At 45.0% G+C, this 125,468-nt stretch overlaps 1 protein-coding gene and 1 pseudogene across 2 annotated transcripts; one reads left to right on the top strand and one right to left on the bottom strand.

The window, feature by feature from the left end:
• Positions 1–8,778: 8,778 nt before the first annotated feature.
• CPXM2 (carboxypeptidase X, M14 family member 2) lies at positions 8,779–116,687 on the top strand. 2 transcript variants are annotated; one of them, XM_066601163.1, is made up of 15 exons: positions 8,779–9,221; positions 9,447–9,780; positions 27,312–27,410; positions 35,448–35,557; positions 41,285–41,424; positions 68,409–68,493; positions 78,077–78,227; positions 80,593–80,681; positions 82,582–82,705; positions 87,203–87,399; positions 88,155–88,334; positions 89,369–89,666; positions 100,892–101,031; positions 103,692–103,791; positions 115,353–116,687. In XM_066601163.1, exons 2-15 carry the CDS (start codon positions 9,465–9,467, stop codon positions 115,601–115,603), a joined length of 2,280 nt encoding a protein of 759 aa, XP_066457260.1. In that variant the 5' UTR covers positions 8,779–9,221; positions 9,447–9,464; the 3' UTR covers positions 115,604–116,687. The 2 variants fall into 2 exon arrangements, with proteins under 2 accessions (XP_066457260.1, XP_066457259.1); XM_066601162.1 differs by having other exon boundaries at positions 8,779–9,225.
• On the bottom strand, positions 94,933–97,530 carry LOC136624979 (myosin-9-like; annotated as a pseudogene).
• Positions 116,688–125,468: the final 8,781 nt, after the last annotated feature.

The following is a 125,468-nucleotide window of genomic DNA, read 5'->3' as shown; positions in this document are numbered from 1 at the left end:
GGCTCTGCCCATATCCTAGGATGGGGTTCCACAGGCTGGACTACTAGCAGGCATTTTATAGCATTCCTGGACAATCCCTTGAAGTTGTTCGTGAGTAGTGGTGATGACACAACCTAACCATCATACAATGTTCTCCTTCATGGAAAAAGTCAATTGATAAACATAACAATTGCCACAAGGATGGAATTCTTCTGATCATCGAAGGTCACCATGAATTTCCCCTTATGAGGTTGTATGTGTTACAATGATGCAAGAATTTTACAGCAACTGTTTTAGGGCAAAATAGATCTCGCGGTGTTGGCTCATACCACTACCTTACATTTATCACCTATCCATAGGATAAGCTATAATAGTATGAGTGGTGGGGGTCTTACCGCTGACCCTTACCAATCCTGAGAATAGGGTTCCCGTATCCCACCTTCTCCTCACTGTGGACTTCCTGCTGTGAGGAGGAGCTTAAGTGCAGTGATAGTCGTGCATACGCGGTGTGCTCTATCCAATTTCAATGGACTGCCAAGCACTAGCGCTTGGCTATTTCCGCCAGCCCCATTGAAATAAATGAAGTGGCGCAGTACATGTGTGACCGTTGCTCCATTCAATCTGACATCACTGCAGGTGGGAGAAGCATCTATGGAGAAGTGATAAAAGTCTATCTTGGTGCAACCTCTTTGGCTCCCCCCTGACATCTACCATCAGGGGAGAGTTTGGAGGCCCCAAACACTTAGATGGACTTCCGGTCTCTCCCAAATTATTGAGTTCAGCCTATCTAAATCTAAGGCGTATGACCGACTTTAGGAGGGTGTCTCACAGACCAGGACCTCCAGACTAACTGAAAAACTAGGAAGCAAATAATGATATATCATTATAAATACACATTGTACACAAAAGTATAAACTACGAGGTTGTAATATGTCACTTATTTAACAGGATAAATGAGAAATGTGTCTGATCCAGTCGCACAGCATGTGTCTCTCATTCTTGACCGGTTATTTAATGGCTGACGAAGCAGCTCTCGCCTCCATACGGGGATTTGTTCGTTCTACCTTCTCAGCAGGAAATCTGTCTGGGGGAGTTTTTGTTTTATTTTTTGAGATTCTGGGGAATTTTGTTGTGATTGTATTTTTAATGGCTTTTGGAGCAGCTGGCTTATCAAAGACGGCGACTATAATCCGGTAAACGTTTCTTTTGGCTGCGGGCTGGTTCTGGGGGCTTGGAGCGGACCACTCTGTCTAATGAGCAGCAGCTGGAAACAGTCTGCTGGCCGCTGTGCGCTTGCTGCTGTTTTCTCCACGTGGTATGTGAGCTGCAGATGTTTATGTTCTTTGGATCGGTCTCTCCTGCAGAATTATGTGTGCTGGTAGTGCGCTCATCGACACTTCTACACCCTGAGAGGGCATGAAGCCGCTCACGTGGAACGAGGTTACTGCCACTTGTCAGGACCGTAGGACCTATTTGTGTAGTAGTAAAGCAGCGCTCCAGATGGTAAAGTCACTTTGTCAATATGTTCCATCCTCTAAAGGTAATTCTCTTCTTAAACTATAATGAAAAATATATACTGAATGACCCCTTTTATTAGAGACCCCCATATAGTAACGTGTTGCAACTTCTTTGGCCCATGGAACCAATAATTTATCATGACATCCAAATCATTCTTCGGGAATATCGGCCCATGCGGACAGGAAGCTTCTTGCCGTTGCTGTGAATCAGATGGAGGTGCTAATGTGTTCTGATCAGCTGACAGGAAGGGGTCATCGATTCATGCTGCTTGTGCCAAATTCTGACCTCCCATCAGCAACAGAAATCTGGATTCATTTGACGAGGAGATGTTTTTCTACTGCTCAGTGACCCAATTTTGTGCTCCTTTGCCCACTGGAGTCCTGCTTTTCTGTTTCTCCTAGACATCAATGGCGCTGGGACTGGTCGTTTGCTATTATAGCCCATATGCGCTAAGGAACGGCAAGTTGTGCATTCAGACAGAATAGTTGGAACACCAGTGTTGCATTTAGCTGCACTTTGCCTGAGTGTGCACTGCCTGTTTATCTGAATCATTCTTAACATCCCCCTCTGACCCCTTTTGTCGACGAGCTGTTTCCATTCACAGGATCCTCTTTTGTTGGATGTTTTTCTTTGATCACACCACATTATCGCAACACCATTGCATGAGAGAACCCAACAAGGTTGGCAGTGAAATCCTGTCCCCGGGTACTCTAGCACTGATGACCAGGTCTTATTGGAAGTCAGATCACTGGATTTTCCCATTTCATGTGGATGCACACTGAAACCGATCCACAGTAAACTTGTTATGTGATTTTATGCTGCACTTCGGGGTCAAGCTCCAAATTCCATACAATTGTGAAGGGCAGGGGTCTCTAATAAAGTGGCAATTCAGTGTACAATTGTGCAGTTGGCTTAATAACAAGTACAGTATTATAAATGAACTGCAAATCTTGGCCGATTTATCACATCAAGGCCTTTTTTTAATCATCTGTTTTTTGACTTGTACACATAGAGGGAAGTGTGAGCAGACGCTTCTTATACTCCACGGGTACTCCCACCATATTATATCATCGCACATCTCTAGGATACACCAAAACATTATGATCGGTGGGTGCAGGGCTGGAAAAAAGCAATATAACTGCAGTATAGGAATACACCCTAAGGGTGACTACCCACTACAGTTTTTTTTTCACTGCGAAATTCGCAGAGTTTTTTTTTCTGCAGGGGTCTATGGGACTTGTAATGTTAAAATCGCGATCGCGCAAAATCGCAATTGACCACGAAATCGTGCTTTTAACATTACAAGTCCCATAGACCCCTACAGAAAAAAAACTCTGCGAAATTCGCAGTGAAAAAAAAAAACTGTAGTGGGTAGTCACCCTTAGGACTCACTCACACGAGTGTGAAATGCATGCCGAAGCTAGCCGTGCAAAAAAAGTGCAGCTAACTGTGTGAAAAATAGCGTGAATAGACAATTTCCCATTATCAAGCCACAAGTTTAATTAGCAGTAAAATTGCCCATGCACACTATTTAGGAGCTGCGTGGTACTTTAAAAAAGCACTGCTGCTCCAGGAGGGGAGAGAGAGAGATGAAGGAAACCCCCGGGAACCCCCTTCTCTGCAGGGCTTCCCTTTATCTCAGCGGAGCTGGAGGAATATACCCAGCAGCAGTGAGACCAGGGTTCGCCTACAGGGGAGAATAAGGGATTTCCCGGCTGCTGGGGATTTCCTTATTCTCCCCATCATGTGAACTCCTGTCTCGCTGCTGCAGGGGATATCCCTACAGCCCCACTGAGATGAAGGGAAGCCCCTGTAGCGGGTTGAGAGAGGAGTAATGGCTATAAGGCTTCCCTAGAGCGGGGAGAGACAGGGTGGGGCTAGAGGGAACTGTCCTTTAGCTACACCCTCTCTGTCTCTTTGCTATGGGGGAATCCCTGGGAGAGCCTCTCTAGCCCCACCTTCTCTTTGTAGCCTCACCTGTATGGGGCTCTTTGGTGCGCAAACATGCACAAGGTTGCACAAATGCATGCGCAATACGAAGGAGACGCATGAAACACTGCGCAATTCTGCTGGAAAAAGAACACATCTGGAACTCATTAAGACTAATTATCCATATTAATTGGTGTCTTTGTTTGCCATGCGCAAAAAGTATAGTAAAATATGCTGATGCCGCACAAAAAAAGCATAATTCATTCAGCAAAAACGCAGCCCTTAGGTGTGCGCTGCGCTTAGGGCTCCTTCACACGGGCGTATGTGTTTTTGAGCACGCCTCAGCACAACATATTTGCACTATAAGGGTTAAGGGTGAGCGTATATCGGCCGTGGTTTTCACGGCCGGTCAATATACACTACGATCTGATGCATTAGATTCCAATGCATCAGATCACATGGCCATATTCCCACGGCGTAAAAGCTCTCGGACGACCAATATAGCGCTAGGCACTTTTTCATTAGGCCGAAAAGATAGTCCTGGAACTATCTTCCCGGCCGGAATACATGAGCCGCTGCATGGGCTCCTATGGGAGCCAATGACAGCGGCCAGAGAAGGGAGGTGGGAGGGAGTTTAGCAGCGTGACTGCCAAACTCCCTCCCCCTTCTTTTCTCCCCTCCGGCTGTTTGCAATCTTTCACCCCCCAACCCCGCCTCCTCCCATTACTGACTGCAGACAAGGGGTGGGGAGTGGGTGAGAGCTAAGCTCCTGCCCCTCCATTGCAAACAGCCAGAGGGGAGGAGAGAGGAGTTGAGCCGTCAAGGGGGAGGGAAGGGGCAACAGCATGGCAGGCTCGGCGTATATGCGCAGGGCCCATGCCATCTGAACGGGAGCACAAACTTTAGATTTGTGGGCCTGTTTTTTCGCATCAGTTTGTAGCGTATATCTGCCGGCCGTGAAAACTGCGGCCGATATACGCTCGTGTGAAAGAGCCCTAAAACAGCCGGGCGCGTGCACATGTACACTCTTTGCTGCAGAGCGTACTATTAGCACAAAAAACAGGCAATGGTTTTTTTTCACTGTTCAAATTTCGTCCTATTGCATGTGGGTGAAAAAAAGAAAAGCAGGAAGGTAAGTCCTGCCCTATCTTTTCTTGCGCATAGTATTAACACGTGAGAATACCGCTAGTCATTTTTTTCAGCATGTGCAAAATGTGCCCGCAAAAAAAAAAAGGAAATGAGAGCAATGCCATTGAAATCAATGGGTTCCATTCTCTGCGTATTGCGCATGAAAAAAAGTGCGCAAATACACCCGCGTGAAGGAGTCCTTAGGATTTGTGGTACAATTTAGGGCTCCTGCACATTTGCGTTTTTCTCTCGCTTGTGCATCGCACAAAAATTGCAAAGCACCAACTTGCGATGCGTTTTTAACTATAGAAAGTCCCATTGTCAATCGCGTGAAAAAAGCGCGAGAAAAATGTAAGTGTACAGAAGCCCTTACTCACACATTGCGAGGGATGAAAACCACGAGCCGCAGTAACAATTCACAACAGAAATTGACAGGCTTTGGATTTGGCCGCAATCAGCACAGTACAAAATTGAAAAAGAGGATCAAGTCAGATTACCAGGTAGATGATCCCTAACAGTTGGGTCAGCACAGTATGAGGGGTAAAGTAGGTGAACGGTGAGAAACAATTTGGGTCAGATGTCACAGGTCAAAATGAAAGAATGAGTCTCGGGTACATGAGAAATAGTGTATAGCCAGCATAGAAGGCACTAGATAGATCTCGGAAGGACACCTATGTGTAGTAATCTGCATACACTGCTGGCACCATGGTCTGCCTCATCTAAGAACAGTTTCCCTCTGAATCTAAGGACAGCTTTTTGATTAGTCAGGTAGACAGATAATTTGTTTTCTAACATTCAACTATATTCAAGGTGTTTCAAGTGATTGCATTATATTACAGAACAGCCATTTAAAGGGAATGTGTAATCAAAATATCACCTTCAATCAAGTTTCTCTATTAAACATATTACGTAGGAATTTTTGGTGATTTCTTTTCGAATTTTCAAAGTCACAATCTCTTCTTTAAAAAAAAAAAAAATCTTGAAATCCTGCAGTTCTCACTCTGAACACCGAGCCAAATACTACTCTGACACTTCCTGTTCTGTAGTGAAGACTTTTCAGCAGTCATCCTGTTATTATAAAAGGCAGGATGACTGCTGCAGCATGCTGTCGCGGCTACTGACTCGCCTCTTTTACCAGCCGCAGCGCACATTCTCTCCCTCCTTTTTGCAGATGCCAGTCCAGGTTATGACTGTAGCCCAAAGGGTGCACGCATCTAGATGTGCTCTTACAGGACCAGTGTGCCCTTTACTAAAATGTCCCCAGCCAATAGACTGTCACCTCTGGATGTTTAAGGCATCCCTTCCCCTTTGGTGGATACTTGAGTATTAAGGTCCTTCTGGCCTGTTTGCTCCAGGTGCACTTCCAATTTTGGTCTAACTCCTTGGCTTCTTGACATTGGGCTATTCTTTTACTTCGCTCTTGTCTCCGCTTCTGCTTCTGATTTTGTCTTCTGTCTGCATTGATGTCTGGCTTGAATACTGCATTGAACCTATTCTTGGTGACTCAATCTCTAGTTTTGTTCCTTGTGCTGAAGTTTGCCACCTACCCCCCAGACTGTCTAACTGCACTCCAATGTAAACCCTCAGGTACAGCACCCAAGTCCTAATGCAAGACCCCACAGGGGTGAGCCTGGGCACCTGGCTAACGTGAAGAGCTGGGAAGGTTAAGTGCTGTCTCGTTATGGCGGCACTTACCAGACTCTGGTCCCGGAGGGATGACACGCAGCCAGGGCCAGAGTAGGATCAAAGGCCAGCTTCGACACCCCTAGGATAGGGAATGCCAATAAACGGGAGGGGGGAACTAGTAGTACTGATCACTTGTGACACCAATGTTCCCACACACCGGTATGCTACGCGTCGGAGAAATAAACACAGAGACTTGTGTATTGTACTTTGGGTCCCCAGGAATGTTTAGGGCCTGGTATAACTTTTACTTAAAGGGGTTGTCCCGCGCCAAAACGTTTTTTTTTTTTTTTCAACCCCCCCCCCCCCCCCCGTTCGGCGCGAGACAACCCTGATGCAGGGACCTAAAAAAAAATCCGCACAGCGCTTACCTGAATCCCCGCACTCCGGTGACTTCTTACTTACCGGCTGAAGATGGCCGCCGGCATCTTCTCCCTCGGTGGACCGCAGGGCTTCTGTGCGGTCCATTGCCGATTCCAGCCTCCTGATTGGCTGGAATCGGCACGTGACGGGGCGGAGCTACACGGAGCTACACGGAGCCCCATTGAGAAGATAAGAAGACCCGGACTGCGCAAGCGCGTCTAATTTGGCCATTAGACGGCGAAAATTAGTCGGCACCATGGAGACGAGGACGCCAGCAACGGAACAGGTAAGTGAATAACTTTTGATAACTTCTGTATGGCTCATAATTAATGCACAATGTACATTACAAAGTGCATTAATATGGCCATACAGAAGTGTATAGACCCACTTGCTGCCGCGGGACAACCCCTTTAATGCATAAACTCTTTACAACAGGTAATGCAGGTACAATTCACTTTAAGACATTAGCAGGTTAGAGCTCAGAGGTAGGGAGGATACACAGGATGAAAACAGTCCTATAGTCCACGTTATCTGTATGTCACTGGATCCTGGATTGGGAGCACTCCAGAGGAGGAAGGGGGTAGGGGTCACTCCGCAGACTCTCTGGCAGACTATCATTAGCAGGAAGGCTTAGACAATAAATACCCCGCATGGCCGGCGCGTGGGTGTGACACAGTAAAGTACCTCTGTGCTGTGATCCTAACTATAGACGGCCGCACAGAAAAAGCCTGTAGTGTGAACTGGTACCTGCTTTAGAACTTTTTGCAGGGCTCTATCTCTGATGATGGGACTCACTCCTCTCACATCCATACTCCAAATGCTATGGGATGTCGCTCCTCTTCCTCCATCTTCACCTACATGGAAGCTGAAAGTGCTTCCATGTGGCTATGTGTTAGAACTCTCTCAGGTAGACAAGATGGATCTCTCTTCCCGCTTTCAAGCACTCACATTTATAACCTCACTTGTACCACATGACAAGACAAACTGATACATCTACATGCAGGCAGTGATTTTATTACTGTTAACCTCTCAAGCGCTGCTGTTGTGCAACACTCCCTGGATATGACAGGACAAGCTCTGCACAGTGCATCTACATAAGATAAAACACGTATGACATTTATGGAGGGGACTAGGATGGTGTTCTGGGCCACTACAGTAAGAAGTCGTCACAGTACTGGGACCACTTCTTGAGTGACATCCTGAGCACACCGCAGTGAAGCCCACATCCCAACTGGTGGGGTTGAAGAGTGAAGACCAGGGTAACTTAGGTGTCGCCTCAGGAATTGGCCCTAAGCCTAAACAGTCTGTGGTTCCATGTCTGCTGATCCTGACTCCGAGTCATGTGCAGAAAATAGAAATTAAAAAACCTACAATCAGAAAATAAAGCACGGACTAGGAAAAGGAATATGTGCCAGTATCCAGTTTTAATTAAAGGGGTTGCACCACAAGTACAAGTTATCCCCTCTCCACAGGATAACTTGCTGGTCGGTGGAGGTCTCACCGCTGAGACCCCCACTGATCTGGAGAATGCAAGTCCCATGTCCTCCTCATTGCGGAGCTACTCCACTCCATTCACTATCAATAGGACTGCGAAGATAGCTGAGCGGCACCGTCTCCACTATTTCCATCATTGAAATGAATGAAGCGCCGACCGCACATGCCCTGCCAGTGCTCCATTCATAGTGACATCACTGTGGGGGAGAAGCAACCCACCAGTGACAGGCAGAGTGGGACACAACAGTCCTATTCTCGAGATCGGTGGGACTCTCAGTGCTGAGACCCCCCCACGATCAGCAAATTATCCCTTGTTCTGTGGATAGGGAATAACTTGTAATTGTGGTACAACCCCTTAAATAAAAAAACATATTTATTGTTTAAGCACAACCTAAGCTATTGGACTAATCAACAATTAACTAATAGTGTAAAACAAAGTAACAATAAAAAGGCGGAAACTCCTTGTATCTGTATCTGTTCTTCCAAAAGTTTTTCTGAATGTTATTTCGTCCCCTGCTTACATTCTTCTGAAACGTTTGCACTTTCTTTTAACTTTTCCTCATTTCCTTATCTGTAGTAATAAAATCTAGTCAGTGGTTTCAGCCTCTCCCAGCCCTTGACACAGGAGGAGCAGCCTTCCCTCTCCATAATCAGAACCTGGCAAGTCTGCCTGCTGTGTCCCGTGCACCATTCAGTAACAGGACAGCCCCTGTACACATAGACACTCAGACCTGGCACTTCTGGAAGTAATCAGCCACTTTACAGTCAAGTCTCTGAACTGTTCTCTTGAGTCTTGGGGCTTCACAAAGTCTCTTGCGTCAGAGACAGGGGTAGTCTAAGACTGGAGGTCTACTGGGAGATGCAGAATTGTCTCATAAGGGGCGGAAGGTTTTGAGTACGTTCAGATTTTGACCTCTTAAGAAGGAACCTGCTTATTTTGATGACCAACTCTGAGCAAGTGACCTCTCTGGACATTTGAGGACCATCTCTAATTGACCTCTCTGGACCTCTGAGGATCATCTTTGAACAAGTGATCTCCCTGAACCTTTGAGGACCATTTCTAAGCGAGTGAACTCTCTGGACCTCTGAGGACCATCTCTGAGCCAGTGTCCTCTCTGAACCCAGTAGTAGGTACATCCATAAAGTTATCTTTTATTAAGTGCATGAAGAACGTATTTGCTTTGTTTGTGGGCACTAAACCTACATGCTAGATGATTGGGATTGATCATTGTGTCTAATTGGCACCAGCTTGTCATGAAGTTCTCTTATTATATCTGAAATAATTGTCCCTTCTTGAACTTCTTTTTCATCTTATCATCTACTGATTTTACAATTTTGCTTCTCTCCTACAGAATTATCAAGATCTCGAGATGAGACAAAAATCCGATTTTTTGGTCTGTATTTTGGGGGTCCTGCTGGTCCAAGGTTCTCTGGCAAGACCACCAGATGAGCAGGATTATTATCATCAAGAGATTGTGTCCAGGGATCACTATTACTCATATCCGGACCCTGAGGAGGTGCAGCCCCCCCTGGAGCCAGAAGAAGTAATAGATGTACCCCAGGAACCTATGATGGAAGTGATCTATGAGAGTCAGGACACTCGGGAAGACATTTATCCAGTGCAGAAGAAAGATACCACCAAATTGAAGAAAATGAATGGAAAAGAGGGGAAAAGTCAGAAGCCAAGTATGTATTGTATTGTATAGTCTGCATAATAACACCTAGCAGCCAGAAGCTGCTGATCTGGTCTTGTGGTCCTGACATGTAGATCATAGAAGGACTTTTTTAGTATTTCAAGAGTATTGATGATTATTATAGTGATAATGTTAATAATTCTATATTAGTTTTCTCACTATCCAATTAAGAGATAATTACCTGCATTACAAATCCGAAGACACTGAAAGTGCTGATAAAGTTAACTTGCACAAAAAAGTTTATAAAGTAATGGAAGGGTTACTGTAGTTTATAATGTATTACAGAGAGGGTAAATCTCACTTCTTTTCAGCTACATTTATAATATACATTGGTGGGAGTGATTTCCTTTCAGTTGTTTTTGTTTTTTTTTGGTTGTGTCAATGCCATCCTTATAAGTCAGGGGGTCCTACAATCGTGTGGGGGTTTTGCCGCTCACAACAGAGGGGTTTGGTGTTTGTTTCCCCCCATATACTATTTCCATCACCCTTAAGTCAATTCCCCATCACCTTGTTTGCTCAATGTGCCAATTCCACCTGAAGTTCTGCATAGATTTTTACAACCTAGTAACAAATAGGAAAGGATCAGGGTTGGGCCCCCTCTATCCAAGGGCCCCAGAGCAGTTACACAGTCTACCTAATTGATATGTAAGGCCTTGAGAAAGACATGTATTTAAGTTAAGGCTACATGGAGACATGTCACAGCATGACATCATGTCTAATGATTGTCATTGGCACTGCGTTGCAACCTGTGAGCTAATGCGATCGCGACACAACAGTCGCAGAAAATCCAACTCGCGTGTGTTTTTTCCCCCACTATAGACATCAATATAAGGCCTCTGACACACTTGCCATGTGTCCGAGTTGCGCCGAGAGGCTTGGGTCAAACTCACATCATGCACCAACACCTACATCTGTCCATGTATTGTCCAGTATACAGACAGCCCATACATTGGCATGCATTTGCACATCACTCCGTGATGCAGCCAAGGATCACCAATGTGCATAGCCTCATGGCCTATAATGGGTATGTGTGCTATTCAACATGGACAGCAAATGAAACCAAATACACTACTGTGCAGGAGGTCCAACCTAATACACTACTGTGCCGGAGGTCCAACCTAATACACTACTGTGCAGGAGGTCCAACCTATAACACTACTGTGCAGGAGGTCCAACCTAATACACTACTGTGCAGGAGGTCCAACCTAATACACTACTGTACAGGAGGTCCAACCTAGTACACTACTGTGCAGGAGGTCCAACCTAATACACTACTGTGCAGGAGGTCCAACCTATAACACTACTGTGCAGGAGGTCCAACCTAATACACTACTGTGCAGGAGGTCCAACCTAATACACTACTGTGCAGGAGGTCCAACCTAATACACTACTGTGCAGGAGGTCCAACCTAATACACTACTGTGCAGGAGGTCCAACCTAATACACTACTGTGCAGGAGGTCCAACCTAATACACTACTGTGCAGGAGGTCCAACCTAATACACTACTGTGCAGGAGGTCCAACCTAATACACTACTGTGCAGGAGGTCCAACCTAATACACTACTGTGCAGGAGGTCCAACCTAATACACTACTGTACAGGAGGTCCAACCTAGTACACTACTGTGCAGGAGGTCCAACCTAATACACTACTGTGCAGGAGGTCCAACCTAATACACTACTGTACAGGAGGTCCAACCTAATACACTACTGTGCAGGAGGTCCAACCTAATATACTACTGTACAGGAGGTCCAACCTAATACACTACTGTACAGGAGGTCCAACCTAATACACTACTGTGCAGGAGGTCCAACCTAATACACTACTGTGCAGGAGGTCCAACCTAATACACTACTGTACAGGAGGTCCAACCTAATACACTACTGTGCAGGAGGTCCAACCTAATACACTACTGTGCAGGAGGTCCAACCTAATACACTACTGTGCAGGAGGTCCAACCTAATACACTACTGTGCAGGAGGTCCAACCTAATACACTACTGTGCAGGAGGTCCAACCTAATACACTACTGTGCAGGAAGTCCAACCTAATACACTACTGTGCAGGAGTACGATGTTCCTGCCATGCAACTGTTTTTTAACAGCCAAATTGCAGCTTTGAAACAGTCTCACAACAGCAGGTCACAGATATATTGTGCAGCTTTTATGCAACTTGCTGCCAAGTGACACATGTGGCCATGTAGCCCTAATCTTAATGGGGTTCTCCCACTTCTAGCTGTTTTCAGACAGCTCCATACATTGCACAGTGGCTCAGGTTGGTACTGCAAGCGTAGTCCCTTTCACTTTAATGGGATTCAGCCTGCAGTACCAACCCAGGCCACTGCGCAATTTACGGAGCTGTCTGAAAACAGCTAGAAGCAGCAAAACCCCTTTAAACTGTATTTCCTATATACAGCATTGCTGTCTACATAGTTAGTATGTAAGAGTCATTTACAACCAGTCCGGGTAATACAACAAATTACAGACCTTTGTACGGCCACATCTCTGCATTAGCTGTTTAAAAAGGTGTTACTTACTGCAACTATTCAAGAATACGTAGATTTCTTAAAGTGTCCCTCTGGGTCTCGACAAACAAAGATGGCCATGCCAGCTTCTTTGACTACCTGATACACACTGTGCATGAGTATGTATCGGTAGTCAAAGGAACTACATGATTATCTGACTGGTGAGTATTGATCACATTGATCATGGCAGATGATGGCGGCACATGTTATAGCTATGGACCCTCAAACGTAGAACATGATGCAAGTGATCACTCACTTAATCACAATATAATTCAATCTGTCCATGATGTGGTGGTCAGCAAAAGTCTGAAGACCATCACAACAATTTCATATAATTGGTGCACATTTATATATCCACCTCTGTGGGGAGCTAAAGGAACACCTACATCCTTGGGATCATACTATAGAATGTAATAGCTCTTACACCTTCACCTATAGTCTAAGGTCAGCTCAGGATGGTTGCAAAGGTTTGTAGAGGACAGTGACAAAGAATCTCTCTTTGGTGTTCTTTAAGAACCTGTGCCTCTGCAGAGGTACTGTTTCTCCTTGTAGAGACTGCCAGGATGTAGGGAGACTTATAGGCCATGCAATGCTCCCTGGGAAATAAAGTATGCAAATTGGAGATTACAAAAAATCCTTTGTAGCTACTTTCCAATAGATGGTGCTCTAGAGGCATTTTTCCATCTCCCATTTGCAGATATTGAAAACCTGTGTCATGCACTGCCCCCTCCGGCCCAGCACTAGGCTAATCATAGTCTACCATTGGACGGTTCTGGTAATGACGTATAATGGTTCCTGCTGTGTACTAATACACATGCATCAATGTTTGACTGAATGGTGCAATGCTACCTGGGATAAAAAAATGTAGGCAAAATAGTCTCCCTTTGCTAATGTGCCATAGTCCTCCCTGCCCGGTCCTATATATGTGGCACAATGCATTAAATATTGATCATTCTAACAAGTGAAACTTTGTTTAAATTGGCAAATCTAATACCTACATTATAAATCTGCGAAGTATTAATGCTGTGCTGTCAGAAACTGCCAAGGAAGCATCTGCTGCACACTTCAGAGAGACTGTCTTAATGAGTTGCCAAGTGAGTCTAGAGGTCCAGATGGAGAACATTCTTTAGAGGATGTCTACAAAGAGTGCTGGAAGTATATGTGAGCTCTTGTGGCTAGGGACCTGCTCCAGTTCGTACATCTATTGAGTGTGACTATTGTAAATCGATGATTGCACAAAAAAAATCATTTTTGTGCTGCGTATATAAGTGAAAATGAGAACAATATGATATAAAGTCATTAAATTAAAGTAATTAAAGTATCATTTTTTGCATAGGATAATTCACTGTTTTCCAATATTAGAAAGCACATTGTCCTAGTTCTTAAAGAGACCTTGTCATGTCCTCCAGTCAGCGGGGCTGCCAACATAGCTTTGCAGCTATAGCCTCACTGACTCTATGGCGGTTCTTCTTTTCTCTTCCCTCCTCCTCATTTCCTATAAGATTCGTCTCCCAGTGCTTTGAATATGTCACATGGATGGTTTCCACCACTCACTATCAATGGATGATGTCAGATATGACTGACAGTGAGCGGTGGAAACCACCTACTTGACAGATTGGAAGCACCAGGAGCTGAATCTAACAGGACATAGTATGGGTGGAGTAGAGAGAAATTAAAATCTGTGATAGTCAGCGGGGCCGTGGCTGCAAAGCTATGCAGCCATCCGTGCTGACCCAAGAACATGACAGATCATCTGATAAGAGACCTTGAGCAAAGATGACACAGCAGCATTAATAGGTGCAAAAAGTTGTAAAAAACTTTATTATTTATTTATTCTCCCATCGAGAAAGATCAACAGGTTGAAATGTAGCTGACATTTTTCCTATGGGAGAATAAAGTTTTGTACAACTTTTTGCACCTTTTTATGCTGCTGAGTCATCTGTGCTCTGGATTGACTCTGTGGACATTGTTCATGTTCTGTTGTGGCTGATGCATTTTTGTGGTCCTGCCCTGTTTGGGGACTAAAATGTGCTGCTGGGAACAATTTTTTTTCCTTATAAGAGACCCTGTCACATTGAATGTACTGTCCAGCCTGCTGCAGTGTGTTCTAGAGAAGGAGGCTTCAGTATAACATTTTATATTTCATTAGTTTCATTTTCTGTTGACTCTGGGCTTAAGAGTCCAGTGGGCGGTCCTACTCAGTGATTGACACATTCTCTGTATACAGTATGCCCACCCACTGGACTCCTAAGCTCAACAGAAGACAATAAAAAGAAGTTATGCTGAATCCTCTTTCTTTATAACATGCTGCCAGCACGTTGGATGACACATTTAATGTGACAGGTTGGTTCCCTTTACATTCAGGAATTTTCCTGTTGCTGAAATCTAAAATCAAGCGGAGATCTATGTTAGGAAAACATTCAACTCCACAGAGATTCAAGCTTCAGAGCTGGGAGTTCTGTAGAAACTGTTTGGGTAAGAATACAAGGAGAGAACAACAGAAAGGACACCATTGTAGGCATTTACTATAGGCAGCCTGGACAAGTAGAAGATAGGGATGAACTCTTTCTACATCAGATGGCCAAGCTCTCAAAAAAGTATGACAGTGATCATGGGAGATTTTAACTATCCAGACATTTGTTGGGAATCTCTCTCAGGTAAAAGTAATGGATCCAACAAATTCTTATCCGCTCTTGCTCAAAACTTTATCTTCCAGAAGGTAGAAGAGAAAACAAGGTGATTTGCTATCTTGGACCTGATTCTTACCAACAGGGAGGGAATGGTTGAGGAAGTAAGGGTGGCTGGGACCTTGGGAGGCAGTGATCATGCTAACCTTGAATTTTGGATAAAAAGAGGAGGAAGACCTGAGAAAACTCCGACCTCAAGGTTGGATTTCAGAAAGGCAGATTTGAATGGACTCAGAAAGAGGGTAGGAAGAATCCAATGGCTGGATGTTCTTAAGAACAGAAATGTCCAAGAAGATTGGGAAATATTGCGAAATGAGATTCTCAAAGCACATTCATTAACAATCCTTAAAAGGAGGAAGAATAGGAAGCATTTAAAAAGACCAGGATGGATGAACACAGAACTTGCACACATGCTAAAAACAAAGAAAAATATGTTTATCAAATGGAAAGAGGGGGAAATATCTAAAGAAGAAGATAATGCGGTCTGCAGGAACTGTTGGGCAAGTGTCAGATATGCTCAAGCTTATAATGAATTGAGGCTTGCTACAGAGGCCAAAAGCAATAAAAAAGGATTTTGGGGATATGTCAAAAGCAAAAGAAAAGTCAAAGATGCTATTGGATGCTTACAAGATGAAAATGGTGAATTGGTTTACGAATGATGTTGAGAAGGTCGAACTTTTAAATTCCTATTTTGTATCTGTTTTCTCTCAGAAAGTAGATGGAACATCAATTGATCTTCCCTATGCTATTGGGGGAATAAAAGAATGCAGGCTATCTATTAGAAGAGAGATGGTGAGGGAGCACTTAGCTAACTTAAATGAACTCAAGTCTCAAGGTCCTGATGAATTACATCCTAGGATACTAAAGGAATCAGCTGAGGTAATTGCTCAACCACGCGTCATAATCTTTAAAAATTCCTGGAGAACAGGAGAAGTCCCAGAAGTTTGTTGTCCCTATCTTCAAGAAAGGGAAGAAGGTGGATAAAGGAAACTACAGGCCTGTGAGCCTGACTTCTATACCGGAAAAGAGCTTTGAAGAAATTATTAACAGCATGTATGCAAGTACTTGGATAAAAAGGAAGTAATTAACCAAAGCCAGCATGGGTTTGTGACAAACAAATCATGTCAGACAATCTAATTTCCTTCTATGACAGAATCACTGACTGGGTTGATCAGGGAAATGCAGTGGATATAGTATATATTGACTTTAGTAAAGCATTTGACATCTCATACCATACTTATTAAAAAATTGACCAAATATGGGACTGACAAGGCAACTGTTAGGTGGATTCGCAACTGTCTGAGTGATCGTATTCAAAGAGTGGTCATAAATGGCTGCACATCCAAGTGGAAGATTGTATCAAGTGAGGTACCACAAGGCTCTGTCCTAGGCCCAGTGTTCAACATTTTTTATAAATGTTCTGGAGGAGGGAATTGAGGGGAAACTAATCAAATTTGCCGACAACACAAAGCTAGGAGGGATAGCTAACACTAGGGAAGAGAGAGAGAGAGTATTCAAAAAGATCTAGAAAAGCTTGAGCAGTGGGTGGCAACTAACAGAATGGTATGTAAGAAGGAGAAATGCAAAGTCCTACATCTGGGCAAGAAAAATGAAGAAAACACATACAGAATGGGAGAAATTGGGCTAAGCAGCAGGACATGTGAAAAAGACTTGGGTTTACTAATAGATCACAGACTGAACATGAGTCAACAATGTGATGCAGAAGCCAGAAAGGCAAACACAATTCTGGGATGTATTAAGAGAAGCATAGAGTCTAGATCACGTGAGGTAATTATCCCCCTCTACTCTTCCTTAGTCAGACCTCATCTGCAATACTGTGTCCAGTTCTGGGCACCCCACTTTAAAAAAGACATAGACAAACTGGAGCAAGTTCAGAGAAGAGTTACCAAGATGGTGAGCGGTCTACAAATCATGTCCTATGAGGAACGGTTAAAGGATCTGGGAATGTTTAGCTTGCAAGAAAGAAGGCTGAGAGGAGACTTAATAGAGGTCTACAAATATCTGAAGGGCTGTCACAGTACAGAGGGATCAGCCCTATTCTCTTTTGCACAAGGAAAGACTAGAAGCAATGGGATGACACTGAAAGGGAGGAAGCACAGATTAGATATTAGAAAAAACTTTCTGACAGTGATTGTGATCTATGAGTGGAACAGGTTACCATGGGAGGTGGTGAGTTCTCCTGCAATGGAAGTGTTCAAACAAAGGCTGGACAAATATCTGTCTTGGATGATTTAGTGAATCCTGCACTGAGAAGGGGGTTGGACCCGATGACCCTGGAGGTCCCTTCCAACTCTACCATTCTATGAGTCTATGATTTTAATTTTACAACTGGCCATTAATAAATTCTTCGAGCTTCAAAAGTGAATAATGGGTTGAGTTAAACTGGCATGTTAGCTCCTTGGGCAATGCCATATGACTGAAAGGAGCAAGGGAAATAAACATAACTGCCACATAGGTATGTTAAAGTTGTATCCCTATCTTGAATTTTCATAGCCAAGATGGAAATCCACTGCTATAGTTACTGGCCACCTGGCTGGTAACTATGCAAACAGCGCAGCACTGTTTGCGTATCTCCCATTGAAGTGAATGGAAGATATATAGATAATTACGAGGAGCTACAGACACACACATTCACTTGAGTAAGAGCTACACAAACGACGTTGTGCTGAAGCGCCGGGCTGTTTCCGACAGGTGGTTGGAAACAGGGAGCTGGGTTTTCCCATCTTAGTCACTGAAAGACGAAATGGGAACTCCCCTATAAATTATCATACAGTACCTTACGAAAGTATTCACCCCCTTGCTGTTTTTCTTGTTGCTTTACTAGAATTAAAGTGGATGTTTGGGGAGTTTGTACCATATGATTTACTGATATGCTGAACTTGCAAAATATTTTTTACTGTGAACAATAGATACGACAGAACCACCTTCGGCTGAAATTTAAGAAAGAATACACGTGTAATTCCGTAATCAATGTTTGGTGTGCCACTGCTATTTGCTTGACACATTGACCATTCGTTTGGTGCTTTACGCTATTTGTGTTGACTATTCCAGTCTATTGACTACCGAGCTAAGCAAATAGCATAGGCGTGCCACAATAACGCCATAGTGCATCACACAAATCAAGATAAGAAAGAATAAGTAAATCTGTAAGTCTCTTGAGGTACTCTATGTCTTTATTAGTTTAGCGCATCTAGACACTGGGAGTTTCGCCCATTTTTCCAGGCAAAATTGCTCCAACTCCATCAAGTTAGATGATTGTGTTGATGACCAGCAGTCTTCAAATCTTACCACAGATTCTTAGTTGGATTGAGGTTTGGGCTTTGATTACACACCCCGTCAGTGCAGCTTTAACAGTATGTTTAGGGTCATTGTCCTGTTGGAAGGTGACCCTCCGCTCCAGTCTCACATCTCTGGCAATCTGAAATATGGTTTCCCCGAGAATTTCATTGTACTTACTGCCATCCATCTTTCCTTTATACTGAGCAGTTTTCCAGTCCCTGCAGATGAAAGACATCCCCGCAGCATGATGCTGCCACCACCATGCTTCATTGTGCGAATGGTGTTCTTGGGGAGATGGTAAATGTTGGGTTTGTACCACACATAGGGTTTCCCATAATGGGCAAAATTTTTTCTTTTAGTGTTATCTGGCCAGAGAATCTTCTTCCATGTGTTTGGGATTCTGCCATATGCTGTTTGTTGAACTCCATATGTTTTTTTTAAGCAATGGCTTTCTTTCTGGCCACTCTTCCATAAAGCCCTACTCTGTGGTATATATGGCTCATAGTTGATACTTCTATCTCCACTGTGGATCCTTCAGAGTTATCATTAGGGTCTTTGTTGAATCTCTGATTACTGACCTCTTTGCCCAATCTGTGAGTTTTGGTTGGCATCTGCTCTTGTGAGGTTTGTAGTTGGACCATAATCTTTCTATCGTGTTAGAATGGATTTAATAGCGCTCCATTGGAGGCTCAGAGTTTGGGATATTTATTTATTACCCAACCGTGATGTATATTTCTCCACAACTTTGTCTCAGACCTGTTTGGAGAGTTCCTTGGTCTTCATGTTGCTTGCTTAATGGTGGTGTAGACATCCCGAGCCTTTCAGAGCAAGTATAGTTGTCACGTCCATGCGGCTCACAAGCACAATGCTCAGCAGGGACACAGGGTGACGTTCACAACTATAGAGGCCTCTGGAGAAGGAACACCACTCCAGGGAAAAGGAAGCCTGGCTCTAACCTAGCAGGGGGGTGAAGGTTCCCTGTCTAGAAGCGGAGTAATCGCCTTGATAGAGGCAGCCCCACGGTCTTCATCCTGGGCCCTGACTTTCCCTATAGAGGCCCCCGGAGAGATAAATAGAACAGCTGTTACGTGTGCTGCTGGAATCTGTAGTTCTAAGCTTCCAGCAACACAGCACTCTCAGGGTTAATGGTGGAGCTGGCTGGGTGTGGTACTTCCTCCTAGCCAATCTCCTGGGTCTGGGCTCACATATAAACCCAGCTCTTGGTCAGTCTGAAGCTGGTCTTGTACTGTTTGGATGTATCTGTGACATGTGTCCTGTTACCTGTTCTCTGTTCTGTTGCAGCTTGCTGTGTGATCTGTGCCTTGCTGTTCATGTCCGTTTGTACGTTTATTTTGTGTCAGTTTGGTCTGCTGAGTTTGTTTGCTATGTCTGCACTAGGTTGGCCCCTAGGGCCCTCTAGTAGATGTGTCTTGCTAGTGTAGGGACTGCAAGATACGAGGGGCCTTGCCGGGGCTTGCAGCTTAAGTTCATTGGCCAATGTACGAACTAACATCTCACATTTATATTCAGCTTATCATCTGCTATTAGTGCTTGCATTGTGGCTGCTGTATGCTGTGTATTCTGGCTCTGTGTGTCCTGTGGCTCAGTCCCTGTCATGTGGCATGTGATTGCATCTTGTTCTGGTGCGTGGCTCCTAGGATCAGCTAGGGCCCAGTTTAGGTAGGGCCACGTCAACCTCCCGGTAGCACAGGGACAGTTGCTTGAAACCCGTATGCGTACCCAGTCCTCTCTTTGGGTACAATCGTGTGGGCCCCCGTGCTTACTTTACTCACACGATCGTAACAACAGCAAATAAATACAGAAATGAAAACAGAAATATAACTGAAAAAGAACTTTATGCAAAATGATCACTAATCTTTCAATCTTTTGAAAGATATCTGTGTGTTTAAATAGGCCTTTACACTTTAATTGTATGAAAGCGGACTCTATTCAAGTAAAGGCCTATTTAGACACAGCGATTATTACTAAAAAGCAATCTTTTGAGTGTTAATCGCTGTGTGCATTTACACGGCAAAATGATCGCTCAAAATCACTCAAATGGCAGTTTGAGCATTCACTTTGCGTAAGTGTGTAAATGACGGCACATGCTGTTGCAGAAGACAAGCGGGAACGCTATCTTCTGCATACAGCTGTTGTCTTTTCAGAGCGCTCACCTGGTATCTAGCTGAGCGCTCTGAGCGGAGTATGCAGAAGACAAGCTTGTGTGACAGTTTTGAGCATTCACTTTGCATCAGCTCTTAAGTAGCCAATTAGCTACTTAAGAGCTTATTAGTGTGTGAATGAAGGCTCCTGCTGTATACAGAAGACAGAGGGAGTGCTGTCTTCTGTATACAGCTGCTTTGTTCTCAGGTATACAGCTGAGCGCTCCGAGCGGGGTATGCAGAAGACAGCTGGAGCGCTGTCTTCTGTATACAATTTCTTTCTTCTTTGCGCTTTCAGCTGGTGTCCTGCTAAGAAATGCCAGCGGGATACCAGCTGAGAGAATCTTATCAGCGCTGCTGGCTGAGATATCAGCCAGTGCTGCTGATAAGACTCATCGCTTATTTCTAGAAAACTAAAAGTGAGCGATGAACGAACAGTGCATGATGGCGGCGCATTTAGACGCAACGGTTATTGCTCCAAAGATGGCTTTTCAGCGAACTTTGAGCGATAATCATTGTGTCTAAATGGGCCTTAATCGTGTGACTTCTGATTGGTTGGACCAGACCTTATTAAGGGGCTTCATAACTAAAAGGTTGAATATATATAAAGGGGGTGAATGCATATGCACTCACAACATTTCAGTAATTAATTAATTTTTTTCATTCAACTGTAACAATTTGGACTATTTTGTCAGGTCCACTATCCATAAGATAGGTGATAAAAGTCTGGTCAGTGGGGGTTTCACTATTGAGACACTATGTGTCATTGTACCTTTATTTTATACTCTCTTACATGATCTAAAATATTAAGAGTGCGGTGGTAGGTCTGGGTGTATGTGGCATTCTATAGAACTAATGTTATGAACACCTTTTGAGCCCTGTTAAGAACCTTTGATTTCTATATACAGTATTTAGTAACATAGTATGCTAGACTGAATGAAGGCAATGTCCATCTAGATCAGCCTTCCTTGTTGGTCCAGAGGAAAGCAATTCCTTCCTGACTCCATAATGGCAGCCAGAGTAATCCCTGGATCAACATTTGAGTTCAACAACCCACTGGTTATTTAATCTTTTATCCTGTAATATCATAGCGCTCTAGAAAGACTTCTAGTCCCCTCTTAAACTCCTCCATGGATTTTGCTATCACCATGTTCTCAGGCAGAGAGTTCCACAGTCTCACTGCTCTTACAGTAAAGAACACCTTCTGTGTTGGTGATGAAACCTGCTTTCTTCTAGACGTAGCGGATGCCCTCTTGTTACCGTCTCAGTCCTGGGTATAAACAGATCATGGGAGAGATTCTTGTATTGTCCCCTCATGTATTTGATCACCCTTTAGCTGTCTTTTTTTCCAGGGTAAATAATCCCAATTTGGATAACCTCTCTGGGTATTCCAGTCCTCTCATTCCATTTTTTAACTTAGTCGCCTTTCTTTGAACCCCCTCCAGCGCTGAAACATGTTTCCTGGGCACCGGTGTCCAGAACTGTACGCAGTATTCCATGTGGGGCCTCATAAGTGCGTTATATAGTGGGAGGATAATGTTCTCATCCTTCGCCCCTATACCTCTTTTAATGCAACCCAAGACTTTATTTGCTTTTGCAGCAGCTGACTGGCATTGATTGCTCCAGTTGAGTCTACAGTCCACTAGTACCCCCAGGTCTTTTTCCATCTCACTTTTCCCTAACAGTACCCCATTTAGTGTATATTGGTGACATCCGTTTCTCCTGCCCATGTGCATAACCTTACATTTATCAACAGTGAACTTCATTTGCCATTTTTCTACCCAAGCCCCCAGCTTATCCAGGTCTTTTTGTAGCCGCATATTGTCCTCTGTTCTATTAATTGTCTCGTATAATTTTGTATCATCTGCAAATACTGATATTTTACTGTGCATAGTAAGGTTTTCTTACACCTGGGGCAAAGATTCAGTCTACTGCTGCAGCCCTGTATCTAAATTGCTAGCTTGTTGGTGACAGGACTCCTATAGCCTGGATGAGACAGAATGGCATTTTGGTGCCAGCACCCCTCTGGTTATGTCCCATTCTTCATATATAGTTGTGTGACCACAAGTACTACTGTTCTGCCAATAATTAGATTACCAGTCATTCTTACAAGGCTTGTAAAAAGATCAGACATTGACTTGCAGGAATGCTGCCTTCTAACAGGTGGCGCTGTAGAGGTATCAATTCATCTTTCCATTTGCATAGATTTCCCAGAGGGGCATGCATGGCCTTATAAGTCTCCTCACACCTTCTAGGTGTTCTTCCTAAGAAGGAGCCATGCCCCTCCTGTCCAATTTTTACAAACAATATGCTGGGGCTGAGGAGGAGCCGAGATAAAATACACATATCTGGATATAGCGGGCGCCATGAAAATAATGGGTTCAGACTATTAAATTATACTGATAGTTCTTGTTCTGGGACAGATAATGTTCCATCACCCTCCAGACTCCGATCTCAGCCAAGGACTGAGGTGTAGCCAACCAGATTACACATGCCTTCTCCGATATACTTCACTCTTACATAAAACACCTGAATCCATTTAATAGAATACAGATGAGCAAGTCAAACATTACTTCTATAATCCTATCAGCGTAAATGGAACGTTGACTGAAGAACAGTAAATCGCTGCACGGAAAAATCATAACTCAAACTTATTTCCTGCTTACAGGGATTACAGTCTAGAAATAACGTAGATGCAGATTCACCGGTACGAATAATGGAGATTGTGTTGGCGCTATGCGAAATTTTGAATTAGCCTCCAGTTTACTTATACTGCCAAGAGAGAGGGTCCTTCCTATATGGCAAAGTGAGATTTTGCCCTGTAGTCTTTGAAGTTGAATGGATGTGAAAGGGATGTCCAGAATTAGAAAAACATGGCTTCTTTCTTCCAAAAACAGCATACTATAACTTTAGCAAAGTTCACTTTACAATAACGGTTTGGCACTGTTACAACCAGAGAAGGTGGTGTGACAGGGAGGATTCTCGGGGTATTCCGGACAATCCACAGTCCTAGTTATCTGTCTGATCCCGCTCCCAGCAACTCTCTCTCCAACTCTCTACCGGTCCACACTCACGCTTCTGGTGCCTTTCCCTCTCCAAGCAGCGGTCCTTCATTCTCACTCAGTGCTTAGTGGTAGCACTGGCATATCCTGGGTAGACTGGTCCCAGGCCAAGTAGAAGGGCATCGCTCAGATTCCTCCATTCCATCCACGCACAGACCAATCTGTGTCTGTGGGGTACACTTACTTTGTGCAGATTTAGATTAGCACAAACTAGACTCTTGAAAGACTCTCTCAGACTCTCTAGCATAGACTAACCTAGCTTAGACTACCTAGCCCAGCATGATTGCAAACACATATAAAACATAGTCACATGACATTCAACATGATACATTTTCCAGACATAACCCAAACATTAACTCATTCAGTGCTGCAGAGGTGCAATACACATAACTCTGATGCATTTCACAATTAAGACACTCACAGAACAATGGCACGAGGCAAACATATAACATTATGGAGGGACCCTACTAACTTTGGACATCTATCTATCTATCTATCTATCTTGTTTCAATGTATCTATTTATTTTTCTTCAATCTATCTCCTTATCTAGCTTTCTTCTATCTCATATCTATATAGCCATGCATCCATTAAAATTTCTACCATCTATCTCTCTCCCTCTCATATCTATCTATGTATCTCTCTCTCTCTCTCTCTGTCATATCTATCTCCCTCATATCTATCTATTCATCTAATATCTATCTATCTATCCCATATCTATCCCATATCTATCTATCTATCTATCTATCTATCTATCTATCTATCTATCTATCTATCTATCTATCTATCTATCTATCTATCGTGGAGCACACATTAATGCATTCACTGCTTGGAGCTACATGTCACTTAACCAGACATAATTATGGATGACAAAGCATGTGATTAGGAAGAATGAAGGTCTCCAAGCGTGTATAATATTTAGCACACACATTAGAGGTCTGATTAACAGCGCTGTTATCAGTGTGTCAGCCTAACATGATAGAAAATATAAAAATAATATCTACAAAGGATTAAGCAATAAAGAATTTCCGGTGTAATGACGGCTCTAGAGCTGCCAACATTTCATTACAATTTACTTTAAAATTGTTCAGCTTCTGATCTGGCTCACCCATCACAGTGTCAGATAAGAGGATCCGATTTCATTATCACACCAGAGATGAAGATTTCTCACCTTGACACCAACCAAACACCCTCCGAGCCAGACAAGAGAAGCTGAAGATTGCGCCTTCTTAAGGAACAGGGCTGCAGAAATTTCTACTTTGAGTTATAAGGTAGCTCCCTGGGCTGTGGAGTTGGAATCATGGAGTTGGAGATAGTTTTGGGTAGAGTTAGGAGTGAGACTCAGTAAAACTTTACCAACTCCAGCTCTGGCTTCAGAATAAAAATATACAATATTGTTGTATATGATAATACATAATACATTAAGCCTGATGTTACAGCCTACTAAACTAAAGGTATTACTACATGAACCATTTATGTAAAAGCTGAAGCCGGAGTCAGAGTCAAGATGGACCTTTTGTCTACTGACTTTACTGCCCCGGTTCCATCAAAGCCTACATGCTCAGTTTTAGGTAGTAATTACTATAGGTATGGGGTGTGAGAAATCTGAGGAGCTTTAGATGCTAAAACCTGCCAAAAGTTATGATGGTGATTGGGTTCCTGGTGACAACTCTGCTGCCTGAAGGGGAAGTAGGCAATTTTTGGTTTCTATATTTGAGAACCCAATAAACTATAACATGGATTGGAGACTGGAGCTACTCCTGCCAAGACTTAACTCCACTGATGACTGAGAACTATATAGTTTATTAGGATTTTCTGAGTGGCAGTAATGAGGATCCTTTTCTCTTCTCGAAAGCAGTTATGAAGATCATCTCTTTCTGGAGGACCAGACCTGTACTGCATTACACAGACAACCCATTGATGTATAATTTCTTTTGTGGTGCCACTGTAGGGCAATTAAACACTTAAGTCCCTTTTTCTACAAGACGACTGTCGGGCGCTAAAGCACTGGACAGCCGTCCCAGCAATTATCGCTCCTGTGCTTTCACACAGGAGCGATCATCACTCAGTGAATGGAGTTGGAGCCAAAGATCGTTCCAGCTGGCCTGCCTTCATTCACAGTAAACAGGCAGTTGGTTGTAGATGAACAACTACCTGTTCACATGGGCAATTATAGCTGCACACCAACAATGATTTTTAGGTCTGTATGAAAGTCCGATCAGCAGCTGCACGTGTTTACACCTAACAATTTTCATGCAAACCACTTGATCTAACGAGAGGATTGCATGATAGTTGTGCAATGCAAAAAGGGCTTGTACTGCCAGTTTTACCACATTACAGTTGATTGCTGGGGCTCCTAACAATAAGACACTTTATAATTCTCTTATTGTCCCCTCTAACCAGTAGAGATTGTTCAAAGCAGACAACTCCTTTGGTGGCGTTGTAGTGCATACATCTTGGCAGTGTACATAATAATTCTGTGCATTTTCCCAGTTTCCCAATGTTGGAAAGTGCTAACGACCACTTGTCTGTGAGTGTGTGTGTGAGTGCTTCTCATGCTCCGCCCTTGATCACATGACAGTGATATCATCACAGGTTCTGAAGCATAAAACACGCAGAGCCTGAATGCAGCCGTGTGCTGACAGGACCTGTAATGATATAACCATCATGTGATCAGTCACCTGTGTGGGAGGAGTCACATGACGGTGATGTCATCACAGATCCTAAATCAGCACAGGCTGACGAAGAATGTATGTAGTACAGCTGTGTGTGTGACACGTGGATCTAGTAGAGCTGTGTGTGTCTGTGACATGCGCATGTAATGTAGCAGAGCTGTGTGTGTCTGTGACATGCACATGTAGCAAAACTGTGTGTGTCTGACATGCACATGTAATGTAGCAGAGCTGTGTCTGTGACGCACATGTATCAGAGCTGTGTGTGTCTGTGACATGTATGTAGCAGAGCTGTATCTGATGCACACATGAATTATAGCTGTGTGACGCGCGCATGTAGCAGAGCTGTGTGTGGTGTGTGTGTGTGACGTGCATGTAGCAGAGCTGTGTGGCTCACTGGTGCTATAATTTCCAAATAATTACTAGTGTTCTTATACATATGGAATGTAGGCACTCTGGGGCCTATTTAATATGACAAGGATGCCAGAATACCTGCCAAACTGAATCTTTTTGGTAATTTTCACCACACCAATTTTTCAAAAAGTAGCGCAATGCCCAAAAACTGGCATAGATCATAGCAAAAACCTGCTTCAGCTGGCATAGGTTTTCATCTTGGACATGGAGGTGTCGCAAGATGAAACAATTATATAAAGAGGCTTTTAATATATTTTTAGCTCACGGGCTTTATTTACACTGATATGTAAAAAGTCGGTCTAAGGAAATAAGCCGCTCTATGTTCTGCCATATGATGCCTTTGTTCAGGACTGTATTTCAGAGATCAGTGCTTCTAGATGAAAATAACTCAATGAAACGGTATCCAATGGAACAGGCTACAATATATTTACTCTGAGATTCACGCAGAATCCATCAGAAAATACTCCTAAGCCCCTATATAATATCAGGAGTATATAGAGGTCGAGCATGGCCCTATTGATGTCTATGGGTGCGGTAATACAAATCAGAGGTAGCACGGAGCTGTGGTACTTGTAATGTGCAGGAGCTGCTAGGGAGATTCTTGTGCATGCAGATGTGCAGAGCCTGTGACCGCTCTCAGCCTTGTTTAATACGATTATAATCAGACAAACATTGTAATAACACAACTGTCTCTTTTGTCCTCAGCCAAGAACAGTAGCAAGAAGGCAGAGAAAAACAAGAAAACGTCTGAAAAATTTGCTTTTGGAAGAGGCGACGAGAAGACGACCCAAGATGTCAGAGAAAGTGCGTGAGAAAGTTTTTTCTTTCCAACTCTATCTTCTCTGTAGTACATGTTTTCCTGTAGCAAACTCCTATCTACATCCGTTGTCTGCAGTATACATACTATATACAGTCTGGTTCTAAGAGTAATTCTTATGGACAAATGTTCTTTTTTGCAATGTCACCCTATTATAAACCTCAATATTTTCTACTAAGTACATTAAAGTAAATTTCTAAAGCTCTGTCCATTAAATTTCCCATTGGTGACTTTACCATAAGTACCATAGAATCCGAAAATTGCTGTGTTTTTTTTTTTACCTTCCTCTGGATCAACAAGGGGGGTGGAAACAGGCTGAATTAGATGGACATTGTCTCCCTTCAGCCTAATATACTGTTACTATGTAACTAGTGAAGTTCATGATTGATAAATCCACCATGGTGGTCTCTCCTATAAAACTCGCAATGACACCAGTCAAGACTAGTGATGAGCAAGCATACTCGTTAAGGGCAATTGCTCGAGCGAGCATTGCCCTTAGCGAGTACCTGCCCGCTCGAGACAAAAGGTTTGGGTGCTGGCGGCGGGCAGGGAGCTGCGGGGGAGAGCGGGGAGGAAAGGAGGGGAGATCTCTCTCTCCCCCCTGCTGACTGCCGCTACTCACCGCTCCCCCGCACTGGCACCCGAACCTTTTGTCTCGAGTGGGCAGGTACTCGCTAAGGGCAATGCTCGCTCGAGCAATTGCCCTTAGCGAGTATGCTCGCTCATCTCTACTCAAGTCTGATTTTGCATCTGGCTTCATATATACAGGGCGTTCCACTCAAAGAACAATCCAGTAATTTTGCAATATTTATGGTTGGGACAATGATATCCCACAAGGGTGAACACTGGTGCCTACCTTGGTTTTTGGTGAGTTTGGAGAAATCATACAACATGGTGAAAGTGGCCACAGCTGACCTCCAAGCACTTCGGAACCAGGCACTCCGTGTTGTTGAAAGTGCACATCGAATGTTATTCTTCAGTGCGGCAACGGTGCAGGTTTTAGTGGCAAACACTTTCCGCTTTAAGTAGCTCCACAGGAAAAAGTTTGCCGGTGGGAGGTCTGGTGGTCTTGGTGGCCACAGACCCTTTGAGATGATCCTGTCCCTGAAGAAAAAATGAATTTCCGCTATGCTCTGGTTGGATGTGTGGCAAGTCGTCATGTCTTGCTGGAAGTAACTATTCTACAGCCCCTCATCATCCAGATGGTTTATGAATTCTGTGAATGTTGACAGATAATGTTTGGTGTTGATGGTGGCATTGAAGAAGATAGGGGAGACAATGTGCACCCCACACCGATTTTTACAGGATATAGGGTTTTTTGGGGATTTCATGCAGGTTGTTTGTGACTTAAATCCATGTGTGTTGGCTATTCATCTGGTCACACAGATGGAACCATGCTTTGGGAACCACTTGATGTCCAACAGTTTCTGATGTTGGCCTAGATTTTGGTGGAACCGCTTCTCATACTCCATACATTTGACCATATCTAGTGTATGCAGTTCCTGAACAACTATAACGTGGTTGGGTTTAACTTCGTCTGTTTAGTTGCTCTATGACACTTTGCCAAGGACTTACCAGTTTCTGGTTATAAATAACTAAGACTTTAACAAGCATATGTGCCCTCATGTCCTGGACTGTGGCAACTGACATCTTTGTTTGCCCTCCCTGATGTGCGTCTAACAATATTATACAGGTGCTATCCCCGATGAACAATATACCCGAGGTGGGAAACTGGACATCAGTGATCGATAAACACTAAACTCTTGAAAATGAGTACAGCTAAACAAAATTAGGGTTGGGCTTCGAGTGTAACACCCTGTATAATTTTCAATGTAATTGTGGCTGTAAAAGTCAAATCTGACCTTTGAATTTTCCTACTATGTAAGGGGTTTTAAATAAATAATTTCATGACTGGGGTGGGGAATATATTATGGAGAGATCCTCAGCTCATGTGACCTACACTTCTAAAAGAAGAATGGAATTTTGTAGGTCTGCAGATAAAACTTTTTTCAGGAAGGTTTCACAAACAACTATTTTGGAAAAACGCCACTTCAGTTTTTGATGCAGTTTCTTTGAGATAAAGCCAGAAGCCGATCCGGCAGGAAGGAGAAGTATAAGTGTTTCCTTTATATTTCCTGTTCCTTTGGAATCCACTTCTGGCATTGACTCAAAAATCTGCATCAAAAACATAGGCTTTTTTCCAAAATATACTGCACATGAAACCAGCCTAAAGATCCAGCGTTTGATGCTGAATGACCGTGAACTAGCTCCATGGACTTTTTTCAAGGCTGTGGGTCATGAGTTTGTAAGAAACACAGAAGAGGACAACTATGTTTCCATAGTGAAAATCCACTTTTCTGCATCCTCATCTGGACCTTTTCCCTAAAACTCGGGATCTGTAAGTGCCAAACAGGATGACTATTTCATGAAACATTCTTTCCAGTAAGCATCAATACCAAGGTTGGTGGGATCCCGCAGTGATGGGTGACTACTGTTGGCTTTTGCACTGCGAGACTCAAGGAAATTGTTATAAACGGAAATCTTCTTCGTACTTTCGTTTTATTACATTCTGCTTAATTAAATGGGTTGTGCCAAGCTTTAAATGTATCCCCTATCTACAAGATAAGGAATAAGTATCTGATTGTCAGGGGTCAAACCTCTGGGACATCCACTGACCATGAGAAGGCTGGTCAAGCATGTACCTTGCTGCTGTTGGTACCTCCACTGATCATAAAAATGGTGGCCGAGCATTTACATTGTTACTCCATTCCTCTCTAAGGGACAGCCGGAGATAACCGATTACACCACATATACACAGCTTCTTCTCTATCCTTCTCCTTTTCTACAAACAAGGGTTTAAGGAATTAATTGAGGGTGATGGAAAGGAGAAGGGTCAAATAAACACCATATCTTTCCATCCTCTTTTAATCCTTCCTAAGGAGCCCTCTGGCCTTTATGTACTTCCTATGTCAAAATCATGGCCACACATCAATGCCTACTTGCTTTAAGGATTAACGTAAGTCTCATAAAACTTTCAATATGTCAGGAGTTTTGAACATCGGGAGTTCAGTTGCCAAGACTCCTACCAAAGACTGAAACGAAGAAACTGAAGCGCTGAGATGAGTGCTCACCTGTCATTGTCTTTATTTAGCTCTTCTTAGAGAGCCGAGCAGGCTGTCTATGAATCCATAGAAAAGATATGAGTCCATAGACCACCAAGGAGCCAAGGAAAGCCATCTCAGCCAAAATGACTGGTTTGGGTCTCAGCACCCAGAGGTACACTAATCAAAACTTCTGACATATCACTATGAAATGTCAAAAGTTTTATAAAATCTTTGAAACGCCCTCTTTGAGCCCAAAGTGTAAGGATCTGTAAGAGAAGCACCTTAATATGGTGGACTTGAGTCATCCATGTATCACATAGATAGGCAGTCCTATAAATGGCTGGCATGTAATATTATAGATGGCTTGTCATGGCACACCCTGGTAAAATCAGCTGTTTGCCAGGTTTGCCTAGAGCTAACCCTGCAATGACAAGCTAGTTGCTGTGTTGGTAACTGCTTTAAAGAGGGGCACCAACTCATTCGCAATACAGGTAAATTCAAAACCCACTACAAAGAGTTAAAGGGCTTCTCCAAGACTTTTACGGTTGATGACCTATCATCAGAACAGGTCACCAATAGTTGATCAGCGAGTGTTTGCTGATTGGGATTCCCGCCGATCAGCTGATCTCTGGGTCTGCCATCTGGGACAGTACTGGAAGCAGATAGTGCTGTCAAAATTGCAGCGACCCATTCGGTACTATAGGCATAGTTCCATTGACTTCAGTGGAAGCTGTGCCTGCCATACCAAACTGGGCAATAGAGATAGTGCTATATGCTTCTAGTGCTGTCTGCTCTGACAATGGGACAAGGACTCTGCTGATCGGAGAAGATCCCAACAGCCCACACCGATCAATGTACTATTGATGACCTCAGGATAGTCATCAGTAAAGTCCCGGACAAGCCCTTTAAAGTTGCGCTAATGTTAGTTTCCCCTCTTCGTCTCCCATGCGGTAAACTTGTATTCACCCACCATTCAGGAGACATATGTGATGTCTAATAATTTTGCATTGCACAATCAAAGTATTCCAACCAATTATCCTGTTTAGTGCACTGGGGAATTAATGCCTTGGAGGAGGCTGAGATGAATGACCCGTCATATCGTTAATCTCCTACACTCTCTTTTTGCTTATGAAAGTCACAGATTGTTTTATAAATATATCTTCTGGTTCTGGCGGCAGAATCTCTGAATCTTCCCCTCGGTTTACCTTACATAGAAGCTGACATCAGATGGAGTGCGAATGGAAAATGTTACTGTCTCCTAAAAAATGCCTATTGCCATATACAACATGAATGAGCATGACGGCGGCTTTCTGTACGAGTATTGCCTGGAGGATTTTGTAATATAAGGCTGGTTTAGCTTCATTATAGGTTACTTTGTGATAATGACTTGTAATGTACAGTGCTGCAGGAATCATATGAATCTTTTATATATACCTTCCGCTTGAAAATATATAGTAAGGCCATATATCAAAACTCTTACTGCCAAAAAAGTGTAAAACTACATCAAAGAAGTCTTTTTGCTTGAACTTAAGTGCTGATTCGCACTCAGGCCTCATGCAGAAGACCATAGTATGGCTGTGTATATGCTCCTAGTTACAGTGGGGCTTGAAAGTTTGTGAACCCTTCCGAATTCTCCATATTACTATTCATAGTTGACCTAAAAATACATCAGATTTTTAACACAAGTCCAAAAAGTAGATAAAGAGAAAAAAAACAAATGAGTCTAAATATTAGACTTGGCCATGTATTTATTGGGGGAAAAGGTCTAGTAACACATATCTGGGAGTGGCAAAAGTATGTGAACCTTCAGGTTTAGCAGATAACTTGAAGGTGAAATTAGAGTCAGGAGTTATCCATTAATGGGATGACAATCTGGTGTGAGCAACCTGTTTTATTCTAAGAACAGGGATCTATCAAAGTCTGATCTTCACAACACACGAGGAAATGTATCATGGCACAGAGAAAGGAGATTCCAGAAGGGTTGTTGATGCTCATCAGGTTGAAAAGGGTTACAAAACCATCTGTTAAGCCTGAGGAAGAACCCTGGGTGATTTAAAAGCTTGCTACCCCGTTTCCCTGAAAATAAGACATACCCTTAAAATTAGACATAGCATGATTTTCCAGAATTTTTGAGGATGCAAAATGATTTTTTAGGCTTTTTGAGGATGCTTGAAATATAAGCCCTACTCCAAAATTAAGCCCTGCTAACAGTTAATTAAAAAAGTCAATTTAAATAGTGTCCAGGCAGCTATACATGTAAAAAAGTTAAACCTTTTTGAACAAAAATTAATATGAGACACTGTCTTATTTTTGGGGAAACACGGTATAACATCATGTACAGTCATACTTCTACTTTCATCGCCTCCATCTTTTGACGGTTTCCAGTTTCGACGTTTCTTCACCACGGAATTTCGTCTCTACCTCACTTGCTTCTAGTTTCACCCGTGGTGGCTGGCCCACATGACCACACTGCTGACGTCACAGCCATTCATGGATTACTCCAATCACAGCCGTTTATCATTGCATGGCAGTGATTGGAGCATCTAGCACTGACTGTAATTGGCTGAGTGGGTTGTCACTCAGCCGACTCAGCCAGTCAGAGCAACCTCTTGCTGGAGGCGGGGGATTTCAATCCCCCGTCACTAGCAAGATGCTCTGCTGGCTTGACAAGGCTGCACAGAGGTCCCGGAGAGCGGTCCCCGGGACACCGACGGCACCTGCTAGGTGAGTATATTGATTTTTTTTCCTCTCAGGCAGTGTAGCTAGGGCATTTAGCGCTGCCAAAAACGTGGTACCAAGTTGTGCCACACTATAGAGGAGTGCTGAAACTGCTGCCCATTTATTTCAATGCTTGTGTGGACAGCCCCATTTAAATGAATGGGAGCGTTGTACAGCATTTAGCGCTGCACTGAAAAAGAAGTGCTAAATGCTGTACAAAAACTAATTGATTGGATTTACATTGATTCCTATGGAAATAATTGCCTCTAGTTTCATTGGTTTCAAGTTTAGCCAATTGCTTTCGGACGGATTTCCAACTAAACTAGAGGTTTGACTGTATTTTTGTTAGGTATCATATCCACAAGATTACTCGGTTTCTCTTGCTGAGAACAATCACAATAAAACCATCACTAAGGAGTTTGGACTCCATTAGTCCACAGTCAGATTGTGTACAAATGGAGTAAATTCAAGACCCTTATTACCCTCCCCAGGAGTGGTCAACCAAAAAACATCAATAATCTCAGTAACTCACATGCACATCTATGGAAATAGTGTAAGACAGCCTACTTGGCTGTTTCCATAACGCCTGGCAACCGCATACCATTAGTCCAAGGGTGTCTCGGCCCTGTTCTGGAAATAGTTGTGGATCCCATAGGTGGAGTCTGTATCGATCAGACTTTTTTTGCATATCCTGTAGATATGTCATAAAAATCCCAGATGGGAATACTCCTTTAGTATTTGACAGTCTTGTATATGTCACTCCCATAGTCATACCCTGGTAGCTTTTGTGCCTGCTTAGCATTTTTTAATTTAGTTTATAGTATTACCATGGTCTAGTTGTGGTGTAGAGATCATCATTGACCATCATCAGACCTCAGGTAGAGAACACCATCCTTTTCTTGATATTGAGAGTTTCTTATGTTATCTCCAACATATCATGCTTAGCTCAATTGGTATGCAGTGCTATAAATTAATTCTTGGAAGGCTACTGATGATTGATGGCTCAGATGTTCAATGCTTAGGGGACCAAAAGATTTCTTGCATATGTTCTATAAAGGAACATATAGATTGTCACGTCCACAATATAAATACGACTTTACATTTGTTCCATTAAGCCTGAGGAAGGACCCTGAGAGGTTCAAAAGCTCGCAATAACATCATGTATTTTTGTTAGCCCTTAAAAGGTATCATATCTACAAGATTACTTGGTTTCTCTTACTGAGAACAATCACACTGTCCACAATATTAGCATGGGGCCCATAGAAGGTCATCACAGATAATGTGCTTTATAATGGAGACTTGAGCCTGGTGACCGTGGCATCTTCTATCATAAGCCCTTCGTGTTTTATCTGCTCAGATGTACGCAAAGTTCACGATAATCCGTCGGTCCTCAATGTTTACTCTTGATAAGCAAAGCTGGAAAGGAAGACGAGAATTCATAAGGCTGATGCCTGCAGCAACAGGTGCTACATGTTCATTATTTCACCTGATGGAAAAGACTAATCATTCGAGGCAAGGTGAAATATCTGCCTCCAGGACGAGTCTACTATATGCATATGTGTCAGTTTTGACATCACTTGGATTTATTAGCTGGGAAGCACCGAAGTGAGCGACAGATGCTACATAGAGTACTCTTAGTGATGTCTAATGACCTTATAATGTATACAATCAATAGGAATGGAAAGTTGTTACATTTAAAGGGATTGTCCATTTTTTTGTAATTCTATTTGCTCCAACTGGTTCCCCCCAAAATATGCAGATTACTGGTTGTCCTGCTGGGAAGAAAAAAAAAGGTAGACCAGCTGATCACCGCCGGATCTAATACTCATAAGTTACAAAGCGGTACAGGGAAGAAGATGGCCGTTCCAGCCATAATTGACAGTTCCAAACAAGTGACCCTCATTTACTAACTCAGAATACTATAAGGCTATGTTCAAACAGTGGAATCCGCCTCAAATGAAATCCGCAGCTGAGCTGTGGATCTCTGCCGCAGATTTGCATTTCAGTTTGCTTCAGAGCCGCACACAAATTTAGCTCCTTTCAATGGCCAAATCCAAATGCGGGTTTCCTTATGTGGATTTCGCATTAAGAAATGACATGTCTATTTCACTTCAGCCTCCGGGTATCTGATGCAATGTGTTACTTATGTATGCATACATGTTCATTCATTAATTGTCACTCATTTGGTGCTTCATCCTATAGGTTGTCCCCCTCTGGGACTGGAGACCTTAAAAGTTACAGACTTCCAGCTGCATGCTTCAACAGTGAAACGTTATGGATTGGGAGCTCACCGAGGACGCCTCAATATCCAGGTGAGTTAGAAATGGTGCTCATGTTCCTTATCTGCCAGGTTTGTTCCTGGATAGGGAGTTGAATAGAAATGAACTCTAGTAAGTGCTTATGAGGTCTTCTTTAAACACCTGGCAGGTAGTACTAGTACATGCAAAGAGTTGCAATGTCTTTGTGATTAAGGAATGCATAGACTAGGAACATCTTCCTTTCCTTGGACCTTTTTTTCCGCCATAGAATAGCAAAAGTTATCCTTTTCAATGCAATTTATAATGATCCCCTTGATCATCTAAATCTCCTGTAATCTCACTCTACATATATCTATGGGTGTAAATGCCATGGAGGTCGTAAGTGAGGACTGCCTTGGAGCCCTTGTAGATATGAAGTCAAAGTCTCCTTGCTTCCATCCCGTTTCTTAGTAAAAGGTAATCTGTGCAAGATTTCCCTTGATCATCTAAATCTCCTGTAATCTCACACATATATATATATATATGGGTGTAAATGCCCTGGAGGTCGTAAGTGAGGACTGCCTTGGAGCCCTTGTACGGTAGATATGAAGTCAAAGTCTCCTTGCTTCCATCCCCTTTCTTAGTAAAAGGTAATCTGTGCAAGGTCCCCTTCTACAGAAAAACTGCATAATTACTAAGCAATAGATTGGGAAATTAACACACTTGTCATGGGAAGGACATCAAAGTGGTAACAAACACAAGGCCATTCTGTCCCAGTTATAAAAACTCAGCACCATGATGGGGGGGGGGGGGGGGGCATTGTAATCTTTTCAATTGGCACTCTCTTTTTAATGGATACCACTATATATATATGTAGTATAGTATATATTAGAGACATTACTGCGTTTTATGCAATTATGTCTATATTATAGGCATAATTACGTGACACAGGGTCCTTTGTTCTTCCTCATGCACCAGAAGCCAATTGCTTTTGCAAGCCCTACGCCCTAAAGGCTACACTACTAAGTAAAGCAAACTACTGCAAACATCCCCACCTCCTCAATAATTGTTTGTGCAAGACATTGATCTCTTTTGACCCACAGCAGAATCCGACCCTGACTGCAGCCGGTGTGTGCGTTTATCTGTACTGTGGACATGCGCGGTACAGATCTCTTTTCCCGCGCCATCACTAGGCGATGGCGCAGAACCCATGACCTATCCACAGTATAAATTGCAGATGGGCCGCAGGTCGGACGGCTTGCATTGACTTAAAAAAATAGAACATGCTGCATTTTTCCTCCACTTGCAGTTGGTTTCCGTGAGTGTGCAGGAAGAAGCGCTTTTACATAGCATGTTATGAATGGTATGTGCTGTGGATCCGCGGTGCGGACGCCAACCCCGGATTCCACAATGCAAATCCATTTGTGCGCAGCAGCCTAACACTTAGTGGTGCAAAATCAGATCAGATCTCTTAATTAAACCAAAGGGGGCACTGATTTTCAATTGAAGAATCCACTATGTTTCTCTATTAAGTAATTTTAAGCATAGATTTAAAAAAATGGCCGGCATGTATGTTGAAAAGATGACAATATTACATGTTATAGTCACTGATTACTTCAGAAGGGTCGGCGATTCGGGGCTTATTCCGATTACCAGATTGAAGTCGGGAAGAATTATTTACCCTTTAATGAGGAAAATTAGCTTCTACCTCATTGGGTTTTTTGTCTTCCTCTGGATCAACATTGGAGGGTAATAGGCTGAACTGGATGTTCATATGTCTTTTTTCAGCCTTACATACTATGTTACTAAAAATGTGCAGAAACTGCACAGACATTCCTGGATGTCCCATTTGGTATATCAGAAATATGACGTCTGGTTCTTGTTTTTAAACTGCGAGTCGTACAGCCAACATACTGAAGTTGACATGAGATACAAGTGATTAAACACACCACATAAGGGGTGTTACAATTAATAGATTGTTTAATATTGAAGGAATTGGCAGTGACACATGAAATAAATGTTTTTGATATATGCATAACCGAACAACACCCACATTTGGAATGTTCACATTAAAATGACCAAACTCTTTGTAAATTACTATCACTTTGTCTGTTTTCTGACCATATTGATCCCTTTTCCACCTGGCTCATGCATCCTGGGTCACTTAACCCTTTGCAATCCAATTTTAGATTCAATGTTTCCTAGGGGGCTTTCTCTTTCTGCCATTATACAATGGCGCCATCTGCTGGCTAGAGCCAGTACTGCAGTATGGAACATGCCGGAGAGGCCCCCGACATCAGTGCAGCTAGTAATCTACAGTAAGTATACCCTGCCGGACGTCTTCTGACATCGGAACTGCACAGCCTTTAATTAGAATGTCTTTAGACATCAGACAGTGGATTGGAAAGGGTTAAATGTGGACATGTCAAATGTGGGTGTTGTTCAGTTATGCACATCTCAAAAACATTTATTTCTTGTGTCACTGCCAATTCATTCAATATTACACAATATATTAATTGTAACACTCCTTATGTGGTGTATTTGATGACTTGTGTCTCATGTCAAATTCAGTATGTTGGCCGTACGACTTGCAGTTTAAAGACACATATAAGACGTCATATCTCTAATATACCAAATGGGCCAACCAGGAATGTTCCTGCAGTTTCTGCGCATTTTTTCAACATACACTACCGTTCAAAAGTTTGGGGTCACCCAAACAATTTTGTGTTTTCCATGAAAAGTCACACTTATTCACCACCATGCGTTGTGAAATGAATAGAAAATAGAGTCAAGACATTGACAAGGTTAGAAATAATGATTTGTATTTGAAATAACATTGTTTTTACATCAAACTTTGCTTTCGTCAAAGAATCCTCCTTTTGCAGCAATTACAGCATTGCACACCTTTGACATTCTAGCTGTTAATTTGTTGAGGTAAGCTTGTGAAATTGCACCCCACGCTTCTAGAAGCATCTCCCACAAGTTGGATTGGTTGGATGGGCACTTCTGGCGTACCATACGGTCAAGCTGTTCCCACAACAGCTCAATGGGGTTCAGATCTGGTGACTGCGCTGGCCACTCCATTACCGATAGAATACCAGCTGCCTGCTTCTGCTGTAAATAGTTCTTGCACAATTTGGAGGTGTGTTTAGGGTCATTGTCCTGTTGTAGGATGAAATTGGTTCCAATCAAGCGCTGTCCACTGGGTATGGCATGGCGTTGCAAAATGGAGTGATAGCCTTCCTTATTCAGAATCCCTTTTACCCTGTACAAATCTCCCACCTTACCAGCACCAAAGCAACCCCAGACCATCACATTACCTCCACCATGCTTAACAGATGGCGTCAGGCATTCTTCCAGCATCTTTTCATTTGTTCTGCGTCTCACAAACGTTCTTCTTTGTGATCCAAACACCTCAAACTTGGATTCATCCATCCACAACACTTTTTTCCAGTCTTCCTCTGTCCAATGTCTGTGTTCTTTTGCCCATCTTAATCTTTTTCTTTTATTGGCCAGTCTCAGATATGGCTTTTTCTTTGCCACTCTGCCCTGAAGCCCAAAATCCCGCAGCCGCCTCTTCACTGTAGATGTTGACACTGGTGTTTTGCGGGTACTATTTAATGAAGATGCCAGTTGGGTACCTGTGAGGCGTCTGTTTCTCAAACTAGAGACCCTAATGTGCTTATCTTCTTGCTTAGTTGTGCAACGCGGCCTCCCACTTCTTTTTCTACTCTGGTTAGAGCCTGTTTGTGCTGTCCTCTGAAGGGAGTAGTACACACCATTGTAGGAAATCTTCAATTTCTTAGCAATTTCTCGCATGGAATAGCCTTCATTTCTAAGAACAAGAATAGACTGTCGAGTTTCAGATGAAAGTTCTCTTTTTTGGCCATTTTGAGCGTTTACTTGACCCCACAAATGTGATGCTCCAGAAACTCAATCTGCTCACAGGAAGGTCAGTTTTGTAGCTTCTGTAACGAGCTAGACTGTTTTCAGATGTGTGAACATGATTGCACAAGGGTTTTCTAATCATCAATTAGCCTTCTGAGCCAATGAGCAAACACATTGTACCATTAGAACACTGGAGTGATAGTTGCTGGAAATGGGCCTCTATTCACCTTTGTAGATTTTGCACAAAAAACCAGGCATTTGCAGCTAGAATAGTCATTTACCACATTAGCAATGTATAGAGTGCATTTGTTTAAAGTTGGGACTAGTTTAAAGTTATCTTCATTGAAAAGTACAGTGCTTTTCCTTCAAAAATAAGGACATTTCAATGTGACCCCAAACTTTTGAACGGTAGTGTACATGCCTGCAATTTTTCATCTATGCGCGCTGCAGGCATTAAACAGATCAGTCGTCCCATCAGGGAAGGTGATTACCATTGAAAATTACTTAATTGAGAAACATACTGGATTTAGCGGTTGAAAGCCAGCGGCCTCTTTGGTTTAAATAAGAGATCTGGCCGGATTTTCCACTGCTAAGGGTTAATTGCCAGGTGTTCTATGACACTTTTTTTTCTTAGTCACATGATTACCTTTTTGTTTATTTATTGGTTGTATGTTTCTTTTTAAACTGAGCAGGTGCGCCATGTTCTTATGCTGCGACTAAAGGCCCTTTTCCACGCAACGCTTATCGCTCAAAATTAGTTAAAACGATGGCTTTTGAGCGATTAACAGTGTGCACTTTTCATTTGAATTATGATTTTTAGTTGAGTCTAAAAACCATTTTTAAAACTATAGGCTGGGAGCAGGAGATAACATTGTATTCTCTGTGCAGCCCTTGAAAGAAAACAGCCCAAAGGCTGTTATCTACACAGGAGCTTGAGATGACATTGTTTTATCTTAACAGTCTGTGGGTGAACAATGAAGCTAATTACAGAGCTTAGACCTCCTTCTGAGTTTCACAACAGCTCCCGGAGGCTCATTTGCACGCAAATGAAGCTGATAAAGTCCTAATGGGTATTAGTGCCCATTAGTACTCTATGCAAAATGATTGCTCAAAACTGTCATTCTCCTTACCGTTTGAACAAAATTTGAGCAATCATCTTTGCGTGTAAATGGGGCTTAAGAGCTGCTATGACACCTTGAAACACGTCAGTGGTTGTGCCATTATATGTCTTTCCTGTTGGGATTTTAATATGTCTCAATAAAGCTGTGATTTTATGGAATCCTTGTCTTGCTCTCTTCCGCAACTGATTCTGGTGCGTGTATCCTGCTGGTGAGCTGGTTCATTTTTTCTGTATACTCTCCTGACTTAAAAACTTTTAACATACAATGAAACGTCAGTCAACAAAGCTGTAGTCGGTCCAGGTACTTGATGTGTTTTATCTCAAGCACACCTGATGCAACTAGTAAAGCCATTGATTTCTTACATTAGGTGTGTTTGAGACAACACCTGATTTGTAAGTGTGTGCTCTTATGAGGGACTATCTAGTGGGTTGAATAATTCTGAGACTGCAGTAAGTGGAATTTTGCATTGAATTTGGAAAAGGCACTTGTTATATTAGTTGTGATGAGCTATTTAAATTGTTCTTCTTTGATTGTTCTTTTTTTGCAAACATCTGAAAGTTTGTAAATTTGGCAAAAAAAAACTAATTTGCAATGGGGGCTGAATTATTATGATTTCAACTGTACTCATGGAACACTTCTTCCTTCAAATGGCAATTAGGTTTCCATAAAAGGGAAAAGTTTAGCATTTTAACAAAGTTTTCCCATAGGGTATATAACCTCTATATATGATGGTTGCACAGTTTATACTCTTTGAACATGCTTTAGACACTACTCTGTTCTTGTTATATGACAGGCGGGAGTGAACGAGAATGACCTGTACGATGGGGCTTGGTGCGCTGGAAGAAGTGATCTGCAGCAGTGGCTGGAAGTCGATGCTCGAAGACTCACCAAGTTCACAGGACTCATTACACAAGGCAGGAACTCTCTCTGGCTGTAAGTATAATATCACTTTCATATTACATCCTCGTGTACTGCGGATAGATCTACAGCACATCAAATCCTCCTACATCCAATACCAGTTTCCATAGCGACGGTGCTAATTATTATTTGTCTGTAATTATTCAGTTTGCAGGTTGAAGTACAAACCATTTTTATCCTTTCTCGTTCTCCTAAAAATATACTCTCATACCTCTTACAAAACTGCCTCCGGCTGCACCACGGGCATAGGCTCTTATCTAATGCATGAATGGCTATATCTCAGGATATAGGGCAGAGATCTCCTGAACTCATTGCTAAAAGGGACTCTTGATCACTAAGTTGAACCCTAAAAGTTAAAGTGTAAGCCCTCCTTTAAAATCAAGGTTAATGAAAAACTTTTCAACACTTTACTGGATGGACAATAGCTCATTTTAAATGCCCTATTAGGGAATTCTGAATTAACATCTATACGTCTTCCATTCCGGACCTTTATCTATCAGCCATAGCAGAGAGCAGTTGCCTGTTCATTTTAATGGCCACTATGTAATGCTTCATTTCCCCTGTGGTGGCGCTACAGGAGAATTAAACAACTGTCGCCATGTTTCCTTAAAAGGGTTGTCCAGCCTAGTGGTCTATCACCAGGATAGGTCATCAATACTAGATTGGCGATATTCCGTTGCCTGAGACCCCTGACGATCAGCCGTTCACCGAGCTGGTGCACTTTTGCACTTTGCGGATTTCTGCAGGAAGCATACAGCTTCATTCTTACTGCATTCACCAGGCTTGGTATTGCAGTTTGAGTTCTCATTGAAATGAATGGGAACATTGCGTCTAATACCATGCCTGACCACTGCAGTAAGAATGGAACTGTCTGCTTCCTGCAGAAAGAAGGTTGGTGCAAACGCACACTAGCCTGGCAAATGGATCCCCACTAATCTAATATTGATGACTTATCCTGAGGGTAGGACATCGATAGTTTACAAGTGGACAACCCATTTAAAGCAGATCACTTGAGGTCCATACAAGGGACACCCTGTGATTAACATTGAGCAAGCCTTCTAACAAAAGAATCACCCAAGGGATGGGGGATAACTCTGATCAGTGGGAGTCCGACAGTTGGGTCCCCTAATGATCACAAGATCGGGAGGTCCTGAAGGACTCTGAATAAATACAACATTGCCACACACTACTGATCCATTCATTTCAATGGGAGTGCCAAAGTTAGCCAAGAGCTCCCATTTAAATATATGGAGTGGTAGTACAAATGTGTAATGATCACTTACTTCATTTGGAGACCTTCGAAACCCCAGTTCTCATGATTGACAGAGGCCTTAGACAGTATAAATAGATAAACTGGTCAGTTTATCACATGAAAATGACTGGCAGAGATACTGTATGTTGGCTATCGCTATGTACTGCAACGAGGCTACTGCACCGTACAGAGGGTGGAGAACAGGGGGGCCCCACCGGTGAATTCACCTGTTCTCTAGAACTGATTCCAGCAGTCACACCCCCACCGTTCAGGACCCTGAGAAAGCTGAGTGGGCTCAATATTAATTCTACCTTTCCTCCCTCTCAACTGCAGGGCTTTTGATGTACATGTGGCCATAGGAAGTCCTTTGATCTGGTGGCAATAAAGTTAAGGCAGTGACAGGCAGATGCTAATTGACCCCTCCTCCTGCAATGAGGCTTAAAACCTCAGGTAGTTCTCACAGACTCAATATCACCAAAAGTTACATTAATAGAAAATCTCTTAATAAAGATTATTATTCATGCAAAGGTCTGATCTCAATATGAGTTACATTTTTAGAATCGGGTGAGCCAGCTGGTCAAAACACATCCACGCGCATCAAGGTGCGGCTCCCCGAACACTCCAAAATAGCATAATTTACATGTCATGCTTAGGTAGATTAAACATGATGGCCATATCTTCCCCATTAGAATGCCTCCCTGGGAAATATGGACGAAATATTAAATCAGGGTTTCTTACAGATCTTCCCCGCATATACTCAACCTGCCTTGATGACCTTAGAAAATGGCCGGGGGGTTGAGGTTGTTTTTGTCAGACTTCAGAGATATGCCCACAGTGTAAGGCTGTTCCTTTGCTTCAGTGACTGCATGAACAGAACCTTGGACTGTGTATCCCAAATCTGTTTTTTTTCTTTAATTTCTTCCTGTTATTTTTAAGTACTGTTTTGTCGTGTATTCCCTTATACTACCATGTAACAACCTTTTTTGTATATCCTTTGTGTATGTATATGTCTGCATTGTTAGTTTTTTTTTATATATATCTGCAATTTATTAGTCAGCCTTGTCCATTTTAAAATTAACCATAACTCCAAAGATTGTGTTGATAATTCATAGTCTGGAATCCAGCTCACCTGTAAAAGTTCGTGGTCATAGCAAGTATCGTGTAGTATTGTAGAGTGCGGGAGCCGTCAGACCAGATCAGGTGGAGATTTAAGCTTTCACTTTTCGTACATGCAGAAGTCCAGGAAAGCTGGGTACAAATCAATTTGTATTATAACGATTCCACACTTACAATCCTGCTAGAGTGATCAACCAAGGTTCTGCCGTGACAAGCGGTCAAAGTGGCGATGCTCTCAGAGCAGTCAATCTGTGACAAATTGGTGATAGAGGTGGGATCTGTTGGGTCCCCCCTCTCCCATCCTATAACGTAATAGGATGTATGGACAGGGGCTGGCTTTTAGGAGACAACCCCTTTAATCATCAAGCCATAGCGAATGCAAAGGTTGTCAATAAAATAGTACACCAATCTAAAGTGAGTAATGGTACTTTGCCAGGGGTTATAATAGACATGAATGTAGCTTTGATGGCAGATTGAAGTTATGAGGAGTTGGCTTGAAGTGAAGCCTTTTTCCTTCCCGTTTCTTACATTGTGAAATAAGACTCCATTAGTATTTTATAGAAAACTTTCCAGCCTTACTTTGCTTTATAAGTGTCCCGACTCTTTCCACTTGGTGTGTGGATGTCATTGCATATTGTTTTAAGCCCTGCTCATGAGATCTTCAGTGCTGTGATTTATAGACTGTCTCCACATCCCATTCTTTGGAGACAATAAAAGTTCCTAAAGTTTTATAGAACTTCAGCTGAGAATTGTAAATGTCTGTAAAGAAAATGGATAACTGGAAGCAATTGAGATTTCTTGGTAGACAAGTTCACAACTTCAGCATTTTTAGACTAGACTTAGTTCAGACATGGTTCAGGCATCAGATACTACATCTGACAGAGTTCAGGCAAGGCATAGTTCAGTCATGGTTCAGGCATCAGACACATACAGAGATCTGACCAGCATGCATGCTTAAACCCGAAGAATGACCGGTACCCTTTGAGAGGAGGGGCTGGAATATATATGTACAGAACAATGGTAATTGGCTAGCTGGACAATCCAACTCAAAGCCCGCCTGTTCAACCACCCATCTGCAGAGTCAGTGCATAACACCACAATAACCAGTAGCACATACTGACACACCATGACACAGCCTATCCCTACTTTAGTCTAGTTGATGGGCATAGAGATTTTGATGCCAAAACAGCCATGTCTAGTCTGTTGCCATGGAGAGATATAGATCTGCATGGGAGCTGTAAGTGCAGCATCCGAGGAGCAGTCCCACAGCCAAGGAGGTGGTGGGGTAGATACTTTGTCACGGGTGGCTCTACCATCTCCTCCCCTGAGGGTAGTTCAGAACTCAACCAAGTTACTGCTGGGGAAGGTCACAGTGAAAAGTAACCGGAGGTTACCTATAATCTTCTTGTCACTTGTGATGACACCATTCCGTTCTCTGCAGTGAAACTTGACGGTAGAATAAAGTAGCCCACACAGAGGGAAAACGTTCTGGGCAAAACCGAGAATGGTCAGTAGTGTCCGTTTACTATAACTTCAGCAAAATCCACTTTACAATAATGGTTTGGCACAATTAAAACCAGAAAAGAGGGTGTGACAGGGAGGATTCTCGGGGTATTCCGGACAATTCAAAGTCCTACTTATCTGTGTGACCCCGCTCCCGGTGACTCTCTCTCCAACTCTCTATCGGCCCACACTCACGCTTCTGGTGCCTTTCTCTCTCAAGCAGCTGTCCTTCTTTCTCACTCAGTGCTTAGTGGTAGCACTGGCATATCCTAAGTAGTCTGATCTCAGGCCAAGCAGAAGGGAATCGCTCAGCTTCTTCCCTTCTGTCCACACACAGACCAATCTGTGTCTGTGGGGTTCACTCACTTCTTGCAGACTTAGATTAGCACAGACTAGACTCTTGCAAGACTCTTTCAGACTACCTACCATAGCATCCTTGCAAGCACATATACATGACATAGTCACATGACACACAACATGATATATTTTCCAGACATAACCCATTCTGTGCTACAGGAGTGCAATACACATAATCCAAATGCACACTGCACATAAGACACTGATGTGACAATGGCATGAGACAGACATATAACATTATGGAAGGGCTCCACTAACTCTGGGCCACTACATAAGCATAAAATAGTAGAATGTTATTAATCAAAACTTGCTTCATTTTTTTAAAGCAATAGAGCCATCACAAAAGTGCTCATAGTCTTTAAGCAACCATAGGTGTGATTCATTGTGTTTTCATGGGTACTAATAGATGCATACTATAGTATATCAAAATTCTTCATGTAGATTTGCCCTCATCCTAACAATACTCTTCAGTTAGTATTGAAATTAAGTATATAATATAATAAAATCAAGAACAGTGTCATCAATACAGTAGCGCAGTCTACAGCATTATTACAGAACAGAGAAATGAAAACCCTGAACTGAGCCGTAAGGTAGGTGTGAAAGCAACCTAACAATCAGTTCCTTGGAATGGATTTAGAAGGATAATGTGTCTTCTAGTGGAGTGCGCCAGGTTGGCATAGGGAATCTTATAGCACATGGAATATTCCCTGGGAAAAGAGTATGCAAATGAGCTCGAATCCGGGAGGATGAAAGCTGGCACCCTAATGCCACCTATTGTTTAGGTCACTTTTGCTTATGGAAAATGTGGTATAATGATATTGGCAAAGTGTCACCCAACTGTCCATATCAACCAGCTGTTCTGGGCTATGGGAAGTTGGGTGGGACAACTCAATATTTTTTTAATGCCCCCTTCCTCCCTCACATTGACTGAGGTCTCTGATATGTATTTGGCCTTAGTAAGTCTTTGATCATGATAGCAATAAAGTTAGCCAGTGACAGGGGGATGCTAATTTCCCCCTGCCAGCGAGGTTTGACACCTCTGATATTTCTCACAGACACAGTGGCTCCAAGATTCAAATCAGAAGAAAATCTCCTCATAAGGATTATTGGTCGTCTGAAGGTCCTAGCCCGATATGAATTATATTTTTGGAATCAGGTGATAAAAACGCATCCACGCACATTGAGGTGCGGGCATCTCTATTAGGAGAGATGGCCGCAGTGGAATGCAGGCTGCAAAGTTGCTTCAAAACACATGTTGAACGGCGCAAGTTTTGAAGCTGCATTTCTGCCGCGGAAATCCCACGGTATTTCTGTGCGGTCCCACTGCAGTCATTTCTCGAGATTTCCGTGGGATTTACGCCCCTTGTGAACCCAGCCTAACATCTTTTTCTGTATGTTTTTGTACATATATAGATACTTAGCACTGCTAGTCTTTTTCAGAATAAATCTGCAATTTATTAGTTGAAACTTGTCCGTTTTAAAAACTAAACATAACTCCGAAAATTGTGTTTATAACTCATAGTCTGGGATCCAGCTAACCTTTAAAAGCTGGTGGTGTCAGCAAGTGTTTGTGGGTATTGCAGAGAGCTGGAGGCGTTAGATCGGTTGAGGGGGTGATTTGAGCTTTTGTTCTGCATGCAAGCAGAAGCCTGGGAAAGCTGGGTACGATTCCACTTGTATTCTAACGACTCCGCACTTGCAACCCAGCTAGAGTGATTGATCGAGTCTCTGCCATGACAAGCGGTCATTGCGGCAAGAGCACTTGGAGTAGTCGATCAGTGATAAATTGGTGATAGAGGCAGGATTGATCGGGTGTTCCCCCTCTCCATGACAGAAAAGATTCTGTTAAAGGGTCAGACATTGAGCTGTAGACTTGGTATCCAGTACTAGACACTTATGAACTTATGCATCACTTATAATTTATAGAAAGTTGCTGAAAGTGCATAGAGTCCCCTCAGATGGCCGCGTGTTTCACCTCCCGTCTGTGGCGTCTGAGATCATTCTTCTTTGCTCCAAAAGATACAATACTTCAAGATTTTTCTTCTGGTTCCTTTTGTTCAGTGGTTTAATTTGTTCTTTTCCTTGTGTTATAAATATTCCGTTAAGGCTAAACTGTAAAATATTAGCTTTTTCTGAATCAGTTATTTCTATTTTTTAAGGTTATGTCAAGTGCTGAGGGAGAGATAAGCATCATGCGCATAGAACAGGTCATGTTGACTCCTACGCCATTCTATTATGCACCTTGTAAGCATCAATGAGCGGTGTGGTGACATGACACGTTACTGCAGCCACGTCATTGTGCGCTAATGAAGTCAGTAAGTATAGAGGGTATTCAGTGAGTGACAGCGCAAGAACCATGCAGAAGTTTAAAGGAAAACTACTTCAGACTCATGAAATCATTCCCACTACATGTACTCAGTCCACATTATAACTGTGTCCTCTGATTCCTCCATATAACATCTAACTAGATTTTTTGAGGAGAGTAAAGCCCCATTTAGACACAACGATTATCGCTCAAAATTCACATAAGCGCCATCTTTTGAGCGATAATCATTGTGTCTAAATGTGCCCATCTTTCAGTTTTCTGCGGAACGACTGTTTTCAGTTCTGCTTGAACAGCTGATAAGCGGGACCGCATGCTGTGTTCTGCCTGCGGAGAGATGATTACAGCTGATAACATTGTTACAGCTGTTCTCAGCTCTCAGCCCCACTGGCAGAACAGCTGATTGTCTGCTGTCCATGTTGCTGAATTCTCCAAGGGGAGCATTGGGTGAACAATACAGCTAATTACAGAGCTCAGACCTCCTGCAGAGTTCTGTAACAGCTCCCAGAAGATCCTTTGCATGCAAATGAAGCTGATAAGTACTATTAGCAATCAGTGCCTATTAGTACGTTAATGCAAAACGATCGCAGATCTTTCAATCTTTTGAAAGATATCTGTGTGTGTAAATGGACCTTAAACCATCTGTTGTCTACAATTTTAATTGTAGAAATCACTACTATATATGCAGGCAGTGGTTCTGGATACTACTTGTCCAATGATGCAGTGCCAATGGGGTCAGACCACAACTGACAGAAGAGTTCGGGCAGCTTTATGGTACATGCACATGGATGACATTTCTGTCCGATTTTTGGTCCAAAAATCTCAATCAAGCGTATTAGCTACTTGTGCAAAGACAACATTTACCTGTTTATACCAGGAGATAATTCATCTACCAGTGACTATTTTAGGTGGGCTGAAAGGAAGCAGCTAGAGATGAGTGAACAAATTCTTAATCGTCACTTGGTTGGTGGCTGTCTTTACATGGACGACTGTTGCTTGCATTTGCTCTATTAAGTGGCTATTCGGTCAATGGTTTCTGCATGTAAAGCCACCCTTAGGCCGGGCGCATAGTTGCTGCGAGTGCGAGCCGCGCTAGGAAGTTCGGGCGCAATTCACATCTGAAACCATATGGATATCTGTACGTTTACTGTCCGATACGCAGGCTGCCAGCACATTAGCATGCATTTGCATATCCTAATTCTTGTCCGTGGTACAGGCACGGACAGCACACGGACTCAAATAACATGGACTCAAATATGCTAGTGTGCCAGAGGCCTTATTTATATAAATCATTCCAAAACTTGACCAGAATGCAGGAAAAGTTTAGTTTCTCCATAGGGAGAGCACCTAAAAGGTGTGAGGAGACTTATAAGGCCATCCATGCTCCTCTGGGAAATTTATGCGAATTGGAAGATGGAACAATGCCTCTACAGGCATCAATTGCCTCTGCTGCCGCCAATTGAAAGGCAGCATTCCTGCAAGTCAATGACAGACCTTTTAACAAGCCTTATAACAATGACTGGGAATATAAGTCAAAGCCAAAGTCTTCTGCAGAAGGAAAAGATAAACGACCTGCATACTGATGGGTGGCAAAACTTCCCAAAACAGTCTGTCTGTACATGGTTCTCTTTTCCTTCTGGAGAAGACTCTGGCTTTGGCTTATATTACCAGTCATTGTTACAAGGCTTGTTAAAAGGTCTGTCATTGATTTACAGGAATCCTGCTTTTCAGTAGGTGGCGCTGTAGAGGCATTGTTCCATTTTCCCATTTGCACCACAATGCAGTTAATATCAAGGTTCAAGTTGAAAGCACAGGAGAGGCAAGCAGGCTGTGCTTTGTGCAGCAGCAGCATGTCGCAGGCAGTGTGCAAACATGGAAGGGTAGAGATGATTTTTGGTTATGGCCAATCCAACAGTAATCCTAAAGATTATCGCTCCTGACATTTCCTCTCGCCGCCCGCCTCTATTCATAGTAAACAGGCAGTCGTTCATAGATGAACTGACTGCCTGTTTACACAGGCTGATCGCCATTTGATTTTTATGTCTGCCTAAACTGAAGGGCGAACTATAAGTAAACAAATTATCATTCAACGATCAGTTGCTGACAGTGTAAAAGGGCTATTACAGCTCTGCAGGAAAGAAGAAGCTGCCTGGAGGGGATTCAAGACTGTCAAAATTTGGAGTTCTCACCGGGCCATTTCAGGATTCCTATACACCAACCCTGGTGCAGTAATAGAGATACGTAGGACCCAGTACAGTAATGTTCAAGGGTCCGTTTTGGGAGAGTGTGATGTGAGTGGCTATAACTACATATTATGTGCTCTAATATTGTGGTGCTCATTAACGTACATGAATGAAGAAAACAAATGAGCACAGATTAGCATACATTGCATCTGTTCCCTCAGTCGCTCCTCTTCTGAAGTTTTGCACCTTGTCATTCCTTTCACACCTCTGTGTATTTTTTAAGTTGATAACACTTCTACATCCCTTTAACTGGCATTGAGCAGATTGACTTCTATAAATGGGATTTAACCCGGGTTTCACTATGAGAAGATTTCTAAATGTTTTAGAGTTGCAAATCATCAATCTGTTTTGTTTCTAAAGTCTTGTTTTAGAGGTTATAGACTAATACTGAGGCCTATTATTAGGATAGACCATCAATATTAGCTTGGTGGGGGGCTGATTTTCCGGCTTCCCAACTGATCAGCTGAATGAAGGGGCTGCAACATTACGGCAAACACTGCATCCCTTATTAACACAGGCATAGCCTTATGCAGGGGCGTAACTAAAGGCTCAGGGGCCCTGGGGCAAAACGTGAGCTTGGGCCCCCCCTCTATCTGTTTCTGTACCCGTACCCATACCTAAACCATTCTGCACAGAGACATAACTTGAAGCTTCTGGGCCCCAATACAAAACCTGTAACAGGGCCCCTAACTATAATGCTTTATTCATAGTACTGGGCTCCCTATATGGAGAAGAGAGGCCTTGTGGGCCCCCTAAGGCTCCTGTGCCGGGGTGCAACCGCATCCCCTGCACCCTCTATAGTTACGCCCCTGGCCTTATGCATACGAAGGGACTATGGCTCAGTCCAAGTCAAGTCAATGAGCTGCTCTACAAGGCACAACCTACCATAGGCAGGGGCGTAACAAGGTGATACTGCACTTACCATCAATATTAAAGTTCTAAAAAATCCCTTTAATGCCCTTCATAAATGGCATGCTGGTAGTATAGGTTGTCGAATTTGGCATCTGCCTGGGTAGATGCAGGCTTTATGGCACATTGGCAATGTGATGTCTGATGACAAGTCCTCTCATCTTGACTTGTCAGAGAGATGGGGGCATGACCCAAAGACCAAGTCTATCATCTCTTATTTGCCAATATGGTCTTGCCTTATTCAGGTTCACCATGTACATGGAAATGGAGGATTGGGGTATCCCCTTCTCTACATAGGCTTCCCATCTGTTCTGCCTTCTCAAGAGGTCTGCTGTAAGTCCCAGCCCTACCGCTGGGTCCAGCTACCAAAAATGGTCTTCATCAGCCGCTGCAGTGACTGCTATGTACCTCACACTCTGGTGGCGGACAGTAACAGTGCGCCACTATATACATAAGCTGATGCCTCCCCCCAACTTCTACCTGAGTACAGAGTGTCTAGCGGGAGGAATCAGGCAATGTATAGAGCAGCACTTTGTCAGTAGCTGCCACCAGAGTGTGAGGTACATTGGGGTCAAGGCAGTGGCTGATGAAGAGCATTTCCAGTATTGGAAGCGGGGGTAGCAGTGGGAAACAGGGGGGAGCTCTCCCCCCCCCCCCCCCCCACCCTCTGCAACCCTCTGAATCTTTTCGTCCGAGTAGTCAGTTACTCGGAAAAAGCAGTGCTCGAGTGCAAAAACACCCGAACGGAGTACGCTCGCTCATCTCTAGTTAGTGTCACATTGAATAGAGTAATGGTCGAGCATGCACCAAGCGCTTGTACTCTGTTATCTCCAGTAGTCCCATTGAAAGTGAATGGCAATCTACTCCTCACTGCGAGTGGGGTGCAGTAAGCCTGTAGTGAGGAGGAAGGGGGATATGGGACTCCTGCTCTCGGAATCATGGGGTCTAAAATGGTGAGACCCCCAGCGATCATACAGTTAGCCTCTATCCTGTGTATAGGGGATAACTTCGCATTTTGGGAATACCCCTTTAATCTCATGTGTATGGCCATCTTTATACAAGCAGTGTATTCCATACATTGTGCAGGCTCAGAGTCATTGATGGGTTGCAGTCTTGAGCATTGCTTGACGTAATGCATATGCATCGGGTCGTGTTGGCTATGGTATCATGGATTGCTTTGATATATCTCCATTTGGGTCATTGAAGCTCAGGTACAACTAAAGTGTAGTGTTATTACAGTAATATACAGTCAATGTATCTGAGAACTATAACTGTGAGACCACCAGCAAGACGACAGCTGGATAATAATGATTATATTCACAAAGCGTCTGGTTATATGGGGACATTAGCGTCCTGCTCCGATGCTTCTGCATAAAGCGTTACACCTGGAAACCCTTCAGCATTGCTCAGGGTTTAACGTGCAGTAATTGAAAAATTCTGATGCGTTGCCAGATATGATAAACTTATGCTGATTTCTTGCTTCGGGAGCTTTTCTGCTTTACTTTAAGTTATTAAACATTTTAGATTCTTCTTGAATTAGAAAACACCCTTTGATGTATTTGCTGATTTTGGTGAGAGTTTCCATTTGGTTTACTGAAGACCATTGCTCCAGTACAGAATGCCATGCAGTTACTAGGGGGTCCTTGGAGAGAGGGTCCAGCCCTGGTTGGTCCTATTTTGATCTCTACTGTGTTGCCTCCTCTCTTCTATGGGTATGGTGTTTTTTTCCCATTGCTTTTCCCATAGGCTTATCTCTACAGGAATTGAAAAAGACCAGAAAAGATGTGTGTTATAAATGTAAGTCCTGATTCGCACGGAATAACCTGACGTGGATCTGACATTTTAACCCTTTGCAATCCAATTTTGGATTCAGGCTTTCCTAGGGGGTTTTCTCTTTCTGCCATTATACAATGGCGCCACCTGCTGGCTAGAGCCAGTACTGCGGTATTGGACATGCTGGAGAGGCCCCTAACAGCAGAGCGGCTAGTAATATACAGTAAGGATACCCTGCTGGACGTCTTCCGACATTGGAAACAGTACAGCCTTCAATCAGAATGCCTTTGAACGTCAGACAGTGGATTGGAAAGGGTTAATACGTGGCAGAAATCCGAAGCCGAGCCTCAAGGCATTGCAGCGGATCTTAATGCAGATCCACACACGGATTTAACTCCAATCAATGAAGCAAATCTATGCAGCAGCCCAAAGGGGTTTCAGTTTTTGACGGGCCAATTCTTTTTTTTCTACAAAGTTTAAAATTTACAAATTTATTATTGATTTGCCCCAAAATGTTGATGAATTTGTAGTATCTTTAAATATGTCAAGAGATGTGCAGTCACTTTTTACAGCACCCAGCTACTAGAGTACATAGTATGTAAGGCTGAAAAAGACATATATCCACCCAGTTTAGCCTATTACCCCCAATGTTGATCCAGAGGAAGGCAAAAAACTCCAATAATGTAGAAGCCAATTTTCCCCATTTAAGGAAAAAAAAAAAATTCCTGACTCCAATCTGGCAATCGGAATATTCCCCAGATCACCGACCCTTCTGAAGTAATCAGGCCCCTCTTAAACTCTGTTAGTGTCCTCAGGCAGAGAGTTCCATAGTCTCACTGCTCTTATAGTAAAGAACCCCTTCCATGTTGGTGTAGAAACCTTCTTTCCTCTAGTTCATGTGTAAATACGCTCGCCGAGTGTATTTGCGCATGAAAAAGATATGGAGATGGCCCTAAACAGGCCGATACGTGCATGCCAACACATCTTACTATGATTTTTGCGCTTGTAATGCCAGTTCACAGGGGCGTGTTACTCCCTTTCGATGGAATAGAATGGCAATTTAATGCCAAATTAGGGCTAGCTGTTTTTTTCCCCCCTGTATTTCATGCAGTATCACTCCCTTTTTTTTAAAGATGCCATAGACTTCTATGGGAGCTTTCTACGAACGCGGAGAAAGATAGAGCAAGGCCTATCTTTTTTTGGTGCGCAGGATATGCTCAAAGGAAACATGCTCGTGAGAACAAATCCACTGAAATCAATGTATTTGCTTTTGTCACATTTTACGGGTGTGAATTTCACAAGCGCAAAAACCTCCGCTAACACGTTTGTCTATTTAAGCCCTTAACCTTTTGCAATCCAATTTTGGATTCAGAGTTTCCTAGGGGGCTTTCTCTTTCTGCCAATATACAATGGTGCCATCTGCTGGCTAGAGCCAGTACTGCAGTATGGGATATGCTGGAGAAGCCTCCGATAACAGAGCGGCTGGTAATCTACAGTGAGAATACCCTGCAGGACATCTTCCGACATCAGAGCTGTACAGCCTTCAATCAGAATGTTTTTAGACGTCAGACAATGGATTGGAAATGGTTAAACCTCATTTGCCATTTTTCTGCCTAAGCCCCCACTTTTTAAAAACAATTCTATACTTGTTCAGCTTTTATGTATGGAATCCAGTGTGAACAGAGCCTGGTTCATGCGCGCCAAATAACAGCATTGCCAATAATGGGGTATATTCACTAGTACTGGTGCACAGCTCAGAGGTGATACTTTTTGATACATTGTGCCCCACCAGGATGAATACAGCATAGATACAGAGTTGCATCAGGTTTCATGGTCTCTTCTTTACTTTTCATAGCCCGCAGATGGTATAAGTGGCCATACAGTATTTTATAGCCCTCCGGTCTATTCAGTGCCATTGCACCAGAAATCCGGTGACATTGCATTTATAAATTTACCTAAAAAATGCAGCCCCCAGCTTTCCCACGTAATGCCGTAGCTAACTGATACAAGATGTACTATTCATTGAACTAATACTATTATTAGGTATGGAAGCGAGAGATTCCGGTTTCTTTTTAACCCTTCTCCTGCTGTAAGCCTCTTCTTATTTAATGATGTTCTATAGAAATGCTCGTCAGTGTTCTGCTTGCAGAAAGTGATGCAAGCGGGAGAGCAGGTGTCGCGGGGGAGGTATCTGTCTCTCTCACATTTTCTATTTACAAGGCACCGGCTGTTTCTGTACAACAGACTGGAGATGTGACACATAAATGAGGAAACACACACATACCCGCTGCTGGGTCTGTGCTTGAGACTGGGACTATCCATACCATTGCTCGGATCGGCCACCATACAGGACGTCCTGTCGGAAGAAGAAATGGAAAACCTCTTGCTGCACTTGGTGGAGTCTTGTGGTCTCTGATTTGTATAATCAGGGTCTCGTTCTGCATCAATTTCCCATGAAAATATAATTTAGGCTGAGCTCACGCTGCCTTGAAATGTGAAAGCTCCTGGAACATATGCCGTACAAATGCATAGTGCCCTGTTGACCCACGTATGCCAAGAGTGTCCTTATGGCACGCATTCAGATGGCATCTTCGTTCTGTAATGGGGACTTGGGGTGCAATCATTTTGTGATCCTGGGGGTCCCAGTGGTCAGAACCCACTGATCAGACATTTATGATCTATCCTGTGGTTGTGTGATAAATGTTAGTGCAATAACCCCTTTAACCTTTTCCAATCCATTGTCTGACATCTTCCTACATTCTGATTGAAGCTTGTGCAGCTATGATGTCGGAAGATGTCCGGCAGGGTATATTGCCAGCCACTCTGTTGTTGGGGGGCCTCTCCGGCATGTCACATACTGCAGTACTGGCTCTAGCCAGCAGATGGCACCATTGTATAATGGCAGAAAGAGAAAGCCCCCTAGGAAACCCTGAATCCAAAATTGGATTGCAAAGGGTTAAAATAAGATAACCCTGTGGATGGGTGATTAATGGCTTTGGTGGGACCCCTTTAAGAATACTTCCATAATACAACATTTTGGTAAGATGAATCTTAGTTTGAAATGAGGCAAACAATTTACACATATTTGTGCACATGAATCCGGTTGCAACCACAATCTGTGGACCCAACCTTCGGACAGAGATGTACAGAGCTGTAATATGGAACCCATAGGAGTTAACCATATCAACATAAAGGAAACAGATGAGATTGGGCACCACAATGAGCAAGACGGAGTGCTGCTATTGTGTCAAAATGACTATATAAAGGTAAAAAGAAGAAAAAGTGCCACAATATATGAAGAGCGCACACCCAAAATAAGCAAAATAAATAGATTTTATTAACAAACACACCATAAAGCAAGCATAAAAACATTTAAAAACACAAACCAAAACTGTCCACACAATATGGGGCAGATAGATCTGTGCAATCAAAAAATCGTATGAATGTTGGTTCCAGAGGCCTCCAATTCCTTGCTATGGCCCCAATTATTAAATGAGACATTATTCTTCTGTGTCCGATAGGTATTCTCTCTACTTCTAGTAAAAGCAGTGCCATCTGGGGGTTGGGTGCAATTTTAATTCCAGTGAATTTATATATTATAGACAATATCTCTTTCCAAAGGGATGCAATGTATTTGCAGCTCCAGATTATATGGAATAAAGTCCCTGATTCCCCACAATTTCTGCAAATAAGAAGATGGAAAAATGCACAATTTCTCTAACACAAATCGGGCGAGTCTGCAAGGAGAGTAATACCATCTTGTGGCTTTTTGGAGTGGGTTTCCAGTAAGGGCTCAGTCACACGGGCGTTTTTACATGTGTTTTTCTGCGCGTCAAAAAATTTGCACTTGATAGAACCAATGCTTTTCAATGGCAGCGGCCACATGTGTGAATTTGACATGCAGAAAAACACCTGCGGCGAAAATTATAGGACACCGGTTCGCAGAACGCATGTAACTGCGGCAAACTGGTGTTTTATGTATGTAAAACCCCTGGATGCGAACACCTTGCGCTCAGTGGGGTTGATGGCAGCAGCGGAGACCCTATTGAGAACATATAATAAAGATCGCGATCCTCAGCCACAGCTGTCACAGAGGAGCACGATGTTCTCCCATTGAATTCAATGGAGCCGGCAATACAGATGGCTCCATTGAAAGCAATGGGATGCCGGCAAGCGCTGTAGTGATTTTCGGGGAAGGGCTTCAAATAATCTATACTCACCTTTCTGCAGCTGCCGGGGCTCAGCCGCGTCCAGCCGGGTCTTCTCCCTGCACTGTTCTGAGTAGTATTCAGCAGCCAGGGATTTAAAATCCCCGCCTGCTGAATGGGCTGCCGATGATTGGTTGACCCATTCAGCATAGATTTTTTTTTTTTTTTTTACACATTTTTGGATTGTTTTTCAGGGAAGGGCTTATATTTGAAGCCCTTCCCCGAAAATCACTACAGCGCTTGCCGGCAGCCCATTGCTTTCAATGGAGCCGGCTGTATTGACGGCTCTATTGAATTCAATGGGAGAACATTGCGCTCCTCTGCCACAGCTGTGGCACAGCTGTGGCAGAGGATAGCAGGTAGCACTCTTTTTGAGCGTCAAAACGCCCGTGTGACCGACCCCTTTTGAGCGGATAAACGCTGCTAGCAGCATTTTTTCCGCCGTGACACCCGCTTAGGTCACGCAAAGTTTTGAGCGCATCAGTTATGCGTTCAAAAATTATTGCGGCAAAACGCCCGTGTGATTGAGCCTTAAGCTGGTACAAGTTGAGCTTTTGTGAGCCCAGACGAAAGCCTTTGATCATTGGGAAGCAGTGAATTTCTTTCTTAGGTCCATACAAAATATAATGGAGAGGGTGTATCAGCATGGACTTTATGAAAAAGTAATAGCCATTAGAAATAACAGATTGCCAGCTTTGAGGCCTCCTGGCTACCATGGATAAACTATTGTAACAAGATGTCCCAACCTGCAACAAACCCTTTGGATGAAAGGCCTAGAGAAAATGAAAAAAGAGTAAGGAAACGACTCAATAAATTAAGCCAGATGGTGGAAACTCCATCCTCCCCTCCCCTTCACACCCTTTTTGTTTTCCCAGTTATTTAGTCAAGTTTGCATGATTACTGAAATGGCTTGTTTGTATAAGTTTATTGAAAATTCTACTAAAGGAAAAAGTGAATGTATGTAACTTTGATGATATAAATTTCATTTTAATAAAAATTATTGGAAAAAAAATTTAATTGTAGTGTCCCAGAGTTAGACACTACATATGTAATGTGGCCATTTCCCAAGTATGTGTGTGCTACTTTAAGTCTGTTAATTTAAATGTATGTGTTTCACTCATGTTCTGCTTTTAGATGCAATCTTTACCCTATTGGTTAAGCAGGTAGCAAGCAGATAGCTGTCCTGTAATTGGAGAATAAGCCCTCTGCATGGGTTAGTTTGGATGAATCAAATAAAAGAAAGAGGAGAGTTGGGAATAGTTAGTTGGAGTTGGAGCTGAAGTTAAATCCTTGAAGAGAGGAGCCAGTGTGGTGAGAAGGAAAAGGGGTGAGTATCCAAGAAAGTGATTATATCAGGGATAGACAAATCCTAAAGAAAAGAAGAGTCAGTTTATGCAACAGTATAATGAAGAAAGATATAGAAAGAAGGATTGTATAAGATGAGTTAAGAAAGCTATTAAGACAATGATTATAAATAAAGAAGGTTTGAGACTGAAAATTACAGAAATAGGGATAGGGAACAAAGAACTGTTAAAGAAAGAAAAGGAAAGGAAATGGCTTCAATAACAGAAGTAAAAGAGAGAAAGAAGTGCTTCCTGTACTTTCAATTGTCATAAAAGCCCAAGTGTATAGATGTGGTTCCTGTACTTAGAGAGATAAGTGTATAGATTCAGTTCCTGTACTTAACAACAGCTATCTACCTCAGAGTGAGTCCATGCTAATGAAGATATATAGATGCAAATAAATTACTTTTTAATGCAATTCCTGACTCCTGGAGTTCCCTTCTCACCACTGTACCATCTGCACTGAAGTATACAACACTGCACTCTGGGAGGATGGCCCTTTTTCCTGTTTTATTTTAATTTTCCCATTTTTTACTTATTATTTTGTCTGGAATGGGTTTCAGCCTGTATATGGACTGGCATCACGAACTTGACAATATTTCATACCACCATACCCTGCCCAATTGCCAGGTAGCACCCAGAGAGTAAATGCCACACTAGTGACTTTAATGTAACTTAACTGTCTGTCGCTGCCACTAGTGGGGATATGCAGAGCCGCCGCTGACATAACCACAAAAGTCACTTAACTAGCTGCGCGCTACAATATACACAAAAAGTAATAATATAAAGGTTAATCCCCGAAATGTAAGACAGCATATATCCCATGAGTGAGTAAGTGAGAGTCTGTGAAATAAACAAAAGAATAAAGACTACACCAAATCATATGAATACCGCACAAAATACAATAGATTATGATTAGAGATGAGCGAGTATACTCGCTAAAGGCAATTACTCGAGCGAGCATTGCCTTTAGCGAGTACCTGCCCGCTCGAGACAGAAGGTTCGGGTGCCGGCGCGGGGAAGCGGTGAGTAGCGGCAGTCAACAGGAGGGAGCGGGGGGGGAGAGAGGGAGAGAGAGAGATCTCCCCTCCATTCCTTCCCACTCTCCCCCGCAGCTCCCTGCCCGCCGCCGGCACCCGAACCTTCAGTCTCGAGCGGGCAGGTACTCGCTAAAGGCAATGCTCGCTCGAGCAATTGCCTTTAGCGAGTATACTTGCTCATCTCTAATTATGATATTATGCAGTAAAGTGCAAATACTAATAAATACACAAATAACAAAAAACTGTAGTAACAAAATATAACATCCAGTATAAAGAAACATAAACCTTTACCAAACCCCATGATAAGGGCTAGGGATGCTGCCAGGGAGAAAAAAGAAAGAGCCAAAGTAAATAAAAAGAGAAAACTGCACATGGATAGATCCCACGCGCTTCACTGTGCTCAGATAGCTTCCTCATGTTACTGCATTTTTTGTTATTTATGTGTTTGCTGGTATTTGCACTTTACTGTTTATAATATCATAATCTAATGTATTTGTGCTGTATTTATATGATTAGGATTTGGTGAATTGTAGTCTTTATTCCGTTTTTCACAGACTCTCATTTGTTCATTCATGGTATATATGATGTCTTACAGTTGGGGGATTGGCCTTTTTGTGGATCATTTGTTATATCATTTTTGATTGCACATATCTATCTGCTCCATATTGTGTGGACCGTTTGGGTTTTAATGTTTTTATGCTTGCTTTATAGCAGGGATGTCTAACTCATTTTCACTGAGGGCCACATCACCCTTAGGGTGAAGTCACATGAACGTATATCGGCTCGGTTTTTACGCCGAGCCGATATACGTTGTCCTCGTGTGCAGGGGGGGGGAGGATGGAAGAGCCAGGAGAAGGAACTGAACTCCCGTCCCCCCCTCCGCTCCTCTGCACTATTTGCAATGGGAAGAGGCGGGGCGGGGCTAAGTTCCGAGAATTATCCCTGCCCCCCCCACCTCTCCCCATTGCAAATAGTGCAGAGGGGCGGAGAGGAGGCAGAGAGGGGGGCGGGAGCTCAGTTCCTGCTCCTGGCTCTTCCATGCTCCCCCCCCCTGCACACGAGGACAACGTATATCGGCTCGGCGTAAAAACCGAGCCGATATACGTTCGTGTGACTTCACCCTTAGGGTTGCCTTCAAAGGGCCAATTGTAATTGTATAGTAAGGGCTCCAACAAATGATTGTATTTGTGCAGTGAATAGAACCAATTGATTTCAATAGGTTCGTTCACATGAGCCTATTTTTTCATGCGATGTGCAACTGTGTGGAAAAACGTGGCATGACCTATTTTTCTGTGTATTATGCACTGCAATAGGCCATTGAAGTGAATGGGCAGGCACAAATATGTAGGAAGCCTGCATATTCACTGGGTATTTATGCACCATTTCAATTAGCCAGTGTTCTTTATTGCGTGCGCAAAAACGCTGTGTATTTATATAAATAAAATGTACTTATGCCCATGTGAGTGTGCCCTAATAGTGACCCCCATAGTGGAGGCAGTAGTAACAATGACCCTCATAGTGGTCCCAGTAGTAAGTGTCCACCATATTGGTCCCAATAGTAACAGTGATCCCCTTAGTGGTCCCAGCAGGAACAGTGGCACCAGTAGTAACAGTGATCCCCTTAGTGGTCCTAGCAGTAACAGTGGCCCTGGTAGTAACAGTGATCCCCTTAGTGGCCCCAGTAGTAACAGTGTCCTCGATATTGGTCCCAGTAATGGTAGTGATCCCCATAGTAATAGTAGTCCTAGGGTTGTTACCCAGCCAAAAGCCAATAGCAATCCCCCTAATGATCTCTAGCCGGGCAGAATCCCTGCTGCTGAGTCTATGACCACTGCCGAGTTTGTGATCACTAACCCCTCAGCTCAGTGCAGTAGTCATCAGTCAGGAGAGGTCATTGGTAGAGATGAGCGAGCACCAAAATGCTCGGGTGCTCGTTACTCGGGACGAAATTATCGCGATGCTCGAGGGTTCGTTTCGAATAACGAACCCCATTGAAGTCAATGGGCGACCCGAGCATTTTTGTATTTCGCCGATGCTCGCTAAGGTTTTCATGTGTGAAAATCTGGGCAATTCAAGAAAGTGATGGGAACGACACAGCAACGGATAGGGCAGGCGAGGGGCTACATGTTGGGCTGCATCTCAAGTTCACAGGTCCCACTATTAAGCCACAATACCGGCAAGAGTGGGCCCCCCCCCCCTCCCAACAACTTTTACTTCTGAAAAGCCCTCATTAGCAATGGATACCTTAGCTAAGCACCACACTACCTCCAACCAAGCACAATCACTGCCTGCATGACACTCCGCTGCCACTTCTCCTGGGTTACATGCTGCCCAACCCCCCCGCACGACCCAGTGTCCACAGCACACACAAAAGTGTCCCTGCGCAGCCTTCAGCTGCCCTCATGCCACACCACCCTCATGTCTATTTATAAGTGCGTCTGCCATGACGAGGAACCGCAGGCACACACTGCAGAGGGTTGGCACGGCTAGGCAGCGACCCTCTTTAAAAGGGGCGGGGCGATAGCCCACAATGCTGTACAGAAGCAATGAGAAATATAATCCTGTGCCACCGCCATCAGGAGCTGCACACGTGGGCATAGCAATGGGGAACCTATGTGCCACACACTATTCATTCTGTCAAGGTGTCTGCATGCCCCAGTCAGACCGCGGTTTTTAATTCATAGACACAGGCAGGTACAACTCCCTATTGTGAAGTCCCTGTGGACCGACAGCATGGGTGGCTCCCTGGAACCCACCGGCGGTACATAAAAATATCCCATTGCATTGCCCAACACAGCTGAGGTAGTAATGTCGTGCTTAATGCAGGTGGGCTTCAGCCCACACTGCATGCCCCAGTCTGACTGGGGTTCGTTAGAAGTGGAAACAGATGCATTTATAATTCTCTGTGGACCCACAGCATGGGTGGGTGCCAGGAAGCCACCGGCGGTACATACAAATATCCCATTGCATTGCCCAACACAGCTGAGGTAGTAATGTCGTGCTTAATGCAGGTGGGCTTCGGCCCACACTGCATGCCCCAGTCAGACTGGGGTTCTTTAGAAGTGGAAACAGATGCATTTATAATTCCCTGTGGACCCACAGCATGGGTGGCTCCCTGGAACCCACCGGCGGTACATAAAAATATCCCATTGCATTGCCCAACACAGCTGATGTAACGTCAGCTGTAATGCAGGTGGGCTAAAAATTAATTTGATTACACTGTAGGCGAGGGCCCACAAAAATTGCTGTATCAACAGTACTAATGTACATCAGAAAAATTGGCCCTGGCCAACCAAGAGGGCAGGTGAAACCCATTAATCGCTTTGGTTAATGTGGCTTAAGTGGTAACTAGGCCTGGAGGCAGCCCAGTTTAACGAAAAATTGGTTCAAGTTAAAGTTTCAACGCTTTTAAGAGCATTGAAACGTATAAAAATTTTTAAGAAAAATTATATGAGTGACCCTTGTGGCCCTAAGAAAAATTGCCCGTTCGGCGTCATTACGTGAGGTTTCAGGAGGAGGAGCAGGAGGAGGAGGAGGAGGAATATTATACACAGATTGATGAAGCAGAAATGTCCCCGTTTTGGATGGTGAGAGAGAACGATGCTTCCATCCGCGGGTGCAGCCTACGTATTGCTTAGGTATCACTGCTGTCCGCTGGTGGAGAAAAGAAGTCTGGGGAAATCCAGGCTTTGTTCATCTTGATGAGTGTAAGCCTGTCGGCACTGTCGGTTGACAGGCGGGTACGCTTATCTGTGATGATTCCCCCAGCCGCACTAAACACCCTCTCTGACAGGACGCTAGCCGCAGGACAAGCAAGCACCTCCAGGGCATACAGCGCGAGTTCAGGCCACGTGTCCAGCTTCGACACCCAGTAGTTGTAGGTGGCAGAGGCGTCAGGGAGGACGGTCGTGCGATCGGCTACGTATTCCCTCACCATCCTTTTACAGTGCTCCCGCCGACTCAGCCTTGACTGGGGAGCGGTGACACAGTCTTGCTGGGGAGCCATAAAGCTGTCCAGGGCCTTAAAGACTGTTGTATTGCCTGTGCTGTACATGCTGCTCGATCTCCGCACCTCCCCTGCTACCTGGCCCTCGGAAGTGCGCCTTCTGCCACTAGCGCTGTCGGATGGGAATTTTACCATCAGCTTGTCCGCCAGGGTCCTGTGGTATAGCAACACTCTCGAGCCCCTTTCCTCTTCGGGAATGAGAGTGGAAAGGTTCTCCTTATACCGTGGGTCGAGCAGTGTGTACACCCAGTAATCCGTAGTGGCCAGAATGCGTGCAACGCGAGGGTCACGAGAAAGGCATCCTAACATGAAGTCAGTCATGTGTGCCAGGGTACCTGTACGCAACACATGGCTGTCCTCACTAGGAAGATCACTTTCAGGATCCTCCTCCTCCTCCTCCTCCTCCTCCTCAGGCCATACACGCTGAAAGGATGACAGGCAAGCAGCATGGGTACCGTCAGCAGTGGGCCAAGCTGTCTCTTCCCCCTCCTCCTCATCCTCCTCATGCTCCTCCTCCTCCTCCTGAACGCGCTGAGATATAGACAGGAGGGTGCTCTGACTATCCAGCGACATACTGTCTTCCCCCGGCTCTGTTTCCGAGCGCAAAGCGTCTGCCTTTATGCTTTGCAGGGAACTTCTCAAGATGCATAGCAGAGGAATGGTGACGCTAATGATTGCAGCATCGCCGATCACCACCTGGGTAGACTGCTCAAAGTTTCCAAGGACCTGGCAGATGTCTGCCAACCAGGCCCACTCTTCTGAAAATAATTGAGGAGGCTGACTCCCACTGCGCCGCCCATGTTGGAGTTGGTATTCCACTATAGCTCTACGATGCTCATAGAGCCTGGCCAACATGTGGAGCGTAGAGTTCCACCGTGTGGGCACGTCGCACAGCAGTCGGTGCACTGGCAGATTAAACCGATGTTGCAGGGTCCGCAGGGTGGCAGCGTCCGTGTGGGACTTGCGGAAATGTGCGCAGAGCCGGCGCACCTTTACGAGCAGGTCTGACAAGCGTGGGTAGCTTTTCAGAAAGCGCTGAACCACCAAATTAAAGACGTGGGGCAGGCATGGCACGTGCGTGAGGCTGCCGAGCTGCAGAGCCGCCACCAGGTTACGGCCGTTGTCACACACGACCATGCCCGGTTGGAGGCTCAGCGGCGCAAGCCAGCGGTCGGTCTGCTCTGTCAGACCCTGCAGCAGTTCGTGGGCCGTGTACCTCTTATCTCCTAAGCTGAGTAGTTTCAGCACGGCCTGCTGACGCTTGCCCACCGCTGTGCTGCCACGACGCGCGACACCGACTGCTGGCGACGCGCTGCTGCTGCTGACACATCTTGATTGCGAGACAGAGGTTGCGTTGGAGGAGGAGGAGGAGGAGGGTGGTTTAGTGGAGGAAGCATACACCGCCACAGATACCACCACCGAGTTGGGGCCCGCAATTCTGGGGGTGGGTAGGACGTGAGCGGTCCCAGGCTCTGACTCTGTCCCAGCCTCCACTAAATTCACCCAATGTGCCGTCAGGGAGATATAGTGGCCCTGCCCGCCTGTGCTTGTCCACGTGTCCGTTGTTAAGTGGACCTTGGCAGTAACCGCGTTGGTGAGGGCGCGTACAATGTTGCGGGAGACGTGGTCGTGCAGGGCTGGGACGGCACATCGGGAAAAGTAGTGGCGACTGGGAACTGAGTAGCGCGGGGCCGCCGCCGCCATCATACTTTTGAAGGACTCCGTTTCCACAACCCTATACGGCAGCATCTCAAGGCTGATAAATTTGGCTATGTGGACGGTTAACGCTTGAGCGTGCGGGTGCGTGGCGGCGTACTTGTGCTTGCGCTCAAACACTTGCGCTAGCGACGGCTGGACGGTGCGGTGCGAGACATTGCTGGATTGGGCCGAGGACAGCGGAGTTGAGGGTGTGGGTGCAGGCCAGGAGACGGTAGTGCCTGTGTCCTCAGAGCGGGGTTGGATCTCAGTGGCAGGTTGGGGCACAGGGGGAGAGGCAGCGGTGCAAACCGGAGGCGGTGAACGGCCTTCGTCCCACCTTGTGGGGTGCTTGGCCATCATATGTCTGCGCATGCTGGTAGTGGTGAGGCTGTTGGTGGTGGCTCCCCGGCTGATCTTGGCGCGACAAAGGTTGCACAACACTGTTCGTCGGTCGTCAGGTGTGTCTGTGAAAAACTGCCAGACCTTAGAGCACCTTGGCCTCTGCAGGGTGGCATGGCGCGAGGGTGCGCTTTGGGAAACAGTTGGTGGATTATTCGGTCTGGCCCTGCCTCTACCCCTGGACACCGCACTGCCTCTTGCAACCTGCCCTGCTGCTGCCCTTGCCTCCCCCTCTGAAGACCTGTCCTGAGTAGGCGTTGCACACCAGGTGGGGTCAGTCACCTCATCGTCCTGCTGCTCTTCCTCCGAATCCTCTGTGTGCTCCTCCCTCGGACTTACTGCCCTTACTAGTACCTCACCGATAGACAACTTTGTCTCATCGTCATCGTCCTCCTCACCCACTGAAAGGTCTTGAGACAGTTGCCGGAAGTCCCCAGCCTCATCCCCCGGACCCCGGGAACTTTCCAATGGTTGGGCATCAGTGACGATAAACTCCTCTGGTGGGAGAGGAACCACTGCTGCCCAATCTGAGCAGGGGCCCGAGAACAGTTCCTGGGAGTCTTCCCGCTCCTGAGCATGTGTCATTGTAGTGGAGTGAGGAGGCTGGGAGGAAGGAGGAGCAGCAGCCAGAGGATTCGGATTTGCAGCAGTGGACGGCGCAGAACTGTGGGTGGATGATAGCTTGCTCGAAGCACTTTCTGCCATCCACGACAGGACCTGCTCACACTGCTCATTTTCTAATAAAGGTCTCCCGCGTGGACCCATTAATTGGGCGATGAATGTGGGGACGCCAGAAACGTGCCTCTCTCCTAATCGCGCAGCAGTCGGCTGCGATACACCTGGATCAGGAGCTCGGCCTGTGCCCACACCCTCACTTGGGCCTATGCGTCCTCGGCCATGTCCACGTCCTCTAGGCCTACCCCTACCCCTCAGCATGCTGTATTACCAGTGATTTCCCAGGCAGGAAATAAATTGGCGCAAGCCTGCAGGACAAATAGAATTTTCCCCTTTTTTTTAAAGAAAAGGCCCACTGACTATATTCAATCAGATAAGAAATGTGTTCCACAGAAATGCAGTTATATGAAGTGCAGCAGAGCGGTGATTTTTCCCAGGAAGGCAGGAAATAAATTGGCGCAAGACTGCTGTAAAACGCAGCTGGCTGCGTATGAATTTTTTACTATCTCCACCCACCACACACGTACCCAGAACGCTGAGGACTGACAGAGGCAGGCCACATAGAATTTTTCCCTTTTTTTTAAAAGAAAAGGCCCACTGACTATATTCAATCAGATAAGAAATCTGTTCCACAGAAATGCAGTTATATGAAGTGCAGCAGAGCGGTGATTTTCCCCAGGCAGGAAGGAAATAAATTGGCGCAAGACTGCTGTTAAATGTAGCTGGCTGCGTATGATTTTTTTACTATCTCCACCCACCACACACGTACCCAGAACGCTGAGGACTGACAGAGGCAGGCCACATAGAATTTTTCCCTTTTTTTTTAAAGAAAAGGCCCACTGACTATATTCAATCAATAATATATGTCTTCTGGCCCTGCCTACACAATTCTCTCCCTGTAGTATTACTGCAGGGCGCAATGCTCTGCACAGCCGATTTTGAAAAAAAAAAAGATGCAACACTGCTAACAGCAGCCTGCACAGTACTGCACACGGTTAAATGTGGCCCTAAGAAGGACCGTTGGGGTTCTTGAAGCCTACACTCACTCCTAACACTCTCCCTGCCTAACCACCACTTCTGTCCCTGGACTATTACTGCAGGGCGCAATGCTCTGCAGACAGCCGATTTTGAAAAAAAAAAAATTGTGCAACACTGCTAACAGCACCCTCCACAGTACTGCACACGGATAGATGTGGCCCTGAGAAGGACCGTTGGGGTTCTTGAAGCCTACACTAACTCCTAACACTCTCCCTACAGCAGCACCAGCAGCAGCACTTTCCCTCAGCTAACTCACAAGGCATCTGAGGCGAGCCGTGGGAGGGGCCGATTTTTATACTCGGGTGACATCTGATCTCCCCAGCCACTCACAGCAGGGGGGTGGTATAGGGCTTGAACGTCACAGGGGGAAGTTGTAATGCCTTCCCTGTCTTTCAATTGGCCAGAAAAGCGCGCTAACGTCTCACAGAGAAAAGTGAAAGTAACCCGAACATCGCGTGGTGCTCGTTAAGAGTAACGAGCATCCCGAACACCCTAATATTCGCCCGAGCATCAAGCTCGGACGAGTACGTTCGCTCATCACTAGTCATTGGTCATAGACTCTGCACTGTGCCGCCGGACCAGAGCTGCAGGCGAGGTGAGTAGAGGTCCTTTAAAAGGTTTATCCAAGCATTGCCCGCCGAGGTACACCGAGGTCGGAGCAGAAGCGCTGCTTTAACCCCTGTGTAGTGGTCGTCACCCGTAATTGCAAGAGCAGCTCCCATTGAAAAGCTTAGCTTGTAATTACAAGCACCAGCCAGTTCCGCTCCGACCCCGGTGTATTTCGGTGGGCGCTGCCTGGAAAACCCCTTTTAAGGTTTAATGCACGACAAACAGGCCACATACAATGAAGCAGTTTCTTGTGTGGACTGTGCGCTCTTCATATATTGTGTTGCTTTTTCTTCTTTTTTCCTTTATACATCAACCATAGCAACAGACATGGTCAGTACATGTTCCATATGGTAGAAAAGGTATAGAAGCCATCATCTTCTAAAGCCAACAAAGGATCCTGCTATATTTTGTATTATGTATCCTGTGTGATTGGTTTTATCTACAGTAACTTTATTACTCTTGGATGTATTGTAGTTTGGATTCTAATGATGAATGTTCTCCTCCTAGGAGTGACTGGGTCACCTCTTATCGGGTCATGGTCAGTAATGACAGTCACAGCTGGGTCTTTGCAAAAAATGAAACTGGAGACCTGGTAAGAGAAGACTTTTATTCCTTGACTCACAGAATTATTAACATTTACTCTCCAGAAGGACAGACGCTCTTCGTGGCTACTCTTTGCTTAGGCTAATTGATGAAGTTATGCACTGAACAATCACTCCATTAGGTCCCACTGGCTCATGACATCTTGTAATCAGTACCATGTGATGGCCGTGCCGTGGTCTGCTCTCAGATAAAGGGCTGACCTCTTCTCTGCAGAGCAAAATTTGGCAATAATTGATAAGCATGGTGACTTGAGTGACTTTGACCGCGGGAGGTGTGGTGCCGGTATTTCTGAAACAGTCACACTTGTTGGCTGTTCCTGAACCGCGGTATCAAGAGTCAACCAAGACTGGTTGAACCATGGTCAGACATCCAACAGAAGATCACCCAGCGGTGGTCGTCAGGTGGCACATGTAGTATCCTAGCAATGACATGCCACAGTGGACCAACTGACCCAACAGTGGAGAAGTTAGACACATTTTCACAATGATTATTCAATGTTCCATGCGACTGGGGCTCAATAGTTGAAGACTGACAAAAGTGCCATTGATGACCCTGGATTATCAACAACAATGGCTCACATGGGCACAGGAAAGATGTCAGTGGACCTTGTAGACATGGCAGAAGATTGTCTGGGGTGAAGAGTCCTGTTTCCTGCTGAACCATACGAATAGCTGGATCAACATCAGGCATAAACAGTCTAAAGCCGTATCTCATGGTGCACTGTTGGGGTTCAACAGGCCGGTGGTGGTGCCGGTGTCATGGTCTGGGGAGTATTCTCTGCCATGGCCTAGGACCGTTGGTCATCATATCACAATGTTTGAATGGTGAATGCTACAGGGACCTATTAGTTGACAATCTACACCCATATCTTCAGCAAGTCTTCACCCACCACAGTGCCATCTTTCAACAGGACAACGCTCCGTGTTATCAAGCCTGGATCACCAGGGAGTGATTGGAGAAACATAATAAATTCTCCACACTGCCTTGGCCTCCAAACCCACCGGACTGTAACCCCATTGAACATGTTTGGGATATGCTGGAAAAGACTGTGAGATCTGCTCCCACTTATCTGCAAAATGTGCACCAACGGACGGAGCTGCTGCAGCTGCTATGGGTTGACTTGAGTATAGAGGATACTCGCCACCTCGTGGAATCAGTTCCCTGATGTCTGAAAGTCGTGATTGCCCAAATAGGTGGACCAACCCGTTATTGAGTAGATGTTCCTAATGCAGTGATTGTTCAGTATATTTGAAGGACCTGCTACTATTAACTCAAAATGCCTTAATAAACAACTCCTTTACTATTCCTATGGAAGAATAGCTCTATAATATGGCATCTGATAGAGCTTGCCATGATTGTCTTCCATACTTTCTGAAATCAGAGGCCCACAGAGGTACATTAGGCCCCATACACTTTACAGGTGCAGTGCTGGCTCTGTACAACTCCAAAATTGTGTGTATGAGCCCTATTATGGCCTCTGTACTGTATATTGTATACGCTGTATACAAAGCTGGTTAAGCATTATGTGACCCTCCCCCTTCCTTATCTAATCCTATATAGTCCTATAATGCCCCAAATTGCTTTAAGCCCTATTTAGCTATAAATTTCCTCGTCTTACATACAGAAGTGGTTAATGTTATTTCATCATAAATGCTCAATGGAATTTTGAGCAAGACCTCAAAAACCCACAATCCTGCCAAGTTTCATCTGGAAGCAAGACTTATTTCCATAAAACTTCATTACTGCGGTTTAACTAGAAATGGTCCAGTGCAGAAAATCTTATCCTGAAAGATTTACAGATGGGATAGGCAAGGTTGCCAGGTCAGCCATTAAGAAAGCCCAACACATATGAAATACCTATGCTGCACTGCACTGAGCTGAGATGTATGATCCACGCTTCACTTCACCCCATCAGCTCATTACGCGGAAACTTGCAAAGTGCAGTAGCAAAAAAGTAATAATTGCTTATTTCACAGCAGCGTGTGATTGTACTTAAAAGGGTTTTCCCACTCTTAAAAATTGATAACCTAACCACGGGATAGGTTATCAGTAGCTGATCGGTGGGGTATGCCGCCTGGGACCATAGCCAACCAACTATCACCCGATATGGAGCAGAAAGCAAATAGCTGCATACATGGGTCCGAAGTAATATTGCAGGCTGAATCCAATTCTTTTCAATGGGAGCTATACCTGCAATACCATGCCGGGCCATTGCACAAAGTACGGTGCTATCTGCTTCCTGCTTTATACACTATGATAGCTGGCCCACTGAATAGCTGATCGGCTATAGTATTGGGTGGCAAACTTCCTATGATTAGCTATTGGTGACCTATCCTTTAGATAGGTAATTGAATTTTAAGAGCTGGAAAACCCCTTCAGTTGTTTGAACACACAGGATGTACATCCTTTGTCATTAGAGATTGTATGCAGGGGAATGGTAGCCGATCCCGATCAATACTATGCAGGTGTCGGCTGTGCTTTACAGCTGGCAACTGCCGGCAACACTGATTGGCTGCTGTTAGCCCTTTAAATGCCGCTGTCAGTTCCGATAGTGGCATTTAAACTCATTGATAAACGTTCCGGGGTCCCGAATCGCGAGGTGCCGTTCAGTTGCCATTGCACCCTGGTGCCTTACCATGACCCACAGCGCTGTCATGCCTGATGGCCTATCAAGCCATGCCTGTGGTGTGGCTTAGTAGAATGCCTGTCAGTATTACATTATACTACAAGAGTGATCAAGTCCCCTATGGGAAAAAAAAGGTGGCGGAATTGCTTTGTTTCCCATATCACTCCACTTCAAAATGTTTCAGAGTTTTTCAGTTCATTCTATGGCACATTGTATAGTACCGCTAACAAACACAACTCGTCCCGCAGAAGACAAGCCCTCAGACATCGATGTCGATGGATAAATAAAAGTGCTATGATTTTTTGAAAGTACGGAGGAAAAATTGAAAATAAAAAAAGAGGTGTGGCCCTCGAGGGGTTAATACTTTAGCAGATTCTTTAAAACTCACTTTGAACTATGGTTCAAAAAGTATGTTATTTGACAATAAAGAATTTACATAACAATCCAGTGGTTTCCATTTGTCGCCACAATCATTTATCTGAGCCATAAAACAGATTTCCATGAACCAATCTCCGTTTCTTTACACGTCAGATATAATTTAGCCCTGACGCTAAAAACGATTTATCCCCCCTTATGGGCGGAGAAAGCCATAGAAAAAACACAAATTGGCTTGTTCAAACACCAAATATACCACTTATACATATATTATACCATACTACTATACAGAGGAAAAGAAAAACATAAGAAGAAAAAAGGGGCTAAGAAGTAGTCAAGAAAGAGATAAAGAGAAAGGGAAGAGAGATGGGAGGGGAGGGAGGGGGGGAAAGAGGGGTATCCGGCTTAGCTACCTTCCAACTACTGTCCCCCATTGTTCATCCAAACTAACGTACATCATAAATAGAGATGAGCGAGCACCAAAATGCTCGGGTGCTCGTTACTCGGGATGAAATTTTCGCGATGCTCGAGGGTTCGTTTCGAGTAACGAACCCCATTGAAGTCAATGGGCGACCCGAGCATTTTTGTATATCGCCGATGCTCGCTAAGGTTTTCATTTGTGAAAATCTGGGCAATTCAAGAAAGTGAAGGGAACGACACAGCAACGGATAGGGCAGGCGAGGGGCTACATGTTGGGCTGCATCTCAAGTTCCCAGGTCCCACTATTAAGCCACAATAGCGGCAAGAGTGGGCCCCCCCCTCCCAACAATTTTTACTTCTGAAAAGCCCTCATTAGCAATGCATACCTTAGCTAAGCACCACACTACCTCCAACAAAGCACAATCACTGCCTGCATGACACTCCGCTGCCACTTCTCCTGGGTTACATGCTGCCCAACCCCCCCCCCCCCCCGCACGACCCAGTGTCCACAGCGCACACCAAAGTGTCCCTGCACAGCCTTCAGCTGCCCTCATGCCACACCACCCTCATGTCTATTTATAAGTGCGTCTGCCATGAGGAGGAACCGCAGGCACACACTGCAGAGGGTTGGCACGGCTAGGCAGCGACCCTCTTTAAAAGGGGCGGGGTGATAGCCCACAATGCTGTACAGAAGCAATGAGAAATATAATCCTGTGCCACCGCCATCAGGAGCTGCACACGTGGGCATAGCAATGGGGAACCTATGTGCCACACACTATTCATTCTGTCAAGGTGTCTGCATGCCCCAGACACCACTGGGGTTCTTTAGAAGTGGACACATGCAGTTACAACTCCGTGTGGACCGACAGCATGGGTGGGTGCCAGGAAGCCACCGGCGGTACATAAATATATTCCATTGCAGTGCCCAGCACAGCTGAGGTAATGTCATGTTTAATGCAGGTGGGCAAAAAATTTATTGGATTACACTGTAGGCGAGGGCCCCAAAAAATTGGTGTACCAACAGTACTAATGTACGTCAGAAAAATTGCCCATGCCCAACCAAGAGGGCAGGTGAAACCCATTAATCGCTTTGGTTAATGTGGCTTAATTGGTAACTAGGCCTGGAGGCAGCCCAGTTAAAATAAAAATTGGTTCAGGTGAAAGTTTCAACGCTTTAATGAGAATTGAAACGTATAAAAATTGTTTACAAAAATTATATGACTGAGCCTTGTGGGCCTAAGAAAAATTGCCCGTTCGGCGTGATTATGTGAGGTTTCAGGAGGAAGAGCCGGAGGAGGAGGATGAATATTATACACAGATTGATGAAGCTAAAAGGTCCCCGTTTTGGATGGTGATAGAGAATGATGCTTCCATCCGCGGGTGCAGCCTACGTATTGCTTACGTATCGCTGCTGTCCGCTGGTGGAGAAGAGAAGTCTGGGGAAATCCAGGCTTTGTTCATCTTGATGAGTGTTAGCCTGTCGGCACTGTCGGTTGACAGGCGGGTACGCTTATCTGTGATGATTCCCCCAGCCGCACTAAACACCCTCTCTGACAAGACGCTAACCGCAGGACAAGCAAGCACCTCCAGGGCATACAGCGCTAGTTCAGGCCACGTGTCCAGCTTCGACACCCAGTAGTTGTAGGGGGCAGAGGCGTCACGGAGGACGGTCGTGAGATTGGCTACGTACTCCCTCACCATCCTTTTACAGTGCTCCCACCGACTCAGCCTTGACTGGGGAGCGGTGACACAGTCTTGCTGGGGAGCCATAAAGCTGGCAAAGGCCTTGGAGAATGTTCCCCTGCCTGTGCTGTACATGCTGCCTGATCTCTGCGCCTCCCCTGCTACCTGGCCCTCGGAACTGCGCCTTCGGCCACTAGCGCTGTCGGATGGGAATTTTACCATCAGTTTGTCCGCCAGGGTCCTGTGGTATAGCATCACTCTCGAACCCCTTTCCTCTTCGGGTATGAGAGTGGAAAGGTGCTCCTTATACCGTGGGTCGAGCAGTGTGTACACCCAGTAATCCGTAGTGGCCAGAATGCGTGTAACGCGAGGGTCACGAGAAAGGCATCCTAACATGAAGTCAGCCGTGTGTGCCAGGGTACCTGTACGCAACACATGGCTGTCCTCACTAGGAAGATCACTTTCAGGATCCTCCTCCTCCTCCTCCTCCTAAAGAATTGAGGAGGCTGACTCCCACTGCGCCGCCCATGTTGGAGTTGGTATTCCACTATAGCTCTACGCTGCTCATGGAGCCTGGCCAACATGTGGAGCGTAGAGTTCCACCGTGTGGGCACGTCGCACAGCAGTCGGTGCACTGGCAGATGAAACCGATGTTGCAGGGTGCGCAGGGTGGCAGCGTCCGTGTGGGACTTGCAGAAATGTGCACAGAGCCGGCGCACCTTTCCGAGCAGGTCTGACAAGCGTGGGTAGCTTTTCAGAAAGCGCTGAACCACCAAATTAAAGACGTGGGCCAGGCATGGCACGTGCGTGAGGCTGCCGAGCTGCAGAGCCGCCACCAGGTTATGGCCGTTGTCATACACGACCATGCCCGGTTGGAGGCTCAGCGGCACAAGCCAGTGGTCGGTCTGCTCTGTCAGACCCTGCAGCAGTTCGTGGGCCGTGTGCCTCTTCTCTCCTAACCTGAGTAGTTTCAGCACGGCCTGCTGACGCTTGCCCACCGCTGTGCTGCCGTGCCGCACGACACCGACTGCTGGCGACGTGCTGCTGCTGACACATCTTGATTGCGAGACAGAGGTTGCGTAGGAGGAGGAGGAGGGTGGTTTAGTGGAGGAAGCATACACCGCCGCAGATACCACCACCGAGCTGGGGCCCGCAATTCTGGGGGTGGGTAGGACGTGAGCGGTCCCAGGCTCTGACTCTGTCCCAGCCTCCACTAAATTCACCCAATGTGCCGTCAGGGAGATGTAGTGGCCCTGCCCGCCTGTGCTTGTCCACGTGTCCGTTGTTAAGTGGACCTTGGCAGTAACCGCGTTGGTGAGGGCGCGTACAATGTTGCGGGAGACGTGGTCGTGCAGGGCTGGGACGGCACATCGGGAAAAGTAGTGGCGACTGGGAACTGAGTAGCGCGGAGCCGCCGCCGCCATCATACCTTTGAAAGCCTCCGTTTCCACAACCCTATACGGCAGCATCTCCAGGCTGATAAATTTGGCTATGTGCACGTTTAATGCTTGAGCGTGCGGGTGCATGGCGGCGTACTTGCGCTTGCGCTCCAACAGTTGCGCTAGCGACGGCTGGACGGTGCGCTGAGAGACATTGGTGGATGGGGCCGAGGTCAGCGGTGTTGAGGGTGTGGGTGCAGGCCAGGAGACGGTAGTGCCTGTGTCCTGAGAGGGGGGTTGGATCTCAGTGGCAGGTTGGGGCACAGGGGGAGAGGCAGCGGTGCAAACCGGAGGCGGTGAACGGCCTTCGTCCCACCTTGTGGGGTGCTTGGCCATCATATGTCTGCGCATGCTGGTGGTGATGAGGCTGGTGGTGGTGGCTCCCCGGCTGATCTTGGCGCGACAAAGGTTGCACACCACTGTTCGTCGGTCGTCTGCACTCTCAGTGAAAAACTGCTAGACCTTTGAGCACCTCGGCCTCTGCAGGGTGGCATGGTGCGAGGGGGCGCTTTGGGAAACAGTTGGTGGATTATTCGGTCTGGCCCTGCCTCTACCCCTGGACACCGCACTGCCTCTTCCAACCTGCCCTGCTGCTGCACTTGCCTGCCCCTCTGAAGACCTGTCCTCAGTAGGCGTAGCAAACCAGGTGGGGTCAGTCACCTCATCATCCTGCTGCTCTTCCTCCGAATCCTCTGTGCGCTCCTCCCTCGGACTTACTCCAATTACTACTACCTGAGTGATAGACAAGTGTGTCTCATCGTCATCGTCCTCCTCACCCACTGAAAGCTCTTAAGACAGTTGCCGGAAGTCCCCAGCCTCATCCCCCTGGGAACTTTCCAAAGGTTGGGCATCAGGACAAACTCCTCCGGTGGGAGAGGATTTGGAACCATTGCTGCCCATTCTGGGCAGGGGCCCGAGAACAGTTCCTGGGAGTCTGCCTGCTCCTCAGAATGTGTCATTGTAATGGAGTGAGGAGGCTGGGAGGAAGGAGGAGCAGCAGCCAGAGGATTCAGAGTTGCAGCAGTGGACGGCGCAGAATTCTGGGTGGTCGATAGATTGCTGGATGCACTTTCTGCCATCCACGACAGGACCTGCTCACACTGCTCATTTTCTAATAAAGGTCTACCGCGTGGACCCATTAATTGTGAGATGAATGTGGGGATGCCAGAAACGTGCCTCTCTCCAAATCCCGCAGCAGTCGGCTGCGATACACCTGGATCAGGAGCTCGGCCTGTGCCCACACCCTGACTTGGGCCTCCGCGTCCTCGCCCGCGTCCACGTCCTCTAGGCCTACCCCTACCCCTCAGCATGCTGTATTACCAGTAGTGCAGAAACAGAACGCTGTAATTAAATGTGCCACTTATTGGCCTGTGGTTGGAGGCTGACTTCGCTTACGGAACGCACAGCATAGGCAGGAAAGAATTTTGTGCAAGCCTGCTGTAACACTTAGCTGGCTGCGTATGAATTAGGACAACTACCCCCAGCAGAGACGCAGTACAGTCAGGACGGTCACAGGCAGCCCAAATGGATTTTTTCCCCAAATTTTTTTGGAAAAGCCCACTGCCTATATAGACTGGATATGTCTTTCACTGTCCCTGCCTCACCACCATTACTGGCCGTGGACTATGTAAAGTTACTGCAGACTGTTTCACTCTGGACAGGATGACAGCGGTGATGTAAGAGGCAACGCAGAGGCAGGAAAGAATTTTGCGCAAGCCTGCTGTAACACTTAGCTGGCTGCGTATGAATTAGGACAACTACCCCCAGCAGAGACGCAGTACAGTCAGGACAGTCACAGGCAGCCCAAATAGATTTTTTTTCCCAAATTTTTTTGGAAAAGCCCACTGCCTATATAGACTGGATATGTCTTTCACTGTCCCTGCCTCACCACCACTACTGGCCGTGGACTATGTAAAATTACTGCTGGACGCAATGCTCTGGACGCAAAGCTCTGCACGGCCGATATACAAAAAAAAAAAAAAGTGCAACACTGCAAAAAGCAGCCTCAACAGTACTGCACACGGTCAGATGTGGCCCTAAGAAGGACTGTTGGGGTTCTTGAAGCCTAAAATCAATCCTAACACTCTCCCTATAGCAGCTCCGGCATCAGCAGCACTTTCCCTGATCTCTGTCAGAATGCATCTGTGGCGAGCCACGGGAAGGGCCGATTTATATACTCAGGTGACACCTGATCTCGCCAGCCACTCACTGCAGGGGGGTGGTATAGGGCTTGAACGTCGCAGGGGAAAGTTGTAATGCCTTCCCTGTCTTTCTATTGGCCAGAAAAGCGTGCTAACGTCTCAGAGATAAAAGTGAAAGTAACTCGAACACCGCGTGGTGCTCGCCTCTAGTAACGAGCATCTCGAACACGTTAATACTCGAACGAGTATCAAGCTCGGACGAGTACGTTCGCTCATCTCTAATCATAAATCATTCGGGGTAGAAGGCACACTTCCATCTAGGACCCAGGTGATCAGGTCCGGTGTATCCCAGAACTGGCTCCATGCAGCCCAAACCACAATGTATTTGTCACACCTCAACTCATCTCTGGCACATAACTCCTCCATCTACCTTATTGTATCAAGGGCCTCCAGCCACATTGCCCTAAAGCTCACTTTAAGGCCGTTTTCACCCAGCCGAAAAAATCCGGTGGTAGCCTCACACCATTGATATAAAAACTCCTCGCATCAGCGGGTAAAATCACATGTTGGCCTGATATCACACTTGGGAACATTCAGTTTCCCTGTGGATGCGAGGCGTCTCGCAAAGCACAAACTTCACACCATTTTCTCTGCTTTGTGAAAGTGGCCTAAGGTTGCATGTGTGCAAATATATTGTTATCTGTAGCAGATATGTGTGGTGTGGGTTTATAATATGGCGCTAATGTTATTCTCCTGAGGTCTCCGTCTTTTAATTCCTAGTCTGTGTGATGATCTGCTGTGAATCAAACATGAAGCAAAAATTTGAATATTCCGTCTTTGCTGCTTTTGCATTTTATATCATAAATATGTATTTTCTATGTTTGTTAGCTTTTCTCAGGGAACAGCGAGAAGGAAATTCCAGTCCTGAATGAGTTCCTAGAGCCCTTGGTTGGGCGCTATATTCGTATTAATCCACGCTCGTGGTATGAAGAAGGCAGCATATGTATGAGGATGGAAATACTTGGATGTCCTTTACCTGGTTAGTCAGTAATAGTCAATCACTTATTTACATCATCTATGTTAGTGCAAACAAAACTATTTGCTATGCAATATGCTTCTGCGGTCCAAATTCAGTTAAAAGATAGGCCGAGCTCTGGAAACATCTTTCAGCACCACACCTGGGACGTGACCAATAGTTATGTTTATTGATTGACAGGCAGCAGTTTTTATAGAGGCACATGCTTCGATTACAATAATTCAAATCTATTATAATTAATTTGGTTGATAAAACATAAACACAATATGAATATGCAAGATAAGGAATTTTCCATCCAAAAAGCCAGGTAAGCTCAGAAGAATCACACGTGATTAACTTCTCAGAACACAAAAGTACAGTAATTCTTACCAATATTTTGGAACATACGTGTCATCTTGATCCGCCGGCCAGTCCGAATGCTACATAGCTATCTCCTGCAGCTCTGGCCTCGGTTATTCACTCAAGGCTTTTTGAGTAACTATTTACTATCTCTAAATCCTCAAGAAAGAGGACAAATGAATATAATGTAAAGAGGCATACAAGATGGCTACCTGACACACAATGGCTACACATAGGATAGAACATGGAGTCATATTCATTTCATTCATTTTTCCATGGTCCACATTGTATTTTTCATTATTAATCACATGGTTATATAGGGTATATTGACCACGGTGATTTAACACATATAGAATGTCATATTTCTTACATAGTTACTGTTACTATTGAGAGATTTCTGGTCCATTTTCCCCACATTGTAGTCCAAATTTAGTAGGAAACAACTAGAGTGGAGAAGAGCCCTCAGTATGACCAGTATTATGTGCAGAGTGCATGCAGGGGGCGGTACAGCAGGAAGTCTGTGAGATGCAACTTCAGCCAATAGCTGCACAGCAGGAAGTGATGTCAGAGGAGGGGGCGTTGTTTTGGATACATCTAGTGTACATCCCAGCAGTTATTGTTGCTTGTGGCTGTAGTGCACAGAGCACCTTGAAAACCTGTTTTTGAGTGACAAGTATTTTCCTCCTCGTATGGTTAATGACACGAATAACTCCATGTAACTAATTCTGAAAATTGCATTTCGCTGTAAGGGATTTCAGATTAAGGCCTGCAACCCACGAGTTTATGCATATTTGTGCTGCGTTTTTGAAAAACAGGTTTTGCGTATTTGCGCGTGCAAGTGCGCTTTTACTGTACTTTTTGCACACGCAAATCGAGCACATTGGCGCGTGTAAAAACGCACACAATGATGCTCCCAGACATTGAAATGGCTAATTACTGTAATGAGTTCAATATGTGTTCTTTTCCTGCGCAGATGTGGAGGAAAAGAGAAGGTTTTTTCTTTTTTGCGCAACACAAATGCGCGTGCAAAATACGCGCTTATGCATCGTCCCATTGAAATCAATGGGTTCTATTTTCTGCATATTGTGTGCGCAAATATGCCCATGTGACACCGGCCTAACTGTGCATTTACACAGGCGATTTTCCTGCATGATTTCGAAATCGCACGTTGCGAGATGCACTGAAATCGCACGGGAAAAGAATCCATTGTTTATAATGGGGGGGTTCACATGTGGGATTTTGCTGCAAGAAGACGCAATGTGAGAGCAAAACTGCGGCATGTCCTATTTTCAGCCGATAACGACCATTCATGCGATTGTGATGCTTTTTTTTTTGCTCCCATGGGGAATATTGAGGAATTTTCATGTGTATTTTTCACACTTGAGAAAATCGCAAGTGCGGCGATGCTTCTCGCAAAACACATCGCACTCGCATAAAAATCGCATCTTTGCTAGCGCCGCTAACCTCTATTGAGCCATTAGAAGTCTTGTAGAAGATTTCTCCTGGCCGAAGGAATTGCCTGCTGCGGTGTATATACTCTGCACCAGTGTGAATGGGCGAGGAACCGCAAGATTTAGTCGCGAATTGGTCACGGCTTTTACTCATTCATGCAATTTTCGGCCAATGCGGGCGGCCAAAAATCGTAACACTCATGTGAAAGAGGCCTTATGCAGAAAACTGCGATAGAAGTCTATGGCATGTTTAAAAAAAATCAAGGTAAAGAGTGTGACCCTGCGGACAACCCTTGCCGCACCAAAATAGAACATGCCGCATATTTTTGCGTATTTGCAAAAATACGCACATGTGAACGATCCCACTGAAATCAATGGGTTGTATTCACTGCGTATCTTGCATGCAAAATTACGCGTGTCATACGCGGCACATATCCGCCCGTGTGAACGAGCCCTAAGGCTCTTCTATTTTTTTGCTTTTACGGAGACTCATATATCTGATGTGTACATATAAGGAAGCGCAGTGCTATGATGTTATCGTGCAGCTGGTGATAATACCCCTGTTATAATCTACCTAGACCCCAATAATTACTATCACAGGAGGAATGAGATAACCACATCAGACGACCTGGATTTCCGACATCACAACTACAAGGAAATGAGACAGGTACGGGCCGGGGAACTGGGATTTATTACTGTGTGCTTCACTTATGTTAGCTGTGCTTTATACACATTGGGGTATAGGCAATGTGCAAGTGCCAAAACTGCCACTTTTCTAACATTCATACCGTGCCCAGCCATGTTTTGAAAAAGTGGGCATGGCTGTGTGCAGCCCGCCACATTACCTAAAATCTACACTGGTCTTTGATTAGATGAATTCTATATATTAACCACTTCACGACTGCCTAATATAAATATGCGTCGGGCAGTCATGAAGTGTGTATGGAGTGGGCTTGGGAACCGAATCTGCTCCATAACCCAGGGCTATCAGCTGTTGCGATTAGAGTTGGCTCTGATTGCGGCGGTTAACTGTTTAGATGCCATGGTTAAAGCCGTCTGTGTGTCTAAATAGTCAGCAAGAGGGGATTCACCCAGGGGCGTAACTAAAGACTCAGGGGCCTGGGTGCAAAAGTTCAGCTGGGCCCCTTTTTCCACATATGTTCTCGTACCCATGCCTAAATCCAGAGGCGTAACTTGAAGCTCCTGGGCCCCAATGCAAAATCTGTAACAGGGCCCCCAACTATAATGCTTTATTTATAGTGTTGGGCTCCCTATAAGGAGAAGAGAGGCCTTATGGGCCTCCTAAGGCTCCTGGGCCCGGGTGCAACCGCATCCCCTATAGTTACGCTCCTGGGTTCACCCCTTCCTGCACCCCATTGGCACCCCCCATAACACAATCAGGGGGTCCCAATGTGCTAGCAGAGCAGTTTGGAGCCTACTGAAGCAAAACATTTTTCAAAATTATAGCTTTTGGAAGGTGGGGACAAAAAAAAAAGGAAAAAATCTCTGGTTTTGAATAGGTTAAAGCCAATAGGGCGGATGCATCACTTGGCTGGCACCAGAATTGTGCCGTCATAAAGTTGCAATTTTGACACAAGTGCCAAAAATGTGACTTTTGGAAAATTTATACTGGCCTCCACCGATTTTTTTTTAAATGGGAGGGGCCTAGCATTTGTGGGCGTGCCATGTGCCACTCATCACATTCACTATAATTTACACCAGAAGCTAACATAAATCGTAGCTGAACCCTACGCCACATTGTAGCTGGCATAGATTTCAGTCCGGCGCACGCAGTTGCTGCCCAATGCGACAAGTGTATTAAAAAATGTTTCTACAATTAATACATATTGCACATACTAGATCAGCGTGTGAAATAGCAGGCTAGGTAAATATGCCCCAATTTGTCAGTTTTCATAAATTCTTGTACCCCTAATAAATTAAGTATTCTAAAGCGAATTTTCTTAGAACAACGGAACCTCTGTTATTCCTCCTGTCAGCACATTCTGATATCGTTCAAACAGTACCGACTATGCAAGAATGCATTGGGATACATTCCTATCCTAAAGAGAATGGTAACACCCACATTTTCAGGAGGAATAGTAGAGGAACGGCCTTACATAGTTCTAGGAAAAGATCATCTATTAACCCTTTCCAATCCACAGTCTGACATCTAAAGACATTATGATTTAAGGCTCTACAGCTCTGATGTTGGAAGACATCCGTCGGGGTTCTCTTACTGTATATTGCCAGCCTCTCTGCTGTCGGAGCCTATCCAACGTGTCACCTCATGCAGTACTGGTTTTAGCCAGCAGATAGCGCCGTTGTATAATGGCAGAAAAAGAGTAAGCCCCCTAGTAAAACCAGAATACAAATTGGATTGGGAAGGTTTAAGTCGAAGCTTGTAAATATGTAGTTGCAACAATATGAACACCCTTACATGTCTACTGTTATTACATATGTATTAAATCTCCAAGTATTGCATGTAAGTCCCTCAATCTATGAATCTTTTTTATGGCTGTTTAAAATTTAAAGTTTTGGTGCATTTTTAGTGTTTGTTTCTTTTCTAGCTGATGAAAGTGGTTAATGAGATGTGTCCCAATATCACTCGCGTGTATAACATTGGCCGAAGCCACAAGGGGCTGAAGCTGTACGCCATGGAGATGTCTGATAACCCCGGGGAGCACGAAGTTGGTTAGGAGAATAAACACACTCTATGTATGTCCTGCGCCTTCCCGCCTGTCTCTTCTACAACTGCTCTCAATCTTACCCGCTGGTTTGGCTTTGATATTTTGACTTCCACCAGTAGAGAGTTGGCCAAAAGAGGAAATGCTAAAAGCCCAGAATGGAACGGAGCTGCTCTCATGCCATGTGATGAATGAACGTGAATGAACGCGAATGAACGTGATGTCACAGGCTGAGGAGAGGCTACAATGCTCACCTTCAAAAAGCTGATCGACCCCTATGGATATGATATTGATGACGTATCTGGAGGATAGGTCGTTAATATCTTGGTCCTGGAAAACCCCTTTACCTTAAACAGCTGGTTCTATATGGCGCCAATTCTCCTTCGGATCTTGGTTATTTCTCGTGTGACTCCTTCATGCTTCATCTGCGCTGTTCCATCCTCTTCTCTTTGCTTATGTCTGTGTTATAGATCTCTGACTGATATGCTAAGAACATAATGTATAGCTTGATGAGACAGCGGTATCTTGATTGGAGCTCACAAAAATATATAGTTCAACCTTCAACTACACAGTATCTCCATCAATACATCACATATCTGGCGCTAACACATCGCCAGTTACAGAGGTTGTCCGAGGCTACAAAAAGGCACTCCTTTTTTTTTCTAGAAACAGCGCCACTCTTGTTGGTGGCTATGCCTGGTATTGCAAGTGAAAATAACTGAGGGAATTATCATCATAGCAACCATAGAAGCTTATGGGAGCTGCCAGCAAGGGGAAGGACTTTAGCAGCGGCTAGCTTCCCCTCCCTTTGCCGGCAGCTCTCATAGGTTTCTATTGGAACTTCTATTGCCGTGATCAGCCGCAAAGGGAGGTAGAGTGAGGGGGAGACAGCTTAGCATCACTAAACTCTCTTCCCCCGGCCAATGGAATTCCGGGCATATATATGTTGCACTCGGCCGTATGAATGCGGGAGAAAACACAAGATTTAGCAACAACATGGAATCTCTCGTTCATGTAATTTTTGCCCACAATGCGGGCGGATGAAAATCGCAACGCCCATGTGATATGTAGTGCATAGGCCACAGAGCTCATCCGAGCACCATGTCCTCTTCAAATAGCTGATCAGCAAGGCATCCCACGTGGTGGACCCCACTGATTGGATGACTTATCCTGGCAATAGGTCGTCAATGTCGGAGTCCCAGAAAACCCCTTTAATCCAACTTTTGTAGAGAACCAATGAACTACATTGTGGAAACTGATATGAATAATCAACCGATGGAGAAAAGGGGAATATAAGTGTGGCTGGCATCAGGAAACTAGATATTAATGAAGAAACCCTGTAAGTAGAAAGGTCTTGCTAATAAAGGTGTTCGTACGTGAGTCCTGGTCTCTCGACGTCGGCAGTGCTTATTCTTCACTCTCCTCTATCGGGTGATTACTAACCAAGCAGCAGCGGCACGCACGTCCTCGCGGTTAATAAAAGCGAGTACGGTCAGCTCCTCTATGGGTTTTTACCAGTGTTCTGCCTGCACTGAGACACCTGCTCAGTAATGTATTGTATTAATTAGGTTTTGTAGGTTTATCTATTATATTAGATTACATTATATTGTTAAAGGGAACCGGTCATGTTGGAACAGCATCATGAACTAACTTATGGTACCATAGCTGTATGTAATAGAAGTCATGGATGTCATTTGTATCCTCACCTGTTCCTCTGTGAAGATCACACGCCGCATGGAGATATGTCTCTTCTTTGAGTCATGTGCGTATGCTCTCCTGTACAAGTCTATGGGATAGAGTGAGCACATCAACAGTCATATCTCCATGCGGCACGTGATCACCGGAGGACACTGTGGGAAGCAGGTGACTATAAAAATGACATCTTCCGACTCCCCGTCACCTGCCAGGACAGCACCATAATTTAGTTTATGGTGTCGTTCCATCGTGACAGGTTCCTATGTTGTTACATAGTAACTAGAGATGAGCGAGTATTGTCCTTAGCGAGTACCTGCCCGCTCGGAAGAAAACATTCGGGTGCCGGCGTGGGTGAGCGGTGAGTTGCGGGAGTGAGCAGAGGGGAGCGGGGGGAGAGAGGGAGAGATCTCCCCTCTGTTCCCCCCCGCCGCTCCCCGCCCGCCGCCGGCACCCAAATCTTTTCTTCCGAGCGGGCAGGTACTCGCTAAGGACAATACTCGCTTGAGTAATTGTCCTTAGCGAGTATGCTCGCTCATCTCTAATAGTAACCTAGTATGTTAGGCTGAATGAAGACAATATCCATCTAGTTCAGCCTCTTTCAACCCACCCCCCACATTGCTCAAGAGGAAGGCAAAAAAAAACCCAACGAGCCAATTGAGCTCATTTGGAGGAAAAAAAATTCCTTCCCGACTCCATCTAGCAGTCAGAATAATCCCTGGATCAATATTTGAGTTCCTACCTGACCCCAAGACCCGGATTAACAACCCCGCTGGTCACCTAATGTCTATATCCTGTAATATCATAGCACTCTTAAAAGACATCTAGCCGCTTCTTAAACTCCTCTATGGATTTTGCCATCACCACGTCTTCAGGCAGAGAGTTCCACAGTCTCATTGCTCTTACAGTAAAGAACCCCCTTCTATGTTGGTGATGAAACCTTCGTTCCTCTAGACGTAGCGGATGCCCTCTTGTTACCGTCGCGGTCCTGGGTATAAACAGATCATGGGAGAGATCCTTGTATTGTCCCCTCATGTATTTATACATAGTTATTTGATCGCCCCTTAGCCGTCTTTTTTCCAGGCTATTGCATGTTTAATCCTAAGGACCCCACATGACTGTATTTGCATGCACAATACATAGAGAATAGAACCCATTGATTCAAATTACTCTTTTTCGCATGCACAGAAAAAACTCAATTTTTATGCACATTTTCAGACCAAAGTCTATGGGAGGTGCGCAAATGCACGCTCAATGCGTGCGCAAATGTGCAATATTCCGTGCAATGCAGCAGGAAAAAGAACATATCTCAAACTCATTAGGCTAAATAGCCTTTAAAATCATGGCAAGGATGTGTCCCACGCCCATGTGACCTGGTCCTGAAAGCGCAAAAAGTACAGTAATGTGTGCAAATGCTCGTCGTTCATAGCACAAATATGTTGCACTCTAGGAAGCCTTTTTGCACACACTATCGTATGAAGAGGTCCTTAGAGTCCAGTATTACGCACTGGGGCAGGGGCGTAACTATAGAGGATGCAGGGGATGCGGTTGCACCCGGGCCCAGGAGCCTTAGGGGGCCCATAAGGCCTCTCTTCTCCATATAGGGAGCCCAGTACTATGAATAAAGCATTATAGTTGGGGGCCCTGTTACAGGTTTTGCATTGGGGCCCAAAAGCTTCAAGTTAAGTCTCTGTGCAGCATGGTTTGGTATGGGTACGGGTACAGATACAGATAGAGGGGCGGCCCCAGCTCACGTTTTGCATCAGGGCCCCTGAGCCTTTAGTTACGCCCCTGCACTGGGGTGTCTATATTTTTGGACTATATGGGTCATGCTCAGCTTCTGGCTATTTTGAGTTATTGCAATTAAAATAGCATTTAAAAAAGGGGGCTCTAAAAAAAAGTTGAGTCAGTTGGCATCGTGCTGGGACCCCCTAGAATCAACTTCAAGTGAACTTGTCACCAAGTTTTCCCTTTTTTCCCCCTTCTGGCACAAGTGTCAGATCTGACGTGTCTTGTGGATGACATGGGGATGTCATCCACATCAAACTGAGAAGGGGCATGTTTACAGAGAAGACCCTGGCTTCCTGAATGGTCCAGGTACACCCACCAGACTATTCTGACCTAATTACCATATGGATCGGCGATTTAGAAAAATCCTTTTCTACATCAGTGCCAGGATTATGATTAGTAAAAGAAATATATTGAAAAAGCTTTATTAATGGTCACACGTCTCCTTTAACATGTGAGTAACCTGGCAGTAAGTGTTCAGTTTTACTGCAGCCCCACCGCAGGGAAAATGAAGCATTACACATCTCCATCTTAACATAATGGGCTGTCAGGACATGCTTGGTCCTCCAGAGTGAGAGACACTCTTTCCGCTCTGGCCAGCAGAGTCCTGAATAAGGGACCACTCGTTATCAACTCTGAATTTGCTAATAATGTTCAAAAAAAATGGGTCTTTTGCTATGTTTGTAGTAAAATGTGGCAAAAAACGCACGCAGTTTTTTAGCAAATGCACTTTTTGGTATGGTTTTTATTGCAACCGAACTGCCCCATGTGATGGAACCTAACAGAAAGATTGGCAGGAGCTCCAGTTTTGTAGTTAACCAATAAACTCATAGAGGCAACCAATCAGAGGACAAAATCAAGCTTTACCTTTTGAATCACCATTTATTATTACTGAACCCTAATTATGTAATTGGTCTTCTGATTGGTAATCTGCGTAAAGTGGGCCGGTACACTTGACTATGTCTTTTTGTGTGGTGTGTAATCATGAACTGCGGTTGCGGTGTCCCTGTTTCCATCTATCCAGGAGAGCCTGAATTCCGATACATGGCTGGAGCCCATGGGAATGAAGCCTTGGGACGTGAGCTTCTTCTCTTGCTGATGCAGTTCCTGTGTGAGGAGTACCTGTCGGGCAACAAGCGGATTATACACCTGATCACCAATACACGTCTCCATTTCCTTCCATCTGTCAACCCAGATGGGTACGAGAAGGCTGCCGAGCTGGTGAGAAGTAACATTTGGATACATAATGATTAGAGATGAGCGAGTATACTCGCTAAGGCACATTACTTGAGCGAGTAGTGCCTTAGCCGAGTATCTCCCCGCTCGTCTCTAAAGATTCGGGGGCCGGCGGGGGAGAGCGGGGAGGAACGGAGGGGAGATCTCTCTCTCTCCCTCTCTCCCCCCCGCTCCCCGCCGCAACTCAGCTGTCACCCGCGCCGGCCCCCGAATCTTTAGAGACGAGCGGGGAGATACTCGGCTAAGGTACTACTCGCTCGAGTAATGTGCCTTAGCGAGTATACTCGCTCATCTCTAATAATGATGCTTACTATCATCATCCAGCTATGAAAGTTGGAGTTATTGGTGTCTTCTATCAGTAAGGGTCTTTTTTTACTCTTTGGTTGTCTTCCAGTTGACTGTCAATTTCTCCTATTGTAAGGATGCTGTGGGAGTCTAGCAGTCACTACTGGCCCATTCTGACCCTAAAATGCAATGTTTCTTTATCTGGGATGCTTCAACTGTTGCAAAACTACAGTTTGCGTCTTGGTGTGCCGAAAGTTGTAGTTTCACAACAGTTGAGGTTCTACAGGCTCGGTAACACTGCCGTAATGCCTTACAACTGTACTCTTATATCATTGCTGCAGAGTTACCACCTGGTATACAGAAACTCTCAGGGATGGGACGCTAATCAAAACTTCACTCCAGCCTTTTCATTTTGCTGTTTTGTTGCTTAGTTACATCCTTTTTATGGATTTTAGGGCTCTGAGCTGGGAGGCTGGTCTTTAGGCCGATGGACAGCTGATGGGATTGACATAAATAACAATTTTCCAGACTTGAATTCATTATTGTGGGAGTCGGAGGATCGTCCTAGGAGTATACGTAGAGTCCCTAACCATTACATCCCAATTCCAGACTGGTTTCAGTATGAGAATGCCACGGTGAGTTAAGCTGTCAATACATATTCAACACTTGTTAGACTATAGGTTTTCCTCATGACCTACCCATACATATGTACGCTGGGCTTGGTTGGTCCTGCATGTATTTTCAACGGGAAGAGGGAATAAGCCACTAATGGTCAAGTGGCTTACGTCTTGTGTGCACAAAGGATCAGGCATGATTAAATCTGAACTTTAAAGGATTTGTCCCATTAGCAATTGGTGGCCTATCCTACAGGATAGAATAGCTGATTGACCAGGTTCCACCTCCCAGGATCCCTGGTAGTCAGCTGCCCCCCTGGACTGGTGTATTTGTATAGAACTGTTATGCTGCTGGAAATAGATAGCTCTGTACATGGTGCTGTGGCCCGGGTTGGTATTGCAGGCTGGGTCGCATTCACTTTAATAGGAACTTTGAGTCCCTATGGCTCTATTCTGTATTTTAGACCTGTTGGCATGCCATATACCACCTTGAGGCTTCATATTGTTCACAAGAAGCATTACTGTAACTCCTTAATATGGAATACTATACATCATAGTAAATTTAGTTTATTTCTCGTGAGCTTTGATGGAATCAATAAGAAAAATGCTTTTGTGAATGTCCAAAAAAAATTGGAGACACATGAAGATTCCAAATGTCCGCTACCAGACTATGGGTGCTGTTTTCCAGATCCTTATAGTGATGTCAACAATGCATAGTCCCTGTTTTGTATTATTGTCAGAGCGGCATTTGCATTCAGTGGGAGCTGTGCCTGCGGTACCACACTGCTGTCAGCTAATTGGTGATCATCCCAAGTGGTGGGCCCCCATTGACTATTAATGAACTATCCTGAGGATAGGTTATCAATAGGAAAAGTCCCAGATAACCCGTTTTTACGATATGTAATTTTTCATGCTTTGGTTGCTATTCTTTACTTTAGAATCTATACTGTCTAAGTATAAATTGCTCCTCCTCACACTGCCAAGATATGTAATAACCTATATAAAAATGTAATTCTGGAATGTACAGGGTTTAACTTTACCATCTGTACCCACAGGTTGCCATTGAAACCCGCGCCCTGATTACATGGATGGAAAAGATCCCCTTTGTTCTAGGTGGAAACCTGCAAGGAGGAGAGCTGGTGGTGTCTTATCCCTATGACATGGTGCGCTCACCATGGAAGACCCAAGAATATACAGGAACACCTGATGACCATGTGTTTCGTTGGCTGGCATACTCCTATGCTTCTACTCATCGGCACATGACAGACTCCAGCCGGAGGCCGTGCCACACTGAGGACTTTAACAAGGAGGAGGGCAGCGTCAATGGAGCCTCTTGGCATACAGTAGCCGGAAGTACGTTGTGCTCTTAATCCCTTGTTGCTATGAAGTAATAACCAGGATCATAGAAAAGATTTATATCTAGTGTCGAACTGTAAAATGACAATGGTCCTGAAGATATGTAAGGTAGTCTATTGGTATTTTTGGCCCTGGGGTTATTTTTGCCCTGCCTTTCCTTACCCACTATTATTGTAGGGGGGAGTGAAGATTGATACAGGGGTATAGTTCGACATCATAAACAGTTGAGGCCATACCTCAATAATTATATATTCTAAGAGACCAGGGCTACATGAAACATGCTGCCACAATGCCATGATTCACTTGGTGGGTCAAGATTTGCTATCCTGCTATATTTTAGGTCAGAGAATTGAAAAAAATATGTGGGCTGTCCTGTCACTGTTCTAGTTTCTATGCACATATTAGTAGTTATTGCAACATTTTAGCAAAACGGACCATTGAGAATGGGTTATCTAACTCTGCCTTTGGCTGATGCCACCACAAACATACTTTAAAAAAGTAACTGTGCTTTTCAAAAATTTTTGACATGTTATAGGGACATGTCAAAAGTTTTGATCACTGAAGATTCGGGTGCTAATCGCTAGAACGAGGTAGCACAAGTGCTTATCTAAGCACTTAAGGGAGATGGAACTATACCTCTGCAGCGCCACCTATTGGAAGGCAGCATTCCTGCAAGTCAATGTAAGACTCTTTAAACAAGCCTTGTAACAATGATTGGGAATTGAAAGCCAAGCCAGAATCCATACACAAACAGCTGTGTTGGGGTGTTTGACCCTCATCAGAGTGCACTAGGTTTCTGGCTTGGCTAGCGAGAGGCCTGTAATGTGGGTCAGGAATACTGCCCTCCAATAGGTGGCGCTGCAGAGGTATTGCTTCATCTTACTTATTTGCATATTACCCAGAGGAGCATCAATGGCCTTTAAGTCTCCTCACTGACTCACCTTCTAGATGCTCTCCGAAAGGAGAAAAGATAGCATTCTTGACCCACATCACAGGCCTCTCACTAGCCGAACAGAAACCTACTGCACACTGATGAGGTGCACAACAATCCCGAGAATGGCACAACTATCTCTGGCAGTCCCCTTAAAGGGGTTGTCCCGCGAAAGCAAGTGGGGGTATACACTTCTGTATGGCCATATTAATGCACTTTGTAATATACATCGTGCATTAATTATGAGCCATACAGAAGTTATTCACTTACCTGTTCCGTTGCTGGCGTCCTCGTCTCCATGGTGCCGTCTAATTTCAGCGTCTAATCGCCCGATTAGACGCGCTTGCGCAGTCCGGTCTTCTCCCTGGTGAATGGGGCCGCTTGTGCCGGAGAGCTGCTCCTCGTAGCTCCGCCCCGTCACGTGTGCCGATTCCAGCCAATCAGGAGGCTGGAATCGGCAATGGAACGCACAGAGCCCACGGTGCACCATGGGAGAAGACCTGCGGTCCACCGTGGGTGAAGATCCCGGCGGCCATCTTAGCAAGGTAAGGAAGAAGTCGCCGCAGCGCGGGGATTCGGGTAAGTACTATCCGTTTTTTTTTTACCCCTGCATCGGGTTTGTCTCGGGGGGCCTATTGAATAAAAAAAAAACCCGTTTCGGTGCGGGACAACCCCTTTAATTAATGCAGCGGCACCTTGCTTGTGTGACTGCCTCTTTATTCAGTTTCCTCATCAATGAGGGGGGGGGGGGGGGTTGTATTGAACCCATAAGTGAGGAGGAGAGACATAGAAACTACGTTCTTGGGATTGGTGGGAGTCTCAGCTGTGAGACCCCGACCGGTCTTACTCTAGATCCTTTGGATTGGTGATAAGAGTCTATTGTGGTACAACCCCTTTTAATTAACCTATTTAAAGAGAATCTGTCACATCCCCTAACAAGCGGAATAGGCTGCATACCTTTACAGCCGAGTCCTTGCCGATTCCTCTACTGTTATTATTTTTATTCTAGCCCCCTCATTTGCCCCTAATGACTTTAGCTAATTTCAGAACCCGATATTGGTCAATCGCCAACTGGGCAATCTCCACTGGTCTTCATCAATGGCTGATGATATGATTGACTAGAGGATGGAGATCGCCAACTTGACAATTGACTAGTATTGGGCTCCAGAACTAGCAAGAGCCATTGTGGGGGAACAGGGAGGGGTCTTAACAAAAATAAAAACAGAGAAATCAGCGAGGATGTGGCTGTGAAGGTATGCAGTCCATTTTGCATGTCAGTGGATGGGACAAAACTTCTTTAAATATGCCTAGAAAGACTTGAACCACAGCACTAAACTAATGTTGTGGCCCCTTCCTTTTGCAGATTGACAGGGGACCTGACAGCCAGACCCCACTGATTAATAAGTGATAGTATATCCTAATGATATGCCATTATTTATTATGTTGGAAAACGCCTTTAACTAGGACATGCTGGAGCTGGCCTGATTTAAAATATAGTCAGTACAGTTTACAACAGCCCGCTGTAGACAATGATCCGGTCCCCGCTGATCCCGAGTTTGCTGAGTCCTCTTTGCTAACTCCTCTTAGCAGATAATTATTATTTAGTGTACGTTCTTAGTTTCCATTTTTATGCTTTTTGGGATGTGTCCCAGTTAATGGGTGGTTTTATAGAAAGCAGGGCTCATACTAAATGAATTCCAAGCACTACAATGAGGCATAAACAAAAGGAAGAGGGTAAGACAAAGAAATGCTGTACTTTACAGGACCACCTGGCGAGTCGATGAAATGAGTTGCATTCTAGCATTCAGACAAAGAACTGACAAAATGGAAATTTTGCTCTATAAACCGTCTTATTTACATGTAATGGTAGAGGAAATAGACGTTATTATTACAAACATATGCGGCGCCGAGTCAACAAAGACACAATAAAAGGCCAACAATTCAGTTAAACATCATCTGCATTACATATGTATACTAAGTTTCTATACTATTGTGAAAGGAATCAGTAAATTGCTTCAATCTTGTAACTTCTGCTTAATTGTGAACCCCAATATGTATTGTAGCAACACAGGGGTTAATGAGTACACCAATGGTAACTTTTACTTCTTGTTCAATTTATTCAACATAAGTTTAGCATAACAGAAACAACTGGGTCTACAGAAAAGTGATAAAGTTTGCAAATTCCATCAATTTTCCATCAGTTGCTCCTCCAACAGTCCACAGTAGGAGCAATTAAGTCCACAACTCAGCTAAACAGCAATAAGTCCATTTACTTTTACAGACCTGTAGTAGTCCACAAACACAGCTTGTCTTTAGTCTTCAAGTCTCTCTCCAGACCTCTTGCTCCCAGTCCTGGTCTCCCCCTGGACCTGTCTCCGGCTCTCACAGCCCCGCTCCCTCTCACTGGAACTGTCTCGGGCTCTCACAGCCCAGGTCCCTCTCACAGGACCTGTCTCGGGCTCTCACAGCCCAGGTCCCTCTCACTGGACCTGTCTCGGGCTCTCACAGCCCAGGTCCCTCTCACTGGACCTGTCGGGCTCTCACAGCCCAGGTCCCTCTCACTGGACCTGTCTCGGGCTCTCACAGCCCAGGTCCCTCTCACTGGACCTGTTTCGGGCTCTCACAGCCCAGGTCCCTCTCACTGGACCTGTCTCGGGCTCTCACAGCCCAGGTCCCTCTCACTGGACCTGTCTCGGGCTCTCACAGCCCAGGTCCCTCTCACTGGACCTGTCTAAGGCTCTCATAGCCCCGGTCCCTCTCACTGGACTTGTCTCGGGCTCTCACAGCCCCGGTCCCTCTCACTGGACCTGTCTCGGGCTCTCACAGCCCAGGTCCCTCTCACTGGACCTGTCTCGGGCTCTCACAGCCCAGGTCCCTCTCACTGGACCTGTCTCGGGCTCTCACAGCCCAGGTCCCTCTCACTGGACCTGTCTCGGGCTCTCACAGCCCAGGTCCCTCTCACTGGACCTGTCTCGGGCTCTCACAACCCCGGTCCTTCTCACTGGACCTGTCTCGGGCTCTCACAGCCCAGGTCCCTCTCACTAGACCTGTCTCGGGCTCTCACAGCCCAGGTCCCTCTCACTGGACCTGTCTCGGGCTCTCACAGCCCAGGTCCCTCTCACTGGACCTGTCTCGGGCTCTCACAGCCCAGGTCCCTCTCACTGGACCTGTCTCGGGCTCTCACAGCCCAGGTCCCTCTCACTGGACTAGTCTCGGGCTCTCACAGCCCAGGTCCCTCTCACTGGACCTGTCTCGGGCTCTCACAGCCCCGGTCCCTCTCACTGGACCTGTCTCGGGCTCTCACAACCCAGATCCCTCTCACTGGATCTGTCTCGGGCTCTCACAACCCAGGTCCCTCTCACTGGACCTGTCTCGGGCTTTCACAGCCCAGGTCCCTCTCACTGGACCTGTCTCGGGCTCTCACAGCCCAAATCCCTCTCACTGGACCTGTCTCAGGCTCTCACAGCCCCGGTCCCTCTCACTGGACCTGTCTTGGGCTCTCACAGCCCAGGTCCCTCTCACTGGACCTGTCTCGGGCTCTCACAGCCCAGGTCCCTCTCACTGGACCTGTCTCGGGCTCTCACAGCCCAGGTCCCTCTCACTGGATCTGTCTCGGGCTCTCACAACCCTGGTCCCTCTCACTGGACCTGTATCGGGCTCTCACAGCCCAGGTCCCTCTCACTGGACCTGTCTCGGGCTCTCACAGCCCAGGTCCCTCTCACTGGACCAGTCTCGGGCTCTCACAGCCCAGGTCCCTCTCACTGGACCAGTCTCGGGCTCTCACAGCCCAGGTCCCTCTCACTGGACCTGTCTCGGGCTCTCACAACCTAGGTCCCTCTCACTGGATCTGTCTCGGGCTCTCACAACCCAGGTCCCTCTCACTGGACCTGTCTCGGGCTCTCACAGCCCAGGTCCCTCTCATTGGACCTGTCTCGGGCTCTCACAGCCCAAGTTCCTCTCACTGGACCTGTCTCGGGCTCTCACAGCCCCGGTCCCTCTCACTGGACCTGTCTCGGGCTCTCACAGCCCAGGTCCCTCTCACTGGACCTGTCTCGGGCTCTCACAGCCCAGGTCCCTCTCACTGGACCTGTCTCGGGCTCTCACAGCCCAGGTCCCTCTCACTGGACCTGTCTCGGGCTCTCACAGCCCAGGTCCCTCTCACTGGACCTGTTTCAGGCTCTCACAGCCCCGGTCCCTCTCACTGGACCTGTTTCGTGCTCTCACAGCCCAGGTCCCTCTCACTGGACCTATCTAAGGCTCTCACAGCCCCGGTCCCTCTCACTGGGCCTGTGTCTGGCTCTCATAGCCCCGGTCCCTCTCACTGGACCAGTCTCAGGCTTTCACAGCCCCAGTCTCTCTCACTGGACCTGTCTCAGGCTTGTAGCCCACTTCACCACTGACTGTAGCAGAAGGGAACACCTTTATCCTACTTACTGACCACACCTGTGGGGTTTTTTCCCTTGTCTCAGGCACCAGACTGCCTGTCTGTTGCCCCCTACAGGTCATTCTCTGTAGTGCACTTCTACATAGCCCTCCCCCTTGATAAAGGCCGTAGGCCATATCACACTTTTCTTCTTTTGGCCCTCCAGGGTCAAAACTCCAGCCTCGGGAGTCTCTTTCTATTTTTACTTGTCTGACAAGTTCTTTCTTCTGGTCTTCACTCTGCTCATCACATCTTTGCAGATCTCTGTCAGATTGTGCCCTCACCACTTGCAAGTTGGCTTCCATGTGCAACTTTGTATCCTCTGTGTCTTGTAACTCATCTTCAAGTTTCTCTATCTGAATCTTAATTTCTTCTTCTTGCTCTTCCAAGGCTTTAGTAGACCTTTCTAGTTTATGTACACTCTTCCCAACATCATCCTTGGAGCTAACTAAGTCCTCCATTTCAGTGCACAACGACTTGTTAAGTTTTTCAAACTGAGCCTTTATTATTAAGGTCTCTTCTAGCTCAAGAACCTTCTCTCTGTATTCTTCCAGTTGCTCTTGTAGCTCATGCTCCAGCATGGCCTTGCTATAGATTACAGTCTCTAATTTACTTTTCCATCCATTCAGCTTTATAATTATTAGCTTTTCCTCACTTTGTAACAATTCTATTTCTTCTCTTGGTACCATGTTGTCATCAGTTAGAACCATTAGCATTCTTCGAAGTTCCTTTACCTCTTAATCTGACTTTTCCTTGGTAGTATTCAGTTCACTGATGAGTTGGTCCTTGGAACCAGCTTCCCTGTGATAGGCTTCTACCATTTGGACAAACTGTTTCTTCACTTTCTGGGTTTGCTTTCTGAAGTCATTATTCTCTTACCACAGTTCTTCCAAGATTTCTGCTTCCACATCTGAGACCTTCTCAGCTTCAGTAGCCTCACTTTGTAAACATAATTTGGCATTCTTTACAACTTGTAACTCTTTTTTCAGATTCTTTAACAAGGTTATGTTTTCTTTTCTGTTTGAACTGGGTTTTAGACGTCTCTGGTCTCCAAACCCTCCTTTCAGCCACTTGACTATTTGATTTCCAGCATTTAATCTTCATGCACAACTTCTCTGAGAACTGCTGAAGCTCTGTTCTTTCTTCTGAAACCATTTTCAGGGTGCGTGTCAGTGTTAGTACCTCTGTTTCTTTCTCATTAGCCCTTTTTTCTGCATGCTCAAGTTCACTGGCATATCTTGCAGATCTAGATTTCTCTTCAGTCAGCTCCTGTTCACACAGTTTCTGTTTCTTCCCCAGTGTGGACACAAGCTCCTGTTGGTGACCAAGCTTCACAGTAACATCTTCTAACTCTTGCTGAAGACTTACTTTAACCTTCTCAAGTTTATCATAGGCGGCTGTTTTCTCTTCATACTGCTGCCTTGTAGCTTTTAATTCCCCTTGTATTTCTGTTTTCTGCTCTTCCACAGAATCCAAGCATACAGCACTCTTCTCCAGTCTATATTCCATGTCCGACACCTCAGCCTGAAGTGTTGCAATCTGCTCTGACAGGTTTCTTTTAGCTGCTGCATCTTCCTCTACCTGCTTGAGGAACACATTTTTCTCATCTTGCATTGTCTTCAGGTCTGCACTGAGACCAAGCCTCTGCTGCGTCTCTTCTTGCAGTAACGTCTGGGACTGTTCACTCTGAGCTTCCAGTCCACCTGCAGTCTGCTCACCTGCTCAGACAACGCTGTCTGCACACTGTCACCTTCAGTTATTTTTATTTGTAGCTCTTGAAGCTACATCTCTACTGTATTTCTCTTGCATTCAGACTCTTGCTTAGCCTGCAAAAGCACCTTCAGTTTATGGGTAATCTCAGTACACTTGCTTTCCACAGCCTGTTTGACCTCTTCCAAGGTTTCATTCATCTCTTAAGCTTGCTCTAACCATTGGGACAGTTCCTTCATAGCTAGCGCATGGGTCTGATTAAGGTTCTGGATCTGAGCTTCATATAGTTCTATTCCTTTATCCCTGCTTATCTGTAGCTGGGTCAGCACCTGCTCCTGACGAGCTTCTTGGGCTTTCTTAAAGTCCAATATGCCTCTCAATACCTCTGCTTGCTTTTCTGCTTGGCTGCAAGCAGCTTTCTCTATTTCCAGCTTTTCCTTGAGCTGATTTATCTCAACTTCACATTCAACATTTCTCTTTGCAGACTGTGTCTTCAACTTTTTCAAGCCTTGTTCACACCTATGGGTTTGTTTTCCCAACAACACCCTGTGATCAGCTTCAGTTTCAGTTAATCTTGTTAGGCGCTCCTTCCTCCTTAAGACTGTCTCACTTTGTGCTGGAGGTGCTATCTTCTCTGTAGCCCTGCCTGACTCTGTCAGTGCAGCCAACTGCTTCATTAGGAGTTGCCTTTGTTCCAGCTGCACCTGCATAGCCTCCACATGGGCTTTTTGCTGCTGAGCCATGGTCTCCTGTTGCTGCACATTCTCCTGCACCAATTGCCTCAGCAATTCCTCCATACTCCCAGAGGCTGTCTGCATTTACACTGCCGTTTTTGAGCTGGGACATTCACTGCTCGTGCCAGCACATCCTCCCCCATATGTAGCAACACGGGGGTTAATGAGTACGCCAACGGTAACTTTTGCTTCTTGTTCAGTTTATTCAACATAAGTTTATCGTAACAGAAATGACTGGGTCTTCAGAAAAATGATAAAGTTTGCAAAGTCCATCAATTTAATCCTTCAACAGTCCACAGGACGAGCAAGTAAGTCCACAACTCAGCTAAACAGCAACAAGTCCATTTACTTTCACAGACCTGTAGTAGTCTTTAGTGTTCAGGTCTCTCTCCAGACCTCTTGCTCCCAGTCCAGGTCTCCCCCTAGATCTGTCTCAGGCTCTCATAGCCCCGGTCCCTCTCACTGGACTTGTCTCGGGCTCTCACAGCCCCGGTCCCTCTCACTGGACCTGTCCCAGGCTTGCAGCCCACTTCACCACTGATTGTAGCAGGAGGGAACACCTGTATCCTACTTACTGACTACACCCGTGGGTGTTTTCCCCTTGTCTCAAGCACCAGACTGCCTGTCTGTTGCCCCCTACAGGTCATTCTCTGTAGTTCACCTCTACAGTATTTATAGCTTAATGAACCTATAATTATATATTTAGGAATGGCAATTTTCTATTATTAAAAGGGTTATCCCAGAATCTAAAGCTAGCCCTTATCCAAAGGGGTACAGTTTCTCTTTAGGAAGAGCACCTGGAAGGTTGAGTAGACTTATAGGGCCATGCATGCTCCTCTGGGAAATATGCAAATGAGATGATGGAACAATGCTTCTACAGCCCCATCTATTAGAATTTAGCTTTCCTGAAAATTAAAGTCTGACTTTTTTAGCAGGCCTTATTAAAATGACTGGGTATATAAGACAAAGCCAGAGTCTTATTACAAGGCCTGTTAAAAGGTCAGACATTGACTTCTAATAGGTAGCGCTGCAGAGGCATTGTTCCATTTTCCCATTTTCCTATCCACAGGATAGGGGATAACATTATGATTGTTGGGGATCTCACTGCTGAGATCCCCACTGATCCCAAGAGTTCTGTCACTGCAGGCTTGCTTCCACCACCCACAGTGATGTCAGACTGAATGGTGCGCTGGCCAACCATGTGCAGCTGCTGGTCCATTCTTTTCAATGGGACTGATGGAAATAGCTTGGTGCTTGTAATCTACTGCCTCCAGCAGTCCAATTCAAAATAAATACAGCAGCACTGTTCATGTGCCTCCTTCAATGCATTCAATCTGTTCTTCATTTGCAGGGGCTGCAGTGAGGAGGAGGGAGGAAACAAGACCCCGCTTTCGGGATCGGTGGGAGTCTCAATGGTGACACCCCCACCAATCATAAAGTTATCCCGTATTCTACTGGATAGGGGATAACTTTAGATTTTGGGATAACCCCTTTAAGACTGTTTTCATACAAGATTATTATGTCTGCATTTCTGTATCTGCAATATGGATGACTGTTCCAGCCAGCTCACAGCATCATGGGATACCTACGGTCCAGTCGGTACACTCATCCGTATTATGGATGCAGAACTGTGGCGGTAATACACTCATGTGAAACCAGTCCAACTGATTAGTATAATCAGAGATCATACAGTAGATCATGGCTGTGGACTTTGCCTTCGACAACAGCTTGTATTCTGCCAATGAATTTGCAGGGCACTGATGCATAATGTGAAATTCCTCGCCATTTAGGGAGTATATAATTGTATAATAAGGCCGTTATCACACGGCCAAGAAAATCGTCGTAGGTTTGTGTGTTGCGAGACGCACAAATCTCGCATGAATATAAGCCCCATTCTTTTGAAAAATCGCGGCATGTCCTATCTTTGGGCATGTCCTTGCATTGCATCACCCATTGTTTTCAATGGGGGCGGCAACAGCATTGCACCACATGCTAGGAGCACGCGGTGCGATTTGAGGTTTCCCAAAGTGATGCAAGGCGGTTTTGATATAAAAACACCTTGCATCCGCCGGGATATCGCATGTTGGTTAGCCTGATGTCACACCCGTCCATGTGAACTTAACCTTAATGTCAATTAAATTTCCTTTTAAAAAGCATGTAGGTTGGAAGGATACAGTTTTTCGTTGTAGAGACCACCTAGTAGGTGTGAAGAGTAGTGATGAGCGAACTTTTGAAAAGTTTGATTCAACTGTTTCGCCAAACATTTGCTAAAAGTTTGGTCAATCCGAGTTAGTTTCAGTTGAACCAGAAGTTCAAAGTCTACCAAAACCCCCCAAAACTGATAAACATCACTGTCTATAAGCATAAGCCATAAAAGCCGTGTATAATACTCTGAGAGTGTTACACAGGGCATTTATGTCTCTTAGACAGTGTTATAAACAAGCGTTCAGGGCTAATGTTGAGTGAACCATTGGTTCACTCAATATTAGTGAGGAGGAGACTTAAAAGACCAGCAATGCTCCTCTGGGAAATTTGGGATGCAAACAGGAGACATTGTAATAACCGCCACTTGCATTCCAAAAAACACGTAAAAAATATTTTTGGAATTAGCCTGTTATGCCAAATTAAGCAGAGATGAGCGACATTACATACTCCATACAACAAGGCATTCTGCCTCCTTTCAACAGATATGAAGCCACTGACTGGTTACTTCCATGAGGTAGGGCTATGGCAAGGAAGTATTATGCTGGTTAGCACTGCATCAGGGGCAACTGTGGCTGGCACTGTGAGGCATTGTGGCTGGCACTCCTTTAGACACATTGGGACATAATTAGAGATGAGCGAGTATACTCGCTAAAGGCAATTGCTCGAGCGAGCATTGCCTTTAGCGAGTACCTGCCAACTTGAGATGAAAGATTCGGGTGCCGGCGCGGGGGAGCGGTGAGTAGCGGCAGTCAGCAGGAGGGAGCAGGGGGGAGAGAGGGAGAGAGAGATCTCCCCTCCGTTCCACCCCGCTCTCCCCCGCAGCTCCCTGCTCCCCGCTGGCACCCGAACCTTTTGCCTCGAGCGGGCAGATACTCACTAAAGGCAATGCTCGCTTGAGCAATTGCCTTTAGCGAGCATACTCGCTCATCTCTAGACATAATCTATTGTGCCCAATATGCCATTTCTCTGCAATTCAAAAGTTGTCATGTTGGCACATGAGCCGAAACTGCAAGTTTTATGTTTGGAAAGTTAGCTCATTTGATGATAAGAATACTGTATATTAGGAATTGCTTTTTATAAGGTCATTCTACACCTAGTGCTAAATCCAGATGGAAATCATTTTCCTAATTGCCTGGAATTTTCCCTTATTATCATTTTCTTCTAATTGCATCTTATGAAAGTGTTTTGTATCTGTCGGTTTTTGTCTTCCTATTCGTAGGTATTAATGATTTTAGCTACTTACACACCAACTGCTTTGAGATCTCCATCTATTTGGACTGTGACAAGTACCCGCATGAGAGTGAACTGGCAGAACAGTGGGAAAACAACCGAGAATCATTAATAGTCTTCATGGAGCAGGTTAGTGTTCATACACAACTGTAAGAACTTTGAGAATATCCTAATCGATCTATAAATGAGGACGATTATCGCTTAAAAGTAAAAGAAATGTTGGATAGAAAATGCTCCCAGATCCTAGAGGTACATGGCACAGAGATTCTCTGTTACGTTCTTGCAGGGCTTAATTATGATGCCCTTCAAGGACATCACCAACACGTTCAATCATGATGTGGTAATGTCCATAATGGACCACATACATGTACAACATTGCCAAAACAAGGGATACTCCAAAAGAGAGGAGTTATCCCTAACCAACATTGGCTTGGAGGACCCTGCCTAAAAGCAAGGTGATTGTCCTGGTAGGGGCAGACCCACATCTCGTATGGGGGTTTAGGTGTCCGTACAGCAACAGATGCATGAGATTCAGGTGTACACACACCTATGGACAGAGGGGACTCTGACAGAACATGTACTTCAGGTGTCTGACCACCATCAGAAGGAGGAAACACAACTGGACTCGGGCATCTGACTATCATCGGACGGGTAGAGCAAACAAGACAGGACTCAGGTCTCCGAACATTATTGGAATGGTGGTTTAAACAGGACAGGACTTAGATCAAACACAGGCAAACATGCATGCACACAGAGGAATAACCCATACAGTGCTGAGTCCAGAATTAATACACCTCCATTATCACTGATTGGCCGCTAGAGGAAACACTTCTTCTATCAACCAAGCAGTCCACGCACAACTGGAGATATTGAAATAGGGAAGCAAAGAAGGGGAACCTGAAACACTTAGGGATTCCCTACAGAAGACACCCAATGGAATGTCTGCAATGACCGTAGACCGAGAGGAATTTCCTACAGACAACACTTACAGGACCTTCTGCCATGACAGGAAAGAGGCATTCAACAGTGCCTACGGTGCGGTCATGTGAACCAGACCAATGTAGAGATGCCATCCCAGTTCCACTTCCCTATCGCGGCTGGAATGCCACAACATTCTCCGTTTGAAGAGATCTTGCTTTTGGCTTAATATTAGTTTAGTTCGGAGTGTTTCTTCATATATAACTAAGCCTGGGTGCACATGTATCACTTGTGTCCACCCATTGGGATTATGCTTGAATCGAACACAACTGACGTCATTTTGGTGCATTTAGTGCAGTGTCTGGCATCCATAACCAGACAAAAAAAAACCACCGTATGCAACATTTATATGACTGGCGCAAAGATGCATCAAACATCAAAACTGATGCAGTGGATGCCATGAATGATCCCATAGAAAATGATAGGATCAATTCTAGCATCAGTTTCCTTTTGCCGTTTCACTACAATGCTGGAGTGAAAAAAAATATAACAGAAGACAGAATATATGAAAACAGGTTTTGCAGTGGCCCCCCAATCAGAAACCATAATTAATATAGACCCTGAATCCGACCTCAAAATTAGAGGGGTTTACTGGGCAAAAAGTATTGATGACCTCAGGATAGGTCATCAATAGTTAATTGATAGGGACCCGCCGCTCAGGATCCCCGGCAAGGATTGCCCTTTCCTCTGTCAGTGCAGTGGAGACGGACGTCATTATGGGGAACAGGAGAGGAAGTGCCATAGATGGCTTTGCTTTAAAATGGGAACTGTAGAAGCTATTACACTTCCGAGCCCAATATGCCTGAAGTGTAATAGCCTGCTTCATCTCCTGTTCCTTTCAATGGGATTAAAGCTTGCTATGACACTTCCTATTCTGCTCCCTATAATGATGTCTGGCCCTGCAGTACTGATCAGCTCATCACTGGGGATCCCAAGTGGCGAGTCCCTGCCGATTAACTATTGATGACCTATGCTAAGGATAGGTCATCAATAGTTTTTGCTTGGAAAACCCCTTTATTATAAACCCCTTATCTAGCCTCAAAATTAATAGAGACCCCCAGATCGAACCCCATAATTAACACAGACCTGCAGATCCAGACCCAAAATTAAGAGACTCCCCTCCAGATCTGACACCATCATTAAAACAGATAATAGACACACTGAGCCAGGTCAACCCCAAAATTAAAAGAGACCCCCAGATGAATACAGCCCAAGTCACCTTTCATAGCTCAGAGAATACCTTAAAAAATGTGCTCACCTTTCCTCACTCTGCCTGGGTGCAGCTCCCACCGCTGTGTGCATACTTTGTGTGCCACCACTGATGCCGCTACAGTCCTCTGGGTCCTCTTCCATTGTGGGCACTGTGCCACGTCATGACACTGATGCACACTACTTCCTGACGTGGGTGATGTCAGAACACAGTGCAGCACTGGCACCCGGAGCAAAGGAGGACCAGCTGGGAGCAAGGAGCAGAGAGCAAAGCAAGCCATGTTCTCTGCTTCCTGGGATTCCTGTACAATAAGCATATCCATCGCTCATAGAAGTGCTCATAATTACCAATACAATTGCACCCCCCCCTCTCACCTATGGCAAAGTGGTGCCCTATGCAGTCGCCAACCCCTCACCTCGGCCCCGTGCAGAGCCCCTATTTTTGCTGTGTCAATAGACATAATGTTATGTATACAGGTCAAATAAAATAGAGATGGGGATCTACTGACACTTCCCCTTTAAATGCATTTGGGATAATAGTCCTGTAGTTGAAACACACATTGGAGAAACAATGAAAGCCATCAATCCTTATTTTTTCCTAGGTTCATCGTGGAATTAAAGGAATTGTGCGTGATGTACATGGACGCGGTATAGAAAGTGCAATAATATCTGTGGAAGGCATCAATCATGATATACGTACAGGTAGGTCAGTCATGTCTTACAGGGGGATTACTGAGTTTTTCACCTTGTGACTGGGGCACATTTACTGGATGGAATGGGGGCTCCACATGCCCGCTACTGAGGTCTGCATTGTACTAGTTCCCAATGCCACATGTGTATCAAGTAGTACTGGCCACAGAACATGATACATTCTCTTTCCCTACCATCAGTTATGATAACTATTTTAGCCCTTTTGGACTTTGGTTGACCAGTGAGTTTCTTAGTGGTTAGAAAAATTATTTTATAAAGGTACTGTAGTGGCCCAGAGTTGGGGCCCTACATCACTTATCTAGCTACCTCATTTGGTGTGTGTATATGTAAGTATGTGTGTATTGTCAAATGGGTTAATTTATGTGTATTGGCCTAGACCGGTCACAAAAAGGTAAATGTCTGGTGTCTTCTCTGACTAACCTGGGTATGAATGAGCACAATTCACCCTAACCCACCCTGTCCCTTGTCAATCCCCCTAAACTAGCCCTGGGATTGGAAACTTCCTTTAGCTCAGGATTGGTTAGTGGGGAAAGTATAAAGGGTCAGAGCTTGGGTGAGTCTGGGGGAGAGAGAAGGAGAGTGGGCAGAGTCTGAGCTGAAGTTAGGTTGGGCCTAATGTAAGCTGGACCAAGTCAAGCAGTGCCTTGGGAATTCAAGTCATCGAGCCAGCCGCAGGAGAGTCTTTTTCCTCCCTACCAGAAGGCATCTGAGTCAGGGCAGACCCCGCGCAGCTGAAAGGTAGTCAAGCTGAGTAACCGTGAGTTTATCTCATCCCAATTGAGTCACAAGTCAGGGTGGCCACGAGCGAGCCTGCACTTGTCCCTTCATTCTTCCAATAACCATCCAGCGCAGCAGCCTTCTAACTTAACCTGTCGCTTTTATCCTCCAAAAGAGAGAGAATTCAAAAATCTAATATGTCGTTTCATGTGTGAGAGAAGAACTGTTGAAGTTTCTACTGCCTGCTAAAACTGTCAAGTGAATTGTAACCTGTCATTTTGCAAGAGTCAGTAAAAAAACTGTGTGCCTCCGGTTTTACTAAAGTTCTTTGGTCTGGACTCTTTATTTCACCATTGCACCATACTCAGAGGCACTGGCGTCACGTTAAACTTGTACCATTTGCTGTCACTAATCACCTTTGTGAAATATGTCTACTGCGCGAATCATTATTCCACGCAGAGTAGCCACCATTGTGACTGGGCCTGAAGTAGAATATCCACTCGAGCTACTTCTGCTAACCTCAGCTCATTGCAGTACTTTCACACAGGTGACAGTTTTCTGCCAGAACGCAGTGGAACTTGCGGTCCTGTGAAAAATTCTGCACCAAAACATGCATGGCTAACATGCGGATTTTAATGTGGAATTGAAAATGGCTTAAATCTGCCTGCACTTCTGCATCAAAATCCACATCTAGCTGTTTGGGCTTTGGTGTGGATTTCTGCAGCAGCAAATTCCGCTGTGTTCTAGTGCAATAAAGCTGGTTTCAGATGAGCGTATTTTAGGTCCGTATATGGAGAAAGTATTACGGAGCTGATATAAACCTATGTATCTATTTACATGGGGACATGGCCATATTTTTTACAGCTAGTTGTTAAAAACGCAGCATGACCTATTTTTTTGCTTTTCTGCCTCCTTATTGCTATTATTTTCTTTTGGGCAACTATGGATTAGAATTTGTCTAGGAGAAAAGATCAAATAGTGATGAAATACTGATGACATTTGGTTGTAACGCCATTTGCAAGATGTCCATATTACGGATCCGTGTTACAGACGTATTTAAATACACTCGTCATTCTGTCCATCTGGTAGACACCTACAGGTTGCTTTCACATGGAGCCAAATTTGTCCCCGCAGACATTTTTCCATCACAATGTTATCCCTATAGGGCTTGAATTCTATTAAAATCCGCACATCTTTACTTCAAAACCGCAAAATTGAATTCTGCTGTGGAATTAAGGATATTTTGCAGAATCATTGTTGCAGATTTGTAACATATAGGGCATGTAATTCTGCAGAAAATAACCCAATAATTTCTGCAAAACTTTCCATTGAGCACATTCCACAGTTAAAAATTAGAGATGAGCGAACGTACTCAGATAAGCACTACTCGTCCGAGTAATGTGCCTTATCCGAGTACCGCTGTACTCGTCTTGAAAGATTCGGGGCGCTCCGCTGCTGACAGGTGAGTCGCAGCGGGGAGCTGGGCAGAGCGGGCGGGAGAGAAGGAGAGAAAGATCTCCCCTCCGTTCCTCCCCGCTCTCCCCTGCAGCTCCCCGCTCCGCAGCGCGTCCCGAATCTTTCAGCACGAGCGGGGAGGTACTCGGATAAGGCACATTACTCGGACGAGTAGTGCTTATCCGAGTACGTTCGCTCATCTCTATTAAAAATGCAACACAATCCGCACTATTTAACAAAATCCACAACTGCTTTGCATCCTGTGGACTAATTCCGCCACTGTAAAAGCTCCCTAGGGGATTTGTGGTGTCCTGCAGCAACCGAGACATGAGGCACATGCTGAGGAGATGGCGGAGGTAGAGATGGCACTTGTCACGGTGGCTCTATCAAACTCCTCCCCAGAGGAACGTGTACGGCCTGAGCTAAGGCACCACTAGGCCTCTTCCAGGCAACACTGGGACAGCGGTTAGCTGTGTAGTGGACTTGAGAAGTTGTCACACGTGACACCACCGTTCCTTCACACCGTTGGTTGTCCGGCGGGAAAATAATAGAGTCCACACACAGTTATATTTGAATACCTCAATCACTGGGAACGGGCAGTGACTGGCACTTTACTTCTCTAATGCAAACTTTTCACACCAGTGCAGGAAGAACAGTTCAGAAAAGGTCAGGGAGGAGAACACAGGATGACACTGGGTCTACAGTCCTAGTTATCTGTATGACTCCACTCCTGGACACACACACTCGGGGACACAGGATGATACCGAGCCTACAGTCCTAGTTATCTGTATGACTCCGCTCTGGGACACAGGATGACACCGGGCCTACAGTCCTAGTTATCTGTATGACTCTGCTTCTGGACACACACACTCGGGGACACAGGATGACACCTGGCCTATAGTCCTAGTTATCTGTATGACTCCGCTCTGGGACACAGGATGACACCGGGCCTACAGTCCTAGTTATCTGTATGACTCCACTTCTGGACACACACACTCGGGGACACAGGATGACACCTGGCCTATAGTCCTAGTTATCTGTATGACTCCGCTCTTGGACACAGGATGACACCAGGCCTACAGTCCTAGTTATCTGTATGACTCTGCTCCTGGACACACACACTCCGGGACACAGGATGACACCGGTCCTACAGGCTTAGTTATCTGTATGACTCCGCTCCTGGACACATACCAGAGGTGGACACAACACTCCACTGACACTCATTTGCAGTTAGTGGCTTAAACACTGCATGGTAGGCTCCTTCTTTCACTCGCTCTCAACGTAGGGGTCCTGGGATGGGAACATCAGGGTAGGTCTCCTTAGCTTCCATTCTTCACCACATGGGGGTTGAAGGTACTACCATGCAGCCGGCACTCCACTCCACACTCAACTGTTGAAGCAATGGAACTCTCTCTCTGACTCCTTGCAGACATATGTATATCATGCAACATCACATGACAAGACAGTTTGATACAATTTCCAGACATATCCCAGCCATTCACAGACATTAACCTCTTACATGCTGCAGCTGTGCAATACATATAAAGAAAGACAAGACAATTTGCACAGAGCATGCACATAGAAGACATGACCATTACGGAGGGGCCAAATATATAGACTTCGGGCCACTGCAGATCTTCCACATGGGATGGTATTACGCTGGAGGACTCTGCCTACGAATTTCGGTTTAGAATTTCTTGTGCATTGCAGTGCATCATGCAGCCTATTCCGTCACATGTGAAATGTACCTTAGGGATCTTTCACAGTATTGCAGAATATGCCCTCCCGGACTTCTGCAATACAATCCGCACTGCTAACTGCAGAATTTGATGCAGAATTGTCGGGATTCTGCTATTTTCAATTCTGCACCAAAAGTCACACATTAGCAGGTCAGACTGGTGCTGAATATTCAGCAGGAGGCCATATATTCTGTCCTATGTGAAAGGTCCCTAAACCGCAGAGATTTTCCAGTCAGCTGGTAATATCTTTCCAACTAAGTAATTAGCAACGATACTCATCTGGAGCGAGTCCAGTGTTGGCTCATACTGTGGAGGTCAGCTGGAGAGGTTCTCAGGAAAATCGTAGGGTAGCAGGCGTGCCTTCCTCTCTTGTGCCATTAATTAATTTCACAGCAACCTCCAGTGTTTGCAGAATATCGCTCCTACCTGGATATGATGATAGCTGGCCTAATATTTATCTGGAGAGTTATAAATGACCAGAGCTCCATCCATGGAAACTCTACTGCAGTCCTGAAATCCACTTTCAGATATAATGGCAGAGATTGGCGAACGCTTTTAAAATGTTTATTCAGGTGGTGAACTTTTTTTTTTATTAATCATCCTTATCGCATTCTCTCATATATATATATATATATATATGTGTGTGTATATATTATATATATACATATATGTGTGTGTGTATATATATATATATATATATATATATATATATATATAAAGAATAACGGAACCTAACCCACCCAAAACATCATATCACTGCCTATCAGGCGCCCATAGACGAGAAATGGGTAAAAAGAAAACCAACTAGCAAGTAATAGTCTGTTAACCCCTTTCACTCCCAAGCCATTTTTGTTTTTTTTCTTCTTCACTTTCATTTCACTGTGTATAAAGCCCCATTTACACGCACAAACGATCTCTCAAAATTCATCCGTTTCTGACAGTTTTGAGCGATCATTTTGCATTAGCTACTAATGGGCTAACTAGCCCATTAATAGCTTACTAGCTTCATTTGCAAGTATTTAGAGAACAGCGGGGGGGGGGGGGGGGTCTGTCCTCTAAATACATGTCCATTGTTCTGCCGCGGGCTGCCAGCTGCATACAATATTATCAGCACTGCCTGCAGAGAACTCAACATGCAGTCCCTGCTATCAGGGAGGATGGATTTCATGTAGACCAGAAGTCAGTGATGAACGAACAGTGCATAGTAAGTGCATGATGGGCGCGTATTTACATGCAAGGACTGTCTGGTTTTGCAGATAAAACTGCAATAACCTAAGGTACTGAAAAACGTTAAAAAATTTCAAAAAGCGATGAAATAAAAAAAAAAAGCAAACTTCAATTTTTCTCTTTTGGGGGTCTTGTTTTTACGGCGTACACCGTGTGCAAAAGTAGCATGATAACCTTATTCAGTACGATTATGATGATACCAAATCTATGTAGTTTTTTTGTTGTACTACTTTAAAAAATATAACATTTTTGTAAGGAAATAAAATTTGTTGCCATTTTCTGACCGCCATAACATTTTTATTCTTCCTTCAACGGCATTGTGCGAAGGCTTGTTTTTTGCGAAACAACCTATAGTTTCTATTAACGTCATTTCGGGATACATATGATTCAGTGATCACTTTTTTTTTGTTTTTCTTGTAAACAGGGTGACCAAAAGAGCGCAATTTGGCCCTATCTGTTTTTCATGTCTCGTTCCCTACCAGTGTGTAAAATATCCGATTGTTCTCTTCCTGGTGTGTCCTGGGTAGAGATGAGCAAATCTACTCGGTTCGGGTGTTTTTGAACTCGAGCACCGCTTTTCCCGAGTAATTCACTACTCGGACGAAAAGATTCGGGGGGCGCCGAGGGTGAGCGGGGGGTTGCAGAGGGGATGGGGGGGGGGGGGGAGAGCTCCCCCCTGTTCCCCACTGCTACCCCCGCTCCACCACGCCGCCCCCCCCGACGCCCCCCAAATCTTTTCGTCCAAGTAGTGAGTTACTCGGAAAAAGCGGTGCTCGAGTTCAAAAACACCCGAACCGAGTACGCTCGCTCATCTCTACTCCTGGGTATCCAAACAGCTGCACACCTATTCTAACATCATTCTGTGTGAACTCTTCTGCAGTTCTTCCTCCCAATCCTGTTTCCTCGCCTGTGCCTCTCTTGCACTAACTGAGCATCCCAGTTTCCAAGCTACACCTATTAATATTTGCTAGGATACATAACTGGATCCGTCTTATGCCTGTGCTGGCACGTCAAAGCATTTCTTACAGCTTATTACCCCTCCGACCTTCAGAGCTCCTGGGACCCGGAGTTACAACTTCTCTGGAAATATCTCACATTTTAATGACTTTACCTTATGGAAAGCTATATTCATCCTCTCCCAGCCTCTACCCCACCTCTGGCACGGACAGCTCCCTTTATAGCGCTCTGTTCTTGAAGACCCTTTGGTTGCATAATAAGTCCAAGCTCCTAGCAAGGCCATAACGCATTATTTCTTTTGGATTGATGTCAATGAAACCTTTCTAATGTCATAGAATAGAGAAGATGAAAGAATATAAAGGCACATGAGATAATACAGTATTTGCATGCCAAACAAAACCTGTTTTTACATAACTTTCCTACTGTATAAAGCGACTCCATAAAACTGTGATAAGCGACTCTTCTGTATATGATGCGGGCACTTATACAAAGGTCTTCAAATGAGAAGTTCTAATTTAAAAATTCAAATAAGGAAGATGGAACAATACCCCTGCAGCGCCACCTATTGGAAGGTAGCATTCCAGCAAGTCAATGTCAGACTCTAGATACAAGCCTTGTAACAATGACTGGGAATTGAAAGCCAAGCCAGAATCCATACACAGACAGCTGTTTCGGGGTGTTTGTCCCTCATCAGTGTGCAGTAGGTTTCTAGCTTGGCTAGTGAGGGGCCTATGATGTTGGTCAGGAATGCTATCTTTTCTCCTTAGGGAAAGCAATGAGTGAGGAGACTTATTCGCATATTACCCAAAGGAGCATGAATGGCCTTATAAGGGAGATGGAACAATACATCTGCAGCAGTATTGTTCCATCTCCCTTATAAAGAGTTTAATATTGACTTGCAGGAGTGCCGCCCTCCAATAGCCGGCACCGCAGAGGTATTGTTTCATCTCCCTTATTTGCATATTACCCAAAGGAGCATGAATGGCCTTATAAGTCTCCTCACTCACTTACGTTCTAGGTGCTCTCCCTAAGGAGAAAAGATAGCGTTCCTGCCCCAATTAAAAAATTGGCAGAAATTGATAAAAAAAAATATAAGAAACCTACTAGCGCTCGTTCTCATCGGCGTTTTAATTTTCTGTATTGCTGTTTTCTTAAAGGAGCAGCAAAACGGGAAAAAGCGGATCTGTTTTACTTCCCATTGATTTCAGTTATGCTCAGTTCAGTTCCCTTCAGTCCGCTTTCCATTTTTCAGGTCTGCAACATTTTTTACTGCTAAGAAAATGGAAAGGACTGTTCCATTTTTTTTTTTACATTATAGTCAATGGGTGACGGAACTTAACGGAAAAGTTTCTGTTTGTTTCCGTTTCTGTTGTACGTTTAACGGATTCATCTTTAGCGCAGGAGGGAAGAAAGACCGAAGGAGGCTAAATGGATCCATTAAAAATGGATGTAAACGTTACAAAAGGGAAACAACCTGATAGAAACGGTCTATTTTTGACAGATCTATCTATTGGATCTGTTTAAAAAATGGCAACTATGTTTTCTGTTTAGGGCTCTTGCGCAAGAGAAACGCAAGAGTGCAAGAGGCCATTTTAATTCTGTTTTGCTACAAATTGAATTTAAAGAACAAATCAGTTAAAAATGGAAAGTAAAATGCGGATGCGCTAATTGGATTTATCCGTATGATTTTTGGTGACTTTTTTTTTTCGATGTCGTAATCTATATATTAAAAAATCCTAAATTCATACAGTTTTCACACTGACCACTAAGCCTAGAAATAGTCTGACACTTCCTGTTCTGTAGAAAAAACTTTTCAGCAGACATCTTATTCTCATCACAGACAGGACTTCAATGAAAGTTAACACATACCGTATATTCCGGCATATAACACGACCTTTTAACCCCCAAAAATCTGCTCTACAGTCGGGGGTCGTCTTATTGCTGGGTATACAGTTGTCTGAAAAAAAAAAAAAAAAGAATACTCACCTCCCGTGGCGCTGCTGCAGGCTGTCTCTCCCCCATGCCGGCAGAGCATTGCTTTCTGCAAGCGGGGCTTGAATGCCCCGCCTCCAGAAAGCTAATGCTCTGATTGGCTAACTTAGTCTGGCATTAGCCAATCACAGCCATTCATGACGTCATTGAATGGCTGTGATTGGCTAACGCCTGACTAAGTTAGCCAATCAGAGCATTAGCTTTCTGGAGGCGGGGCACTCAAGCCCCGCTTGCAGAAAGCAATGCTCTGCCAGCGTGCACGAGGAAGCGAGAGCTTGCAGCAGAGCCATCGGGGGTCGTCTTATACGCCTCGTCGTCTTATATGGCAGAAAATACGGTATATATGTATATCCCCCTCCCTGCACGTTGACCTTTGCACAGGTCACAGAGCATGCCCACGACACTCTCCCATAGAAGTCAATGACTTTTCTCCTGTCCATTGTGTCTAAGTCTAAATATATAGAGGATAGATGATAAATAAATGATCCCTGGGGGCCTCACTGCAGGGACCACCAATGATCATTAGAGTAGGAGTCACGTTTCCCTCCTTCCTCCTCACCATTGGACTATGAATGCCCTCTTACCCCTTAAACCAGGCAGTTTGCTCATTTGCCACGTGCAGCTACTGTACATTGTTTTGGCTCTAGACTGTTTGATGTCCCTAAAATGAAAGAGAACTCACGGTCCTTACATCACAATGGCTTTCTTGGAAACAAAGTCACTGGAAGTCTCTAAATAGCCGAATTTAATTATGTCCAAAACTAACCTATTTTCATCCGTACCTGCATATCTTCAGCACTGGAATGTGCATGTGTGTCACTAATGTGCGGCCCTCTCCCTCCATGGTAAAGCCCCAGGCTCCTATGCAGCTCAGGATTAAGTATATATTTCCCCATGTAATTAACAGTTGAGTAATTAGAACCTTACAGTAATTGCTGGGACTGGTTCCAGCCACCACATGCTGAGTGCATCCGCTGCCAGGATTATGTTAAACCTCCCACGCTCTCTTCTGCTTTTCCCTTCTTGAAAACAAAAGTAGTGAAGTGATATCTTATTCACTGCTGCTCCGAGATCTGAAGATGAAGAGATCTGTTCTATTCTCCAGATTTTTATTTCCATCCCCAGATCTGTTTGTTTTAGTGTTTTGTGTAGTTGTGCTTTTTCATATTTATAATTATTTGGGCAAGTTGAGTCTAGTCTATACTTATGTCTTGCACTTGACTATATTCTTCCACTAGGCAAGATGGTTGAAAGCTTGCTCGGCTCTTTCAGAAATTCCTGTGTACTTGAATGTAGAGAGAGGACCCATCCGGTTCAGCCAGTCTACATTTGGATGCAGCCATCTAACCATGAGGAAGACTTCCATGTATCAGACACCTATGACATATCCTGTGGATGTGCCATAAGTGACAGTGCTGGGGTATACCCTGTAAATAGGTTGCAATAGGTGATCAGTCTGATTAGTGGGGGTCTCAATGCTGAAAGCCCCACCATTCCTGAGAACAGGGGTCATCACTGTATGCTGACTGCATCCAACGGTAGTGATGTGGGGACTGAATAGAGCGGTGGTCACACATGTGCAGTTCATTTCAATAGTACTGACAGAAATAGTCAAATACAAGCACTTGGCTATCTCCAGCTGTCCTATTGAAGATGAATGGAGTAGTGCTACGCATATGCATCCACCATTCCATTCCATCTGCTCAGTGCACCCCCCGCAGTCCGGGATACTGGACTCCCCTCTCTTTGGATCATTGGGGATCTCAGTGGTGATACTCCCAGTGATCAGACTTTTATCTATAAAAGTCTATTTTGATACAACCTCTTTAATAGAACAAGCATAACATATTTCCCAGCATACTGTCCATTATAAAGGATTTCAGGGAATTTGATATTGATAACCTACCCTCAGAATAGGTCATCAATAACTAATTGGTGAGGATCTGACTCCTGGGGGAGTCGGCCTCTTCCTTAGCCCATGATGTCACATCTGTCAGTCTCGTAGCCTTTCCAATGAATTGGTCTGAGTTGCAGTAACAGGCTCAGCCACTATAAAATGTACGGTGGTGTGCTCTTTAAAACAGCTGATTGGCAAGAGTGTCAGGAGTCAAACCAATAATCTGATATTGCTAAGGATAGGTCATCCATATCTGAGTCCTGCATAACTCATCACCATAACAGTATGTATCAGAACTTACTACCCTCTTACTCTTGATCTGCTCTCTGCTGAACTATGGTGTTATAGGTGGTGCTGCTGAGGCACCGTAACATCCTCCCAGCGGAGCATTGTGAGGTTTTTTTATGTCTCCATATGCCTACTATGTGGTGTCCACAAGAAAAACCTATACCCTTCATGTCCCATGCTATAGGCCTCTCACTCAGCCAGATAGAAATGTATTCTACACTAACAAAAGGCAAAAAACCCTGGAACAGCTGTCTGTACATGGTTATCTTTTCCTTATGGAGAAGACTCTCATTTTGTCTTCTATTTCCAATCACGTTACAAAGCCTGTTAGAAGGTCGGACATTGACTTGCAGGAAAGTTGTCTTCTAGTAGATGGCACTGCTAAGACATTAAACTATTTCCAATTTGCGTACTACTTCCCAGAGGAGCATTGCATGACCTTTTACATCTCCTCACGCCTAATAGGTGAACCTATACCCTGTCTGACCAAAGGTGTAGCATTCAATGGTATGCATAAAAAAAAAGTGGCATCATAGCTAAGATCAAACTGTGTTCATCATTTAGGTGCTGGGTTTTGCCACCCATAAGAGGAGGGTCCACTGCTTGTTTTCCTCCATGCCCTTTCTAGGGTCCTTGAGCCCATTCCTCATTCCATTGTTTGCTATCAGCACAGGTCTTCTGTAAGAAGTCCTGCACACACAATAAAAAGTGAAGGATACTAACCAAGGCAAATCCTCTTCCATCCAATTATGTAAAAAACTTTAGTAAGTCTAGTAGAACCTGTTTCTATGCCAGTCCAGTAGAGAAAGGCATAGTACAAGACTAATAAAACTTGTTTTATATGTCCTTATGTGGCCTTGTTGATTCAATGTCCCCAGTTCTAGTTTCTCACAACACATTTTTGATCGCACTTCTTTTGGATAAGGTTAGAAAGCACAAGTGGCAGCAGCTGGCCTACTTATTGGCTCATGCTGGCGATGTGCCCAATACACAGCTAAAGAAGTTCAGGCATAGCTTAAACTTCTCTGCCCTCGCACATACTTCATCATCGGCACCATCAACCATTCTTTGATTCCTCTCATCTTCCCCATAGTAACGGCATTGGACTGGCTCTATGATACTAATGATTTTCAAGTTGTCCTTATTTCATACGATTTAGGTGATAACATTCTACATTTATATGAGAATTCCGAGATGGAATGTATATGTATTATGACTCTTAGCTATGCCAGTAGTGACTGTGATGTTCTAAAATGCTTCTCAATTGTTTTTGATCATAGCAAACGATGGAGATTATTGGAGACTTCTGAATCCAGGAGAATATGCGGTAACCGCTCGAGCTGAAGGCTTTACACCCTCCACCAAGAATTGCGCTGTGGGATATGAGATGGGAGCCACCCGATGTGACTTCACCCTAGCCAAATCCAACCTGGCACGGATCAGGGAAATCATGGAGAGGTTTGGGAAGCAGCCAGTCAGTATGTCTCTGCGACGCAGGAGAGTCCGAGTCAGGCAAAGCCGTCATTCTTAGAATTTGTCTTGGCTTTGGATATTTAGAAAAAGTCAAGTTGGAAACAACATACATTGGCCAATTATAATTAAATGGTTGAATGGACTGAAGCGGTTGAGGATTTGGTCTCCAGTCATCCAGCTAATAAATAGGATCGTCTGAGATCCCCTTCTTATTATGGCACCATATGACAATCGTAAGCTTAACGTCTACAGATCCGGAGCACTCCTTCCTCTTAGAGCTGTAGGAATCTCTCAAGGACCCTTAGATCTTGAGTTAGTCATACTGTATTATAGACCTTCACCATTACTATATGGCAAGAGTAACGTACAGGTTATTGGAACCCTGGAAATAGGTCTTCAGATGTTACATCTGGTTGCGTTATGAAACACTTTAGCTACAATTTGACAAGAACTTTAGATCACTTCTTTGTACTTTTGAAGACTCTATTTTCCCTACTATCTCTCGCTCTATAGTTCCTGCCTGCTTTGATTCACTCCATGACCAAGGAACTTTAAGCTCATCTAGATACATAGGCCAACAAGGTATTTCCTCCGATAAGATGGTCTTACACCCACCCTGCAATTTTCAGTTGACGATTGGGACCGGATCCAAGTTCTACCTTTGAATCCAAGTTCTACCTTCGAATATTGGAATATGCCAAATATGTATTTACTAGTCAAGAGCACCTTAAGCCATCATCACATCTAAGTTCTACAATACTTTTTCTGCATTTAGTAAGGCAAAAGTCAGATTTCACGGGAAAGTGGAAAAAATGAGAAGAATATGAGTATTGGCAACTCGTCTCAGAGCAGCACAAGGCTAGAGCCATTGTATCCGGACTCAGACTATACTGATGATGATATCATTTTCTTTCTGTTGGCTTTATAATTGTTTCTCTCAAGTGACTGTTCCTAATTTACATGCTACTTAATCTGTTTTGTTTTCATGCTGGATAATGGCACGCGAGACATTAATCTGCTAGCTGGTGGCAAGACCGTACAGCATTTCCTGAATGCAACCCTTACAGTAAATTCTCGCTCTTTATATGAAAATACATGTCTAACGTCTGATATCTTAGAAATAAAGGCAACTGGGAATACAAGGCTTTAAGTGTCTCTTGCAGTTGAAACAAAGGTGTTTTTCACAGTTTTTTCGATTTGTACACAAGAACCCTAATGAAAGTTTCCACCTTTTAACATTTTGTATGGAGGATGCTGAATAATGTCTTTATTTGCCCTTCTAGCGGTTGGAGCTTTACTTTTAGGATTCTGAGGTCTGAGTTACCTGCGAAGACATATAAGTGGGGGGGGGGGGGGGGGGGGTTACGCAGGACAACTATCATTCCAATAGTAACGTAAAATAGTCACTACAGCGAGTTGTTTGTGTGATTTTACACCCAGCGATTGTTGTTCATGTTTGCGGTCGCTGAAGCACGCACCTCCCTGCAGAGTTTATTGGCTAGCGGTTGAAAGACAAGCGATTGATTGCCTGTATACACAGGACAACAATTATAATTACTCAACCAGCGACTATTTTTAGGTGAGCCGAAATGAAGCAAATTAATTATCATTCATCACCCCATTGTTGGCCGTGTTTACACGGAACAACTACTGCTTACATTCGCACTACTGAGCAATTATTTGGATGAGCGTTGACTTGTCTAAGGGCTCCTGCACACTTGCGTTTTTCTTGCTTGTTTTTTTCACGTGATATTGCTGCGGTTTTTTTTACGCGATTGTCAACGGGACTTTCTAATGTTAAAAGGATTTTAACATTAGAAAGTGCCATTGACAATCGCGGGAAAAAACGAGCAAGAAATACCCAAGTGTGTCGGAGCCCTAAAGCGATCTTAAGACCGCTATTTCATATGATTGTCTTGGGGCACATTCACATCTGCCTCTGCAGTTCTGGTCTATTTCTTTTGTTCGCCTTTGTCCTTGGAGCTGGACAACAAGATACCTAAAGCACCAGATCCAGTACATGCTGGACCTCAAGGGCGCCAAAAAGACCCCGTTGACTATAAAGTGGTCAGTCTTCATTCCGAATGGCATTTTGCTGGTCAGAATATCATAGCATGCTGCGCTATTTCATCCAGGATGCTGGATCTGTGCCATAGGCTTCAAGTGAAACACAATGCAGAGGTTTCCGCTACGTGTGAATACACCTCAAGGCTAACTTCACGGCCCCATATCGTGCGCTTCACCATCTGAATTCCCCATGGATGTGGGTGTTCTCATGTCAAAATAGCCTCGCATTACTTCGGGGATGCAGTGATCCTCTGCCGCAGATGTCAGCCGCAGCGGAGGATCGCGGAGCTTCTCCCATTGTTTTCAATGGGATGCCTTGCTTCGCATGCACCTAGCACGCGGTGCGATGCTGCCGCCAACTCCATTGAATACAATGGGTGCTGCAATGCGAGATCATGCAGAAAGATAGAACATGCCGCGATTTGTTTTCTGCATTGCATCGCGGTGCCATACAGGAAAACATCATTTATGTGTATGACAACATTCAAAAGAATGAGGTTCACGTTTGTGCGAGAATTGTGCGGCTCGCTACGCACAAATCTTGTGCGATTTTTGACACCCGTGCGAAGGCAGCCTAAGGGTACATTCACACGTAATGAAAATGCTGCGGGTTTTCCGCCACAAAAAATTACCCCGCAAAAGCTATGGCATTTCTGCATCAAACACAGAGTCAAAATCCGCACCATTAATGCAGATTTTGACTCGAGATCAGCTGCGGATCAGTTGCTGATTTTTTCCTGCTGCTCCTCTTACCTTGCAATCAGTAGCAGCGCATGGAGCAGCCATAAATCCCGCACCCGGCAACCACTACTAAGTACCACCAGCCAGGTGAGCGCATCACAGGACTTGTAGCACTTAGGTTAGTTTCACACAGCGGGAAACATGGGAGATTAAAAAAGATGAGCGTCTCACAACATCGCATAAGTTACAACATTGCTGATGGGAAGGAAACCATTGTAAATCATTGTTTTTATAATCTGCTTTTTTACTGACTCTCGCATCACGCGAAAATCTTGCGGTTTTTCAAGCCTGTGTGAAACCACCCTTAGACGTCATTCATTGAATTCATTGAATGGCCGAGCGCTGCCTGTGATTGGCTAAGTGCTGTGGCCAATCACAGGCAGCGCTCAGCTGTTATTCAATGAATGGCTGAACGCTGCCTCTGATTGACTGAGTGCTCAGCTAATCAGATGCAGCCCTTTCAGCAGGCGGGGATTTTAAATCCCTGTGTGCTGAAAGAACTTCATTACAGTGACAGGACCCAAGCGGCTAGACGCGCCTGAGCCCCGGCAGTGGCGGAGAGGTAAGTTAGATTTTATTACATTTTTTTACTACAACTAGGAATGATTTTCAGGGAAGGGCTTATATTTAAAGCCCTTCCCAGAAAATCACTGCAGAGGTGCCAACATCCTATTGCTTTCAGCTGTGGCAGGAGATTCCTTACTCCCCGTTGGGAGTCCCCTTGTCACTGAACACTGTGACAGTGCTATCACAGTGTTCAGTGACAAGGGGGGACTCCCCGCGGGGGAATATTGACGCGCACCATGGACCTATGGTGCACGCATGTCCTATGTCTTGCACGTATGTGTGTTTGCACGCCTGTAAAACACGGACGTGTGAACACCCCATAGGGAACCAATGGTTCTAATAGACGCACGGTTTTGTGCTGACATATGTACGCACATAAACACGCTCGTCTGAATGAGCCCTTAGGTTGCAATTTTAACATTAGAAAGTTCTATTGAGAAAATTGTGAACGGCAGCAATGATTTTGCGAGAAGAAGCAGCGCTGGCGCTCAACAATCGTGGGGAAAAGAAAAAATCGTGATTACCCATGTATAACAAGCCATAGTAGTGGTTGCTGGGTGAGGGCTGCTCTGTGCGCTGCTATGAGGGGCTGCTGATTGCAAGGTGAGAGAGTCAAAATCTGCAGCTGATTTCAGCCTACTCCTCCTCTTTTTGATGCAGGAATGCTGCGCATTTTGGCAAGCCTTTTTGCTAAGTGTGAAGATCAGCTTTCAGAAGAGTGTAGAGTCGGGCTACTTTTCCACGGATTACCAGTATGGGACATAAAAGGGATTTGTCGCAGTCCGTCTGTTGCGTGTCTACAGTATTTGCATGAAGGTTATTGATGAAGGCGATATGTATCACACCAGAGGCGTAACTACGGTAGGAGCTCTTGGGCCCCGATGTGAAATCTGTAACAGGGCCCCCTATCTACCATGGGCCATTTATAATACTGGTGTCGTAGTATGTAACAGGGGGGCCTTTGGGCTCCCTAAAGCTCCTGGGCCGGGTAGCGACTGCTACCTCTGCACCCCCTATAGTTATACCCCTAAATCACCCACCAGATACACTTCCTTAGCACCACGATATTCTCCAGTATATAGCGGTCTACCTTACTGGTAGATGTAGCACCGTGCAGAAAGCGACTGCTCAAATTTCACCCAGAATGTGTCCCCCTCCTGTGAAATAACTCTCAGCAGATGTGCTGGCATTGGCTCGCCCCAGTGTGGAACTAATCCGGTTTCCCATACTGAAGAAAGAACAGACTTTCAATGTCTGAAGTTAACCTCTTTTTACTAGGAAGGTCCGACGGATGAAGGAGAACGGAGGGCTACTCGGCATGCGATACTGTATTTATCACGCCAGATTAAGAACCTAAGACGAATGATATACTGTAGAATGAGATATTGTGAAATACAGCACATTTATGTCACGTGTCTGCAGAAGGAAAGTGGAACGTCTGTGGAAATCAAAAGAAAAAAATCATCTATTTTTAGTGGTTTCATACAATTGATTGACTTTTTTGTTTTTGAGGAAATCGTAAACCAGGCATAAGGACGGGCCCTCGCCAGCCATCGTAAGCGCTCAGTGATCAGATTTAATTTGGTTATTCAAGCGTAGAATGAAATGGCAGATGTTAACCATCTGGTGCTTGACCCAAATGTACAGATAATCTAGGGACAGGGTTGCAGTAGGCATGTAAGCAGGTGAAACAATCACTTCAGGTGGCATCTTTCCCTTACTGCCAAGGGGCAGCATATGCCTTGCACTTTCCCAGCAGTGGTAAACTGTAATAGCGCCCTGGTTACACATCCTTATGTGCCTAGTGACAGAGATCAGCAGAGCAAGAGGAAAGTACATGCAACTACCGCTGATGAGCTGCTCACATGTAACCTCCTGGCTGCTGACAGTGGAAGAATGGCGCTATGGGTGACGTCCCTGCTAACTGGAAAGAGAAGAGTTAAAAAAAAAAATAATGAGGTCAATGAACAGAATAGCTGTAGTACTATCTGCAAGAACTGGAGGTTGGAGCTTTTTAATTTCCAGAGCAGATAATGTAGTGGGAATAGTCAGAGGCGTAACTTGAAGCTTCTGGGCCCCAATGCAAAACCTGTAACGGGGCCCCCAACTATAATGCTTTATTCATAGTACTGGGCTCCTTATATGGAGAAGAAAGGCCTTATGGGCCCCCTAAGGCTTCTGGGCCCGGGTGCAACCATATCCCCTGCATCCTCTATAGTTACGCCATTGGGAATAGTGACTGGCAGAGAATAAGAGTCATCGCTATGAGACGGGCCCCATAGGTTCTCCTACTAAGTATGGGAGGATTTTTTAGGAATGGTGTTTCCTACACCCCTTTTAATACAGAGGAAAATACAACAAATATTATAAATTTGATGCATCGCGCCAAAAAAAATTAAATCTACACCTGCTAAGCGTTGGAGAAGATATCTGGTTTAATTAATGCCAGTTTCATGCACAAACTATAATTAATCTGTTGGGCTGGGGTGGGCATGCCCCCTCCTTCCAAGTTATGGCCACTTTCTTAAAAAGTAATGGGAAACTGAAGAAGTTACACTTTTTTATGCAAAAAAGGCAAGCACCAAAATGTGAAACTTTATTACGTGATTTTTGCTTTAATAGATTATTCCTATGTATATTCTTAGCATTGACTTGGGAGTATGACCCACAGGGGTGATCAGAGTACTTAAAAGAGTTGTGCCAAGTTTGAAAGTTACCCCTATCTAAAGAATAGGGGATAACTATCTGATAGATGAGGTTGAACTGTTGGGACCCAACTGATCATGGGAACGGGGGTCTCATTCCTGTGGATGGGGGATAAATTTAATCTTTGCACAACCCCTTCAAGGAGGTTTAGCTCCAACTTTACAGAGGCACAGTGGTCCCCTTAGTATTTTATAGGCTCCAATTTGCTCCTTAGTAATTTATAGGCCCCACTTTGTTCCTTAGTAATTTATAGGCCCCACTTTGTTCCTTAGTCATTTATAGGCCCCACTTTGTTCCTTAGTCATTTATAGGCCACACATTGCCCTCTGAGTAATTAATAAGGCCCTCTGTGCAATTCCTGTAAAATAACAAACTCACTCACCTCCATCATGCTCCCACAGCATCGTCCTCCTTTGCCTTGGTCTCTTCTAGGCAGGATCATGTGAAACAACGCAGGTAGCGCACCGCCTGCATGACTGGGAAGACGTCAGGCAGCAAAACAGGAAATGCTCAGTTTCCTGCTTTGCCTATGTTATAGACAATTGTATCCGCGTCTTAAAGGAATGGATACAATGCATTAAAAAAAAACAACGTAAACCGGGTTGATCCCACCCCAAGCTCAATGGGCCTTGGCACATGGCTGAGTTAAACAGGTGCTGACATCAGCCTAACTTTTAAGGCTGGAGTTTACACATGACAACACATATCCAGAGTCCAGAATGTTTGCAAGATGACTCTGCATAATGGACCTTATAAGGCATTTTTATATAGGAGTATACAAGACATATACCAGTAAATTACAGCATGAGAGAACCACATGATGTGAATATTTAAAGGGGTTGTCTCGAGGAAGCTGTGAAATTTTTTTTTTGCCCAGTCCCCCTTATTAAGCATACATTACTAATCACCCATGTAAATGACTTTTCATATAAAAAGTTTCCCCAAGATGGCCGCCGGCTCTTTTCCCGTCGCTTGCTGTAGCCCGACGTGCGCGCTCCCGAGACGCTACCAGCTGTGTCTCCCTGACAACCAGACGCCCCGCAGCCGCCGACCGGACCCCGGGATTGAAAGCGGCCGACCAGTCACCCACCGCCAGGCAGCAGGTAACCGCCGCTAGGCCCCGACTCCCCCGCGCTAGCCCCGGCTTCCCCGCACTAGCCCCGGCTTCCCCGCGCTAGCCCCGGCTCCCCAGCGCTACGCCCCGGCTCCTCAGCGGTAGGCTCCGGGGCCACAGCGGTAGGCCCCGGGGCCCAGCAGTAGGCTCCGGGGCCACAGCGGTAGGCCCCGGGGCCCAGCAGTAGGCTCCGGGGCCACAGCGGTAGGCCCCGGGGCCCAGCGGTAGGCTCTGGGGCCCAGCGGTAGGCTCCAGGGCCACAGCGGTAGGCCCCGGGGCCACAGCGGTAGGCTCCGGGGCCACAGCGGCAGTCCGTCACGCGTCACTTACCTGGGCGGCTGGGCTGGGCGGCTGGGCGGCTCTGCTGGGCGGCTGGGCGGCTCTGCACCTTCCTCTAAGAGAGGATGGTAGCAGAATGGCCGCTCCAGCGCGCTCCCGAGAAGATACAGCTCGTCTGCGCATGCGCAGAAGAGCTGTAGCGGCGAGCACACTGAAGCGGCTCGTGCTCAGAGCAGAAGACCGGACTGCACAAGCGCGTCTAAAAAAGCAAGCCGCCAGCGAATTTAGACGGAACCATGGAGACGAGGACGCCAGCAACGGAGCACGTAAGTGAATAACTTCTGTATGGCTCATATTTAATGCACGATGTATATTACAAGGTGCATTAATATGGCCATACAGAAGTGTATAACCCCACTTGCTGCCGCGAGACCACCCCTTTAAGCACTCAGGTAAGAAGGTGATAAAACTGAAATAATATCAGATTTATGCCAAAGGAAAAAGGAGCAAATCACTAACATTTCATTTTTAGAATTGGAATGCCTCTCAGATGACCATACACTGCAAATGTATCAGATTAGCTGTAGCAACTAAAGACTTGATCAGACTCATCCAATACCAAGATCAAATTTTAGGATTTCTGGGACCCATCAGAAGAAATTATACGGAAGGTCTGCCCTCCATATATACAGAACATGTATATCAGCAATAGCATTGAGCAAACTTTTGAAAAGTTTGGTTCGAAAAGTTCTCCGAACTTTGGCAAAAAGTTTTGGCTTAGTTTGAAACCAACTGGAAGTTCACCAATACCTCTAAAACTAGAGTATAACACCAAGAGTCATAAAAGTTCTTCTTTTCCTTCTCAGTAAATGCATGCACTATATAATGGTTGGTTATTATGAAGAGGAAACCCACACAAATACAGGGAGAGCATACAAACTCCATGGAGATGTGGTCCTTGGTCAAATTTGAACTTAGGACCCCAGCGTTGCAAAGGAACAGTGTTAGCCACTCAGCAACCATGCTTTGTCCTGAAGAGAAGGAGGGGAAAGGTGAAGGAGGGAAATGAGCAAGAAGAAGCATGGTGCCTAGACTGGTTAGCACTGTTGCCTTGCAGCGCTGAGGTCCTAGGTTCAAAACTCACCAAGGGCAACATCTGCATGCGGTTTGTATATTCTCCCTCTGTTTATGTGGATTTCTTTTCCATAATAATCTCCTTAGTTATCCAATATGTACATTCATGGATAAGGAGGAAGAGAAGAAGAAATACATTTAATTCAGTTCGGCTAAGACAAACCGCTCGAGGTTTGGATTCATCGTGAACCAAACTATAAGGCCTCATGTCCACGGGGAAAATCGGGCCCGCTACGGATTCTACATGTAGAATCCGTAGCGGGTCCCTCCTGCCCCGCGGACATGAGCGCTGAAAATACAAATAAATGACAATAAACTCACCTCCCATCCGCTCCGTTTCTTCTCTTCGCGGCGGCGTCATCTTCTCTCGTCGCGGCCGGATCTTCATTCTTCGGCTCGGCGGATGTGCACGATGACGTCGGTGACGTGCCCCGCGCATGCGCCGGGCCGAAGCAAAATGATCCGGCCGCGGCTGAGAGAGGATGGCGCCGCGGCGAAGAGAAGAACCGGAGCGTGTGAGTAAAATGTGATTTTTGTGTCCCGCGGATCCGGACGGCTTCCATAGGCTTCAATAGAAGCCCGCGGGAGCCGTCCCCGCGGGAGACCCGCATGAAAATGGAGCATGGTCCAGATTTTTTCATGCTCCATTTTTTTTAAAATCACTTTTATTGACGATCCGCGGGTATTTATCTACCCGCGGGTGGTCAATGCATCCCTATGGGGTGCGGATCCGCGCGCGGGAGAAGAGTTAAAATCTGCTGCGGATTTTAATTCTTATTTTCCCCGTGGACATGAGGCCTTAGCAAAGTTCAACTTGAAAGAAGTTTGACTTTTTCAGTTGGCTCAACACTAATCAGCAATAAGGTCTAATAGGTTACTTGTGGATCATCCCATAAAAAAAACACCCTAGAACAAGTGATGGCTCTAAAGTTACTTCCCAATTGGATTGTCTTTGGAATTTTGAGAATCATTATTGTGTCATGGCCTGGGCCCTCCATATGATATTCTAGTGCTCTGGTGAATCAGTCCAACCCTGACTATGTCTACCAGAGAAAGTCTTAATAAAACCAATAAAGCCAGTTTCTGTTCTCTTTCCTGGATACAGAAGATAATATCATATCTGCTAAGAATATCAGCTAATTGTAACTAATGTATGTGCAAAGTTCCATGTCATAAGAGTTCCTTATCCAAAATGCTTTAAAGGAACCTACTGTATCACTAGGTTCATGTAGCATGGATCACAGTATATTGGGGGCATGTATGTCTTATTCTGAAATGTTGCAGTGTTTCAGAATAAGTATACTTTGAAGATTCA

The sequence above is a fragment of the Eleutherodactylus coqui genome, chromosome 4 (assembly GCF_035609145.1).
Source record: "Eleutherodactylus coqui strain aEleCoq1 chromosome 4, aEleCoq1.hap1, whole genome shotgun sequence".
In the NCBI taxonomy this organism is placed as follows: domain Eukaryota; kingdom Metazoa; phylum Chordata; class Amphibia; order Anura; family Eleutherodactylidae; genus Eleutherodactylus; species Eleutherodactylus coqui.
Note: the sequence above shows the minus strand (reverse complement) of the source record. Positions and strands in the feature narration are given on the sequence as shown.

What these genes read in the sequence shown, in the direction of transcription:
- CPXM2 (XM_066601163.1), top strand. Translation starts at nt 9,465, where the DNA reads ATGAGACAAAAATCCGATTTTTTGGTCTGTATTTTGGGGGTCCTGCTG. An exon ending in GGGGAAAAGTCAGAAGCCAA is followed by an intron (nt 9,781 to 27,311) that starts GTATGTATTGTA and finishes TTTTGTCCTCAG; the next exon opens with CCAAGAACAGTAGCAAGAAG. An exon ending in GACCCAAGATGTCAGAGAAA is followed by an intron (nt 27,411 to 35,447) that starts GTGCGTGAGAAA and finishes TTCATCCTATAG; the next exon opens with GTTGTCCCCCTCTGGGACTG.